Below are 121,896 nucleotides of genomic sequence, written 5' to 3'. Positions count from 1 at the left end.
GCTTATCTGAGACATTTTTCTTCTTTTTTAAAGAAACACCCATGGCTAAATGTCAGTAAGACTCTTCAGCGTGCCAACACGTCAACACCCCAGTGAGGACTCTGAAAGGGAGGGAACTCCAAAGCCCCATCTGGGAGGAACATACTTCTAAATTTTTGCCTTTGCTGCTTGTGCATCTCAGTCAGTCAATAATGACTGGATATGAACTAGAACGTTCTAGAAGATAGTTTCTTCCCCATGTTGCAATCTGTGGTGCTGACTGTGGAAGAAATTCCCCATATCTGTGTAGGCTAGATCTAGTCCACAGAGACCCTAACCTGCCCAGTGAGTACTAAATCAGCAGGAGGCTGCTGGGAGGGTCTTGAAACTTCATTAGCGGTCTGCCCTCTAGTGGGAAAACACAGTACTTCAATTAAGTCGGAATAGAAAAGATTTTTTTTTTTCTTCTCTTTCAGAGAGCAAAAGAATTCAAGTTTTCCAGATAGTGCAAGGTGAGGAGGCATGTTTCCTCAGAAGACAGCTTCCAGAGCTGAATTAAGCAAGGCTCACACTGACAGGTCCCCTGGGGCAGAGTTAAAAACGTTAAAACGGGTGGTGCTATGGTGGAGTTCCAGTAAAGACAAAGGTCTTTCTTCTCACATCCGTGGAACCCTCCAGGGTTCTCCTTGGGCAGTAGCATTGGGGTCCCTGATCTCTCGTCATAAAGACAGGACCCCTACTCACAGCAACCAACCTACCAGGAATGCTAAAATAATAGGCTTTTCCATTAACTTTTGGCAAATCATTAACACAGAGGAGCCTTTCGAAAGGGCCATGTTGAATTTTTTAGAAGGCAGAGATGCACAAGTTTTAGAAAAAGAGCCAGTCTTTGTGGATGTTATTTTTCAGGAGAGAAGCCATTTTGTGATGGCGGCTGGATGTTGGTAAGGCAGAAGACGATCCTGAGACCTGCTTGTCTGGACTTTGCTTCCATCTTTTGAGAAACCTTCAGAATTTGGCTTGCTTCAGTTTATCAATATGGTAGCAGAGTTTCAGTGCAGGTCCCAGCTTCAGACCCAAGTACTTCATGATCATATCGCTCTTCAGCAACAAGAGAGCATTGCCGTCAATCTCCTGGTGGGACAGGATCAGAAACAAGAAAATCCAGATGATGGTGAGATCGATCAGACATTGGCTACGGTTAACATGGGGTCAGGGCACGAGGTAAGGGAATATGGGTTCACTCAGGCACACATTCTCTTAGTCCTAAGGCAATATCTTCTTTTAAAAAATAAATTAAAGCCTGGGTGGCTCAGTGGGTTAAGCCTCTGCCTTCGGCTCCGGTCATGATCCCAGGGTCCTGGGATCGAGCCCCGCATCAGGCTCTCTGCTCAGTGGGGAGCCTGCTTCCTCCTCTCTCTCTGCCTGCCTCTCTGCCTACTTGTGATCTCTGTCTGTCAAATAAATAAATAAAATGTTTAAAAAAAATAAATTAAAGCAAAAGATACTATTTTTTCCTCTTCCCATACTCTCCCTGAGGTCATATGACACTGGATCTTTCATATTCCTACTCCCCTGATTGAAGGAGCCAAACATAAACCCAGTTTTGTTCCCAATAGCCCCCATGTGATATTTATCTCCTTATCTGCTCTAGGGCTGAAGGAGCAAAAAGTTTACAGTGGACTTAATGTTTGTGTCCGCCATCCAAATCCAAATGTTGAAATCCCAACCCCCGATGGGATGGTATTTGGAGGTGAGGACTTTGGGAGGCAATGAGGTCGTGACGGTGGAGCTCTCAGGAATAGGATTAGTATTCTCCTACAGCAAGATGGCACTCGGAAGGGGGCTTCTCACCCTGACCTTGGACTTGCAGCCTCCCGAGCTGAGGAGTACATTGCTCTTGTTCCTAAGCCAGCCGGTCTGTGGCATTTTGTTACAGCAGCCAGAACAGACTAAGACAAAGTATCGTCCATCAGTTAGACCCAGAAACTAGCAGTTACCACTCCATTTCAGGTGCTGGTATGAGGCCCTGGTATTCCGTCCATCACCCTAATCTCTTGCTTCTTTCCTTGGTAGTAAGCCCACCGACCTTGGGCTGATTACCAAATTGCTAATTACACTTGACGAGGGATTTTAGGTGTTTGGCCCTGTTAACAATACCAGGGGGCATACAAGTAAATAATGTACCTGCTTCATCTCAGGGTTTAGCAAAAAGAACTACTAAGGGGATGCCAACCTCAAGGGTGAGGTCATGGTATTGTTTCCTATTTGTCTCTGAAAATGGTAACCCTCCAGAATGCTTGTAGAATTCGTGAACTTAGTAACGCTTGGTTTCCTCGCTCAGCTACATTGTTATCTTCAGGTCACAAGAGACAAAGAGAGTTTGAGTGCTCAGACTGGGGAAAGAGGAAGTTACAGGAGTCATACAGCTGAGGACCCCCCCCCTTCTCGTGCACCCAGCCAGCCAGAAGCATCCACTCCAGATCACTCTCTCTGTCACTGGCAAAATGGCAGAGTGGACAAATTCTCATCCTTGGGCCTAATCTTCTCTCTTACCCCATCTCCTGGCCTTCCACCATGCCCTACAACTCTGGAAGAGAGCCAGACTCCTCCGACTCAGATTCCGCTCAACATAACCCACTCTGGGATCCTTGCTCTCAAGGCCTGGCTGTCCAGGGAGCTCAAATACATCCCTCATGAAATGTGAGTGTCCGGTGAGAGGAGGAGTCTCCCCAGATCTGAGAATACGGTTTCTATGACGGAATCACCAAATAAAAGTGAGAGACAGGAGGAGAGTATCATGGTAACTGGGTTTGGCCAGAAATGATGCTCCCTCTCCTCCCCACCCAAGACGTCTACAGCCTGCCCCCCTGAACCTGGGAGGATGTTAGGTTACCTAGCAAAAGGGAATTAAGGTTGCTAAAGAGCTGGCTGGGAAAATAGGGGGAGTATTCTGGATTGCTGCGTGGGAGAGCCAGCTGTAATCACCAGGATCCCTAAAAGTGGAAGAAGAAATCAGAAGAGAGCACGGGAGCTGGCCGCCGGGGAGGGGCTCGCCTGATGCTGCTACATTGGAGGACGAGGGCCGAGCCATCCAGATGCTGGGAAAGGCAGGGAAGCGAATTCTCCCTAGAGTTTCCAGAAAGGAACCGTCAGCCCTGTAGACGCCTTGACCTCAGCCCACTGAGAGCCCAGCCAGACTTGTGACCCTCTGAACCAGAAGATAATAAACCTGTGTTGTTCTAAGCTAGATGTTTGCGGTACCTGGGGATAGCAGCAATAGAGGACTGACGTCGGGAGCGTATTAAGATGGTTCATGCAGCAGTAATTATTACCTGCCCCCCCACCGCCAATTTACCACTTTATATATTTCAGACTCTCCTAGTTTTAAGAGTCCCTTCCAACGGAAGGCTAACTACAAGCGGGGCACCGTGCTCAAGCCCTGACGTGCATTTTCTCATCAAATCCTCCCGGTGGCTTAGGAATCGGCGCTCTCCCGGTGCCTGGGCACACTGTAGGTGTGCTATAAATGTTTGTTGAATGCACAGACAGACGGATGGATGGGCAGGAAAACAGGCATACTTAATGAAGGCCAAAAGGAGGGAACAGATGGGACAAATATCCCTTCTTTAAAACAAAAATAAGTGGTTGTTCTGCTCTGAGAAGCCTGTGGCTCCATCTGGCCTCCCTCTGAGCGGAGGCCAGGCGCTGGGTTTAGCTCTCGCAGCCCTGGCTCCCTGACCCTCCGCCTTCCTTCGTCCCTCCCCCCGCCCTCCCGCCCCCTCTGGGGCCAGTCCCCCACCAAACCCCCCCCACCCTGCCCGCCCCACGCCTACGTGCTTTCTGAAGAGCTCCACGTGTGGACCCAGAGCCTGCGGGTCAGCATCTTTCACGAACCAGACCACATCCTCCACAGTCCAGGTGGAAGGGTTCCTGCTCCGTGGCTGCCTGGCGTCTGGCCCGTCGGGGGAAGGGCTCGAGGCTGGATGGGTGGACAGAGCAGAGCATGAGACAAGGGGACGAGGGCCTCCCTGCCTCCCTGGGCGGCCTGCCCGCACCCCCTACCCCATCCCGGCCCGAGTGACCTTCTGCGACAGAGAAAGGCTGGGAGCGGCTTGTGGGGAGCCTGGAGCACCAGGAGGCCGCTTCTAGAAGCAAAGGCTCCATCCGGGCAAAAGCCCTTTGTCCTCCCAGGGAGTGGCGTGCTAGAAAATAGATCTCCTTCAGCAGGCTGAGCTTCTGAGCCACGTTTGAGTTTTAAAAAACCCCTCCTGCTCAGCCCTATCTCAGGGAGCCCTGGACCTCCTGCAGCCGGGTCCCTTGGTGACAAGAGAAAGCTTGCCAAGATCAACATCCCTCTGGGCCCTGTAGTGCTGGGGGTCCCAAATGAATGCAGATCCCCTCTGTCCCCACTGGGGACACCGAGACAATAGAGACATGACAGAACTGAGGTGCATTTGGGTGCCTGTTCGGGGTCTCTGCCACCAAAGCTTGGACCCCCTGTCTGTGAGGGCCACGGGCAGGAGACGTGGTCTTACCACTCTGGGCGTGCCCCATGTGCCTTCACACCCCCTGCTCTTCAGAGCGCTTGCTCCAATCTACCCCACCAGCTGGGGGAGCCCCTCGACAGCACACGGCCTACTCCTGTGCCTGATACATAGCTGGTCCTTGATAAATGATGACTGTGTGAGCTGTACCGATGGGACAATGCCTCTCCCGGACGGCAGGTTAAAAGGTGCGGGATGAGTGGAGTGGAGTGAATCAGATGCCGAGCACTATTAGGGACTGACTCTTTCTGGTATGTCCCAGACTAACTCATCCTCCTTCCTCTGCACCGGCTTCTCCAGCCCCTCAGGTTTCTGGAACCATAGTGACGTCTCTACTGCTACCTCTGTCTCTAGCATCCCTAAGTCAGTCCCCACAGTGAATTATTCTAAAGCTCTTAGAAGGATGCCTCTCACTCCAGATTCTCCCTTGTATCCTGCTTCCCCTGGCTGGAAACCTCTTACCAAACCCCTGCAACCGTTTCCTGTGGGCATCCTTGCCCTGGGATCTCTTTCTTCTAGAGCACACCTGTGTCCTGCCTCAACGTTTTCCCCAGACCTGGCTCTGGCTGTGCCCCTTATGAATGTCCCCAGCCTATGCGCTGGCTCCAGAGTGCACACTCTAGCTCAAGGTCAAGGACTCTCTTTGGTCTTAATAATTTCTTTCCTTCTGAGACAGAGGGGAAGAGCTTTGGTGCCAGAGAGACCTAGGGACAAGTGCTGGAGCGCCCATGGCTAGCAATTTGACCATGATTCAGCTCATTAACTGTAAAGTGGCAACACTGTCCTCCTGGAAGGGCAAGTGTCAGGACTGGAATGGGATCAGGCATGGTCCTAGAGCTCTTGTGCATCACATGCTCCCCAAAGGGAAGGAGGCGCCCGGCGCCCTCATGCACCCTCCCGTCCGGGCACACCCACCACGTGTCTCCCCAGCTTCCCTTCTCCATCTTCAGCTGGTGCTCTTTGCTTTCCTCTAGAAGCATTTACACTCCCACCTTTCCACAGACATTCCACCAGCCATCAAAGCCCAGGCAGACCCTTCCCAGGCAGCATGTCTGTGTCCTGCCATCTGGAGGTGCCCTTCCTCTGCTTCTAACCCCCACACCTTTGTTCTAAGATGCTTTCCACAATTGCCTTATACTGCAAGTATGCATGTCTGTAACCTCCAGTTAGGTTCAAGTTTCTTGAGGATGATCATTTTCATCTTTCCCAACCCCACCCCTACCCCATTCATTCCAGAAACATCTACTGAGCGTCTCTTCTCTGCCAGGTCCGGGGCAAAGTGTTTGGTAAAAAACGGGACCCTCTCATTACAGGGTTTATAATCACTGACTCCTCCCCAGTTCTAAGTAAATGTGCTGGTAAATAAGGGCTCGATGTACTTTGTGGAAACAGTATAAATAACTCATTCAAAAGCCTTGAGCAGGTAATTCTTAATCCTATTTTCAGGCCAGAAGAAAGCAGAAGCTCTGAACAATGAAGCGGTTTCCCTACAGAATAATTCCACGTCCAGAGATCTCGGCTTCCATTTCCCTCCTCCAGTCCCAGGGTGCCGTGGTTCCCTGCTGTTTCTTTCTTCCTCCTCTTTTCAGTGCGCTCGAGAAGGGCTCGGTTCTCCATCAGTGCTGAGCAAAGTACGGCATCGCATTTCCAAGTCTGCCCTAAAATCATAATGGTTTGCTCGAGGATTGGATTTACTTTGGGATTTCCCCTGCCTTTTCTTCGCTGGACCTGGAAGGGTCCCCTAAGGTGGGTTGGCACGGGGCATTTTGCCGGGAAACTGTTAAGGCACCCTGGGGCCATCTGAATGCTGATGCATGCTTATTAGAGTTGATTTCACTGCACTTAAAGACATCTGCACGCAACATGGAGATGAGGAATCACGGAAACCACGGAAATCGCATTCGCCTCGGAATCCGCCCCATTGGAGCTTCGGCGTTAATTACGGTGATAATAGATGTTCTGATTACAAAGGCTGGAAGTCGTTCGGTGCCAAGAATGATTTTAGAGTGATCAGAGCAGAGGTCAAATCGAGTTTCCTGTATCTGATAGGAAAAGGGAGAACCCCAGACTGATTCAGGGCATCGTCCTGGGGAGCCTAAACTCCTCCAGCAAGGTCAGGGCACTCCTTTGCCAGGGGCCCCTTTGGGGGTGGCGGGATGCTGAGCAAGAGGGGGGGGTGCGGGGAGGAGCTTGTCTTTACTGAGGAGGCTTTCCAGGTACTGGCTGTGGAGGGAGGCAGACCAGTTGGAAAGTGGCTCCACTCCTGGTGCCCGGTGTTTGCTGTGGGCGTTTTTCACTTTTCCAGGATGGTATGGCAGCAGCCGGGCCTGGCTTGGGAGCCTGGCCAAGGGGACCTCTCAGTCATACAAGACCGAGAGCAGTAGGAAGCCTGTCACACCTCGGGAGTCGCTCAAGACCCAAAGCACAGAAGGTCGCTGTAGAAGGAAGAGAAATGGAACTTTCCAGCGGCAGCTTTGTAAAGCCTTTGCGGTGGTGTGCGCTCACAAAGATAATAAATACGCTAGCTCCCCATGCCCCCCCCACGCCCAGTGTATGTGAAGGTGTCAGGAAGACAGATGGGTCCAGCCTGACACAGCTGGGCCAGGCGGAGGAGACTGGACAGCAGAGAAAAGAATGTGAAAAAAAATCTCGCTCCTAAAGGCCCAGGGCATGCAGAGTGAAGAGGGAAACCCAGTTGTGATTGGGTGTATAATTAAAGATGGCGCCGGTTGTTTCTAAAGTTGTTCCACATGCACCAGGGACAGAATGCCTGTGTGTCAGTGCTTAGAGCAACCCCTGGCATTGTCATAGCCCAGGTCCTTGCACTGCTGCCTGTTGAGTCTTTGGGTCTCACACATGCCCACAACCACATACATAATCTCCTTTGGCTCATTCATCATTCAAAAAAAGTTCTTCCTCCAGGATGAAGGAGCCCTTGCCAAGTCTTGGCTCACTTCAGCCCCTTCCCATGGAGTGTGGGCCCCATTCTCCTTCTTCTGACTGGGTGGTCAGTCTCTCTGTCCATCACCCAACACCTCACCCCCGAAGAAGCAAACTCTAATCCACGGGAAGCATTTGGGTGGCAATAACAATGTCATATTTACTTCCTTTCTTGATTCTGAAGCTTGGACTAATTGTGGTTGGGAATTCTATAACATGGCCTATTTAATGCAAAAGTTAGGAAGCTTTTGTTATCTGAAAACCTTATAGTTCTTGGTGCTTATATCTAGGATGAGAGACGGGGAAGAGCTTTCAAATTTTTACCCAAGTATCAGGAAAACCCAGGGAGAAGTCAATATGTCCCCTCAGCGCTCACTGGCAGAGGCCATAGGAGCAGGAGGCCAGGAGGAGTCCTCACAGTTCATCATGCCGTCTCTGCCTACCCTCCTGCCTACAGCCCCATGCAGTTTTCTGGCTTCTGTGTTTTAAACCATTTTGATTATCACCACAGGGGAAAATCCATTTTTAGGTCCCTTCTAGGGCTGATGACTCGGGTCAAACCCTCCTGAAGAGGTACAGTCTCTTACCACCAAGTACTTACACCTGGGATGCAATTCCAGAGCAAAATGGAGCAGTTCCTTGGCAGAGGGAAAACTTACTAAGCCTCCAGAGGGCCCACAGCAAGGGCCCAGCCTGATAGGTGACAAATGGGCAAGGAGGCCAATGACTCAGTTCAGCATGGCTTATCTCTATGGGTTCCAAATGTGTTTAACTGTGCAAACTTGATCCAAGCAAAGCATATGTAGAACCCCACTATGCTGGAATCCTCTCTGTTCCCATCCCCCCTTGCCTAGCCCCTAAAGCCTCAGAGGGACTCCTTGAAGCCCACTGAACATAGTTTGAAAGTCCCTGGGGTAATTTTGAAAGATGCAGGCTTTGGAGCCAGTTAAAGTAAAATCCTGGCTTAACACTTGAATCTTATCTTGATCTTCACTTTATCTGTATTGTATATAATAATACCTACTATAATAATATATACATACTATAATAATAAATTGTAAAATATAACTTATAGGAAGTCATAAATAATGTATGGAAAGTGTCTGGCTCATATTTACTAAATAGCTATTTAGTAAATGCCTCAAACAAGCAGTCCCCTTTTCTGGGACTGTGGAGGACTGAGAGATGAGCGAGGGACCTCACGAAGCTGGGGGTCTGGTTCCTACTGTGGGACAAGAAGGACATGCTAGAGATAAGGGAACAAAGTGCTACAGAAGGAAATCGACGGAATGAACATTTTTAATTGGGAGGTGTGGTTGAGACTGTCGATTGTCTCCCCAATATCTTTTTTTCCACTTCTTTTGTAACAGAATCCCCGATTTCCAGCTGGGATCACGTTGCTTAGAATAAAACCATATTTCCCACTTTCCCTTGCAGCTGGTGGTCACGTGACTATGCTCCGGCCAGTGAGATGTAAGCAGAGCGGAACCCTGTTTCGGAGAGGTCGGCACTGCCCTCTGTCCCCTTATTCTCCCCACCCGCTTCCTTCACCTTGACGCTAGAACGAGCATAGCTGGCTGGCTTTCTGGTATTGGTGGTTCCATTTAACATACTGGTTAAAGGAATCCTTGGAGCATTCGAGAGTTAGTGTACCTACAAAGGGTGAATACTTTTCTTTTTCTTCCGTGTAACACAGAGCCTCAACAATGGACTTCGGGTGCTATAACCTGCAGCCGCTTTACTCTGAGGAAGCTGTGATTTTTTAATATCCCACAGCCCAGAGGGGTCCTGCTAATTATGAACCACTCTGATTTGCTGGGTATCAAAGTTCTCACTAATATTTCTAAGTTGTTTAAGAGACAGCCAGTATTCAGGATAGAGTTAGTGATTTGCTTGCAGTGGAAAATAGCAGGTGGGCTCCATCTCTCTGATTTTACCTGAGCCCTGAGCGAGGGGGGCTTTCCCAGGGAGTAACTCGAGCTCCAACAGAAAGGGCTCTCTATGAGAGCTGGTTCCTGGGGAGGGTCTGGGCCTCTCCTCAAGGAAGACTCCTCAGATAGCTAACCAGGGTGTCATTCCAGGAGAACAAAGGGCTGAGGTAGGGATGAATATGAAAGACAAGAGGGTTGTTGAAACTGGGATGGGAAGGAAACTACCTTGAGATCCTTTTCAGGGGGTCCAAGATTCCCCTCATCTGGGGGTACCAGATAGACTGGAATGGAGCAGACAATTATTCAGCTAGTGGCAGAAGTTCTCTTCATCGAAATCATGCCTTCTTCTTACTGCTTGAATCCTACAGGTCGGACCTAAGGCTTGATACTCCACCAACTTGGACGGAAGAGAGAGTAAATACCTCCTTTTGAAAAAGTGTTAACACTCTTAGGATTATGAGTCAATTCAACCAGGTGATGTCCTATGATCACTGCCCTGAGAAAATGGGAACTGGGCTGAGGAGAAGAGGTGGAGAGGAAGAGACACGTGAAGGGCAGAGGGACACCAACATGAGGGTTTTGACAACCGGAGCAAACCGTGCGGGCCCTGGCATCACGACAGGGGCACAGAGATAATGAACGTTGACTGGACTACTCTATAACAGATGTTACAGACTCTGCGGACAAGCCTAGGAAACAGCTGGGACCCCTCCTTTACATTCCAATGTTGATTTGTGCCAGATCTTGTTCTCTGCTCTTGTTCTTAAAAGTCAGGTGGAAAGTGTCTCTCCTCTTTGGAAAATGGGCTCTGTCCACTCAAATCTTTTGCCCAGCTGATGACTCGACGTGATAACATTGGGAAGCAGTCTGCAGGATGCCTCTACCTTTGCCAAGAGCCTCCATGGCTGGGCGATTCTGCGCTCTGCCCCCAGAACTGCCTTTCCCTCCAGCACTTCCTGCACACCTTTCTGTCCTCAGCCGGGAGAGGCTTGTGCAGGATGGGGGAGGTCCTTGAGGGGAGCACGTGTAGGACGTTGGACCGTACAAAACAGCTCATCACTGTGGCTTCTCAGGGCTACTGGTAGAGAGAACTGTGACTCATAACAAAGATGTGGCTCACCAGGGAAGACAGCCAACACACTTGGAGGCTCCAGAAGGCAAGATGGAGACTCCCTGACTCCTCCTCGGCCTGGGGCCTCCTCTCTTCGGCAGTTTCCAGGCGCAGAGCTGCTGGGCTGTGGTCTCTGGAGAGGTGTGCTCACATGGTCTGTGACTGCTGATGTTTACTGAGCTCTTACCATGTTTATGTCTTGCACTAAATACACTTATGAACTTATTTAATCCTCCCAACAAACCTATGAGGTAGATGCTATTGTTATCATTCTAATTTTACAGGTGAGGAAACTGAGGCACAGAGCAGTCCAGACTTGCAGAAGGTCATAAGGTTGGGAAGTGGTGGGTCCAGGATTCCAGCCCAGTGCATCTGGTTCCACAGTCCATGTAATTATCTACTATGCTCTACAGCATTTGTTCATTAATGCAATACTGAAGCTTGAAAATGATTTTTTAAAAAAACCATAATCCATAATGGATACCAAGCTACCCCAGAATGAGAGCCCTTTTGTGCACTGCATCCCAACGAGGGATCTTTAACGGATGAGACTGAAGCTCATTCTGTCTAATGAAACCATAGACAGATTATAACCAGCATGGTAGAAATGCATAACTCTGACTCTGCCCATGTATTTTTATCCTGCAAAGGTCACCCACCAAAAAAGAAAACAAGAGACGATGCTTTACTGACATCTCATTCTTCTTTTTCCTGGCATAGCATTTATCTATACCTTTCAGATTCCCTTAGAGTTAAGTGTGGCAAAAATGGCCAGTTCCTGCCAATGAAATATGAGCGGAAGTGACATGCATCGTTTCCAGGCTCCAGGGAAGTGTGTGCCTTCCGTGCTCACTCTTTCTCTTTCTACTCACTGGGTGCTGGGGGCATGGAGACCACAGGGGATAGCTGGGCCACAAGATGGACAAAGCCTGAGTCCTTGAATTGCAGTGCATCTACCAACTGAGAGCACCCACCTTGGACTCTTGAACAATAAATGAATTTCTATTGCACTTGAACCACTGTACATTTTGGAGTCTACTTACTCCTACAGCCTAGCCTACCCTAATACACCACTTTCTTTAAAAAAATACTGTGGTCAAAGGTTGAAGTTAGCTGCCTTTTAGAACAACAAAAACCCACGAAAGGGCTTCTGATTTCCCGTGTTCAGACAGCATGGTTTCCCTCCCCTCCCCACCCCCATCCCCCTACATGCAGTGATCCCAGAGCAATGGCCGAGGAGGTTAAAACACGGGGAAGCCAGAACATGCATTACATTACCACATCTGTTTCCTTCGAGAGAGGTCCCGTTTCTCTTGGGGCTGGAGCCTGGGGGCCTCAGCCCAGGTGCCAAGGGGCCTCCAGAGGACATGGGGCTGGAACGGGGACCATTGGCAGTGGTGGCCAGGCCTCCCCCAAGATGGCCATCTCCAGAGTTCTGCCTCTTGCAGTACAGCGAGGAGGAGGTGGGGAAGGAGCCCCTGTGGCTAAAGGCGGAGGTGGAGGGGTCCACGCTGTAGCGGCTCATGCCTACAGGGTTCACCAGGCACTCCTCAGTGGTGGCTGTTTTTGCTAAGCAAGAAGGCAGGACAGAGAAGCAGAGATCAGAGAGCAAGCCAAGAGGCTACCTGACAGTCTTGGCAAATGTTTCCCCTGCAGCACCACTACTATCTGTGGGGATGAGAGATGAGGAAGAATGGACCCTACATCATAATCCCAAATAGTTCACCTCTCAACAGATGAAGACACTTGCCTCACCAACAAAGCATATTATAGTAGGGATGAGAGATGTGCCCCTCTCTGTTCAGAGGAAAAAGTGATTATTTTGGCTATTGATGATTTGAAAGTAAAATTCAAAGGTCTTTTTCCTTTCATGGTGTTGCCCCTCCAGCAGTCTCTACCAGCTTGTCTGAATCTCCCTGCTCTCTTTTCTCTTTGTCCACCAACACTGCCCTCCTCACCCAGCCCGGGATGCTTGAGAGCTCAAACAGGATTCACAATGTCCCTAAGTTAACAATCTGATCTGGGTGGTGACACAAGGGCAATGGTACTTCCTCCCCACCTCCAGTTTCAAAACACCTGAGGGTACTGCCCTTCCTCCAAAGCTAATAAACTGGGGAAACCAATGCTGATCTGGTCAGCCCTATGGTCCTCCATAAACGTAGAACTTCTGTGCTTTGAAAGATAGCATCAAAAAAGTGAAGAGATTACCCACAGAATGGGAGAAAATACTTACAAATCATATATCTCATCAGGGACTTGTTTCCAGAGTAACTCAATAAATGTCAATAAAAAGACAACCTAATTTAAAGATGGGCAAAGAACTTGATGAGATCCTCCAAAGAAGATATACAAATGGCCAATAAACACACAAAAACATGTTCCCCAACATTAGTCATTGGGGAATGCAAATCAAAACCACAAAGAAGTAGAACTTCCTACTCACTAGGATGATTACAATAAAAAGTCAGATAATAACAAGTGTCGATGATGCTGTAGAGAGAGTGGAACCCTCATACACAGCTGGTGCGAATGTAAAATGGCGCACTCTCTCTTCCTCAAACAGTTCAAACGAGAGTCACTCTACAACACAGCAATTCCACTCCAAGGTATTTACCCGAGAGAAATAAAAACATACATCCCCACAAAAATTGGCACATGAATATTTACAGAAGCACTATTCATAACAGCCCAAAGGTGGAACTAACCCAAAAGGTGATCAGTTGATGAATGGATCCCCCAAACGAGGCATAGCCACACAATGGACTACCATTTGGGCATAAAAAGAAATGAATACTGATACTGCAACAGTGTGAATGAGCCTTGAAATATTCTGCTAAGTGAAAGAATCCAATCACAAAAGGCCACAGATGAAGTGATTCCACTTCTGTGAAATGTCCGGGATAGGCAACTCTATAGAGACCAAAAGTAGATTAGTGGTTGCTGAGGGTGGGGGAGGTGGGGGGGGTGGGGAGAGAGAGCTAGCTAAAGGGTATGGACTTTTTGAGGTGTTGAAAGTGTTCTGCCATTGTGGCTGCACATTTCTGTGAATATACTAAAAGCCACTATGTTGAATTCTTGTATGACCTATGAATTATACATCTCAATAAAGCTACTTAAATAATTCATTGCCAAAGTCTGGTGTTAGGTGTGAACACATTCTCAAGAGTATTGTTACACAGGCAAGCCTGGCCACCACGGCTCTGGCCACCATGGCACAAGCCAGCTGGGCGGCCTCAGTGTACTCATGCTCTGTGCTTTCTGCTTCGTGGCCAGTGGAGGGCTACAAGGTGTCTTCAGGAAGCTGGAACTCCACACCTTCACGTGGATGACGTCTATTGCATCTCTTCCATCTGAATCAGAAGACAGCAGGAGGAAGATTCTAAAAAGGACCAGGCCACAGAGCTATGTATGAGGCTGCCTCCTGAATGGAGTGAGGAAGAGGAAGACAAACACTGAGCACCTACTATGGGCTAGCACCAATACAAGCCAGTTAGCAGTAAAGCTGTCGTTATATTCCTTTTATTAAAATGTTCTCAGTATCTGAGTTTACTAATCCATTCTGTGTCCCTAGTGGCAGGTGCCTTGGTATATGTGAGGAAGCTATTCATAGTGTCTGGCATACAGAAGGCACTCAATAAATATTTATTGAGTAGACATTTGGGCCACTGTTAGCAATGAGGTAGCCATTACACAGAATACACATTACAATACAGATTCAAAGGTCTATATATAAATTTGTCATGTGGATGCGTGATAGACAACGTTAAAAAAGAACTAAAACATTTATTCTGTTTATTCAATATTTTAAATCGAGACTAAATATATCTATGTAGTTCTGATAGTGATAAGGTAGAGAATGCAGCTAATTCTCTAATCTATATCCGTATTTTCCACTGGAAAATACAGATGCGGATGAAAGATTGTCCCCCTGTGATGACGTGCAGAAATGGGGAACAAGGGAACGTGGACTTTATTGGTTGAAAAACTGCTGACGACCATGGGTGAGATCAAAGGTAATAAAAGCCAGCTTCTGGGCTAGGATCCAAATGAATTCATCAAAAAGTAAAACTGACTTGAGAGACCCTTAGGCAATAGCCCTCCAGCCGGCACAGGGTATACCAGTTATCCCGGAGACAGCGGGTGAACAACCATGGAGATAGCTCCGCAACCCCCCCACCGCAGTTCTGCCTAGCCTATAGCTCCCAGGCAGCCTGGGAGTGAGCAGTACATTCAGGTGCACACACGAGGGTGCCGTTCAGAATTGATGAGTCACATCTGCTCAAACCTGGTTACAACAGCCTTTTCCTCACCTTTGTAAATAGGGCTGTTGACACTATAGCGAAAATGACTGATACCAGGCAGGCCCTCATCATTCACCCCCAGGACTGAAAAGGGGCTGCACAGAGCAACCAGCCCAGCATTTCCGCAAGTGTTAGGTGTGTCCCACTGGCGGGACAGGGCATGATTTTAGTTGGGACTTTGGTATATTTGCTTTCTACGGCTATAGGAAAAAACGTAAACTTAGTGGCCTAAAACAGCAGAAATGCATTGTCTCATAATTCTGGAGGCTAGAGGTATGAGAGGTGTTGGCAGGGACATGTTCTTTCTTTCTTCTTCTTCCTCTTTTTTTTTTTTTTTTTTTAAGATTTATTTTTTATTTTGGAGAGAAGGGGAGTCGGGGGAGGAGCAGAGGGAGAAAGAAACTCAAGCAAATTCCATGCTGAGCGTGGTGCCTAATGTGGGACTTGATCTCATGACCCTGAGATCACGACCTGAGCCGAAACCAAGAGTGGGAGGCTTACTGACTGCACCAGCCAGGTGCCCCAGAGCCATGTTCTTTCTTAAGGTTCAAGTGTAGTATCCCTACTTGTCCACCTAGTTGCTGGTGGTAGCCAACAGTCTTCGACTATAGATATATCCCTCCTATCCACCTCCGTTGCCACATGGCATCTTGCCTGTGTCTCTGTCCAAATGTCTTAGGAAGACATCAGTCATTGGATTAGGACCCATAATCCAGTGTAACCTCATCTTGACTACATCTGCAAAACCCCCATTTCTTTTTTTTTTTTTTTTTTTTAATTTAGAGAGAGTGGTGGCAGGGGCAGGAGCAGAGGGAGAGGGAGAGAGAAAATGTTAAGCAGGCTCCATGTCAGATGCACAGCCAGACACAGGGCTCTATCTCACGACACTGAGATCATGACCCAAGCAGAGATCAAGAGTCAGGTGCTGAACCGACTAAGCTACCCAGATGCCCCAAAAATCCTATTTCTAAAGAACATTTCTATTCACAGGCACTAAAAGTCAGGACTTGAACCTGTATCTTTTTGGAAGACAAAGCAACAGGTGAACATTGTTTTCTTACAGTCATGTATTTTAGTGTATAGCAATAAAATATAATTAGCCCATCAAACTCTGATTTCACTGATATGGTATCATTGCTTAAAGTGACTAAGAGAGCTAAAGTTAAAGGAAATGAATCCGTTTAAAGGAATATCTTGAGTAAACACTTTTACAACTGTTGTATGGACATAGCAGAAATTGTGAAAGGTGGTGTGTTAATAGTAGAATGAATGCTGAGTTAGTACCAAGCCCTCTTTTCGGGCTGGGTGGTAAATAAGGAAAACAAATGAGCTTTTTATTTAAAAGCTTCCTGCAAGAAATTTTACAATCTCCCTCACAATTAGCTCATTGTACTGCAAATCTCATGGCCTAAAAGTTCCTCCTTACATCTTACCCCCATTCATCTTGCTTTCTTTGTGACTACTGGATATATATATCACCTTTCTACTACTCAAAACCACAAAGTCATCAACATACAGGGAGAGAAACTGTGGGTATGCGGAACTCTCAGTAATTAAGAATTTCATTGTGGGATGCATGGATTATTGGTTACCTAAAACCGCTCTTTAAAGAAGGACCAGATCCTGTGGAGAGAATGACCCTTTTTAGCGGTTTTGTGGCTGACTGGTGAGTGAACACCAGATGGGGCCAGCAGTCCTGGGATGGCCCTGCACAGACCCAGCTCCTGCACAGAGACTTGTGGCCAACCAGGGAGCTGACAGGTTAAGATGTTCCCCTGTCCTTTTCTCCCTGGTTTCTTAGAAAATCCCTTCTCATATGCAATGAGCTTGTCTCCCTGGCAAGGCGGAGATCTCTGTGGAGAACATCAACTCAGCAAAGCGGGATAAGGGAGAGGGGACTCCTGTACTTTTTTCTGAACCTCCCTGCCTCTATCCAAGAGACAAAGGACGCTGCTTGGAAAATCATTACATCTTTCCTGCAGGAAAAGGAATAATCCACTCTTGCCAGTCTTACACAGAAAGGCAAACACACCAATGGTGCCATCAAAGACATCTTGCTGCATGTTCAGGGTTTCATGTCTCGGGAACTTTCAGAAGAGCCCAGTGTTCCTTTCTCACCAATATAATCTGTGAACTATGTTGTCTCTTCACTGCTGTATAGAAAGCCTGTCCATTACTGAAGTCAAAGAACACTCTGGAAGAGTTCAACCCCACTCGAGCCTCAAGGGATGGCCATTTGCTTCTGAGTTTGAACTGTGTCTAAGCCTCACTGTCCAGCAAACAAACCCGAGGCCAGGCGTGTGTGGGCACCTCTCTCCTCCCTCACCCCCGCAGAGCCCTCCAGATCGCCCGCCCGATGCAGCCCCATTCCTGGAGGGCCGGGGAAGGGCACTCAGAGGGCAGAGAACATCCAAAGAAAAGCAGGAAGAAAAAAGCCAATGGAGCGATGAATCATTGAATACCACATCAAAAACTAATGATGTACCATACCGTGGCTAACTGAGCATAATAATAATAATAATAAAAGAAAGTCCCAGAGCAGCAGGAGCAGCACAGAGAGGAAAAAGGGGCTTGCATGTATAAACGTGCAGACACTCCTGACGGACTTTTAGCTCAAGCTGGGGTTGACTCCTTGTTATTTAGGACACAAGCCCGAACTGCTCCTAGTTAAGTGACCTTGCCTCTTTATTTTACCAAAAAAGTGAAGCCGGCACTTTCCTTGGATTCTTTAACCAAACGAAGCCCCTGCAAAGCCACAATACCGCCATCTGCAAAATTAGTCTCACTTAATACCTATTCATGCAATAATAACCCCCAAATCCCAGAGTCTTAGAAACGATTCTTTTTCAGTACAAACAGTTCTTTCCACCCGCTCTCTCGCGCGTGCACACGCACCCACACACGCCCTCCACTCCCGCCTTGTTTCCCCACATCAGTCGTAACTTCTCCATTGAAGCGGCACCTGCTGCACACAGTGAACCCTTCCTATAATCATCGCCGCCCCCTTCCCCGGGGCCTGGAGCCGAGGCCTTGCTCGGAAGCGACTGTGCAGGCCAGCAGCCACGCATCCCTGCCCAGGCTGGCATGAAAGGCCAACCCCTCCCTGCAGCAGGGTCTAGAGGGCTCCGTGCGTGAGCAGCTTGGCTCGGCGGCTAGAAGAGAGGGCAGCTCCCCAGATCCCAGCTCCGATACCCAGATTCGAAAGGGAAGTGGCTCTGTGGGCCCCACAGGCTGCTGCCCCAAGAGCTGGGGAAGGACGATTGCCCGATGGCGGACCAGCCCCCCCCTGCCCCCGCCCTGGGGGTGCAGCCGGGAAGGGCTGCCAGGAGAGAAGCGGAGAGCAGAAGTGGGCAGGAGGGAGGAGACCCTGGAAAACAACAGCAGGTCCCCGAAGGGCTGCCCTTCCCCAGCTGAGGGGCCACTGTTTCCTACCTCGGGCGGGCTGGCGAGCTCCTCCGGGCCGGTGCTGCTGTGGGAGGCAGCGGCCCTGGGAGGACTTCTCGGTGGCAGAAATCAGTAGATTTCCTCTCAGCCCTGAAGGCAGCCTCTCACCGAGGCTCCGGTGGAGGTCTGAGGACTTTCTTTGCTCAGGCCCAGTCCCGCCCTTGTTCTTGCTCAGATAAGCTCATCACGTTTTCCCTCTGGGCCCTCAGTGGCCTCCTGTCCCAGCCTTCCCGGTTCAAAGGGCACCAGGCCACGCCACCTAGGAGACTGAGCGTTTCATTCGCTTCAATTAAATTTTCCATTAACTTGGTCTCTGGCCAGTATAGATTTTTCCCTTTAAGCTTGTCTCTAAGTTCAAATCACTCAGCCCTCAGAATCAACCTTATGACTCCCCTCCGGTCCATTTAAGTACATTTATTTATTCTCCCCTAATGAGACGCACAGAATGCCTGACACCTGCACTTCAACAGTCTTCTCAAATGTTTCTGGTGTGCCTAAGACTTTGTTCTAAGTCTGTGGGTTGATTTCCTCCTGTGGAAATTCTGCCCAAAGGCAATTTTGCCCACAGTCAGCCATTCGGGATAATGAATGCCCTTCCCGTCTCAAGAGGAGAGCAGATTCCAGAATATTTTCCCTACGGTCTGGCAGCTTTGCCACACCTGTACCCCAAGTTCTTAGGGCAACTCCTAACAAGTGGGGGAGGGAGAACAGGTGGGGTGGGCACCCTCCACAGTCACCTTCTGTTTCCTCAACACCCCCACACTTTTTGGTCTTTCTAGAACTTTCGGAAATTAAAAATGGTCCTCGATCAGTAAAAGGTTGGAGTCAGCAGAATACAGGACTCCTTGTAAGTTTTGGTTCTGAATAGACATCCTGACTTTTAGGATGACACTTTCCAGTATTCCTAACGCTGGTAAAGCAAACTGCCGCGCTGTGAGATGCTCTGTGGAAAGGCCCATGTGGCAAGAAACGAGCAGCTCATGGGAAATCAGCAACCACAGGAATAAGCTGGGAAGCTGACCTTTTCCTGGTTGAGCTTTGAGATATGGCCTGGTGGGAGTCCCAGAGCCAGGGGACCCAGTTAAGCTGCACCTGAACTCTTGACTCATGGAAACTGAGGTAGTGAATGTTATTCTTCACCACTAAGTTTTGGGGTAATTTGCCGCACACCAATAAATAATTAATACAGATGGGAAAAGGGCATTTGCTTCATTTCTCTTGACTCCACATGTCAGTTTGGAAATTATAATGATTAATTCAGTCACACCTATGATGTATCGGCCTCAGAATGCTTGTTCAGTTCTCTGCCAGAAAGTTGATGGGATTTTTTTTTTTCAGCCAATGGTTTACTGCTTACGTATGAGACCAACACGCTACCCGGTAATAGGAGAGAGTTCATGAAGTTTATCTCAGAGGGTTATATCCTGGCTTAATTGGAACATTTGTGCATCAAGTGTATCATTATTGAACACTTGACTCGTGTTTCCTCAGTATCTACAGGACTCAAAAGGGAACAAAAGGCTTGCAATGCAAAGAGGTTCAGTAAGTTACTGGACATTGAAAAAAATCGATTTTAAACTCCACAGAACTCAGGCCTTTTTCATGAGGTTCTATTTTTCCCCTTTAGCTCAATGTTTTTAAAAAAGATTTTTTTTTAAGTGATCTCACACCCCATGTGGGGCTCAAACTTCCAACTCTGAGATCAAAAGTCGCATGCTCTACTGACAGAGCCAGCTAGGCGTCCCTAGTGTGGTTTTTAAAATGTGTATAGACACTATCATTTAATGAATGATATAATTGGAAGCGCAATACATGAATTTCCCTAAATGAACTCATACTGATGCCCAGGGCCAGAGCTAAGATTAGGAGTCCTGCTCTGACAAACACTCCCCATGTTTTGCCATGGGAGCACTGGCCAGGCTTGCCCGGGACCTAGCTGTCTGAAAATATAGGAAGGTCTTTGTATTTGCTGCAAATCTGTGGACACTCTTTGAAACTTTCCAACAAAACTTTCTCAGAGGATTCTTTTTTTTTTTTTTTAAATTAACATATAATGTACTATTAGCCCCAGGGGTACAAGTCTGTGTATCTCAAAGTTTACACACTTCACAGCACCCACCATAGCACATACCCTCCCCATTGTCCATAAATCCCACCACCCTCGCCATAACCCCCTTCCTCCGGTCACCCTCAGTTTGTTTTGTGAGATTAAGAGTCTCTTATGGTTTGTCTCCCTCCTGATCCCATCTTGTTTCATTTGTTCTCAGAGGATTTTCAACACCTGAGCTTGGTACTGATACTTTGTTCTCCTCCCAAATGACCCTCTTTCCAACACGGAGCTTGAGAAGAGAACAACTCACTTTGCTTTCATGGCCCCCCTATCTGGGACAAGGTGAACATAGCTCCAGACACTGGCCTGCATTGGGAGATAAGCGGCTGCAAGGGAATCTGGTGTAACACAACTTCCTGTGGGTTTTTTGTTGTTGTTGTTGTTTGTTTGTTTTGTTTGCCTCCTTCATTCCACATATTACTTAAAATAACAATTCAAGGGGCGCCTGGGTGGCTCAGTGGGTTAAAGCCTCTGCCTTCGGCTCAGGTCATGATCCCAGGGTCCTGGGATCGAGCCCTACATCAGGCTCTCTGCTTGGCAGGGAGCATGTTTTCCCCTCTGCCTGCCTCCCTGCCTACACATGATCTCTGTCAAATAAAATAAAAATAATAAAATAAAATAACAGGTCGAGGGGTGCCTGGGTGGCTAAGTCAGGTAAGTTTCCAACTCTTGATTTCAGCTCAGGTTGTGATCTCAGGGTCATGAGATAGAGTCCCGTGTCTGGCTCCAGGGTCAGCGGCGAGCCTGCTTGAGATTCTCTCTCTCTCCCTCTGCCCCCACTCACTCACTCATGTGTTTTTTTATCTCAAAATAAATGAATAAATCCTTAAAGTACCAAGTCAAATGATGCCTAATGTCAGGTGGAGCAGGCCACTCCGTGTGAGTTTTGTGAAGATAAGAGAGCTCTCCTGGTGTCTGGAGTGATGGCTCTGCCTGTCCTATGGATGTCCTCCAGCAAGGGTGGTGCCCAGAGCCTGGGGACAAGGAAGAAACACTCCTTGGGGCCAAGATAGGAAACCCAGAAGAAGAAAAGCAAATTGATATACTTGGAGTACAGTTTCTGCCTGGATTTTGCTAAATGGCAGTTGAGGTTTGTTTTGTTCTATGTTTGTGGGATGAAGTGACACAGGTGTACCCCAAGCCATGTGTGAGCACCATTGTGTGCAGTCAGGCTTCTGAGCTGGGGGCACACGGGGTGTACACCCTCCCTGGCAAGTGACGGGTAATAGGACCCAAGCGACAACCGGCTTGGGAGGAAAGCAAAGGGTCGGGGAAGAGAAGACCTGGGCACAATCTCCTCCCTGCTGTAGCCTTTCTCTGTGGCTCTGAGCAAGTGGCCTTGACCTTTCGGACCTCAGTGCATCCCAAATGGGAAAGCTCACTAAATGTGTGCTGACTAAATGGCTGTTTCTATGTCATCTAACTCATGGCTCTTGATAAACTCTCTTTCCTTTTAGAAATAAACAATTTTTTGGAAAGATAAGTATTCCATGTATAGTCTTTCTCTGTAGAGCTATCGTATTAGATGAATTTGTAGCTTAACGAGGAAGCTGATTTGATTTCTAAAGCCTGGGTACATAGGTTCAACCGTAATGGAGCACACTGGGCATGGCTGTTCTGCTGCTAGTTGCCCAATGCCTGGCTCAAAGACCACCAGTCCAGGCCAAAAACACCAAGCTTCAAGAACAAATGTCCTTCGTCATCTCCCACCCCTACCATCTGTGTATCGAGAAAGCTTCTCAAGAAAAAGTAAACAGTTTGTTCCCATAGCGTTAAAACTTCAAAAGGCAGGAAACCAATCACTAAATTAGATCTTGCAGAAGAGTTCAGCTATCACATCTGTGGTTTCCAGAGATCTCCTCTACTCTTGGTGAGCGAACGATTTATTCCATTGTGTTGCACAGAATTCAAGTTATAAATATTTGCCGCAGCCTCGTTCCATCCCAGGCTCTGCCCCCCAATCTATCCAGCAAGGAGATGAGATCTGGACCCAGATGCTTGCAATATAAGGCAAAATGAAGTGCCACGGAGGATGTGTAAACAAGGTTCTGGGAGAACAGGTGGACATCTTCTCAGGATTCGGGGAGGCCTAGAGGACGGCAGAGACCCTGCTGTGGAAGGTGGCCAGGCCCCACTGAGGACTTTGCCTGCCATGGTTCTTAGCTCTTTTCACCCTTCTCAGCAGTGCAGCAAACCTCCTCTTTCTCACCTGCATTTGTACCCCTGCCATCTCACCTGACCACTCTGTCCCTCTCCTCTCCATGGGCATTGGTTCATCTTTGGCGGCAACAGTTGTACAGCGTGTGTGTGGTCATTGTCCTAGTGCAAATAGACTTATTTTACTAAAAACCTGAAATAAATGATACATTTCCCTAGGCAGCCAGAACTCTGCCAGCCCACGCTTTATCATGCCAAGTGTGGTCGCCGACCGGCAGCAACCCCAGTCCACGGGCGCACCTGTTACATACGCAGACTCTCGGGCCCCAGGCTAGCCCCACCGAGGCTAGAATCCACACGTTAACAAAACACCAGGTGGTTCCTGAGCACACTAAGTCTGGAAAACACTGGCGAAAGTGTATTTATAATTGCGGGCTTTTCTCCTCAGGATTCAGAGGTAAGGTAAAATTTCCCTGTGATCATCCCACGGCTTTTGACAGAACCACAAGCGCTATCGAATCCGTGTTTCTGCCTCCATTCTCCTAAAGCACCAGAAAGCTGCTCTATTTCCTAAAACACATACAACGTGTGGATGTCAGGTAATAGAATTAAGGGAAATGACCCAAGTTCCTGATTTCAAGCCAAGAACTTGACACCTTCCAGACTGGACACAGGAAGCCTAGGAGGTAGTTTGGTTTTTCCTCAGACATAAGAAAAAGATCACAGGAGAAAGTTTCTATTTGAATGCTCTGAGAAAGAGATGTGGAAGATGGCCTCTATCTCTTCCAATGTGAGCAGCTCTGTCTTGGTATCCTCACTTTCACCTGTGGGGGGTCCCTCACTGGTGCTTCTGGGGCCCCATCTGCCCAAAGCTAGACTCTAACACTCCCGCAGTGACATCTTGCTCCTACTTCTGTTTTGGGTTGCCGGTGTTCCATCTCATGGCCCTAAAAAGTGGGCCTCTGCTCTTGTCACCAGTAATGGGGAGATCACTACCATTCAAGCATTCACTGAATGGTAGTGATCTCTAGAATAGTAGATCTCTACTTCAGTGGCTTTGTCTTTGCCAAGTTCCTTACGAATACAACCCCACCTGACCCCTAGGGTGCCGTCTAGTAGGAGTTCCACCTGGCTCTTCAGCTGCCAGTTGTCTAGCTGGGAGAGTATTACCCTAAATCCTTGCTTCTCAAACTATCATGTGTCTTCAAAACACCTGGGGTTTCTTGTTCAAGAGTGTAGGAGGACCTCTGAGCCTTTACCCTTCTCAGGTGAGAACTGACCAGAGTTTGAGTGGCAAGACCTTAGATTTGATTAAATCTACCACCAGAACCACCGAAAACAGGTCTGCATGACCTGCTGTCATACCGTGGATCGGAAAATCATGGCTTCCACCAAATTGTCCATTTTTTGGCCACAGACCTTGTTTCTTTGATAGTTCCTTAGCTGTCATGGTTTTTCCTTTTCTTATCATCTGATTAACTGTCTTCTGGAAATGCTTTAATGAGCGTGGACAAACCCTGATAGGTTACAGCTCTAACTGAACTGCACTGGGGCAGAGAACCACCTGGTTCAAATGAGCTCAAGACTGTGCAGTTGTGTTTAGGAACAATGTGGTCCGTTGGAGGGATCTGGAGCCTAAAATCAACTATGGCCTCCATCCTTCCCCTCTTATATGTGTGCTCTTGCCACAGTAGTGGGAAAGGGGGGGGCGGTGAGAAGCTAATTCTTCATCTGAAGTGATAATAATTTGATGTGTTACCCTTTAAAGGAAATTGGACAAGGCAGTCCTAAAGAGGCAATCTAAAGGCAAACTCTCTACTGGTGTCATTTGAGGCTGACTGGTGGAAAAGACATGTGGAAAGGGGGTCGTTTAGAGCCTGTAGTGACATAGCTGCTTCTTCCACCTTCCCTGAGGCTCCCAGACACATGAGACACACTGCACTCAGTTCTGCAGCACCTAGGGCATGAGAAACAATGTCCACAAGGTTGGCTGGTTTAGAGCAATTCATTTTTTTCAAATCAGCCATGGGCTGGGGAAGAACTCATGAAGACAATTCGAGTCATTGCTTCCAAAGCCAGACCAATTAGGAAGGAAAGCAGCTTTGGGGTGGAAATAACTGTTTCAATCAAGGGAAGAAGTGAGGCAGCAACACTGTTCCGGGGAAAGCTCTGGAACTTCCTCCAGCATGGTGAACTTGGGAGAGAAACCAAGGCAAGAGTGTCCTCAGTAATCATGTAAGGAAAGTTTAAGGAAGGCTCCAGAGACAGGATGTTGAAATGAAACCATTTTAGTTTCAGTTTTGGCTGAGGCTGCAAGACAACAGACACCCCAAGGTAGAGTGAAGTGTGCAGATCTTGAAAAAAAAAAAAAAAAAAAGATGGTGGAAAGCCAGTTTTATACCTATAGGTGACCACCTACACCCAGCCTGCAAAAGAAATGTAGAGGCTGAGAAACACGTTAACTTGGAGATGAATTATTGAGAGAACAGTCTTGTGTATTCCCAAGGGCTTCAGTGCCATGTGACTAGCTTGATTTCTGTCCCTGGAGCTTGAGAGACACAATGGATTATTGTTTGATTCCCATGAGAAATCCAAAAATCTGGCAACTCTGATGGCAGTCTGCATGCCCAGTTTGTTTGGCCAAAGGATGTGTAGTGTTTTTCAGGGACCAGATGTCGGCCATCAGAAGAGAGATCTAAAGTAAGATTTTGGGGCACCTGGGTGGCTCAGTTGGTTAAGCATCTGACTCTTCATTTTGGCTCCGGCATGATCTCAGGGTATGAAATTGAGCCCCATGTGGGAGTCTGCACTGGGTGTGCAGCCTGTTTGGGATTCTCTCACTCCCTCTTCCTCTGCCTTTCCCCCCACCTCCCCTTTTTCTAAAAAAAAGTAAGATCATCTGAGGGTCTTTCTGTGGGACTGGAGGCACAAGGGGGCTTCTGCAGAAAGAAGCTAGAGATCTACCTGCAGATTTGAGGCTGTGGAAGGAATTTTAAGTGAGCAGGTAGCCAACCAGAGAAGAATTATATTTGTCCATGTCTGGGAAAGTGCAGGTGAGAGATGGTAGGATCACCAAAATGTCCATGTAAGAGCCCATAGGATGAAGAATCAGCTTTCAACACCTGCTAGAAGTTGGGAGTATGATGCCAACTCACAGCAGGATTAGTCGAGTAAAAACTCTCTTACCTCTTGCCTCTCTTCCTTCCCTTACTCTGGTCATGAAGGATTCAAAATCATTATTAGTTAGATGTGGGAGAGGGCAAAAACACAAAGTTAGGTGTGAGGTGGAGAGAGAAGCCAATTGTCCTGAAGCAGGTCTGAACTGAGAATGGGGAGTAGCTATATCTTTGTGTGAAATATTAAGTTTGATTATTACACTGACCTAGATTTATCAGTTATTGACTAGAGAATGTTTTGTTACTTGAAGGAGCAAGAAAAGTTACAAGATTTGTCCAAAATTTCATCTATGGATAGGAACAAAGTGGTCCCACAGGATAGATTTAAAGAATGAGAGACATAGCTTTATGATTACATCTTATGGGTCATTGCTTATTCAATGTAACAGTGATTTAATGGATTGCACAGCGAAATCAGACCATTCTGCTATTCTCATTACAAGATTCACTAGAAAATACATTAGCTTTAGGATATGTTCCTGAATCAGCTAAGACTTACAGGAGAGGCCAGATTCATACTGTCAGAATTAGAAGGCACACTGTGCACAAGCAACCCCAACACCTCATTTAGGAAATGGAGGCCCAGAGAGAAGAAAAGATTTTCCCAAGCTTGCACATATAGAGATATCAAACAAACAAACAAACAAACAAAACAAAGCAAAAACAAAAACCACAAATGCATGTGGTGTTGGCTCACATAGACTATATTTAATTAGCCAGCTTTCATTGCAAAGGCCAAATTTCTTCCTGTTTCCCAGATCTCAGACAGATTAATGTAAAATTGTAAATGGAGTTCTTGACAGTATCTTAAAAAAAAAAAATCTATGCTAAGAATCTAGATTTATCCTTCCCTGCTGTCCTCTTAAGCTCAAAATATAGTCACGCTTATTATAAGCATCTTTCTTTTGAAGACCTATCTGTGAGCACATACCTGCAAATGTATTTATTTTTCATTATCTGTAGTGGTCACTTTATACTTCAGAAACTTTCCCTAGCTCATGTATTTGTCTTAACACAATATGAGGTCTCATGTAGAGACCTTGGAACAGAAGGTGCGTAGAACAGAAGAGTGTTCAGCAAATGTTTGTAGAATGACATAATGACTAGATTCCAGTTTCACTGGCTATGTGTTCTTTATATATCAACAATACTGCATCCAGAGAAAGAAGAAAGGCAACATTTTGGCTCATTCTCGGTAAACTGAAATACAGAGCCTAGAGTCATGTTCAACTTTTCACAAACCCATAACTCAGGGCTGCTAAGTGGAGGTATCTAGCCCCTTGAGCACATAATGTGTGGCCCCTACATGCCCTTATTATCCTTTCCTCCAACTTCCCCATGCTAAGCTACTCTGCAACAAAAAGCACTCAGGCCCTGGATCACTTTCCATCCTGTGATGAGAGAGAAACACTAACTCTTACTGAAAAACGTATTTGATTCATGGCCTGGAGCATCAATCCCCACAGCAACAGACACTCTATTTATTGACATGAGTGGGTATCTGAGGCCCCCAGGCAAGACTCTATTTCTTAGCCCTAGTTTTTTCAGGATTTCTGAGTTCCTTAGTGTAATAGTCTTTCCATGACTCAACAGTGATGGATAAGTGCCCAAGAGTCTAAATTAGAGGAGAGTGAAGAAAATAATTCATTGTATGTGATGTGGTCTCATTATCTAAATTCTAGCAACATAAGTCTGAAAGCTATAATGTCAGCTCTCAGTAGCTGGGGCAATCTCTTCCCACTGCAGCCTGAGTGAGAACTGTCTAGATACCCTGTGTCCTGGCCATGCCTGAGCTCTCCCAGGGTGGGGGATGGCAACGAGGCAGCCTGGGAGCCTTCATCTCCCAGGAAGGCAGGGACACTTGGGACCACCTCAGGGACGGGGAAGACAGACAAACAAAGCCTACCTGACTCCATCCTGCCTTCCTTCTTCTCCTGAGCTTCCTCAGAGCCACTGGAGCCCTTGGAGAAGGGCTGGTGGCTGAAGAGGTCATCACACAGGAGGCTTCGGCACAGCTTGGCGAGGAAGCGAAGGACATACCCAACACTGTTCACCACAGGCAGGCTCCTCAGGTGCTGTTTCCCATCGAAGGATGCTGAGACTGGAAAGCACAGAGACAGCCACTCAGAGTGGGGCACAAGAAAGCCACAGGGCCATGGGAAGAGGTTTTTGTTTGTACAGTTGTGCCTTGGTTTTAACTAAGCTTTATTCAGATTTCACTCATTGCCCTGTTTGTTTTCCAGGATCTTACCCAGGAGCCCACCCCATGTTTAGTAGTCATGTCTCCTGAGTCTCCTCTGGTTTGGCACTGGTTCCCAGTCTTTCCTTGTTTCGAATTACCTTGACAGTTTTGAAGAGTATCAGTCAGGTATTTTGTAAAGTGTCCCTCAGTTGGGGTTTATCTGATGATTTTTCATGATCTGAGTGGGGTTAACGTGTTGGGGGAAGACAGGAAGTGCCCCTCTCATCACATCAGATCAGAGATACGTGATGTCCACATGACATCCCTGGGATGCCAGCCTTCATCGCCTGGCCAGATGGGGTTTGCTGCACTTCTCCACTGTACTCTCCATATTCCATTCCAAACAACAAAAGGTTGTGCCCACACTCAAGGGTAGTGGAGGATTAAGCTCTACCTCCTGAGGAGAGAAGAGTCTCTCTATCGTTCAGAATTCTTCGATAAGAAAGAACTGTCCATTTTCCTCCATTCAGTCATTCATTTATTCAATCATTTATTGATATCAATATAGACCCAGATATTTATTTTGTACCATGGGTTATACAATACTATGTTATTTATTTTGTTGCTCAAATTGTTCCATCTTTTGTCTTTGGGACTTCCAGTGTCCTGCATCCCTATGACATGCCTCCATTTTTTTTTTTTTAACAACTTGTTGGTTACTGAAACTTCAATATGTTTCAGATTCATCTTCAATTTCCCTGCCCCTGCCCTAAAACCAGCCATTTCTCCAACGGCTCCAATTCCTTGTTACGAAACTGTGATATCTAGAAATCAAGATTTGGGCACTGGATATGCTCCTTGTTACTGGAGTGTCCAGTAACTCTGGGTTCTTTTCAGTGGAGAGAGCTAAGAAATATATGCATGTATATAATCCCATTATGATTATCTCTCTCTATATATATATATGTTTAGAGAGAGAGAGATGGATAGAGCTAGGTCAGTCAGTAGACCGATAGGTAGGTCTAGATCTAGATAGATAGATATCCAAATAAACCTGAGTTCATGCTGAGGTCTCTAGATCTAACCCAGCAAAACAGAATTCAGGGTTCTTTCTGCTCTTCTGGGAAGGTGTCTTCAAAAAGAACAATAATCTTTCCATTGTGATTCTAAATGAAATTCGATGTCTACAGGGTTACTGGGATTTAGAAGAAATATGTTAACTTCTAGCATGTTCCTTTCTGTAATTGTCCTCATGGTCTCTCTCACCCCATGAAGCTTGCGTACCAGCTCCACGGTGAGGAACACTAGAGCAGACCCTAAGAGGACACTCTGCTCCCAGTCAAGTCTTGGCCACTCATTGTCAACACGTAGAGGGCAGCCCTGTTTTTCATGTTTTATCTCCCAAAGGCAGGAGCATGGCAGGGGCTGGGGCAGGGGCAACACTAGGACTAGTTTTGATTTTAAAACTAAAACAAAACAGCCCATTTTAATTAGGAAATCAAAAGAATCCATTTTTGTGTGTGTGTATAGCTCTTTATAGTTTGACAAGAGCCTTCATATTCATCCCCTAATTCAGCCCTCCTGACTATCCTGTGAGGACAGTAGACGAGAGGTTATTACCCCATGTTACAGGTGAGGAGATTGAGAAGAGGGCATAGAGTGATTTTTCTGGCTCATATGGCCTCTAAGTGGCACTTACCTGTCACATTAACACTCTGGGTGACTCTATTTGGGAGAACCAGCAAAGAGCCGCCATGTGCCCACCTAATGGGTTTATCCTAGCCACTCAGACACTCTGGAAATTCCCTTTTAGTGTGAGCATTGCCGTTGGCCTCCAATATTTTAGAAGACCAAGCGTGATGGAAACTGAACCCACAAAAGGAGAGACTGGGGTCATTGGGTCTGTTCCACAGATGAGTGTGCATACACTCCCAGAGATGCCTGGAAGGGCCACCTGCTAAAAGCAGCCGTGGCATTTATGACACCATGAGGTCAACCCCTCTGGGATAGTGTGGCTCGGGTAGAGCACGAGGCTTATGGGGAACTGCAATACTGCTCCTTTAGCCTTTGGGATGGCCCTAGGCCTACCCATGGCAGTCTGGTTCCTTTTGCCCACTGTGCCAGCACCAACATCACCATTTCCTGTGTTGTGCCATAGGAAAATTGGGAAAGCAGTGCCCTAAGGATTAGGTTAAGTACAAAGTGGGAGAGTACTAAGGATAAGTACAAAGTGGGAGAGTCTAACTATTTCTCCTTGAGTCGCTCCCTGAGCCATCTTGGGGCTATCATAGGCTCTCTGAGCTTCCATACCACCATTGGTAATGTGAAAGACCATCTTGCCACTTTGCAACCTCAAGGAGGTAGCATAAGGAGTCCCCCAGGGCTACTGCATTCTCCAAGACACTAAGACCACGTGCTGAGCTCTGGACTCTGGGAATCCCTCAGCCAAGGGAAAGTCGGCAGTAGGGCTCTGTCCAGGCTTGTGTTGGCACCAGGCACTGCAGAACATGCCCCCCAGTGCCAAGGCCCCTGTGGTCACAGAAAGACTTTGCAGGAGAGCAGGGAAGATGGGGTTGGCTCTCCCGGCTTAGGGAGAGGAGCTGCAAGGAGCTCAGTTAGATGGGATTTGCTCAAGAGGATGGGCACACGGTACAGGAATAGCTTTCTCTTAGCACCATGTTGTGTCTTGACACTTGCTACTCAGCAAAGAAAGAACAAGGCCTTCAACCTCAGAGGGCTGCCCAGGTTTGTGAACCTGGCTCTCAGACAAGAATCTGGAGAAGAATGGCCAGTGGGTTCTCAGAAGCCTGACAACAAGACCCTCCTCTTCGCCTCCCCCAGTGCAGTACTTCTTCCTCTTGTCTCTGCTTCTGCTAAAGTTTCTTAAAAGTCACCCTGGGTAAGACACATGGCACCTGAACCTTGCCAAGTTCTATTTTAATCAGTTACCAGCAAGTCAGACCCAGCTTCCTGCTCAGAGCGAGCTCCAGAAGGTGGGCGGAACCAATCACAGCTGGGGAAGCTGTGCTGGACAACCTCCATGCCCCCAAAGCCATGGAGATCTAGGGTTAAATAAAATACCAGAGACATTAAAGTCACCCCTACCCTGCTTCCCTTAGACAGTTGGCAGGATTACCTGCACCACCCCAGTTGCTGTGGAATCTTCTCCCTATTCCCTGGTGATATGGAGGCCATGACCTTGAGGCTGGGCCAAAGACAACACCAGTCTGTCCCCTTGGAATCAAGATATCTTACAAAGACCCGGTGTTCTAGGGCTTAATGGCAGGTGGTGACAACAGTTGTGTAGAGAGCCTTGGGTGGGGCTGAAACTGGAGGACAGTGGTGACAATGGGAGAAGAGAATGACCTTGAAGCATCTTTTAAAAAACCAACAACCTAGCCCTTGAGAGGTGCTTGGAACCACGAGCTTCCCCACTGCCCTGTGTGGTGATACATGACAGGAAGAAAGAATGAGGTAGAGTAAAGCAGAACGGGTAGTGACAAGGGCTGATATTTTAGACAGAGTGGTCAGAATAAGGCTCTTGGATAAGGCGCCATTTGAAATCTGAAGAAATTCTGGGAGCAAGTCACACATGGACAGCCAATGGAAGAGCATTCCAGATAGATCAGCAGGGACAAACACCCTGAGGCAAGAGCGTGGCTGGGGATAGCAGAGGGAGCAGCAAGGAGGCCACTGTAGCTGCAGCAGAGTGGGGACTGAGGAGAATTGACTAGGAGATTGAAAAGGTCGCCAGAGCCAGGTCACTTAGGACTTCTGGGTCCTCGTAAGGACGTGGGCTTTCTCTTGGAGTAAGATGAGAACCACGGAAGGTGCAGGGCAGAGGAGGGCCATGATGTGACTTTGAATTTTAAAGAATCAGAGCGGCTGCTCTGAGTGGTGAAACGTAGCTGGATTCTGGATACATTTTGAAGTAAGAGCAATAGGATTTACTGATGACCCGGAAGTAGGGGGCAGTGAAAGAGGATTCAGATGCTCAGTCTTCTTGTCCAGGACCAGAAGCATCATCTCCTCGAACCCAGAGAGAAACCTCCAGCACAGAGGCTTATTGTTAAGGCCCCCAGAGCCCAGCAGAAGGAAGACAGACCCTGGCTACAACCACTGTCCCCCAAGCCTGATTATGGCTTCTTCCCTCTTCAGAGAGACCCCCACACCCTCCTCACACAACCTGCCCCAGGGCCTTACCTGACACCATCTCACCGCCATAGCCCTGTTTGACCAGGGAGAAGACCAACTTCTGCTGATGGGCACAGTCGATGCACGCTTGCACAGCCTGCTGCAAGACCGCTGACGGCCTCTCGGGCCCAAAGTGCTCGGGGAGCTGCTGCAGCTTCCTCCTCTCCAAGTATGGCCCTGCATTGGCTTGTTTATTGATGTAGAGGCAGACTGTGGAAACAGAGACCCACAAAGTCCTCAGCATTGGTTGTGTTAGGCCAGGGGACTGTTTCTGTGTGCATGAGGGATGCTTCAGCTGTGCCCTCCTGGCCCTTGGGAAGGCTGGAATAAACAAAGGTGGGACTGATTCTTCCCACCTTGAGATGAACAAGAGGCAAAAGAACCCATCAACCCCAACTTCTGGGGCTCACTATCAAGAGAACCTCTTGGTTGGAAACAGATAGGCAGGTGGGTCCCCTCCGATGTACTCAAACCGGGATTGCAATTATGGAGGTCAATGCAGACCGTGTGTATAAATGTATTCCCATACTGGGCAGGTACACATACAAAATCTTCCCTTCCCCTCCAAAGGGGCTGTTAAACTACACATAATGTTTGCTGAATTTTTTGTTGTTGTTAACTTGCATTGAAAAAAAATTTCCAATGATGATGATTACTCCAAAGACTATATATTCAAAGAAGTTCTAAAGAGAGTGCTATTTATAATCTCAGAGATATTAAATACGCAGCTGCCCATTTAGGTGAGCCCAACCAATGGTCCCCACGCTTTTAAAAGTCATAGACCCCATCTGTATATTCGAGCACATGCCCAAAATTGTTTATTTATTCATAGGATATATACATTCTGGACTGTTTTAATATATTACATGCATCTTAAAACATAGCCAATAAATAGAAAATTTTAAAGGATGAGATAAAAATAAATATTAATGGCAGGTGTCACATTTTCTTCCCCATGGCAATGACTTCTCTTCTATCCCACCCCCGCATCCCAGGTTATGAAGATCTTACCTTGAGGATCTGACCACTAGGGCAAAAGAGTGTTCAAAAGGGACTTGAAGAAGAGACCAATAGGATATGGAAAGGATTAAACAGTAACAAAAAGGGTGAAGAAATTTCGCTTTTATTGAGCACCTACTCTATTCCAGGCACTTTGTATATTTTATCTTGTTTAATTCTCAAGACAAGCCTGGGAGTAGGGTATGATTATTTCCTTCACTAATGAAGAAACTAATGAAGAAATGAGGCTTAATGTTTGGATGCTTGCTCTACAGTCTAAAGTGTAATTAAGGGTGAAACAAGGATTTGGACTCAAGCCTTTCTGATGTCAATGCTTGTGCTCTTTCCACCCCACGAGGTTGCCTTCTCTTGTGCTCATCCCAGATGATTAAGGAAGTCTAACCAATAAGGGACCTTCATACCAGGCACTATGCTAGGTCTACTCTACAGATTCTGGGGCTCCCTGGCTTCACAGGGCTGGGAGACCCTCTGGGAAGGTGGAGACACTCAGAGCACTCCAGGAACCCATGCGAGACTATCATGTGTGACATGTCACCCATGTCAAGACACACTGGGGAGGTGTTAAGAGGGCCCATCATGGGGACCCTAGCAGGAAAGTCAGTGAAGGCCTTCTGGAGCAAGGTATTCCTGAATTGAGATGTAAGGGATGAGAAGGATGACCAGAGAGGAGGTCATTCCAGATAGAGGGAAGGCAACATGCTGAAATTTTATGGGGGGCTCTAGGGACTGAGAGGAAGACAATGAATGCAGGGGTCTGCTGACCACATAAACAAGTTTGGTTTTTACCTAAGAGGAATGGGAGGGAAGCTGAAGGGAATCAAGTGGGTTGGGAGTTGGGTGGCTTGTGATGATGGGAACAGTGTGTGTGTGTGTGTGTGTGTGTGTGTGTGTGTGTGTGTGTGTGTGAAAGAGAGAGAGAGAGAGAGAGAGAGAGAGAGAGAGATGCCATCCTAGTGCTGGTACTCTTACAATAGAAATGTTTGTTGGTGGACACCCCATAAGAAAGATTGGACTGAATTCTACTCTGACTGGATTGAAGACACCAGGTGGGACTAAGGGAGGTTAGGGTCCTCAGGAGATCTGGAATCACAAACACAGAGTTGGAAACTCTTCAAGGTAAGCCGGTTCACTCTGGGTGAAAAGTAAATGTGGCTCTGAAAAGAAAATACTGGGCCACCAAACCACCCTTTCTAGTCCCATCCCAGTGCAACCAGGTTGAATTTGAGGTGCCTTGAAAACCAAGTTTGAGGTGCCTTGAAAACCAAGTTTCAAGTAATCCTATCTGTGAGACACTTAGGCTAATATTCTCAGAGAATTTGGTCGTCCTCCCTGCTGTCTAGCTAAGGACTAAATTCTTCATTAGAGCTATCTCAGTGGCAGCTCTCCAGTTCACAAAGCATCTGCTAGACAGCGGGCTGGCCATCACAGCCTTAGAGGTCATTCAACTGACCTACCTGTGAGAGCCTGTGGGGCCGCCAAGCTTGGTATGGTGGCTGCATCCTGAGGGATGGAGCTGAGGTCGGGCTCCGGTGTGCTCCGCGGAGGTGAGAGGGCTAAAGGAGTCATAAGAACCCGAGACTTGAGCTGCAAGACAGAGCCCATTTGGTCAAGGAAAATCTAGAAATACACTCTACACTTGCCCCCAATTTTTCATGGACATCAGGTTACCAATTGCTACTCTATCATGTTTCCACAACCTTCTATTGTGCAGCTAAGGGGTTGAACTTCAGATTCAAGATTGTGATAGAGACTCATGTCTGGGGTCAAATTCAGAGATCAGCTCTGCACCTTACCCTTAGAGTGGATCTACCCAGGAAATGACTAGTGTCAGGCAGTGAGTGTGGGAACACAAGAGGTATGACTGTTGAAGCCTGTGAGCTGTCTGAGTGCAGAATTTAGGGGAGGGGACGGTACCCATGCTGCAAATTCCTAGAATCCTGTGGACAGAGCTTTCCCAACAGCTACCCAAGGACCAATTTGGAAGCTCTCCTCACTCTCTGCTGAGCTATCAGCTCACAAATATCACTGGATCCTGCTGGAAAAGAGACCAGAAACCATTCCTCCAAGAGGCTGCCATACTACTCAGTGTTTATTTCCTACAGCAGAAACTGTCAAGGGCAGCCCAAGTGTGGACATGAGTGTATTCTCTGGTGATGAGAAGCAGCCACCTTGAAGGACTTGTTTGAAATAAAAAATGAGGAGCTGAAATTTGTTGATATGGAATAAAATAGAGATGACTGGTCAGTTGATTATGTCAATGCCAACAAGTCACTCTCCATAGCAAGGTTTGACAGAAAATTGTCTAATCCACCAAAAAATAATGAATAATTCAGTCACTTCACCTCTTCACCACTGACCTGTGTCTGTTCTCTACTCTAGACCAATTAAATCGTTCTCTGGGAGTGGGACCAAGGCATCAGAAGTTTTAAAAGGTACTCAGATGATACTAGTACATAATTAAGGTTGAGTGTGTTTTTCCACTACTCCACTGTTTTTCAAATTTAAGGTGCAATCACTCATCTGGGGGATCTGATTAAAATATCAATTCTGATCCAGGAAGTCTGGGGTGGGGTCTGAGATTCTGCATTTCTAACAAGCTTCTAGGCAGTATTGATGTTGCTAGTCCATTGGCCATATTTTTAGTAGCAAGGGTGTGTATTCTGTTGTTAGTATATTTGCAGACCCCGCCCATATATGCAGATCCCCCCATACTGAATCATCAATATGGAGTTGATATATAAGGCCATGATAATGGATGAGCTCATCAGAGAAGAACAGAAGGAGTACAGATGGAGAAGAGAAAAATTCAAGCACAGAGCTCTGTAAGACTCCAACATGTAGAGTCTTGGAGAGACAAGGAGGAACCAGCAAAAGAAACCAGGAAAGATATCCAGTGGATTAGAAAGAAAACTGAGAGAGTGGGTCCTTGTGGGAGCCAGAGAAAGTGTTTCATGAAGGAGAGAGTGGTCAGCCATGTCAAAAGCTCTAATCACAAGGAAGAGTAGAAGTGGCCTTTAGATGTAGCAACTTCTCAACATAGAGGGGGTAGTGCAGTGGGTGGGATGAGAACCTGATTGGAATTAGCTCAAGAAATAATGGGAGGGGAAGCACTGGGATCAGGAGTTTAAGTCAACTCTTTCAAGTAGGCTTGTCTGGAAGGGGAGCCAAAAATTAGCCATAGCAAGAAGGAAAAGTCAAATCAAGTAGTTTTTGCCCCACAGTGGGAGATCACCTCACACCCATCAGGATAGCTACTATCAAAAGCAAATGAAAAAAATAATAAGTGTGGCAAGAATGTGGAGAAATCAGAACTCTTGTGCACCATTGGCAGGAATGTAAAAAGGTGCAGTAGAGCAGTTCTCCAAGATATTTAAAATAGAATTGCCCAACAATTCCACTTCCGGGTCTATATCCAGAAGAATTGAAAACAAGATCTCCAAGAGGGATTTGTCCACTCATGCTCATGACAGCACAACTCACAATAGTCCACAAGGAAGCAACTACCAGGGTACACTGACAGATGAATAGATAAACATAAGGTGATATGCATACACAAGGGAATATTACTCAGCCTTGAAGAGGAAGGGAATTCTGGCCCATGCTACAACATGGAAGAGTCTTGAACATATTTGCTAAGTGGGATAAGCCAGTCACAAAAAGACAAGTATTGCATGATTCCACTCATTTAAGGTACCTAGAAGAGTCAAGATCCCTGAAACAGAAAGTAGAATAGTGTTCTCCAGGGGTTGGAGGGAGGAGGGAATGGGAAATTGTTTAATGGGGATGGAGTTTCTGTTTTGCAAGGTGAAGTTCTAGAGATGGAATGCATAGCAATGTGATATACTTGCTACTGAGCTGTACGCTTAGAAGTGGGTATGATGGTACATTTTATGCCATGTGTCTTACCACAATTAAAGCTTTTAAAAAAGTATTTATATATATAAATACTTCTTTATACATATATATTATATATTTTATATATATTTATATATTTATACACACACACACACACACTCACACACTCACACACATATATATTTTGAGACAGGAGAGACATACTTTAATGCTGAGGGAAATAATCCAGCAGAGAGGGAAAGGAAGATTCAGGGGAGTGCTTGGAGAGCTGGCAGCATCAGGACTTTAGAAGGTGAGAGGGGATGAATTTAGTGAATGGAGGCGGGTGGGTGGGAGGGCGGGGTCAAGGCTGCAGGGAAACTTGGACCTTTCATCTATTTTATTGCAAAGCAGAGTATAATGGCCCAGATCTGGTGTGTGTGTGGGGGTGGGGGTGGATGTGGAGATGGGAACTTACGAAAGGTCTTTTCTGATGGCTTCTAATTTCTCCATGATGCCAGAAGCCTGAGTGAGGATAGAGGAGGCCGTGTTCATGAACTAAGGTGTGGCTGCTGAGCAGCATTGAGGATGCAGTGGGACGTGTGGAAATGATTGTAAATTCACTGAAATGAATTTACAATTAAATCCGTCAAAAGTGAGCACCCTGGTCGCCCAGGGCTATCTGGATGCAGAATCTGGGGCTCTGGCAAGAGACCCAATGTTAGTCAGAAGCTACAGTCAACAGAGATATCATCTTATTCTGTGTTTAGCATTTGAAAAATTAGTTATGCTCTGCTAAATACTATAGAAATAATCTCAAAGACAACTCAGTGGTGGAAAGGAGGGGACCAGAAACCAGCTGTGACTCAGTGACCGTGACTTTGGCTCGGTTCCCTCACCTGCCGAGTGTGACAAGGGCTACATGTTACCCTGCCTGTCCTCCCAGGTAGTGCACTACGCGTCCCCCTGACAGTCCTTCTAGGAATGATATGCTGTGCTGCATGGCTTGTGATGGAGAGGCTGGTGGTAGCAGTCCCCAACAACTGTGGGCAGTGGTCTCTAGAAGGACCTTGGCTAAATTCTCCATTACAGGCTTAGAGCCCTCCAACCAACATACAGATAATGATGTTGGTGGGGGAAAAGTAAGATTTGGCAAGTCACCAATGTTACCACTGTGTCTTTAAGCAAATCGCACAAAGATCCTCGTGACCCTTCCCTAGAAGGATGGTGATGTGACAATGGTGATGATGGTGAGGATAGTGATGGTGGAGGGTTTCCTGTTTGCATGAGTGTATAATAACCCTAAGACCTAATGCTTGCTCACTATTTTAATATTTATTAGGAAAGGGTCTGTTTGTTGAATCCACCTCTTAAGAAGTAATACAAATAGAGTTGGCTCTTACCACTGCCCACCATTTCTGATGAGATAAAGCAATTGAAGGAATTAGATAAGTCAGCCGGTTGCAGGGCAAACCATGGGCATTCATCCTACCCTTCAAACAACTGCTGGGACTTCTGAACAAAGAAGAAATCTCACGCACCTGTGGGTGGTCCATGACTTTTTAAAAATTCTTCTGGTAAGAGAATAGACCATCAGGAAGCATACCCTTTGACTTAGCATGCTGAAATTTCTATCTCATCACTTAAAATAAAGGAAAAAACTTGGCCTAGGAAAGGGAGTCACATCCGATTTTCGAGGGCTCCTAAAATAGAAGTGAGTCCAGTGGCTAGGAATGTACTTTGTTGTGATGTGGGGCCTCTCTGTCAGTGCCTCTCCTACATGTGGAATGAGGAACTCCCTTATGACCCAACATACAGGGATGCTATTCAAGGTCACCATCCACAGTGATAATCCACATTGATAGTATGTACCCTTGACATGGCATGATGAGAATGACAACTTACCTCTGGAATCTTCTTCCCCAAAACTCATAACCCTAGTCTAATCATTAGAAAGACATCAGACAAGCCCAAATTATGAACATTTTACAAAACACTTGACCCAAACTCTTCAAAACTGCCAATGTCATCAAAAACAAGGGAACTCTGAGAAATTTTCACAGCCCAGAGAAGCCTAAGGAGACAAGATGACTGAATGTTAATATGATATCCTGGCTAGATCCTGGAACAGAATACGGAAAAACTAATGAATCTGAATAAAATACAGACATGATTTAATAATGATGTATTATTATTGGTTCGCTAGTTGAGACAAATGTATCATAGGAATATAAAATGTTAACCATAGAGGAAAGTAGGCATGGGGTATATGAGAATTCTCTGTTTTACCTTCACAACTCGCCTGTAAATCTAAACCTATTCTAAAATATCATTATTTTTAAAGTATTAAAAACAGGATCTGGCAGAATAAACTGGATAAAATGGAAGGGAGGAAGGGAGGCAAACTTCTTTCTTGGAAGCGTAAGTCTAGAGAGAGATTAGGTGCCTGAGACGCCATGCTCTGACATATACTGGAGCTAATCCTTGGCCTTCAAAGCCAACAGCCCTGTACAGATGCTGGCAAAGTTGGCACCTGCACCTGAAATTCAAAACTTCAATCAAAAGGATGTGGTCACCCCCTCCACCAGGGTGTGGTTGCCAGCAGCTGCCCAAGGGGCTGTGCTTTGCTGGGATAGAGTATCGTGATGGGTGACGCAGAAGAGTAGAGAGTGGGTCCCTGCCAGCTGGCGTCTCCACCAAAAGGGGTTGGAGAATGTACTTGCAGCTCATCTTTCTTTTCCATTTACAGATCCAAAATAAGGGCCTGGAGAGTTTGTCACTCCAGCTGTCTTTTGGGGAAGACCTTCTCTAAGACATTTGCTAAACAACCACTGGAAAGAGTTGGGGAAGGGGAGAGTCTGTTTGCAAACTGAGATGTGTGACCAGGGGCCAATAATGGAGAAGGGGTTAATTGCTCCAGAAATTGAAGGATTATTCTAGAAATTTTCAAGTGCGGCAGGAACAGAATTACTAACTATACACTGGTAGCAATAGGTTGGTCATCTGAGGACGGAGAATGTTGTTGAGGGAGTATGATGTGTAGAGACGACATACACATCAGCAGAGATGAAGGAACAAAGCAAAATTTAAAAATAAGTTCGGGGTGCCAGTGGGCACATACGTTGGAACATAGCTTTTGGATCTGAGCTCAAAGTCCAGCTCAGCCACTCAGTGTGGGGAGCTCTTGTAACTTAGGATTTTGGAGCCTGCCTTCCTTTACCTGTGTGAAGATAATAATATCCCCTCACAGGGATGTGTCAAGATTTAAATGTAAACATCTAACATAGGGTTAGTGCAAATGAGGACTCAGGAAATATTCATTGTCACTCTTGCTGATGGTATTGGGGGAGGGCATGACATGAAGGAGAAATGGACCCATATTTCCTCCCCCGGGAGATGGACACTGAGAACCTGCATGACTTCAGTCATCAACTATACATCGCTGACGCCCCACAGGGGAGGGGCTGGAACACAGGGCTCGGAGGCAGGGCTGGGGTTTAAATCCCGGGTCTGCCACCAGCTCACATGGGACCCTGAGCAGCTCATTCAGTGCTTCTAGGCTTCATCTTCCAAAGCCATGAGATTGGGTAGATTGTGGGTTTCTAAATTCTCTTCCAATCCATAATACGTATGGATTTAAAAAAAATAAAAAAAAATATTTATTTAAAAAAAATTTTTAAAATTACCACTAATTTCTTTAAACATAAATGGACTAAATGCCTGGTTGAAAGACAAAGATTATTATACTGGACATTAGGGGTTGAAATGTATCTCCCAAAATGATGTTGAAGCCCTAACCCCCAAGACCTATGAATATGACCTTATTTGGAAACCAGATCTTTTTTGCTGATAATCAAGTTAAAATGAGGTCATTAGGATGGGCCCTAATGCAATATGACTATATATCCTTATAAAAGGAGTAATTTGGACAGAGACAGACAGGTACAGAGGAAAGACAATATGAAGACACAGGAAAGACAACATCGACAACCCAAGGCATACACCTTGATCTTGGACTTTGAGCCTCCAGAACTGTGAGACAATAAATTTCTGTTGTCTAAACCATCCAGTCTGTTTACTACAGCAGCAGCCCTAGGAACCTAATATGCTTTTTCTTTCTTTCTTTTTTTTTTTTTTTAAATCATGTTCACCCTCCCTTCCTTCCTCTTGCCACCTGTATTTGAGGATAGTTTTGCTCATCTCCCTACCACAGCTTTTCTTGGGGGCACATTCTCCCTTAGACTCACACTCTTTCTCCACACAAAACTTCCTCCGGGTTCTGAGGAGATGCTGTGGGGAGCAGAGTTAGGGAAAATTGAATACCTCACTGTGTTTAACCTCAGACTTTAGTCTTAAAACGTGTGTGTTGGAAATGCATATAAGCTCCAAGAACAAGACATTTATAGCCAATGACCTAATTCCATTCCTAGGCAGCAGCTTGTTTCTGGGTCCACCCATACCTTTTTCTCCCCACACTTGGAGGAGAGATGAAACACCTAAGGGACGGAGGGGCCGCTATCCTTCAACCCTGAGGCCTTCTTTGGCAACAGGCCCCTCGGCTAAATCTGAGATGCTAGCTAAGCTTTCTTTGAACTAAAACTTCTTTAGGAAAATAATATTACCCCAATACAACAAACTGCCTACATGACAATGAAGACAGAAGGGAATGCTTGAAGCTGGGACGGAAATGGGCCGGCTCACTAATGCCTTTCAGGGGTGCGGACAGGGTAGCGATACGGTGGGGATGCTGGAGCCTTCTCCCACCATCTCTGTGCTTGGTTCATATTTTCCTCTGGACCCAGAGAACCCCTGAGACCCGTGAAGAGTGGAGGCTGCCACTTTGCCGAGGGCAGGGCTTAGTTTCCTCCTAGACAGAGGGAAGCTGAGAGAGGAGATGATGAAGCCAGTACTCCAGGGTACCAGGAGAGAGAAGAAAGAAAAGAGAAAACACAAAACACCATCACTGGATAAAGTGGAATTCAGAAAAATGGATCTACTTGTGAGAATTACTTAATGAAATGCTGTTCACGACGCCCTGTGCCCCCAACAATCTTTAGTACAAACCACATATTTCAAGCAATGTGTGGTGTGATTGGGTTTCTTACAGAAACTAGTGAGAAGGCCAAGTTCTCTGCATCAGCCTGCATGGGGTCAACCCTACAGATGGAGAGAAAACAGGGTGCATCCAGGAGCAGGACTGTGTCTTAGCAGAACTCAGGGCAGTGGGAAGCTGGAGCTGCCTTAAACTGGGCCATAAAGGATGACTTAGATTTTCAGGAATATTGCAAGTTGACACAGTGATCGCTGAACACTGAAGTATATATATATTTATAGAGTATTAATTTAAAATACTTTAAAAACAAAGGTAATTGATACTCAAAAACTCATCACTTTCTAATTATTCTAATTATTTTGTTATCATGCCCTTAGGGAAGTATGTCTGAGCAACTCCATGCTCGGGGCTGCCATTTTGGTATCTTGGAACTGGACATGTTGGGAATATATGCCTTGGAAATTGCTGAATGCTACCAATTAGGGCAGAATTTACTCTTTGATTGACTCACAGACTTGAGAAAGTGATGGAGAAAATGTTAAAAACACAAATTAAACTACGCCTAGGGGTGCCTGGGCGGCTCAGTGGGTTAAAGCCTCTGCCTTCAGCTCAGGTCATGGTCCCAGGGTCCTGGGCTCTCATGGGCTCTCTGCTCAGCGGGGAGCCTACTTCCTCCTCTGTCTCTCTGCCTGCCTCTCTGCCTACTTGTAATCTCTCTCTCTCTCTGTGTCAAATAAATAAATAAACAAACAAACCAAAAAACCCCACAAATTAAACTTAAAAGTGGGCCTTGTCTGCGACTGTTACACCACGAATAGCACAAAAAACTGAACTATTTTTGGTTTTCACAAACTGTCACCCAGTTCAAAGAAGCTCATCACGTGCTCAACAAACGAGCAAACTTCCAACATACCTTTCTTACCTCTTAACATAATTGAAAATATCAACCAGCATTCATGTTGGACTCATGCTCAGCTGGTGGGGGGACATTAGCCAGCATACCTCTGCCTCCCACCCCCACTGAGCCTCAGCCTTGGTTGGCCCTTGCTCCAGCCCTGGGGGTGGGGGTGTCACAGAAAACCATAGGAGAGACAGTCCCCACCCTGAGTTCCCCACACCATTCATCCTAAGGGAATGGCTCCTGCCAACTTGTGCCTGTGTAATGATTTTCCCCATGGGAAAATGGGGATGCAAGGGGCATGCCATGCCCACCATCAGCAAGGGGGTGTACCTCGAAGATCAGCGCAGGAAGGCTCATTAGATAGCTATTCTTCCCTTGCATACAATATCATGCTGCATTTGACGTTCGTAAATAGGACTCCAAGACAATACAAGATCTGGATAATCAAAGAATCGTGGAAGCCAATTCAACAGTTCTAATGAAAACACATTTTAGAAAGAGGCTTTGAGCAAGTGTTGGAACAAATAAAACCCTTTCTACTTAAGTTCGAACATTCTCTTAATTGAGATTTCTGTGAATTTGACTTCCTTGTTACCCAATGCCAAGGACACATACTTTGCGGGGGGGAGGGGCGGCAAGAAAAGGATGGCAATAAAAAAGAGAAAATAAAACATAATGTGGCATTACTTATGTTTATTAGAAAATCACTCTCTTTATAGAGTGAATCTTCTAGTTAAAAGATTATTCTTTATGACGCTCGGGTGGTTCAGTTAGTTAAGCCTCTGCCTTTGGCTCAGGTCATGATCCCTGGGTCCTGGGATTGAGTCCCACTCCTTGCTCAGTGGATAGTCTTCTCCCTCTGCCTGCCGCTCCCCCTGCTTGTAGTCTCTCTCTCTCTGACAAATAAATAAATAAAATATGAAGAAGAAAAAAAAAGACTGTTCTTTAAGAACTTAGCAGAGGATGCTGGTTATTCCCAAATTTCCATGCCCCCTTCTTTCTTTATCAAGGGGATTCCTTGACTTTTAGCTGGCCACCTGATCCCCTAGTACCCTAGCACTGCATTTCCCCATCTCCTTTGGCACTAAGTATGACCAATGGACTAGGTTGTGGCCAGTGGACTAGTTTATGGCCAGTGAGATCCAATTGTAAGGGGTGTGTGCAGCTTTGAGGGTTGAGTCCTTAAAGAGGAAAGACATGCTCCACTACCTCTGTCCCCATTCTGCTGCCTAGACTAGTGCCATAGTGGGAAATGGAAGGCTATTTTAGAGTATGAGGTAGAGACTTGGTGTTAAGGATAGCAGAACACTAATGATGTACTACATCCTGGCTAACTGAACATAATAATAAAAATAAATTTAAAAAATAAAAAAAAAAGAGTAGCAGAACAACGGAAAGGGAGCCTGGGTCCCAAAACCATGGAGACATCATATCATTCTCAGATGAGCTTCTCAGACTTTAACACAACAGGGGGGTTAGCTTCTATCTTCTTTAGGCCACTGCTGTTTGGCCTTTGTTACAGCAGCTGGCTTCTATATTCTGAGTAATATAATTACCATCATGTTAGAACATGTTAACCATTTGTTTTTAGTATGGTAGGGATAATATTCTTTCTAAACATGTTACAATTTTCTGAGCTCATGAAACAGAGCAGACAGAACATAATTTACTCTTTTTTGGAAAGACTAAATGGGAAAGCATAATTACTATTCTGAACAATAGTACAAAGAGATTGCCAAGGTCCAGGGGGCTGCTGGCCCATCAGTAAGTGGCCTCAGGCTGTGGGACTTGGTTCATTCATACCTAATTCCTGCCGTTTTTCTGACTCCCCTTGCTATCAGGGGTCAAATAAGAAAATATACACAATATTTTGGCCCAGATCCTCAAACACAGAAGTGGTCAATAAATTTTCTATGACTGTTATTGTTATTATCGTTGTTGCTGTTGTTGTTAGTATTATTATTACAATTATGTAGAGGGAACAGACAGCTATTTTCAAAACTCAACACTTTTTTCTTCCCGCTTCAATCATAATCCCAACCATAAAGGCACAGGAGCTAGAAATCCCACTGTTCGGTGACATTATAATCAGCCACATCTACAGAATGGAAGCTAGAGTTTCTCCTTGATGTAGACCTCTCTCTCTCTTTATCTCTTTAAAACGAACTTAATGGTCTTTTTAGTCATGAGATATAAGGAAAATCTATCTGTTGACCTTGAGTTGTCTATGAACTAAACCAATAGCAGAGGCTTCAAACTGAGATACAAATTCTGTTCCAGGTTGAAGAAGGCTGTTTTCGAGGCAGTCAGCGTATGGCTCTTCAGAGAAAATATGATGTGAAGAGGTTTCTGTTTCCTTCGACTGGGGTGAGAAGGGGGCTTAAGGCCATTAGATGGTGTTCTCACAGCAGTGAGCATGACCTGGCAGTGAGGTCACTGGCCTGGGCCAAGAGACATGGGCAGATGGGCCCCGGGAGGAGGCATGACCTATGAACTCTGGGGCGCTGACATCTGACTACCGGTTGAATTCTTCTTTTTCTGCTTGTAATTCACTCATACTATTCTCAAGACCCAGAGAAGGGGTTAAATATCACACTGCGTATTAGCTGTGCATGGGTCTTAAATGGAGAGCCTTGTGCCCATATTTGGAGCAGGGAGAGTTTCCACATGTGATTGACACAGAGGTGATGGGCAGTGCAGTGTGGGAGAGCACCAGGCAAGAAGCAACAAATGGCCCCCACCATAGACCGTGACATAGTCAGCACCACCAGTCAGTACCACCATCTTCAGAATCTCCTGGGAAAGAGCCTTCTGAACACCCAAATATTGATTATTCTATTGTGACAATATTGTTAGCATAAATATACCATAATGATGCTATTATTGATATAACAATTGTTACTATTGTATGATATTGATCATGTTATTGTATTTTTTATTCTATATGATTAATAAAATACCATTTAGTTAAAACAAAAATTCTTACTATATAGAGATATATATAATATATATTATATATATATAGAAATATAGAATCATATTAGAAATAGAAATATCTTATTTCGCTTGCTCAGGATTTCTTTTTTAACAACTTCTGTCTCCCCAAATGCATCTCAAATAGTTAAAATTGCCGGATTAGTGGCCATTTGGTAAATGAAATGAAACTCTACACTTTCCTTGCTGGTCTCCCCACGATTAAAATCTTTTCATTAATGGTAAAATGGGGCTTCTGGGTCTCAGAAATCGTCAGAATAAAACTGAAGAAACCTAACAGGTTGCCAAATTTATTTTGCCAAGTAAGAATATTTTTTGAATTACCAAATCCTGACAGCATACAACATTTAATAAAATGCTTTTTAGAATTCCCAAGTTCCTCACCACGTAAGACACTTAAATAAAATAAATTTCAACACCAAAACAGTAGGAAGCAGATATCTCAGAATAAAGGATGATCCTTTGGGCAGAACCATTTTAGCTTTATGAAGATTTTCACCTGGTTCTTATTTTTCTTGCGTCACCACAAGGGAGTCAGCCCTTCCAGCGGACGACACCTGGTTTGGAGACATTCCCGAACACCAAACCCACTGCATGGGGCGCTGTCTGGGAGCTGCAGGCCTGAGATAATTCCCACACATTTCCCCAAATACATGGAAGGTGGACTCGAGCAAGAGCTGGGACCTGCTGCCCCTGTGAGACGTGGGCATGAGGCCTGCCTTCCGTGTTGTAAGACCCAGACTGTCAGCTAACCACGCCAAAAAGCTTTCTTCCTGCCCCGTGTTAGGAGCCCTGAAAACTGCCCCTTTTAGGATACAGGACAATTGCCAAGTCGGGCTCATTCCATGGACTGAATTTCCATTTTTCCTGGCCCCAGAAATGCTATGTCTGTTGGTAATTTTCATTCCTGGGTCACAGCTCCCAGGGGAGTCGGAGAAAGGCCAACTAGGAGAGAGGAATGTTCAGTGTGTTTCCTCAGATCCTGGATCTGCTCCCTGGCTCCATCAACTCTCTGTTGATCGAAGGCTGCCCTGCTCCAGCCTTCCAGAAGCAACTCCCACACCTCAGCAATGGCGCAGGTGCCGAGCTGGGAAGACCCACCCTGTGCCTGCTTCAGAGACATAGTTCTAAAGCTGACGTGCCCATGAGAAAAAGGAGGCTCTCTTGGCTAGAAAAATAACCAGTGACAGAAGACTTTACTTCAGGAGATGGCTGAGTAAAAGCCTCTTTTACTAAAGCCCGTGACCCCCAAATAACTCGGAGTCACCTCCCCCACCCCCACCTACCGTTTTTATTTTCCAGCAGTTGGAGGAACTGCAGAGAACCAAAGGGATAAAGGTTGAATTCATTACCAATTCTTCCGGAAGCTCTGTCTTTCTGCTGACCTGAAATAATTTCCATACATTTTCCTAAATATATGGGAGTTAATTGCCAATTTGCATTTTGGTTCGAGTATTCAGGTCTCAAGATGGAAACATAAGCTCTTTATTTCAAGAAAAATAACTGAAGGAAAACTTCTGAAGCTCGTTTTCTAATGCCCAAAAGGCTCGTGGAGAACAGACTCAATAGTCTTTCTTCTCTAGAAGCCTCTTCAGAAACCTCTTGGAGGAGAAGCTCTCCCTCCTCCCAGTTCAGATTGTTTTATGTGATTGCAATTACATCAGAGAATTTCTTTTCCACACCCCCCCAACTCCAAACTGTTAAGTCTTCAAAGGGTCACAGGATTTGAATTCTGCCTGCTATGCCTCCTTGGAACCAAACTTGACATCATTATAAGCAGGAATCTATGAATTAACACCCTGGATTTTCCTGAGGAGTCCCCTTGTTGGGCCTCTGTTTGGGAAAACGCTCCTGGGTCCTTTGACACTAGCCTGCCCTTAGTATTAATTTAAATGCCTCAGGAACATCATCTGCTTCTACTCAAATAAGTGACGAAGGAGTTCTGAAAAGTGGCTTCGAGCGCCGCCCTAGCAGGCACGGTTGGGGGAAAACTCGGTGCCTGAAACGCTAATTTAGATGCGAGCCTTCATATCGCGTGTTTAGCTCTGACCCTAAAAATCTGCTCGCCTCACAGCTTTCCCCATCTGGTGCAATTTGCTTTCTCACTTGTAAAAACACACACGACAGGGACAGCATGCATTGTGGGCCGCGGTGTGACAATGAGGCCCTGTCCGTGACGCGCTTCCCTGAGAGAAACTTGCTTCGGCGCCCGTCGTCCCCCAGCAACCAGCCTTTCCTCACCGGGAGCAGCGGCCGCTCTGCCCAAGCCCCCCTGGCCCAGCCCAACGTCCCTGACGAGAAAGGAGATGATGGAGCCGTACCTTGTACCCAGGCTTCCGCCCTCTTTTCTTGGGGATCTTCACTGCTGGCAACGCGCCAGCTGACGCGGAATAAAGGTTACGAACCGCCATCTTCATAGGTGTTGAGTGAAGTGGGGGTCGGCCTCGCTTTCTCCCCGGGATCCTCTGGGACTGCATGTCTGCCGGTGCCAGTCTTACAGAAGGAAGTGACAAATCGCTCACAGGCAGTAGAGGTGCTAAGAATTAGTCCAGACACAAAGCAAAACAAAAACAGAAGGGTTTGTTTGGTTTGCAAGGCAAGCATGTATCCAGTTTGGCCTTTGGAGCCTTACCTACCCTTCACTGGGGTGGGGCTGGGGGGGACCAAATACGAGAGAACCAGGCACCTGCAGGAGTTTTTACAGGGCTGTTGGGCTTCTGGTTTAGTGATTTCCAGGAGAACGAATTTCCACAGAGCTGTGATGAAGTAGGGAGGATACTGGCTAGGGGGGAGAGGACAATAGCTTCCCAGCTCCAGACACAACTCAAAGTGTCACCAGCATGAGACGACTTCATCAGTGTGTGTCTCAAGTTTCCCCAGTTAATTTAACTTTGAAGTAATAGCATAATAGTATTAAATAAATACAACCCTCCTCCCACATTCACTCCTGTCCCTTTGGCTGGGTTGTAAATGGTTGTGACCTTTGTGTTTCCTGTGAAAGATATTTAACAATACAAATCAGTTGTATTAGTTCTGTCCCTTGGGGCGCCAGGGTGGCTCAGTCGGTTAAGCGTCCAACTCTTGATTTCAGCATAGGTCATGATCTCAGGGCGTAGAGCCCACTTTAAGGCACGCTCGCTCTCTCTCTCTCTCTCACCTTGTGCCCTTCCCTGCCTCAATCTCTCTCTCTCCCTCTCTAAAAAAAAAAAAAAGTTATGTCCCTTGATCAAAATATGGAGAGAGATTAATATACAGAGATGTTCATTTTAACATGATTTAGAATTGCAAAAATAAGATGGATAGAGCCCAAATAATAAGCAACAGGGGAATAGTTCATATATCTACAGGATAAAACAATCAACTAGTTAAAAGCCTTTAACAATACTATTTCTAGGGCCGCCTAGGTGGCTCAGTCATTAAGCGTTTGCCTTTGGCTCAGGTGGTGATCCCAGGGTCCTGGGATAGAGCCCAACACTGGGCTTCCTGCTCAGTGGAGAGCCTGCTTCTCCCTCTTCTACTCCGCCTGCTGTGTTCCATCTCTCACTGTCCCTCTCTCTCTCACTCTGTCAAATAAATAAATAAAACCTTAAGAAAAAAAAATACTATTTCAATAACATGAGGTTGAGTGAAAAAGCATCTCATAAATTACACATAAAAATTATCACCACTACACAAAAGTTTCTGTGGTGAAAAAGTGAAAGGAAACATGCTAGAATGCCACCAATGGCCAAGACAGTGCGACTGTGGGTAATTGTTCACTATGAACACCTCCTTTCGCCCACACAGATACCCCACATACGATATTCATAGCATTAAAAATACTTATAATGAGGGACGCCTGGGTGGCTCAGTTGGTTAAGCAACTGCCTTTGGCTCAGGTCATGATCCTGGAGTCCCAGGATCTCGTCCCGCATCGGACTCCCTGCTCAGCGGGGAGTCTGCTTCTCCCTCTGACCCTCTGCCCTCTCATGCTTTCTCTCTTACACTTTCTCTCTCTCTCAAGTAAATAAATAAAATCTTTAAAAAAAAATACTAATAATGAGCTTCTTCAGGTAGAGATGCCTAAATCTTGCAGCAAAATGTAGTCAATCGTCTCCAGCCCAGAGAACACAAAGGTATCACGAGCTCAGGGGTCAGATTTCCTTGAACATTCAGGATTGTGACAAGTGGGACAGAACATTAAACTCTAATGCGGGAGGGATGTTAAGTGATAAAATTTATTTCTGAGCCCAAGTGGTAGCCAACAGTGGAAATGAGAAGATTTGCTCAAAATGCTACAGAAAGAGTTGGGAAAGGTGATAGGAACCATCGCTACCCTCCCTACCCTACCGTAGGCGACACTACAGGAACCACATTGCTTTGCACAAGAAGGAAAATATCGAATAGCGGATACTTGAGATCTGAAAACATGACAGGGAAAATTTGGGGCATCTTTTACAAAAGTTCACTTTGTTAATTCTCTGAATAGTAACAGTATTCTCTCAATAATCTTGACCACTCTTGGAAATATCACACTTGGTACACAGAGTTTTAAAGCATGAATTTATTGTTAAATATTTCAGGTAGACAGACAAGCTGTTGGAGATGTCAATTTTCCATTTTTTATGTAAGAAAAATATCACATATCATTGATTCTAAGATGCATGCTTTATCACTCATTAACATCTCTGAAATCACAATGCGCCATAAAGCGCTGTAAGCACATAAGAATTCCATAAGGAGCAATTTTTCTTTCTTATGGTACATGAAATAGTGTATTATCAAGGGCATCTTACAGTCAATGAATCATGATCAATGAAGATAAGTCCATCAACATGTGAACAGAGCTATCATTCCATTTCTAGACTTGGTGTCAGGACTCCACTACCACAAACCCTCATTTTCAAAAAAAAAAAAGAAAGGCTTTGCAAAACATCGAAAACCCACGAACACTTATTTGTTACTATTTTTGTTGTGCAGAACTTGATCTGAGATTCTGAACTCTCATGATAACGATCACATCCCTGCTTCCGCAGGTTTACTTATCTTTAGTATTAGTATTATACTAATACTAATTAGTAGTAATTAGTATTATTAGCCATCTGGGAAAAAAGATTGTTTTCTAGTCTAGGACCTGTTTCTCTACCTTTCTACTTTGCTGCTAGTGAGGTCAGCACCGTATCTAACATGAAGATCCAAAGTCAGTAAGAGAAAACCCAGGACCAGAGTAAGGTGTCGAATCTGTTTCCGGCAGGTGAAGGTTTATTTGGTGGCTGTCCTTCCCTGGTGAATTGTGATTCTCTGCTAACCTAGATTCTCCCTAACAAAAGTCTTCTCATTGAATAGGTTTTGGGGAGTAAAGGAAAGGTAGCTAATTAGCATATTATCCTAGGAATTTGTATCACTCAAAATTATACTGAACTACTTCAAATTTCTCAGTGTGTTAGGAAAAAATATTTCCTAGAAAACTAGTCATCTTTTAAACTGGGCTTTTCTGTTGTTCTGCTTCTCTTTCTCTACTGTGAGGGAGGAACAGGACTGGGGCTACTTTCTACGTCACTTCCAGAGAAGTACATATATCTTAGGGTATAAAGGAACTTTCCCAAAAACTAAATATGATTAATGAATTTCATGCTGGCGGAGCAGCAATGAGCTCTTATTGGTGCATTCGGAGCACACAGTAATTGGGGAGACGTGGACATAGCTCATTCATTGATTAAGAAGTTACTATTTTGCCATTCCTTTTCACACATCAATACAATTTTAATACAGAAGTAAATGCAATGTTAAGTAACAAGACAGAGACTTTTAAAAACTGAAGAGGTTATTTTAATCATGGGAGAATTCTCTGAAAGTCTCCTTGGAATAATTTTAAAGAGTTGGGGGGAAATGCTTACAAAGTGGTATTTTAATAACACACCCATGTACTTTGGAAATTGTGACAAATTGTGACAAAATTTCAAGGTCCCCAAAAATCTCCCTTTCCTCCCTTTCCAAAACTAAGACGTGAACCTCAAAAAAAAGTAATAGCAAAGATTAATACTAAAAATAAGGAAGGATCCCAATCTTGAAATACAGTAGAAAGAAGACATGGGATTTTTTTAGGGAGAACATAACCATGGAAGATAGACAATGACCGTTTATCACATGTTTAATGAAAAGATCAAAACTAATAGAAGAGGAAAATAAGAAGAAGTTGTCTTCTTAGAAGCCCAACCAACTGTGTCTTAAGAGGTTCTCTGTGTCTTAAGAAAAATTCTTTTAGAATGGACAACAGCAACAAATCCTAATGAAAATGATACACTCAAAAGCAAAGGAAAAAAAAATCTCTAAGCACTTCGGCAAAACAAATAGATCATTTATAATGGGGAAAATAATCAAGCTAGCTCTCTATAGCATCTTTAGTCCAAAAAATAATGGAGTCACCATAGTGACTATTTTTTTTTCCAGTGTTATAGTTGCCACAAATCCTTCCACCACGGGGCCTTTGCTTGTCCCTCTCCCTCTGCTCCTACCTTCACTCTTTCTCTCTCTCTGTCTTTAAAATAAATAAAATCTTAAAAAAAAAAACCCTCCTTCAAATTATTAAGATACGAATAAACACTGAAATAGAAAAAATGAGCAAAAAACACAGATAATTCAGAGAGAGAGAAAGGAAGTGAGGAAGGGGAGGGGGAGGGACAGAAGGGAAATAAATGGTCAATTATCAAAAGAAAAGACTCTAAACTTTACTGGTAACCTCCCCCAAAAGTATATTGATGTATCATTTATCGCTGATAGGACTGCTAAATGTGAGTAACCCAATCAATAGTTCAGGTTGGTGAAGGGTGGAAACTGGCTAACCTTTTGGGGGGAACAATTGAAAATCACTTAAAAACTTTCACATGCACACTTCCTAATCCAGCTGTATTAGGATAAAGCTGATAAGGCTTTATCCTAAGAAGATAATCTGAGATGAGCACCAAGACACATGACCAAGGATGTTCTTTGCACGTTGTTTGTAATAGTGAAATACTGAAATTAATCAAAATGTCTCTCGAAACATTTTAGTTAAGTAAATTATTTCACATTCATAAAATGGATATTTTATGAATAAGATATTTCACATTCATAAGTTCTAAATTTAAATATGTGTATGTGTATATGTATACATATGCTCCTAGCATATGTAGTATGATTCTATTCCTATCTTCTTTATGTATATGGATATAGATAAATCTGCATGCATTAGGCACAGAAAGAGGTCTTGGAAAGATAATCACCAAAAGGCTGATTGTAGTTGTCTCTGAGCGGAAAGATATTGAAAGATGTTTTTGCTGTCTTTGTACCATTCTGCATCGTTTGAATTTTTAAAACCATAGGCAGAAAACACTATAAATAGAAAAATAAACAATGAATGAATAATTCTCATGGTTTTGAAGGTTTTCTGGTGTTTTTGTTGTTGTTGTTGTTATTGTTTTTTCTTTTTGAAATCTGTGCTTCTTTAGATGGCCTTTTGTTTTCTTGTTTTCTCATGGTTTTGGTTCCTGAGCTATAGAACATCAGTGGCCACTGTTTTATTTTTTATTTTTTTAGAGTTATTTATTTATTTGAGAGAGAGTAAGAGAGCACAAGCAAAGGGAACAGAAGAGGGAGAAGGAGAAGCAGACTCCCTGCTGAGCAGGGAGCCCTCAATCCCAGAATCCTGAGATCATGACCTGAGCCAAAGGCAACCACTTAACCAACTGAGCCACCCAGACACCCCAGTGCCACTGCTTTAATATCCTAACAAATTGTGACCACAAAAAAAAAAAAAAAAAAGGACCTTATCACCGAAAATAATGAAAAGGTTATTTCAGAGCTAACAAGAATGCTGTAAATAAGGGGCACTTGGCTGGCTCATTCGGTAGAACATGCAGCCCTCGATGTCTGGGTTGTGAGTTTGAACCCCTCATTGGGCGTAGAGATTACTTTGAATGTCATAAACAGATGGTAGACAGGGAGAGAGAACCAGCTCTCAAGAGACAAACAGCTCACTGCCTGCCCCCTCCTTGATTCCACCCCTTCCACTGAGAGACCAGGTGGCAGTCAGGTTACTGCCCCTCCCCCCAATGATTTCCCTCATCTCCAAAGACCTTTAAAGACCTCAAATGTGATCCAAATCATCCTTTCCATGGACTCATGAACTGATACAATCAACATGTACATCACTTGAGAACCCTCAAAATCCTGGAGGTGTTATAGGATGCCTCTGAATTTCTCTGCTTCTGACTGCAGACTTCAGCGAATACAGATAGCCTAGTTCAGGTCAGATTTGGAAGCCATCTTGGAACAAAAAGCTTTAGTGAACATAAAAGATTCTGTCCCTAGAACAACCTCATCCTCAAGTCTATAAATCTTCAAGTTATAAACCTTTCAGCAGTTGTCAAATCCTGGCTTGACATATTAAATCAAGTGATTTACTGCTGGTTTCCTAAATCTCCCTCTTCTTATCAAAACAAGGCTTGGCTGGAAATATTACAACTTAACCAAGAGAAACTGAAGTCTGGTCCATGAACTTGGGAAGGGCATTTTACCTGTCAGCTTTGCAAATCCAAAACATGTAAGCCTAGGTCCTAGCTAACGGGGCTTCATCAAGGTCAAAAAACAGCCTTGTACACGCCCTCATCCCCAGGGCTTCTCAGGCAGCCTAGGTGAGGTAGCCCCTCTACGTGAGGTCATTTCCAGGGAGAAGGATGTGCCTTGGCATCTCTCTAAAATTCAGCCATCCTTTGAGGTGGCCCAAACTCTACCAGCAATCATTTCACTGCAATAGAAGGGTGAATAGAATAACATATAATGAATTTTTGTTGATTTTTTAAAATATGGGGGAGCTTTTCTGTAGGTATTTTATTCCATTCATTATATACTGATATGCCCTTGTCTCTACCTGTTGAAATAGACAAGGGTGAGTATGAAGAAACTGTAAATAAGCCAACTTGTCCTGGAAAGACAGGAACTGGCCCAGGAACAAAAGGGACTGGTTAGCCGCAGTTGTCCCACAGAATAACCAGGTAGAAAGCAGGTTCAACAGAATGTTCAAGGGTGATGAGTTTGTTAAATGCCTTAAGAGTAGTTGTGACATGCAGACTTGTTCCATCAACCCCCGGAAAACAAGCTTCTAGATATAGAAGGGAACTCCCTCGCACATAGAGGGAGACTTCAGGACATGGGTGTCTCCCAACTCTGCTGTAGGGTAAGGCGTGGCGGTGGGGGTGCTGAGAAGGATGTGGGGTGCTGGGGTGGGGCGGGGTAGGGTGGGAGGCCTTCCTGTCTCCTGTAGGCAGCCATCTGTGGTGAGAGCCGAATCTAAAAGTCTATCAAATCCATTCCACTCTTCGCTGACCTTACAAAAGCCCCTCCCTTCCATCACACTGGAACCCTCACCCGCAACCAGGAAGGGTGCAGCCGCCAAGGTGACCTAGAGCCAAGATTCACATATTTAAGGGGAGGGAGGAAAGCCGCATCAAGCAGGAGCCCAGAATATGCACAGGGATGTGGGGGAAAACACCATTCCGATCTGCAGGATTTGGAAAAACTTTGGGGCGTTTGAAACATGAGAGATGGACACCCCAGAGGTATGAATAATTCACCGGCAGGGTAGCTGTTCAGCTGGAGCCTGAATCTGTGCATTTTCTGGATCTCGCCTGGTCCCCAGCGGGCAGGAGAAGAGAGAAGCTGCTTTTAACTCCAGCACCCCGCTCTGGGCCCACGGACCTGGGGTGGCTCCTCAGAAGGGGAACATGAGAGCGCACGGGAAAGCAGGGGCTGGGAGGGACTAGTCATCACCTCTTTGGTCCAGAAGCCCATGTCTTTCCTTTAATGCCGTCCTTCCAGAAGACAGTGCTCTGGAGATCCTGGGGGCTGGCCCTGGGCCTGTCTTCCTCAACTCCATTCCTCACCCCGCCCCTGCAATTCTCTATGTGACCCCCACCCCAGCGGTTTTCCAAGGCTTCATGACAGCTGACTGCTGGCTGGATTGCCCAATGGAAGGCACTTGTCTGAGTTTGAAGCATGGTGGTTGGCAGGGGTAAAGTCAAGGGAATCCAACACCCTCTCGCTTTGCTCCACTGCGTCTCTGCCAGGAACCTCTCCCCTGTGGTTCTGGCTCCGGCTGGATAACCTAGTTAGTCTTCAGCAACAACAGCCCTTCCCTCTGCCCCTCCAGCCCAGGGGTGGTGGCAACCACGGGGATGGGGGCTAATTGTTCCGTCTCCTGTTTTGGCTCTTCCATCACCATTTCCCTGCATTAAATACTCAGTGTCTCCATTAAATACTCAGGCTCCTTTGAGAATTGACTCCCGTGTCTGTTCTCTCAGAGAACGGAGTGGGCACACCTGGGGCCATGCCGACGTGCAGACCTCCATGGGCTGTGAGAAGAAGCCGGGGGGAGGCAGGAGAGAGGATGTTCTCTGCCACTGCTGTGGTCAGCACACTCGTGGCTATATAAGGTGAGAGCCAATGATCTTCAAGGTAAAGCTTAAATTTTACACAGTCATGTGTACAGCATGCTATCACATGGAAGCCGAGGAAGACACAAAAGTATATACACACAGAGGCAGGCATACACCCTTCCACATGCATCAAATATCTCTGGAAATTTTTAACAATGGTAGCAGTCATCTCTCAGTGGTGGGGGCGCGGGAGGGCTCGGGTCTAGGGACTGGAGAGGGAAAGGGACTGTGCTCCGCACAACAGTTTCCAGCTTTCCTTTCTGGTGTGTATTCAAAAATAGAAACACAAACAAATAAACTCCACCTACAAGCTCTTACTCTAGAGAAAGGAGAGCGGGGGCCCTGTCACGTGCAGACCCTGATCAGCCCCTCCCAGCTGCACCAGCAGGGAGGAGGTGGGAGGGGCCAGTGCTCTGACACGTGGGCGTGGCCCTTGTTACAGATTCAAGATTGGGCGCATTTGCACTGGGCACCGCAACACCCCATAACCCTGAAGACTTGACCGATCAGATCCGCAACCACTTGAGTGGGTGTCCATAGGACATAAAGCATAGTATTGGGCACTGGTGGAGATGACTCCAGACTTAGAAGGCTGGTCTCCAGTCCTGGCTCTGCTCCTTATCAGCTGAGCGAAGGAGACGAGTCTCTCCACCTTTCTGGGTCCCTGCACAGGTTTAGATCGCTAACCTCCCTGTGGAGGGAAACTGACAGGTTCAATCAGTAAAGGGACAAGCCCTTGTTCAGTTGCTTACATAGACTGCAAAAGTAAGAGGAGTATCAGCTCCCCAGCGCCCCTCGTTCCCACAGGACAACATAGAAACAAAAGGGGCGAGATGACTGCACTGGGAGAGGTAAGGCCCCTGCAGAGCAGCCACCAGCACCACTCTCCCCACCAGGCTGCAGAGAAGCAGTCTTAGAGTCTGCAGCTGTGCCTTGAAGGAGAGCCAATAGACGGCCCCTATCAGCATCCTGGAGGCAATGAGAAATTGTCCTACAACATGTGTCCCAGGCAGGTGCGGTCATGGGCAGGTGATCTGGAAGCAGCTCCTCACCACCCTCCCGTGCTGTCCTGCTCTGGGAGGGATTTTTCCTGGAGGCACAGGGATTCTGCCAAGACTTAGATCAGCTGCAGTCAAGCCTTGCCTGAGTGGCCTGTCTCCGAGTTACACGGTGGAGCTGGCCCTCTGCGTTCCCCTCCGACTTTGAGAAGCTTACCCCTTAGAAGGGGAGAAGAGACAGTTGAACGTGATCTGCCAGGAGGACAGCACTGAAACAGTGCATATCCTCAGGGTGAGGACCCAAGAGCCCAGAATGTTCGGAGAGAAGGGGTCCTTTGGGCCTGAGGTTCTTGGGCCACAGGATGACGAAGGGGAAGCCAGAGTGTGGGGCCTACTGGCTCTTCTCCACCCCACCCTCACCAGGTCCTTGCAGCCTGGCACTCCCTGAGGAATCTTGTACGCCGTTCTTGCCATCTGCTCCAGACCCTAGAAGATATCCAAGCAGAAGTGCTCCCCTGTGTGCAGCCCCTGGAGATTACCATCCATTACCTACACCACTCCAGAAGGCTTTCGAGGGCTTGAACTTGACAGTGAAAGTGGCCTGGTCCTATCAGAAGAGAGGCAGAAGGAAGGAGAACTCAAGGTAAGTTAGTCATGAAGGGTCTCCTCAGACACCCCTACTTCGATGCCTCCACTCACAGTTTTCTCCAAGGCTAGAGTCAGGAAAGTGGTTTTACCTGAGCTCTGCTCAGCTCTTCAAGAGAGCTCTATCTCTATCCTCTCTTCCAAAAGCAGCAACTTCTACCCAAACGTGAAGCCTTTCCCCTTGGCCAGATGGAAAGGAATCCCCTTCAAAGACTTGTGTGCCTCAAGGAGGTGGCTTCCCAAAGGGTTCCTCCCCACTGCTCTGCCTGCAGTGAATGCTTCTGTTCTACAACCTCCCCCTGTGGCTGTGACTGAATGATTTCTACCACAGCACCTGCAACATGGCATCCCACTTATTCGTATATTTGTCTGTCTCTCCCAATATACCCGAGCTCCTTGAAGGAGACGCTGTCTTGATCAACATAATCCGCCTTTTCAGTGTCTGGAACATCTTAGGGACTTAACACGTGTTTATCAGATAAATGAAGAATGAATGAATGAATGATCAGCCACTCAACCTCTCTTCCCAGACTCCTCTCATTCCCCAGCACTGAGGCAGCAGGATCCAGCCCAGGCTACTTGCCTCCCCTAGGCTCAGCCCATGGGCCACTTTCCAAAGAGGCCACTCCAGCAAGACACAGGGCACCACATGCTACCAAGACAGACCGTCAGCTCCATCATCTCTATTAAGATAAGCATGACTGTCCTTGGTGCACAGATGAGGCTCTGAGGCCCAGAGGGGTGGCATGAGATGGCTCATTAGTGGGAAGAACTCAGGTTCCAGCCCTGGGCTCCTTGCCCAAATCCCTTCAGCTGCCTCCCAGGGTCAGCCCTGGGTAGCATATAAGGAGATGGCCATGGGGCTGGTTAGGGGGACAGGAGGGAAACCTGACCCTCAAGCCACACCTCCATGTCTTCTAGGACATCAAGAGAAGGCACTGATCCAAAGTGAAAGCCTAGGTGGGTGAAACAACCCAATCAAGTAGCCCAGTCCGCGATGACCAGATGGAGAGAAGAGCACATTTACTGAATCAGCACCTGCGACACAGATACCGACCCACGTATTTCTAAGGGCTTGTTAAAGAGTAGTCGCAGGTAAAGGAGGGCACTGCTTGCTGGAAGATTCTTGTCTCTACTACGAGCCAGAGCTAGAGCCAGCGGCTTTCTCCGAACTCAGGTCCTACAGTGGAAGGAAAGGCACTTTTTAGGGCAGCTACAAATATTTCTTTCTCTCTCTCTCTCTCTCTCTCTCTCTCTTTTTTTTTTTTTTTTGCAAACCACCATTTCCTGTTTTGTTCTCTATTTATACTTTACATTTAGTTTTGAGAAAGCACTGGTGGTTTGGTGTTTTGGTTGTTTCTAGTTCGGTCTTTATCTACAAAGCCGACTCTCTTTTTGAAAGAACTTTCTGTAATGTAAACCAACAGTAGACCTAGATTCTTTTCAAAGGCTTTGCTAAGAAAAATTCTTCTTCAAGCTTTAACGATAAAAAAGGGAGATTCAAACAGTGCAAGCCTCATCTTCCCAAGTCAATGCCTCAGGGAACTGGAATCCATTCACCAACCTTGGGGCTTAGTGAATTCCCCAGAGCTTCTTGGCGCAGTCACCTTTCCAAGCCCAAACATTTTCGCACAGATTTCCAGGCACAAGGTCGTTCATACCGAAGCACAGAAACGTGTAACTGTAATATCTTCATTGGGATACTCTCTGCAAAACTTCGACATTTTGCAGAGAGATACTCTCTGCAAAACTTTTGCAGAGACCCTAGACCCAGGGTTAGTACCATGCGATGAGTGCAGCGACTTAGCGTTTGCCCTCGAAGAACGCACCGTCTAAGAACATTGCGCACTCTGGCCCCACAGATGCAAGGTACAGTGGTCAGCAGAGAACAAACATGAAAACAACCCCGGAACTAACACCCTCACCGCCAGTTCAAGTCCAAGAGAGACGCCTTTCCGATGTAAAAGGCAAGAGCAAGAGCAGATCATCCCGATGCCAGTTTTAGTTCTCCGTGCTTGGTAACTGAGAACCTGGCTTCCCCAGTAGGAAGGAGCAGGTTCCCACCATTGAGGGGTCAGTGAGGGGAGCAGGTGGTTAGGGGTCAGCCGCAAGGATAAGGAGAGCCCCCTTTGAGTCACGGTGGGAAGGAATTAGAGCTGAAGGGTGACTCTTGGGCCTCAGTGTCCTGACCTGGCCAATGGAGACACCAGGACTCGCCGGGTTCACGCCAACCACCAGGCTGCCATGAGGATCCAAAGAAAAAAATGGCCACGAGAATCCATCATAATCTGCAAAGCCCTACGTGATGTAAATGATGGCTGTTGCCAGACAAATAATTCTTTTTTTTTTTTTTTTTTTTTTTTGGTTCTTTCTGCAAAGAACAGATTGTCAATAGGAACTCTGTTTCCCAACCACTAGCTTGCAGGGTCCCCAAAGACCGCCCACAACAAAAGTCTACATTTTGGTCTACTGCTCGGAAGAAATATCCCAAAGGCACTGAAGAACGCCATACTCCTCGTTGCTTCCTGCGGGGCGTCACAGAGGGCTGCCTCCCCTCTAGATTAGATCCTCGCCCCACCATGAGGGTGCAGCCGCCGCCATCGCCACTGGGGAGTTTCCTCAGATCTCTGGAAAGCCAGGAGGCGGGGCGGCAGGGTGGGTCACCATCCGTCACCTGCGCATGCAGTCCCTGCCCACTGTCTCACTCTCCCCCTTTATTTCACAAAATAAAATCCCAGGGCCTTCAAACATTAGGAGTGCCAACTATCCCCAGGGTTGCAGAGAGAAGGGATAAAGGGAGGGGAGGGCTGGAACAAGGAGTACCAGAAAACTCAGCTCCCGATGTTTTTTTTTTTGTCTCACTTAAAGGAAGGACAACGAACTGCGGTCCTAATTTGTGTCTGACCACCAAGGGTCCAGAGTCTTCACAGTTATGCTGGGATGTGTGGTCACAGCATCATCCCGTCATGGACATGGCAGGCACAAGTCACTGTTTCTCTGACCAGTGGCCCCTGGTGGCCCCCACACGCTTCATGGCACCAGAAGACCGGGGCCCCACAGCAACTTCTGAGGCCCTCAAAAAGGAACCGCTGGCCAGAAATGGACTCTTCCCACCTGTCTCATCCCTTCAATCTTTGGAAAATATTTCCTGAGCATCTGCTGTGGGCCAGGCCCTGTGCAGAGCCCACTGGGGACATGAAGATGAGACCAGAATGATGCCTTCTGCAGACACACTCAGGAGGAGGGAAGGGAAGCAGAGCACATAGGTCACCCCGCCTTCTTTCTTCCAGCCCTTCCCCACGTGCAGCCCCCCCCCACCTCCACGGGCATGCGCATGCCCACATGTCCCCTTCCAGGAGAACCCCACAGCCGAGTCTTCCGTGCCTGTGTTGTCAACACGCAGCTTCTTGGTCTCAGTCTTCTCCAGGATAGCTTTGAGCCTGGTGATGCTGGCAGGTCACCCGAAAAGGTAAAGCTGTCACAGCACACGCTCCGTCCAGACAAGGAGGGCTGGACAATGACTACAAAGACAGAGCCTCTGCTGGCCAGGCCTACCAGCCCATGGCAAAACAGCCAAGTGTATCTTTCAAGTCTCCCTTGGGCAAACACTTCTCCCCCCGGAGCACCCCACCCTTGGACACACAGGCTTCCTAATCGCTCCAGCCCGCATGGGCTACTTGCCTCACACCCGCACCCCCTTGCTTCCGGGGCTGTCTCTGGTGGATGCCGTTAGGCAGAGGGCCCTGCTGACAGGACCAACAAGGCAACGAATAGTAAATAAATAAACACATGGGCTAATAAAGCATATACCCATGCAGACATTGTTTTGTTAGATTCTTACTACAAGCCCTTAAGGCAAATATTATCAGGTACTCCCGTTATACAGATGAGGAGTCTGTCAGATCTACATGGATGAGGTCTCAGAAGGGCTCCTTGTCTTCTCAGAGGTCCCACAGCTAAGGCCAGGACAGCCTGTCTCCACCGGCAGGTGGTTAGCAAGATGTTAGCTGCCGAGACCCAAGGAGCTCAGCTCCCAAGGCTTTTGTTTCTGGCTGGGAGATGCTGCATTTAAAAAGCGGACTGCTCCAGGCGAGAAGCCATGCGCACATCCCGAGACAGGGGATGAGGTTGTTAGCGCTGGGTCTGGGCTGGGTGAAAGCTTCTGTGACCTCTTAGGGGCTTTGCACACAGTGAATCCTCAGCAAATACAATTTGGTTGATAAAAAAGAAAGGGAGGAGTGCATTAGAAACAATGCACTTGCGGTCTTCCACTTCTTGGTCTTCTACTTCTTGGTTGCTAAAGAAAAGGTCAAAAAAGGAAAAACTAACCCCTCTTTTGTCCTGTTCCTCTCCAGGGGCTTAGCCGCCAGCATCATCTCCCAAACCCCATCCCCTCTCCAAAGGTTTCCTGCGGCCATGGAACAACAGTGAAATCAATTCTTAATTAGCTTTCAAAGTTTACCTTTTGAAAATCTGTATATATGAATATTTATTAAACACTTACTAGGTGCAAGACATTTGTGCCAGCCTAGGAGATAGAAAGGGGACATCGGGAGAAGTGTGGAAGCAGAATGCTTGCAGCCGCCAGGCATGCCTAATCTAGGGACAACCTTTCATACTTAACTGGAGGAGGCAGGAAGAAAAGTCTCCGCAGAAGTCAAAACACAGAAGGGGCTGACAGTCACAAAAAGCACTAAAGAATGTGAGGAGTTGTTTTTGGGTTAATTTTTCTTTTTCGAAGCGAGAAGAACAAGGAGAGAATTAACCCACGGCTCAAAATAGACTGGGGAGTTCACAAGTGGCAGTGAGATGCCAGGAACAATTTGTTTCTATGTGTTTAGCACCAAAATGCAAAGGATCTCAAACTGGAAGCCATGAACGAAGGACAGAGAGGGGAGACAGGGAAACGGACAAGATGCGTGTTGCTTCAGTGAGCTCAGATCTCCTCAGGCTCAGACAAAACACCCCCTTGGGTGCAGCAGGAGTTTACACAGAGGGTCTCAGAGCTGCGGTTGGAAATTTCCAAGAATCATGGGCAGGTGAGAAGCTCTAAAGGAACACAGGTGCCTATTTTATCCCGGTTTTCGGAGCACGTTAAATTCTGGATGTGGAAATTAATACGCTCTTATCAAAGGAAGTGGTCAGTAATACCAGGACACTGGCTTTCTGAGAGCAAATTCCCCTTACACTTAAGGCTTACCCTAGCTAGATGTGAGAGGGGGTGGAAATTAGGTTGGAAATCAGAGGAATGCCATCACCATGGCCTGTGTTGATTACCATAAACGCTTTGACACAATGTCCCAAGATTATTTCATGGATCAAATAGTTCACATGAGCAGAGAGATAATACTTTGGGGGGAAAATCAAGCAAGGTTCCAAGTTCCATGACTAACGGTATAGCAGCCATCTGCTGGTTGTCTCTAATGGTCACCCCAGGTCTCTAGTCTCCGTTATACTCTCCCTGGTGACATGGTTAAAGATTTAGAGGACAGGCTTAGCGAGTGAGCAGATGACACAAGTCTAGGAGGGACAGCTAATGCCCGCGGATTACAGAACTGAGATTCAAAATGTTTTCATTGGAAGGACCAAATCAGACAAATGAAAGTTTCGAAAGATAAATAGCTAACACCTCGTTCACGGATGTACAGGAGAGAATAGACAGGAAAGGCTTCCTGCGTGAAAACCATCTAGGAATGTTTATTACTAACGAGTCTTTTTTAGACGCTGGGGAGGCCCATTTTAGCAAGAAATTCACGGGAATATAGATCACGTGGTGTCCAGATCGAGAGAAACAACAACTCTGTTGTCTCCAGAGCATCTGGAGTCTTACACTTGTTTCCAGGGCGAGATTAAAGGAAATGTTGCCTCCAGAATGGGAGGAGAGTGGAGTCAGATGGAGACTTTTTCCTTTGTGGAGCAGTTGAAATAGTGGACATGTGGCTTGGAGAAGAGATCGATGATTCCAGGCGGCCCGGCAAGGCAGAAGCAGGATCACCCCATCCTAGGAGGGCAGCCTCCTAGACGGTGCCCCGTGATCCCCATCCCCTGGGTCGTCTTTCTCACCCTGAGCCAAAGATTTAAATTGGGGACGCCTTGTGGGCTCAGTCGGTTATGCGCCTGCCTTTGGCTCAGTACATGATCCCAGAATCCTGGCATCGAGCCCCACATCAGCACGCAGTCTGCTTCTCCCTCCCCTCCCCCCACTCATGCGCGCTCTCTCTCTCTCTCTCTCTTTGAAGTAAATAAATAAACCTTTCAAAAAGAATTTAAATTGTTAATTAAAGGAATGATGATTCCATATGCTTACTACGTAAGGGCCAGTATAACTCAAAAGCAGGAAAGCAACAGTTAAGGTGCTTCCTGACATCAGCAGCAAGAACTGAATGAGATACTCTGTTACAGCAAGTGGCTATGCATTGCACAAGCCAGGAAGCCAGTGCCTGCACCTGGAATGGGACCGGTACATGCTGAGCAACTGCAGATCACCTGGGTTTGTCCTCACGGCTCCGAGGGTTGTGTCTTTCTCAAGTGAATCCGATCAAATCCCGTTCTTTTACACTTTCTGCAGTTCTGTCACTTCTTCCTAGGCTGAGGAGCACCTTGCTACCTGGGACAAATTCCAAATCCCAAGAAGCCAAATTAGGTAAGGACATCAGAGCCTATTAAAATAAGGAAGTCGGTAGAGGAAAAGAAAAATATTTTATCCATCCCAAACATCAATCCCTTTTACTCTGGTCTTATTTTTTTAGGATTTTTAAAAAATATTTTATTTATTTATTTGCCAGACACAGCACACAAGCAGGGGTGAGCGGCAGGCAGAGGGGAAAGTGGACTCCCCACTGAGCCAAGATCCCAATGCGGGTCTCGATCCAGGACCCTGGGATCATGACCAGAGCCAAAGGCAGACGCTCAGCTAGCTGAGCCACCCAGGTGTCCCTACTGTGGTCATATTATCAGTCTCTTGTGTTATATTTTGTAATAGATTTTCAAGAAGTATCTTTGCTATGAGACCAGAAGGGTAGAGGTAGTCAATCAAGAGGAAACCAGAATGGAATCGTAGCAGAGTGGTTGGCACAGAGAGGCTGCTCTGTGGATTCTTATTGAATTGGTTTGCATGGGATGGGAGTGAATCAAACAGATTTAAATTGAAAATCTCAGGAGGAGAAAAGTAAATCATGGCAAATCCACATCTTGGAATATAGCTCAGTCTTTAGAAAGACGAGTTCCCTGGTCCCAGGGCAGGCGAGAGGGGCACAGTCAGACTTCTCTCTGTGTGCTAACAGGGACAGGCCTTCAGGATTTATTGTTGCTTTAGAAAACAACAATATGAAGTAGCTAAAAAATAGGCACACTTATCTCAGGTGTGTGTCATCTGAATGTCTACTAAAAAAAAAGCATATATTTTTCAGAGCATATTTTGAGTTTATTGACTAAAGTTACTTGAGCACACCAAACAGATGGCTGAGTATTTCAAGCTTTATTCTTTGATAACTTAATGTGCAGTACATTCGCTTCCTAGTGCTATCATAATTAATTACCACAAACGTGGTGATTAGAACAGAAATTATTCTGTTATTCTCGCACAGTCCAGAAGGCTAGAGGTCTGAAGTCAAGATTTCAAGCAAGGTTGATTCCTTCCTGGGGCCATGAGGGAGACTCTAAAAATCTGTTGCATGCCTCTTTCTAGGTTCTGGTGGTTCCAGAAATCCTTGGCATTCCCTAGCTAGCAATCCAACATCTACTCAATATCTTCCTCCATTGTCACATGGCCTTCCCCCCACTCTGTGGTATCTGCATCTCTACATGGCCTCCTCATAATGACTCTAGTCATCGGATTTGGGGCCTACCCTAATCCAGGACGACCTTACCTTAACTAATTCCATGTACAAAAATCCCAATTCTAAATAAAGTCACATTCTGGAGTTCCAGATGGATATGAATTGGGGGGGAGGGGGACACTATTCAACCTAGTACAAGTAGTATGCATCAACCTTTCTCTCTCTTTTTTTTTTTTTTTTAATTTTACTTATTTATTTGAGAGAAAGAGAGTGAGCAAAAGAGAGAGCACAAGCCAGGGGACATAGGGAGAAGGAGAAGTAGGCTCCATGCTGAGCAGAGATCCTGATGTGGGGCTTGATCCTAGGACCCTGAGATCATGACCTGAGCCAAAGGCAGATGCTTAACTGACTGAGCCACCCAGGAATGCCTTTTCAATTAGGGGGAATACTGTCTTTCACCTTATCAGCTATGGTGGTTGTGTTAACTCAAATATGAATTTTACAGAAGTCTTTTGCTATCATTTAAAGGCATTTTGCAGGGTACCTGGGTGGGGCAGTTGGTTAAGCATCAGACTCTTGGTTTCAGTTCAGGTCATGATCTCAGGGTCTGTGGATGGAGCCTGATGTCAGGCTCCCTGCTCAGCAGGGAGTCTACTTGAGGATTCCTTTTCCTTCTCCCTTAGCCTCTTGCCCCTCTCCCAGCTTGCACACATGTGTACTCTCTCTCTCTCTCTCTCTCAAATAAAAATAAATCTTTAAAAAATAGTAATAAAATAAAGGCATTTTTCTTCCTGTATCCCCTGGGAAAATGAAGAAAATGTGATAGCCTTTTCTTGTAATACTACTCTAAGTTTTTTATCCCCGGACTAATTTGTGCAAATTAAGTTTTCCATTTAAATCTACATTGTCCAAATAAAAATATTTGTTTTAATTGGGGTATAATTTACATACAGTGAAATACACAGGTCTTATGGGTACAGTTAAATGAATTTTGATACATGTTTACACTAATGTAATTCATACACCTATCAAATACAGATTATTTTCATCACCCCGGAAAATTCCCTTACACCCCTTTCAAGTCAACCCCACTCCTTCAAAGGAAACCACTGTTCTGATTTCTAAGACCATACATTAGTTTTCTCTGTTCTTGAGCCTCATAATGGGATCATACAATTTGTACTCTTTTACAGCTGGCTTCATTAGTTCATAAACCTATTTTTGCATATACCAGAAGTTTATTTCTTTTTATTGCTGAGTAGTATCCCATCGGATAACTACACCATAGTCTGTTCATTCATTCACCTGTTGATAGCCATTTGGGTTGTTTCCAGTTTTAAGATATTTTGAATAAGTCCACTAGGAACATTCATGTATGAGTCCTTTGCAGACATACGTTTTCAGTTTCTGGAGATGTTGGGTCATAGGATAGGTTCCAGTCTAACTTTGTAAGGAACTGCCAAACAATTTCCCAATGGTTGTACCGTCTTTGCTGTACCAGCAGCATAGAAGAGGGCCAGGGGCTCTGTATCATCACAACATTGGTACTGTTAGCCTTTCATTTTAGCTATTCTACCAGGTGGCATTTAATTTGCATTTCCTAGATGATTAAAGACATTGAACAACTTCTTATGTGTATATTGGCCATTTGCATATCTTCTGTTGAAAGTGCCTGTTCAAGTCCTTTGCCCGAATATTTATTATTGGGTTGTTAACCTTTTTTTATTATTGGCTATAGAAGTTCTATATCTATTTATCTGGATCCAATTCCTTTGTTAAATATATGTACTACAAAACTTCTTCCCCAGTCCATGGCTTGCTTATTCACTCTCTGAGTAGTGTGTGCTAACAAGCAAAGGTTTTTCAAAAGACTCCACCAAAAAAATTGCTAGAACTGTTATTGGGATTCAGCAAAGTACAGGATATATAATCAATGTACAGAAATCTGTTGCATTTCTATACACTAATAATGAAGCTGCTGAAAGAGAAATCAAGGAACCCATCCCATTTACAAGTGTAGCAAAACCCATAAGATACCTAGGAATAAACCTAACCACAGAAGTTTATTCCTGTACTCTGAAAACTATAGAACACTTATGAAAGAAATTGAAGAAGACACAAAGAAATGGAAAAATATTCCATGCTCATGGATTGGAAAAACAAATATTGTTAAAATGTCTATACTACCCAAAGCAATCCACACACTCAATGCAACCCCAATCAAAATAACACCAGCATTTTTCACAGAACTGGAACAAATAATCCTAAAAATTGGTATGGAACCAGAAAAGACCCTGAGTAGCTAAAGTAATATTGAAAAAGGAAACCAAAGCAGGAGACATCTCAATACCAGACTTCAAGCCGTATTACCATAGTCATTAAGACAGTATGGTACTGGCACAGATACAGACACATAGATCAACGGAACAGAATAGAGAACCCAGAAATGGGCACACAACTGTATAATCAACTAATCTTCCACAAAGCAGGGGAGAATAGCCAATGGAAAAAAGACAGTCTCTTCAACAAATGGTACAGGGAACTCTGGACAGCAACATGCAGAAGAATGAAACTGAGCTGCTTTCTTACACCATACATAAAAATAAATTGAAAATGGATGAAAAACATAAATGTAAGATAGGAAACCATCAAAATCCTAGAGGAGAACATAGGCAGCAACCTCTGTGACCTCGGCTGCAGCAACTTTCTACTAGACACATCTCTGGAGGCAAGGGAAACAAAAGCAAAAATGAACCATTGGGCCCTCCTAAACATAAAAAGTTTCTTCACAGCAAAGGAAATAATCAACAAAACTAAGAGGCAACCTATGGAATGGGAGAAGATATTTGCAAATGACATATCAGATAAAGGGCTGGTATCCAGAATCTATATAGAACTCAAACTCAACACCCCAAAATAAATGATCCAGTTAAGAAATGTGAAAAAGACATGAACAGATATTTCTCCAAAGAAGACATCCAGTTGGTTAGCAGACACATGAAAAATGCTCAATATGACTCAGCATCAGGGAAATACAAATCAAAACCACAGTGAGATACCACCTCATACCAGTCAGAATGGCTAAAACCAACAGCTCAGGAAACAACAGATGTTGGTGAGGATGGGGAGAAAGGGGAACTCTCTTGCACTGTTGGTGAGAAGGCAAACTGGTGCAACCTCTCTGGAAAACAGTACGGAGCTTCCTCAAAAAGTTAAAACTAGAGCTACTTTATGACCCATAAATTGTATTCCTAAGCATTTATTCAAAGGATACAAAAATGTCGATGTGAAGGGACACATACACCCTAAGGTTTATGGCAGCATTATTAATGATAGCCAAATTATGGAAAGAGCCCAAATATTTGTCCATTGACTGATGAATGGCTAAAGAAGGTATGATATACATATATAATGGAATATTACTCTACCATCAAAAAGAATGAAATCCTGCCATTTGCAATAACATGGATGGAGCCAGAGTGTACTATGCTAAGCAAAAAAGTAAATCAGAGAAAGACAAATACCCTATGATTTCACTCATATGTGGAATTTAAGAAAAAAAAAAAAGCAAAAACAGATGAACAGGGATGCCTACATGGCTCAGTCGGTTGGGCGTCTGCCATTCGGCTCAGGTCATGATCCCAGGTTCCAGGGATCAAGTCCCACATTGGGCTCTCTGCCCAGTAGGAGCCTGCTTTTCACTCTGCCACTCCTCCAGCTTGTGCTCTCTGACTCTCTCTCTCCCTTACAAATAAATAAATAAAATCTTTAAAAACAAAACAAAACAAACAAAAAAACCAGTTGAACATAGGGCTAGAGAAGGAAAAATAAGATAAAAACTGAGAGGGAGGCAAACCATAAAAGACTCTTAACTACAGAGAACAAATAGAGGGTTAGTGGAGGGAGGTGGGTGGGGGATGGGGAAAATGAGTGATGGGCATAAGCAGGGCACTCGTAGTGAGCACTGGGTATTGTATTTAAGTGATGTATCACGAAATTCTACTCCTGAAACCAATACTACATTATTTGTTAACTTGAATTAAAATTAAATTAAATTAAATCCCACCATGTAAAAATCAGAAAAAAAAAAAAAACCCTATGATCTATCTCAAATTAACTGTTGTGTTTGGTGTGAGAAAGTCCTACACACAGATATCCAGTCACCCAGTACAATTTGTTGAAAAGACTTTTCTCTCCCCATTTAATTACTTTGGTGCCTTTGTCAAAACCAATTAACCAGAGGAGTTTTAGTTTCTTATCTGGACTATTTACTCTATTTCATTGACGTATTTGTCTATCATTATGTCAATATCAAACTCTTGTAGTTACTATAACTTTATAGTAAGTCTCAAAATCAGGTAATGTGAGTCCTCCAACTTTATTTTCCTTTTTCATGATTACTTCGTAATTTACAATTTGAATTTCCACATAAGTGCCAAGAACTTGCTGACAGTCAACTTGGGAGAATTGAAATCTGAGTCTTAGAATCCACAGATGTAGTGTATCTCTTTATTTACTTATGACTTTGTTTTTTTTGTCAGAAACATTTTGTAGTTTTTGGTGTAGATATCATGCACATGTCTTATTAAATTTATTACTAAGTATATTTTGTTTTTTTGATGCTATTGGAAAGGTACTTTTACTCTATTTTCCGATTGTTGCTTTTACATAGAAATACTTGTGTACATCGACTTTGTCTTCTGCTATGAAACTACTTCTAAACGACCAGACCTCATGAGGCTTTTTGTACACATCTGTAGATTTTCTATATATACAATCTGACCTGTGAATTAAAAATTATATTTCTTTCCAATCCTTTTGCCTTTTAATTATTCTAATTTCTTCTCCTTGCCTTGGTATAGTGGCTTGAACCTATGGGATAATGCTGAACATTAACAATGATATATAAAATAAATAAATAAAATAAAATAATTCCCTAGGGGGAAATTTTCCAATATTTTATCTTTAAGTGTGGTATTATCTTTAGGTATTTACACAAGATTGAAAACGTTTCTTCTATTTTTAGTTTCCTAGCCATTGCTTTGTTTTGTTGCCATGAATGGACACGAAATTTTGTAAAATGCTTTGTCTCCATCTATTGAGATGATCATAAAATTTCTTTTATTCTGTTATTGTGAGGAATATTGATTTATAATATTCTTTTCCTATAATATCTTTGTCGAGGTTGGAAACAGGTATGGTAAATGGCTTAAAAAACAAGACGGGAAGTCCTCTCTCCTCTTCTTTCTTCTCAAAGAACTTGGGTGAGACTCGTATTATTTCTTAATTAAATATTCAATAGAATTCACCAGTAAAGTAATCTAAGTGGGAAGTTCTAAAGTTGTTAATTATAAATTCAATTTATTTAAAAGAGAATTATTTTGGTTTTCTATTTCATCTCGCATTAGATTTGTTAGTTGGGTTTTTTGAAGAATTTGTTGAATCTATTAGCATAAATTATTCACAATACTTCTGTATTATAATTTTAATATTTTTAATATCTGTATTGATGTCATCTCTGCATTCCTCTGCTGATAATTTTCACTTTTCTTTCTTTTTCTTAATCAATCCTGTTAGAGAGCATCAATTGCATTAATCTTTTTGAAGGCCCAACTTTTGGTTTTGCTAATATTTCTCCACTATCTGATTTTTAGTCTACTGATTTTTGCTTTTAACTTGATTGCTTCCTTCGTTCTACTTACTATGGGTTTAATTTGTTTTTCTCATTCTGGCTTCTTAAGGTGGAAGTTTAATTAATGATTTTAGACCTTTCTTCTTTTTCCAATATGAATATTAAAAAACATAAATTCCTGTCTAATCACTCCTTTAGCCACATCTAACAACTTTGAATATGTTAGGTTTCTTTTCATTTTCCATCAGTTTAAAGTATTTTCTAATTACCCTTATAATTTCTTCTTTTTTTTTTAAAAGATTTTATTTATTCATCTGACAGACAGAGATCACAAGTAGGCAGAGAGCCAGGCAGAGAAAGAGAGGGGAGCAGGTTCCCTGCTGAGCAGAGAGCCCGACGTGGGGCTCGATCCCAGGACCCTGGGATCATGACCTGAGCTGAAGGCAGAGACTTAACCCACTGAGCCACCCAGGCGCCCCTATAATTTCTTCTTTAATCCAAGGGTTATTTGCTGGCTTGTTTTTAATTTTCACATATTTGCCATTTTCCTGATATGTTTCTGTTATTGACTTTTAGAACATTCTGTATGCTCTCAATCCTTTGAAATTTATTGAGACTTGTTTTATGGACAAGCTTTTGTTCTATTTTGGTGAACGTTCCATGTATATTTGGAAAGAATGAGTATCCCGCAGCTATAGGATGTAATGTTCTAGAAATACTAGTTAGGTTAAGTTGGTTGATAGTGCTGTTTAAATCCTCTATATCTTTTTTTTTTTAAAGATTTTATTTATTTATTTGACAGACAGAGATCACAAGTAGGCAGAGAGGCAGGCAGAGAGAGAGGAGGAAGCAGGCTCCCCCCTGAGCAGAGAGCCCGATGTGAGGCTCGATCCCAGGACCCTGGGATCATGACCTGAGCCGAAGGCAGCAGCTTTAACCCACTGAGCCACCCAAGTGCCCCAATTCTCTATATCTTAATAAATTTTTTTCTAGTTGTTCTATCAATTACTGAATGTGTAATATTAAAATCTGTAACTCTAATTGTGACTCTAACTATAAAATTGTGAATTTGTCTATCTGTCCCTTTAGTTCCGATGGCTGTTGTTGCATGTATTTTTTTTCTTTAAGATTTTATTTATTTATTTGATAGATCACAAGTAGGCAGAGAGGCAGGCAGAGAGAGAGAGGGAAGCAGGCTCCCCACTGAGCAGAGAGCCAGACGTGGGCCGGACTCGATCCCAGGACCCTGAGATCATGACCTGAGCCGAAGGCAGAGGCTTAACCCACTGAGCCACCCAGGCACCCCTGTTGCATGTATTTTGAGCTTTGTTATTGTGGTACAAATAAATTTAATATTTTAATACTTTCTTGATGATTTGACTCTTTTATCATTAAGAGTGACTCTCCTGGAGCACCTGGGTGGGTCAGTCCTTAAGCATCTGCCTTCAGCTCAGGTCATGATCTCCGGATGGAGCCTTGCTCTATGGGCCGCCTGCTTCTTCCTCTCCCACTCCCCTTGCTTGTGTTCCCTCTCTTTTATTCAAATAAAATGTTTAAAAAAAAAAAAAGAGTGACTCTCTATATTTATGTTAAAACTACTTGTCTTTAAGTCTATTTCAATGACATTAATATAGTCACTCCATCTTTCTCTTAATTACTGTTTGCATGCTTTCTTTTATTGATCTGTTACTTGTGACCTATGTTTAATTTTTATACTTAAAATGCGTCTCTTGTAGCCAGCAGAGTGAAGTTTTTTGTTGTTGTTATGCAGTCTGTAAATCACTGCCTTCAAGGGAAGTATTTGGTACAATTGTATGTATTTATTTATTTATTTAAGATTTTATTTATTTATTTGACAGAGAGAGAGAGCGCGCGCACAAGCAGGGGGAGCAGCAGAGGGAAAGAGAGAAGCAGGCTCCCTGCTGAGTAGACAGCCTGACTCCAAGCTCCATCCCAGGACCCTGGGATCATAACCTGAGCCCAAGGCAGCTGCTTGACCGACTGAGCCACCCAGGCACCCTGGGCCATTTGTATTTAATGTAATTATTGAAAGAGTTGACTTTGGGGTGCCTGGGTGGCTCAATGGGTTAAAGCCTCTGCCTTTGGCTCAGGTCATGATCCCAGAGTCCTGGGATCGAGCCCTGGGTCCTCTGCTTAGCAAGGAGCCTGCTTCCTCCTCTCTCTCTGCCTGCCTCTCTGCCTACTTGTGATCTCTGTCTGTCAAATAAGCAAATAAAATCTTAAAAAAAAAGAAAAGAAAAGAAAGAATTGACTTTGAGCCTACCAGTGAGCTATTTGCTCACTACTTGTCTTTTATATCTCTTTTCCTGCCTTCTTTTGTATTAACTGAGTGGATTTTTTTTTTTTTAAGAATTCCATTTTTATCTCTGCTTTTGTCTTCTCAGCTTCTTGCTGTTAGTTGTGTTCAAGTTCTCTTATCCATTGTTCCCCAATGGCTACTCTGTTATTAAGCCTATCCAGTGGATTTTTTTTTTTTTATGTCTTGTATTTTATTTTTTGGTTCTAGAATTTCAGTTTCCACTTGTTTTTATTTTTAGAGTTTCCATTTCTCTTCCTTAATATCCATCTCTTTTCCTTAAATTATTTAACATGTTTATAATAGTTCATTTCAAGTACTTAGCTGATAATTCCAGTGCCTGGGCCACCTGTGGATATGTTCCTATTGTCTGCATTTTTTCTCAATCATGAGTAACATTTCCCTGTTTATTTACATATGGGTCTTTTTAAAAATTGTGCTCCAGGGACACCTGGGTGGCTCAGTCAGTTAGGCAGCCAATTCTTGGTTTTGGCTCAGGTCATGATCTCATGGGTCTTCTGCTTGGATATTCTCTCCCTCTGCCCCCAGTTGTGCACACACGGGCACACGTGCTATCTCTCTCTGTCAAATACATAAATCTTTTAAAAAATGAAATAAAATAAAACCGTACTCCAGGAATTGTGTACAGAAAAACAGTAGCAAATGGAATACATTTACCCAGAGTCGAACTGGCCTGGTGCTGAGCAGTGCCTTTATGCAGACCGAGTTAACTTCGGATTTGCTTAGCTCCTAGCCAGTGTCCTCTATTCTTTGTTTATCTTTGAATTCAACACTTACAGGGCCCCCAGAATCCAAAAACCAGGAGAATGTCGGAAACTACATGATTTTTCTCTGCCCACCAGCCCCTCCTTCACTGGTACTGTCTTAGCAAAGATCAGAAAGGAGATGAATTTGTGGTGGTTTTATGTCTTTTTTTACATATGTATTTTTATGCCATTTATTAATATATTGTTTCTCAGCAACATATCCATCTTTCTTTGCCCTACTCTGGGATCCTGGAGTGATTCTGCAGACTACATTTCTCCCTTGACAGTCGGGTTGATGTTAGGCCCTGTCAACAGAAAGCACTGGAGAGACATCGCAAATCTGAAAGAGAAAGAAGAGACTTTTTCTTCTTCCACTGTTTTGTCTCTCTACTTGGTGGCAAATTGATAGGCATGCCAGGGCCCTGGCAGTGGTTCCCAGTCTAAGTTCCTTAATTATTAACTTTTCTGTCAGCTTTAGGGCTGGCTACTGCTTTCTGTAGGTACTACTTTATTTTTTAAAATTTTTTTTAAAGATTTTATCATTTATTTGACAGATAGGAAGAGAGAGCACGAGATCACAGGTAGGCAGAGGCAGGTGGGGGGTGGGGAGGGAAGCAGGATCCCCGCTGAGCAGGGAGCCACATGTGGGGCTCTATCCCAGGACCCTGAGATCATGACCTGGGCCAAAGGCAGAGGCTTCGCCCACTGAGCCACTCAGGCACCCCTGTAGCTACTACTTTAGAGTTCTCCTTTATCTCTTTCAGTTGTTAACCACCTTTCATGTAGTTAGCAATTCTTTATATTAAATCTTCTTGTTTGGGGCGCCTGGGTGGCTCAGTGAGTTAAAGCTTCTGCCTTCAGCTCAGGTCATGATCCCAGGGTCCTGGGATCGAAGGTCCTGGGATCGAGCCCCGCATCAGGCTCTCTGCTCATGCTTCCTCCTCTCTCTCTGCCTGCCTCTCTGTCTACCTGTGATCTCTGTCTGTCAAATAAATAAATAAAATCTTTAAAAAAAATCTTCCTTGTTCAAACTTTGCCTATGGCTAATATCTTCTGACTGAACCCAAGGGTCTTTCAGATTCTAATCCCTGCTACCAGCTCACACTGTATATGAAGCCTAATTGATTTGTCCTCGTCGGTTCTCTGCCTTTCACAGGTCCACTCCTCCATTCCAGACCCAGGTCACACCTTCAATGGTCCCAAGGCAGCACAATCCTTGCACACACTCTCCCCAACTCCTGCAATCCCTTCCCCACCTCCCTGACTCAGAGTCATCCTTCCAGATGGGCATCTGCATCTGGGAAAACTCCCTACTTCTACATCTACCTGTATCTGCCCATTCCCCAGGTATGGAAGCTAGAGTTTCCTGCTATACCTGGGAAGGGATCACTTCTCTCTAGATATGATTCATCAGGATTTCCTTGCACCCACCACTTTTTTTGTTAGTCCCATTGAAAAACACTGCTTCTTCCCATGACCAGAAGTTTTTCACATCCTACTACATCCTGACTAGAAGCAGATACCTCTAGGTATGCTTCACATGCAAAGAAAATTTCTAGAAGGATACAGTTACAGTGCTAAGAACTGAGAAATATGGAAAGGGAGTGAGCACATAAGAGAGAGAAATTCTTACCTCTTACTATAGTCTTCATGAATTCATTCATTTAGTCAATAAATATTTATTGAGCACCTACTGCATGCTACTGCTTCAGGCACTAAGAATATAGTAGAAACAACAACATAAAGTCAAGGAACTTACATTCTCTCAGAACTTATGTTCTAGTAGGGAGAGGCAGACTATAAGTAATCAAATATATAATATGCCAAGTGATGATAAATGTTAATAAGACAAAATCAGGTGAAGGGAGCTAAAGCGTGATGGTAGTGATGATCTTATTCCATAATGATGGTCTGAAGACCTCTCTTATTAAAGAATATTTGAGCAGAGACCTCAAGGAGCTTGGAGGGTGAGCAGAAGGATGTTCCAGTCAGAGAAGAAAGCAACTACAGGAGTCCTGTGGTGGGTGTGTGACTGGTTTTAACTATAGCTGTGTGACAAGACAGTAAGGATATGGAACAGAGTGTGACAGAGCAGGGGAGGGAGAAAAATGAGATAAAATGGGGGTGGGGAGTGCGGCAGAGCATGAGGGCCTTGTAGGCCACTGAAGATCACTGCTTCTTTCTCCGAGCCTGGCAGAGAAATGATCTGACTCACATTTTTAAAAACTTACTCTAGTGGCTGGGAGTAGAGCACAACGTTGGAGGTTCTGTCCTGATTTACTAATTTTCTTTGTAAACAAGAATATGTGTGTGTACAACTTGTATAACTAGAAAAAATAACTTTAAAATAAATAAATAACCCTAGCAGCCTGCTACAAAATTAAGTCCTGGCAGAACGCTCACAATTGCATGAGGCCCGGCCCCACAGGAAGACAAGGTAGGATCTGGGGTTCCATTTCCCCGTGTTAATTTCCACCTTTTAGATTCAGTGTACACAAAGGGGAGTCCAGAGGAGAGAGGAGACAACATGGGCCAGATGCAAATCGTGATTTGTTTAAACTTCCTAAGCAGACTTAAAATTTGGAATAATATCAGTAATAATCATTATTCTTATATAATGAAATATAAAAACAACAAATGTGTAAAAATAAATAATTATGCTATCATAATAATGATTGGTATTATTGGAATAACAATATCTGGAATCAAATCGTATATTTTATACTATGCCTATGTACATGTGAATACGTGTGTCTGCACACACATATGCACATACACATCCATTTAATTTTAAAAATTGGCTAGCTCTGTAAACTCCTGCTACCAGAAGGTATTATCCAATTGTCCCTTTCTTTTTGTTATCCCTTAGGGGGAAAACGTGTGGCAAAGCTGGAGTTCTTGAGGCAGCCATGAGCTGAGCTAGACCCAGAGCCCTCTCCTGGGAGGAGACCTGTGGTGTGAGAGCCGGCATCAGCTCTCTGTGTGGGTTGGGGTAGGGTGGACATGGCCCAGGTATGGGCTGCGAATCAACTTCATCTTTCCTGACCGTCCTAATTCTAGATTCCCCACATTCCTTGCCTCCATATGCCTTGGTTCCTGCTTGCACATGCCTGCCCCCATTGCTGGAGATGACCGAATGCAAATTCTTCCTAATCCTGATTTGAACTCTGCCGCCCAGAAACTACTCTCCTCAGGTCTTACCTCTTACCCCCCGGATGGGAAAGTCCATTCTTCCCTTCCTACGGAAGAAGAAGTCTCTACGTTTCTAGAGGAGGTTCAAGACAAGACTCACACCTTCAGCCTGCCTTTCTCACCTCACTTCTCTCTGGTCGAGCCTGAAGACCGGCTGTCACTGATCTACAGACAAGAGATGTCCAGCCTCCTAGAATCCATCAGCCATCAGCCATCTCTGCCCTGCCACATCCTTCCATGTGGCTCATTGCCTCATGAGACTCCCTGCCTCATCCAACAGACAGGGCTTCTCCCTGCCTGCCTTCCCATGGCACCCTGTGGGCACTCCCATAGCTCACCCCCCAAAGCACGGGAATCCTGTGTGATTGGCTTGGCTCACTTCTCTGGGTCCCCAGTCAGATTGAGAGCTTCTCTGAGGCAGGAGCCACCAGGCCTCTCATAGGGGTGAGCATACAGCTGACGCTGAATAAATATATGTTGAGTAGAGTGATTAATTAACAAATGAAATCAACCTGGGCACTTGCCCACCCTTACGTGACTAGAATCCCACATCAATTTTTTGCAAGTCTTATCAAAGATGAAGAAAAAGGAAAAAAAGATGTCAAGGCAAGTTTTCCCAACTCAAAGGACTATAGTGAGTACTTTTTGGAACAAAAAAATAGTCTCGATCCACTCTCTCTTCATTTCCCTAAGGACAGAGGTCCCTGCCTGTCCTTAAACAGCTTGTAGAAGAGAAAGAGAACAGAATTCATTGAGTGGCACCTGTCGCATGCCAACCACTGACAAGGTGCCTTTCACCAATTACCTCCCTGATCTCTCATAATCCTCTCCTGGGGGCAGCCTCACTGTTTTCATTTCACAGATGAGGACCTTGGTGCTGTGTAAGCTACACGGGGTCTGTGACACCACAAACAGAACCATGGAGATGTGTGCTTGACCCTAGAGCACTCCTTTTCCACAGCCCAGTATGCCTCTGGGAAGGAAAAACATAAGGAAGGAGCAGAAATGAACAAAGAGAAATAATGGGAAAGTGAAGGCAGTTGGAGACCCCTGGGATAAAAGAGAAAACAAATGGTAGCTGGAGGAGGTTATAAGATCAGAGCGCGTTTTCCTCTTCCCCTTCACCTTCCTCTCCTCCCTCCTGCCTCCTCCTCTACTTCTTCCTCCTCTTCTTTCTCCTTCTCCTTTAAAACTGTCTTATACAGAAGATAACTAAGTGTATTGCAGCAAAGCAGAACAAGACAGAGAGGTGGCTTGGATGTTTGAGAGAAAGAGGGGAGTAGATTAAGGTCTTGGAGAAGACGTCTGGGTTCAAGTTGGGACATGAGTAGATGGCTTAACCTGGAAGAGGCAGGAGGGATTTTGTTTTCTCAGATTCTTCTGGAAGGACAGGAGGGAGGCAGACTAACATTTGTCAGTGACAGCTAGAGCCTGAGCAAGGGCTTTGAACACGTTAGGTCAGTTTGTCCTCACAATCAGCTTTTGCTGTAAGCGTTAGGGTCTCTCTTCCAGGTGTCAAGGCAACGGGTATCAGCACAGAAGAGAGGGTTCAGCCTGCATGAGGGCGAGCACGATGAATGGAGAGCGGAGGGCTGTGGGAAATGCCTGGAGTTTCTGGGGTGGGTATTGCCATCCAAACCACATGGCCCCCAAGATAAAATAGATGCTATGTGGCCCTTTACAGAAAATGTTTGCTGACCCTTCTAGTACTCCCTCAGCTGCCTGGGGACTCAGACACCTCCTACTCTTTTTTCTATTACAGGAAATTGCCTAAAATACAGGGAGGTCAATAGATATCAAGAAAAGATGAATAAATAGGAAAACATCAGGCAGCACCTTTTTCAACAGCATGCTGTTCTCACTCATTGTGAGGCAGATGGGGATTGTGGTCTTTTTAAAGCATTGTATCCTGCCATTTTGATACCCTCAGTTAAAACCAGACTGATTTTAACTATATCTGAAAACTCCAATTATACCCAGAGAAATGTGGCCAAAGCCACATTTTCAACTTGACTCTGTTCTTCTAACTATAAATTTTCCAACTCAGCTCAGTGAAGAATGACATAAAGTTTCACATATGTGGTGGGCTGTTTTATAGGCCCTCTGATCTAAGAGCACATGGCAGCTCTGATGTTGGCCATGAGACCTGATGAGAAATCAGCCCGGTTCTGAAATATCATATTCCTAATTATAAGAAGAACAATGGCATTGGAATGGACAGACATTATCTCCGGGAAGAACCAGGACTTGTGGGGGGATTGGAGAGCATGAAAGCCCAGGGATTCATATGGAGAAGGTCAAGGTTATTTGATAGATAACCATGTATATTCCCACCAGCCTCAGAAAAATACCTAAGGATGGGCTCCTTTTTCTTTCTTTCCTCATGGAATAGAATAGGATTTGTCACAGGGCCAAGTGACACAATGGAGTCGTATGCCCACCACTTTCTCTAGTTTTCCTAGGCAACTTTTAACTTACAGGGCTCTTTCTCATCTTGAGAAGGAAAGACAGTCAAATGAAATTTTGTTCCTATTAGACAATGAACAGAGAGGCTCAGTCGACATTCCATGTACTCAATGACATAATGCTATTAGCTTCAATTTACTGTGTATTCCCTATGGGCCAGGCAATATACAAAGTGTTGGATCCAGCTCATTTGCTCCTAATGGCAACCTGTGATCCAGGTGTTAATGTCTTGCATTTTCACGGTGGGAAGGTTGAGGCTCACAGAGGTGAAAAGAGACCACGTGACCATAAGGCAATGGCAGGACCGAGGGGCAGACTGACACCAATGGTGAACCACAGAGACTCGTGTGCGAGGCAGCAGCTGTCCTCAGAGTTAGCCTTAGTTGAGAAGAAAACACAATCACACACACACACACACACACAAACACATCCCAGTGAAACCCCAACGTAAGGAAGCAGGATTGAGGTACAGACCTGAATGGCCCTCCAAGAGTAAAGACAGGGGCTGGAGGAAGGCTAGGAGGCTTTCTGGAAGAAGTGATCCTTAGAGGGCTGGAGAACCACTTCTGGCCCTAGTGGCTACTCACCTGACTTTGTCTGTCTGCTTGGCCAGAGGCAGTGACTTGCCCATCAGAGGGGCTCAAGGATTATTTGTCAAGGTGACCAACAATTTTAAATAACGCCACCAATGGGTGTCTACTTCTCCACGAACACAGTGAGACCTGATAACCACCATCCAGGGCATAACCTGGTGGTTCTGCCCCTTCGTGTTGCCGTCCAGTGGCCCACGGCTGTGCATCTTGCCTTCCTGACCTTAGCACTGGGCCTCCAACCTATGAATGGTCACAGAAGTGGCGGCTTTCCGTCGAAGTCCCCATCCTAGCCTGGCAGTGGGCCCTTTACCTCCAATTATTCCCACCATCTCCCACTGAAGCTCCCCCGCCCCACCAGTGCCAGGACTGAAGGTGAAAGAAATGGGAAGGAGAGCGGCACTGATAGACCCTGCCATTTCCAAGGCTGCATCACGGACCGAGGGCATTTGCCATTTCTTTCTCGTGTTTCCTGGCTCTTTGCCCCTCAGGTGCCAATGTTAGCTGGCCCCTCCCACGATGGCCCCTCCCAGTATGGGCCCCTCCCACTCCGGGCTCCTCCCACTCCAGGCTCCTCCCACTCTGGGCTCCTCCCACTCTGGCGTTCAGAGGCTTCCCTGGAGTAAATCTACTTCAGCAACAGTGGGTGGAGAGGAGGTAAATTTAAAGGAGTCTTAGGGGACTGAAAAATTATTTGGTTATACGTTCCTAATTTTTTCTGCTTAATTCCCATAAATTTCAGGGGTCACATACGGTAACAGCTTTTGACTTACGATGTTCTTATTCTTGCATTGTATTTAAACCAAACTGTGGAAAGGTAGCAAGAGTAAAAAGAGCCTTTTAAAAACGCTTTGGGATCAATCACTGGGTCAAGCCATTTCTGTCCATCTCTCCCACCACTCTGTTAAAACAAGAACTGTGGGCGCTGACAGCCAAGTAGCTGCTTGGTGTTGGACGTCACCCACCAGGAGTCCTCCCCTTCTCAGAAACTTTATTTTTGCCATTCCCCAGCCCCTGCCACCTGAAGACCTTTTAATGGCTGCCGAGGACAAGGAAGGAAAGCACGCTTTGGCTAAACTTTGCACGGCCACGTCTCACTCCGCGGGCATAGAGCACGGATATTCCCAAGACCTCTAATTAAAATGCCTACAGTCAACCGGTAGCTCCTGTTTCATTGCCCAGGGGTTGCAAAACTCCCTGCTAATGCTGAACACAAATTAACAAAATGCTGTGTCAGCCTTTCTTGTCCCATTACAGCATTATTGTCATATTTATTAGCATAGTTCTCTGTAGGACCCTGGCGGAATATTGAAAAATTGAGCTAAGCCCTCTCCTTGGCGCGGCACACATCAAATCTGCAACTCCAGCTCCCAGCAACTCCACCCTCCACCCAAGACAAGCCGCCAGTGTTCTCACGCTGGATGGGGACGGTCCCTCAAACTGTAATTATCTTCCACTCACGCTACTGTGAAAGGACTAGGCTGTTCACCGCTTTTACGTCAAAGAACAGTTCTTTATTCGTTTACCAAAATGTACCAACCTACAACACTACCATGAATTAATTACACACTGAGGGGAAAACAAACAAACTTCACCCATCACGTTGTTCTAAATCGCATTAGCCTAATTGCTTGATATGCAGAATTAAGTTTACTTTTGCACGTCTCCCTCAATTCCTCCCCCTCACGTTCTGTGTCTGTCTGGCTGCGCTGCCTGCGTCTGCGCTCGTCTGGGGGAGAAGTATTTTACCCCGAGTAACAAGAAGGTTAAAAAAAAGGGAGAAAACAAAGCAAAACCAAACAAAACACCTCTTTGGAATGTCTGACAAGGAAGGAAAGGTATGTACCATTACAATTTTGTTCTTGGCAACAACAGGGACATATATCCTGATACCTTCCTTCTTTCCGCTTGCCCACTAGAAAAATATTCTCAAGTCATGCCGCAGGAGAAGAGGCGGAATGTAAGTATTATATAAAAAGGGGGCATAGAGACAGTCTGTGTAAGGAATCAAGGGCAGGGGAGTGATGCGTAAGCAATGTCTTGAAAGACAGGAAGAATTTCATCACCTGGAGAAGTGAAGGAAGAGAATTCCAGGAGCCAGGGGATAGAAAGTGGAGAAACACAGAGGCTTCGAGAATCAATGGGGAATCAAAAGGCTCACATGGCCTTTTTCATTTCTATTTTTGCATGTTTTACACTATGTATAACATATTAAGGTATTAGTATGTTTATAATCTATGATACATACATTGGAGATGCGCCCTCGAGGAATTATTTATAATAGGGAACACGATCCAAATATTTGGCAACCATTGACATAAGGGAATCTATCTGAGATTTCTAAGCAACTGAGTGGCTAGAGCATGTGGGTGTCTTACAAAAGTAACCTTGTGTGATGCATGAGGTGGGGTTGGGGGGAGGACTGCAGGCAGAGAAGTGGAGCTGGAGGCCACGACGATGGTCCAGGTGGAGGGTGCTGGTGACGACCTGGACAAGGCCAACAGAGAGGGTGGAGGCGGGAAAAGGAGCAAGTACAGGAAACTCTTTTGAAAAAGTAGCATCAGGTAGGACTTCCATTTAGAAGGCACAGGGTAAGGAAAGTTTGGGATTCTGAAACTGTTACTTTCAGAGGAGTAGCAGTGATAGCTTTTGTGAAGACAGAATAAAGGAGAAACTATGGGGAAGAGGGCAAATGAGAAGTCCAGCTTTGGAAATGTTGAGTTTAGGGTGCCTATAGAACATGCGGGTGGAGGTGGCTGTTGAAACAGTTGGAATTCCAGCCTGGAACCCAAGGAACTAGCCAAGTAAGACTTTGAGTACATAACCCCCTTACGTGGGGACCCATCTCCTTTTCCGCCCCTGAGTCCTTCAGTCTATCTAGAAAACGCAAGGAGTGCCTCTCTGCGCTAGGCCCCCTTCTCACGTGTCAGCAGGCAAGGGCTGTTAACAAGCAGAGGCCATTTCTGGGCTGAAAAAGCTGATCCCTGGCACTAGCGACTTGGCCATTGGCCTCTGTCCTGGAGGTTCACACAACGATCTTGATGCCACACTTCTATCAGGTGAGGAACCCAAAGGCAAAGGCACTCATTCTCACTCCTCTTGCTACAGCCCTCCCCACACTGTCTGCCACATCAGGACCCAGAATCCACTGGAAATCTTCAGGCGGGGGCACTGGCATATGGATAAAGAAAGTTGTCAACCAAGCCCCCAGGAAATCCATTGACCCCTAGGCAAGGCAGTTCTCATTTGTGCTTTCTCTTGACATTTGGGACATCACCAAATGTGAGTGAGGAGAGTGTTGAATTTTTTTTTTTACGTTTTTGGGGTTTTTTTAAGATTTTACTTGTTTATTTGACAGACAGAGATCACAAGTAGGCAGAGGGGCAGGCAGAGAGAGAAGGGGAAGCAGGCTCCCTGCCAAGCAAAGAGCCGGATATGGGGCTCGATCCTGAGACCCTGGGATCATGACCTGAGCCGAAGGTAGAGGCTTTAACCCACTGAGCCACCCAGGCGCCCCAAGTGTTGGAATTTTAAAAGCAAATATTTTCAAGCTTCCTCATGTTCAGACACCATGCATTGCTAATAACTGTTTTAGGAAAACAGCCAGAGCCAGTTGACAATGACTGTGGCTGACGGTTCAAGAATGCAAGATTTTTGTCCCAATCCAGTGACTGTCCTTGATCCTGGAGCAAGACATTGAACTAGAGCCCCTCAGTCTCCTCGCCATGAAGCTTGACTACCTCATGCAGATGCAGGACTCGTTGATTTTCTGTTCTGCAATGACACTTTAAGCCAAAGAAGCCAGAGATGAAATTGTTGACCTTAAGATTTTTCCCGTTTCTGGGGGCAGTTTGGACACAAATCCACAGAGATAGGACAGAAGGTAAGTGAAATTGATGGTGCAACATAACATCATCTAAACAAGCATGGGCCAGAGGGGGACATGAAAATGTCTAGCTGCCTTCATGGCCATGAGACATAGACCGATCACAGCTCCTATGATGTCATATTATATACATCACATCTGAGCTCCTTGTCACCACTGAGCCGGACTTAACACTAAGTAGTGAGACAGGGTATCAGTGACCTGGACTTTCAGGGCAGACATTCTCTCACTAGAGGACTGAGTCTGCTGTGACATGCAATCCTGCGTGGGAGCCTGCAGGGAGCCTGAGCTGCAGCTGTAGAACCGTGCGCCGCCCAAGGCACTGACAGTAAACACGGCGGCCAGCTGTGGGATGCTGGGAAACCGCCACTCCCGAGAGGGCGGCCAGAAATCTAAAGGATAGCTCAAATTTCCTCAGAATTAGAGTCACCTCCAGGAACATTCTCTAAAAGCTGCTCTGAAAACCAAAGGATAACTTCAAAAGACTTTATGGGAAGGACTCAGAGGACCATGTCCCTATGGGAGAAGGAGCTATACCACCTGGATTTTAGTTCTAAACCCCTGGACTGGAGACACAGACAGCCTAGGGCTCAAAGCAGTGCTTAATCAAACTTCAGATCCCTTAGGTACAGCCTTTGTCCCCCTGAAAATACATGCTTTTGATGGTAACTCTATATGGAATAAAACTTCTCTTATTTTGATTCCTAGAAAATGGAGATCAACTATATAGATTTTAAGACTTATTTTTTTAAGACTTATTTTATGAGCCAAACCTGGAACATCAAGAGTTGGACGCTTAACCAGCTGACCCAACCCAAATATAACATCAGTTATATTTTATAGTGAATTTTACCTTCTCTTTTAAAGTCGAAAATCTTGGGGGGCCTGGGTGGCTCAGTTGGTTAAGTGTCTGCCTTCAGCTCATGTCCGTGACCCCAGGGTCCTGGGATCAAGCCCTGTACCAGGCTCCCTACTCAACAGGGAGTCTGCTTGTCTCTCTCTTCCTCTGCCCTCCCCACCCCCATCCATGCTCTCTCTCTAAAATAAATAAATAAGTAAATAAATATCTTTAAAGAAATGAATTGAGAAATCATTCTCTCTTAGGCATCAAAAATAATCCACAATGCACACTACAAAAGAAAGAATGCCATTCACACGTGTTTGGGTTATCAGCACATGTAAAACTATCCCAAAGTGTGTGACTTATTTTGGCTCACCATTTTGTGAGTCAGAAATTCAGGAAAGGCTGGACTGGACAGTTTGTCTCTGATCTGTGTAGCATCAGCTAGGGAGGCTGGGATGGAAGGATCCGCTTTCCAAGGTGGTTTCTTCATCCACACACCGAGTAGCTCTATGTTTCTTGCCTCTTTCTCTATCCGCCTCACCCCCACCTTGATGTCTTTTTGTTCAGGGTCTTCTACAGAGCTTTGGCTCCTGGCAGCTTGGCAGCCTTGGAGCCATCAACCTCTTCTGTGGCAGCTCAGGGCTCCAAGGTGAGCATTCCGAGCCCCAAGGGGAATGGCAAGACTCCTGACGTCAGTCCTGGAGCATTACTTTGGCCATTCTGTGAACCAAGCAAGTCACTTATCCCAGAGACAAGAAGAGGGGAATGAGACCCCACAGCCTCATGGCAGGAATGTCAAAGAATCTGTGGTCATGTTTATTCCTCTACCGCATTTTTATGTACTCAACAAGGAGAAAGTTCTCACACATGGGATTTCCACATCACAGATAAACGTGTATACCATATACCCAAACTGATACAGAAGCAAAAGCATAGCTTTGGCTTTGAAATCAGTTATAGGACTTTAATGGATGACCCTGAGGCACTGAGACTCATTGCTTAAATTCACTGAAGACTGAAGTTTTGTCTGTGAAGCAGAATAACCCTACATTCCAGGACTATTGTGTGGATAACTCGCACAAAGCCTACATCATCCAGGTCCCTCAGTGGCTTTTAATGCTTTTAAGCAGACCCAGAGAATAGTGAGGATTTCACCAACCTGCTTTTAAAATACTGTATTTATGATAAAACCTGTGCATAATCTGAAAGAGAATGAAATGTGGCAGAAAGGATCTTCTCAGGCTCAAAGCTACAGTTTTGGTTTTTTTTTTAAGATTTTATTTTTTTATTTGACAGAGAAGATCACAAGAGAGGCAGGCAGAGAGAGAGGAAGGAAAGCAGACTCCCTGCTGAGCAGAGAGCCCCATGCAGGGATTGATCCCAAAACCCTGGGATCCGGACCTGAGCCAAAGGCAGAGGCTTTAACCCACTAAGCCAAGGTGCCCCGCAAAGCTCCAGTTTTTAGAGGAAATCCACTACAATCAGCTTCATGGAATGTGCAAGTTACCCCCGAATTTCTGCCATGGTATTCGAAATGCCTTTACTTAACAATCACCTATAGAACTGGCAGAACAGTGCCATCTTTCTGAAACTACCATTATTCAGGCATTTGGGGAGGTAGGAAAAAGCGAAATTCATGACAGGTTGGCATGCTCTGACCCACAGGTGCTCAGCGGTGGTGGCAACACTCCCCACAGAGGGGCATTTTGGAAATGTGCTGGAGATGGTTTTACCTGGTACCATGGGGGGTGCTGTGAGCACTCCTGACCTTTAAGGGCAGAAACCAAGGATGCCAGACAGATGGAGCCGTCCACACAGTGGAGCACGGTCTCCCCATATGGTCACACGAGTGAAAACCTCATTTTGGTGAGCCTAGAGTTCACCTCATTCTACATACAAATACATTTTTACTTAGCTGTAATATATACTGTATTTTCCAGGAATGCAAATAATACATAGATCAAGGGAAGCCTGTTCTCTATTTTGTTTAGGATTTCAAGGGTTGTTTACAATTTGGGAAAACCATGTCACTGGCAGGAGGACCAGCTTGTGTTAACCGACTCACCGACAGCCCTGTTTGAGGCCTCAGTGGAGACAGCGGGTGTCAAGCACCGAACCGCTTCATTATGGCGCCCAGAACAGGGCGCCTGCACCGGAAGTAATTATAAATTACTTTGCTTTTACTCCTCTTTATAGTTCAGGTATGACATTACACCGGGTTTTCTCTGATAAGGGATGCGGGAGGGCTGTGTTATCTGGGAACTTCACTCTGGGATTGTAAACAGGGCATTAAAAACATTTGCAATGAAAGTGAGGGTTGAGTCTGACAGGACTGAGAGCCTACTGCTTTAAAAGAAGTTTGCTGTGGATCCAAAATGCCTTTCCAAGTGAAAACACCAGGGAATCATTTCCTTTCTGGAACCTGCTGGACCTGGGAGCAGCCCAGCCAGGCTGAGCAGCAGCAGCTGGCTCTGGGGCATGAAAGAGCTCTTTCTCCTCAGCCCTCACAGGTGAAAAGACATGGACACCCCACTGGCTTTTCAACCCTGAAGGAAAGACTCAGCAGGCCTCATGTGGCAATGTGACCCTCCACAAATTATTTAATGTGAGCCTCAATTTGCCTACCTGTGTAATGGAGATTTTTAAAAAATAGCCTTATAGTGACTTCCTGTGTGGTTCAAGTCAGACAAATGAGATAAAGCGTGGCAAGTGCTTCTCTCGGCATCCCCGAGCATACGCGGCTCAATAGACGGAACATGCATTTATTCCCATTTCTCCAGCACTTTACAGTTTACAAATACCCCATATACTGTTTCCTTTGAACTTTATTTGCATTAAACAAAGCGCCTTCCCAACAACTTCCGGAGCACTGTATCCCATGATCTGATCAACTCGGGGTGACACCAAAAATGGCGCATGTTCTTTCCACAACACCTTGCTGTCTTCACCCATGCTGGTGTTATCCTTCACGCCATTGCTCACGCAACAAATCTTTACTGAGGACTTGCCACATTCAAACCACTGGGGCTCAGCAGTGGAGATGGACAGGGAATACCATCCCCAGGGAGGAAGGGAGGCCCAGGGTGGCCACCATATTGGCCCCGGGTCACACTGGTGACTGTTCACCTGGCTTTTCCCACTCAGAATGCATGCTGCTCCATGGATATTTATTCTCTACCTCTCTGAGGACAAAAGTACCCCCAGGAGGAAGTTCCTGAATGAGAAAACTAGGGGAAGTTCTGGAGGGGAAAATGTCCATGCTAAAAAATTGGAAGTTTCCAACAATGGCAAAGGGGGCGGCCTGTTGAGAATGGAGTCTGTGTTGGCTGCATCCTTTGCAGACCCTCGGGAAGAGTCTGAGGCTTGCCCTGGGAGGGAGGAAGGCCTTTATAATCCATTCAATCTAAGAATCTAGGAATCACTATGAGACCACTTCTCAGAGTATAGGGTTGTGTTTTCAATTTATCCCTCCAAATGTCAGATAAACGTTTTTTTCCCTCAAGTTCATTAGTTTGGTACATTTTAACCTTCCAGCTTCCAAAGAAGGGTGAATGGACTTGAACATGGTCTGGAACTTAAGTAATTGCACGGTCCCAATGTAAATTCTTCTTAACCTTCCCTAAATCTGTATTCTCAGGGAAGAGAAAGAAAGCTCCCTGGAAACTGATAATCTACCAAGTACACAGCAGAATACAGGAGACCTTGGCCGAAGGAGGCCTTGGGTTTGCTTGACTTTGTCCAGGAAGCTATGTAACCTACACTATCCACTATTAGAAATCTATAAGGACCAGCCATGTCTTTGGTCCCATGGGATTTTTTTTTTTCCTTCGGGCATGAAAACATGAAATATAGTCCCTAAAAACAGTGACCTAACCTGTGCCCAGAAATATATTTTTAAATGATTATATTTCCAGTTTATTCTACATCACTCTGGTCTCGATCCAAGTAGTAGGAACTCAGCACTTGACCTTAGCAGAGGCTGGGGCTGATTTGGAAACATCTGTGAGACAAACTTTTCTAAACGTTCTTTTCCCTTACTCTGCTAACAGACTGCTTTCACTCCCTTTATTTGTTACCAGGTTTGTGACAAATGACTTCTAACTGAAAGGGAGGGCGATAGAAAGAAAAGATCAGTCCTCCATACTATTTCAGATCACTGGCCCCATACATTGGCACATACATCACACCCAACTTGACTTTATAACTTCAGTTCCCTGGAGAGAGTTTATATTCACCTGGTCTCATTAAGGCAACACACAACTGTAAAGGTCCCACTCTGGGACCAATTAACCATTTCCCTATCAGGCACCAACATAACCACACCGTGCCATTTGCTCTCCTTCTTTATGTCAAGTACTTAATGTTAATTATGTTACAAACACTCAAAACAAATGCTGTCTTTTCATACTGTGGGTAGTGATTGCAGACACTAGAACTAGTTGGGGTTTTTTCTCCCACTCTTTGTGTGCTTTGTAATTTGTGTACCCAAATGTCAATGATCTACAGCTATTCTCTTGAAGCATTTTTACAAATGAGTTCTTAAGAGGGATACAATCAAATATGCTGGAGCATCTCACGACATCTGAATGGGATTATATTATATATTATTATATTATATTCCCAACATAAGGGGAAATGCACAGATGGGCATGTGCTGTACTGACCCCCAGATCTCATGGCAAACACCCTAGCATAGGCAACAATGGCAACAACATGAACCAATGACACACATTTCTCAAGACTGAAAAATGACCAAAATCTATTCCCGGAGTGGCGTTCTTTACTGATCAATAAGCCCAGTGCCTCCCACAACATTTTTTAGTTATTCCCTTTGGGATGAACAGCATAGCTTAATAGCTAATTGTTAGATGAAGTCTTGATATCACCATAACTTCCCAAAAGTGAGGATACCAAACCCCAAAGGGCTGTGAAGAAAAGCATCCAGGCTCTTTCTCAAAAGGCTGCAAAGAAAGAGAATAATTCCTGTTGGCTTGTGATAGTGTAGAAATGGCTAGGCTCAAAGGAATTGTTCCTTACGGGACCTCTAAATCCTGTCTCCGAAGCAAAAAGCACAAATGAGCCAAAGCTATCTTTTGCCTGTGGTTTTCTCTCCAGTTCTTCCTTTCCTTGTTCAAAGTTGCCTATCAAACAGGATAAAATCCTGCCATGAGGCCCCCCAGCCAGCTCAAAGGCTGCATCCAGGGCAGACCCTCAGATAGGGCGTCTGTGATCTTAACCTTGGTCTGGAGGCAGGGCTCGGGCCCAGCTCCGCACATCAGGAAAAAGCAGACGCCTTGGTATTTGACCCTGGTTTTCTCATCAGAACGATGATGTCCCAGGATGACTTGTGGACAAATGTGAAAGGAAAAAGGAAAAAAACCTTTCCCTCCATCTAAAAGGAAATAACCCTATAAGCTGACAGTCCTGTGCTACCTGTTGGCCATTACTGAGTCTGATTTAAACTGCACCAGCGGGTACTGGGGGTGGGAGGGTCGGTGGGCAGGGATGGTCAAGTACTCGTTGGAAGGGCCACGGAACAGGCTCTCTCCTTTGGGTTTTATCTCACTACTTCTTTGTTAAGGGTCATTTTCCAATGGCTGGACTGGGACCCAGTGCGGGTAATTCTTTGCTCTGCCAGCCCAGTGTTTGTTCCCAAGTTTAGTACGTCCTCATGAAAATTTCCCTGTTTCTTTAGGATTAATTTCAAGCCATATGTTTCTGTTTTGAAACTACGATGGCTTTTGCTCTGTAACGATCAGCACAGAGAGAGAAAAAGGGCAAAGGCTTTTGTTACCAAATACTGAGCTCCCAAAAGTTGAGTCACTATCGTGGGGCTAACTAGACAACGTCACCACCTTGCAAAACACAGCATTGACACTCTCTTTCCCTGGCACGTCAATTTTCTCCTAACAGCCAACTCCACTCTTTCTGTATTGGATGCCTTCTGGAGAAAGTAAAGACACCATTCCTCAGCCAAGCCCCTCCCTCAAAGGGTTGGCACAGCCAGCCGGCAGGAGTACGCAATCATTCTTGAAAATCAGCAACACCAGGACGAATCTGGATTCCAAACCAGAATCCAGATTGATTCATCCCATCAATCAAGGCAGCTGCTGAAAAAATGCACACGTGCTTCCCCACAAATGAAAATTTAGGTGGAACATGCCTGCATCAGTGGGAGAGTCAAGAGGGTTTCCCATGGTTCTATGCCACTGGATTCTCTCTAAAACATACCTGGTCCAAGGATAACAGCAGCCATCGCAGGGAAGCCTACAGTGTGGCTCTCCAAATATATCCCCCTTGGTCCAGGGCGTCCCAGAGACCCAGTGGAATGCTTTTCAGCTTAATACAGAGTGAGAACTGCCACCGGGTAATAAATTCCTTTCTGTCCTAAAATAGTAGTCCACAACGTCATCATTGCAAGAAGCGAGAGGTGTTTTATCTCCTCAGTGGTGGCAAAGTGCCTCTTTTGATTGAAAAATGCTGATTTATCCCAAAATGCACTACTCCTGCCTGCTGCTCATCTCCATCCCACCCTCCTGAAGGATGTTCTTGACCGCGTCGACGCTGCTAGCTGAACCCAGCAGCAAACTTTATCACCAGCATGCCATCCTCGCCAGACTCTTGGCTGAGAGAAGCAGAAGCCCACCTGTGCTAACATTTGAAGGACCCAGAGGAGGAGAGGGAGGTCTGGCTTCCGGAGGAGTGATTTGCACTCATCGCTGCTTGCCTTCTGGCCACTGTGGCCACATAGCAGCGTCCCTCATCCGGCTTCCCCTGAACATCACCCAACAGTGACTACAGCGCTGAGGAGTATTTCTGTGCGTTGTGGGGAAGGGCTCCTTGCGGAGCCAGCTGCTCTGTCTGCCCAATGCTCCTGTACCTCTTCAGACACTAACATGTGTAGGTCAGAAGAAGCCAAATTTCAATCGGCCATGAGCATGGCCAAAATGGCCCTTCTGCCTGCAGCTCCTCTTCTCTGAATCTCAACCTAAATCTCAACATCTGACAAGCCACGGGTGAGAGTTTGCAGAAATATTAGGGAAGAACCCTTGCCAGAACTGAAACAGAGATGAAATCAACAATAGAAAAGCACTCGGAACCTCCTGGGCTTGCAGCCAGAGCCCTGGAACCTCGCATGCGACTACCAACAACTGTGGGCTTTGCCACCGCGATTCATAGCAGAGATGCTCACAGAGATTTATAGCAGAGACTAGAGTGTGGCACTCCTGGAAATGCAGAGGGTTGGGGGGGAGCGGAGGTAGAAAAGGACAATGAAGAAAGAGAAAGGGAGAAATTATTTCCCAGGCAATCTAAACAGTCTGAGACACTCCTTTCAATCTCGGAAATGTAACTGTGGTTGGGGCGATCCGAATGGTCTTCGAACCTCACTGGAAAATGTCACAATAGATGTTTGAATTAAAATCCAGTAGATTTGCCAAAAGACTGATTGTTTAAAATTGGCAGCATTCCAGAGAACTTACTAGGCTGCATACTGCCCGGGGCTGAGAGAATTGCTAATTCCAGAGAAAGTTAATTATCACCTTATTGATAAAGGGGTAATTTTTAAAGCTTATGGTGTGGCTTTTGTGACTCATTAATTAAAATTTAGAGTCGTTTACCAGACACAGTGGTGGCTTCTGTGTGTATATATATATATATATATATATATATATATATATATCCCAAACAATTTGATTGTTCTCCCAGGGGCTGTTATTAATCCCCCTCATCTCTCCTCACCTGTCTGCCTTCGGAGGCAACAAAAAACATTAAAAACGCGTAAATCTCAAACCAGCCTTTGGGGAGCTGGCTGAATTAAGATGTCCGAGGAGGCGCTTAAACAAAGCTCCCTCCTAGATAGGTCCAGGGCGCCCACCCCCACGACGAAGCACGGACGCTCACACCCAAAGGGACTGCTTGTCCCTTCGCAAACTTCGGCTCCAAAATGTGAGACCGAATTTTACACCCTGGGGTGGCGAGACGCAGTGAGATGCCCCCTCGTTTCTCTTCTCTCCCTCGCCGTCCCCGAGTCAAAGCAGGTGGCTGGGTAGGAGAGGAGCAGCGCGGGCTGAACCTGGAGGGGACTCGGCAGGGGAAGCCCCAGGCCGGCGCCGACCGGTGTCGCCTCCCGCTCGGCTGCGGACGCACGGGCTGCGGCGGGCGCGCCCCGGGCTCCCCGGCGTCCGCGCGCGGCCGAGGCTGCCGGGGTGCACCGGGCCGGGGAGGGACGACGCCCCGCCGAGCCCCGCCTGGGAGCCCCCGGGAGCCCGCTCCGGCTTCCGCCCGCCCCAGCCCTGCCTGGACCCAAGCGTGTCGGGGTCTGTGTATGTGATGCGTCTCCGATCTGCAAAACAGCCAGAAAGGGAACTCCCCCAACCCTACGGACGGGTATTCCTCTCCGAGCGTGCCTCCTTCGGATTTCGGGGAACTTCAGGGATGGGATGTTGCCTTCAGTGGGTTGGAAGTGCGTGAGCTCCACGACTGAGATGGAGGCATAAATACATCCACCAAATTAAGAGAGGCTGGATGCCATCTGCTTGTGATTTTCACATCATTGCAAGTTAAAAAATTAAAAAAAATAAAAAAGTTTAAATTCGATCTTTGTGCATTGGGGCATCGCTCGGATCTTTAGAATAAGCCAATACGAACGACTCCACGTTGAAAAAGTCATGACTTTCTTGAATTTTCAATAGAAAAGTTCCCGCGGCGGGACGACAGCACGTGCGGCTGGCTGGCTTCCCGGCAGCTGGTGCGCGGGTCCTACCTGCTGCTCGCGCGACCCCAGCCCCCCGGAGCCGAGAACCAGAAAGCGAAACTGCTTCTGCTGGTTTCACTTGCCTTGAAAACACACCACCAAAAGCAAATAAGTGACCGGAAGCGATTTACTCCTGTTTCTCTTATTGTTTTCTTTCTATTACCATTCATTTACTTTTTTTTTTTCCTTTGTGGTAAAATAAAAGTCATTTTGGTGCCACAAGGAAATGTAAACGTGTTAAGCACGAAGAATTGGGGTTTGGGGTGGGATTTGTTCTTGTGATTCGACAAAGTGCACCGACTGAGAGATTTGCCAAAATATCACAGAGACTGACTACATACACAATTTAAAGAGCTGAAGAAAACATATTCACATTTTTAAAAAAAATAGTTGCGTAAACGCATAGATTTAGAAGGTAAAGATCTGAAGCCATCAAACAACTTCCCTAAAACCAAAGTTTCCATGTTAAGGTTTTGTTTGAGTTGATCACTACTGACTTTCTAGGTAATCTTCACCCAACTGCTATTCCTCGGTAACTGCCCCCCCTTATTTTCTCAGTCTGGTTCTACCAAGCAACACACACACACACAAATGCTCCACACAAATATTGTGCCTCTAGGTAGTTTACTTTACCACACTGTAAATTCCTTCATAGTTATTTTTGTGCTTTCACTCCAAATATTCTTTTTTCTTTTTAAGTCTTGAGAAAAACAAAACAAAACAAAAAAACTATGTCTCCCACTCTTCAAAAATGGTTCCTCTGGTTGAAAAGAAAGAAAAACACGAGAATATACAACGTCTCGATTCTGACGTGTCGCCGGGATCATTTTTTCAAGTACCACAGTGTCTGAGACCAACCAAAAGCCACTTTCCAGAAAGCTACTGATTGTCTGACCCTCTTGAGATAGAGGATCCCAAGACAACACCATGAGGCGCCTCTCCATTACTATTAGGGGTAGCGGAAAGAACTTGGATTAGTGCCTCAATTATGGGTCAAATGATTTCCACACAGCTGACACCACCCTCGTCCACTGTCCTGTCCTACTCAGCAAGAAACCTGGAGAGGAAGCTTTGTGCACCGGGTTGTAGTCACACAACACCCCACCTGGAAAGAAGGTGACACTGTATTTGAACTTGGGAAAACTGATCCTGATGCTTCATAGACACCTGGTTTTTTTTCCTCCAAAACTAACCAGTACCCGCTACTAGCAGTAAATAGTATTCTCTTCTATCTTGATAAATTAAGAAAAAGACATTACATTTACAAAGACATTGTAAAATATTCCACCTGGGATAGAAATAATAAAACTCAATTTTAAAAAGTACTCTTGTGAGTCACAACACATTAATTTTACTAATTAAATTTTAGTAAATAAATATGTTTATCCCAAGACATAGAACACTTTTTGAAATAGAACCAAACCAAACAAAAGCAAAGCAAAATCATCATGCAAAAAAGTAGAACAGTTATTTGAGTTCATATTTGGGGAAAACAAAAACAACTTTCTACATCTTTCAATGCAGAGTTAAAGAGTAATGAACGTGTAAGTACCCCAAATTTATAATCTATATAATTCTAGACGACCTCTTCCTCTCTGCGATCTGGTTAAGAAAGCAAACATTTTTGTTCTGCGTAGGAGGAACTGAAGTTACCTGCTGGCCTCAGTGGTTTGAGTGCAGGACACTCGGGCATTGCCATGGAGGGAGGAATGCAAGCCAGACACTCTGGAACAGGTCACCTGTCATGCTGACAGTAGAAAGAGAAAGATCCCGTGTCAATGGCACGCCCTCCAGTTATGCATCTCCCTTACCTACGGCTGGTTCACCGGAGCCCTGATCAGATTCTTGACCAGGCCGGGAATGTTGACTCAGAAGACAGATGACTTTCAGAACATGCAAACCGAGTATTACAAAAGCTAATCTTCCACCCGTGTGTTAGTAGCTCACAGTGAGTCTCCAGCAGCCCCGCTCTCCGGCTGCAAACATCTCATTAGACTAATGCATTCAGCACAGGCAGAAAACTCGATTTACCATAGCTACAGCAATGAATTTCCATTACGATGACAGCTTCAACCACATCATGTCCGGAAAACCAGCCAACCACTGGCTTTTAAAGAACACACACATTTTACATGCAGAAAACGAGGCGTGTGTGTGTGTGTGTGTGTGTGTGTGTGTGCGTTTCGTGTTTCCTTCCTCTTAGCAGCCCAACTCAGAGAAACGTGTGGTGTAGCTTTTTGCCGACATGAGCAGCAGGGTAATGCCACTTCTGCTTCTTTGGTAGTTACATCCTTGTAATAACCTGAATTATGTCACAATTGTCAGAATGGGTGTTTCCAACATTTCGGTTTTCATTGCCCCTCCTCTGTTGCCATAGAAACCAGACTGCAACATCATCTCTTTGTCCCAGTCCTGCAGCAGTGTGGGCCAGCGCCGGGCTTGTAAGATAGTGGGGATCTGGACGAGTAAGTGTTTGACTTTAAACAAATAAAATGACAACGACAAAAATATTCTAATAACATGACTGTGTGGGAGAGAATGTGTTTGTCACAGACAGTGTTGCCTACAGAGGTGGACACACCATAGTCACACGGATGGACTCGACAGCTGTGTGCAGCACACGTGGTCAGAGGACGTAGCCAGGACTTGGGCTCTGATCCGTGTGTAAGCCCAGAAGCCCGTGTCCACTTGTGACCGTGATCGGAGTGTGCGTGGACTCGAATGGACCTCATGCAGGAGAAAGGCTACTGGTCAGCCTCTGTGCCCCATTGTTTTCTTTGTGGCAAACCAATTTACACTGGCCAAGGGACTTGATTCCCCCCCCTTCTTTTTTAGGAAAGTGCAGCAAAACTCCACATCACCCATTTCATTCCGCCCATTCTGGGGTATTATTCCCAAGTCTCTCCTACAAGATGAAAGATCCATTCAGCAAATATGGGGCCACCCGATGGCTGGCTCCTGGGGATGAGCAACAAGCAAAGTTAGCAAATGTTTAGGACTAACCATGACCTTGGGCCAGTAAAGGCTTACGCCACAACTTGGACAGTTACTGAGAGTGACAAAAAAGAAATTATAGTTTGAGGTTTTTCTGAATATATACACAGAGTCACCTGAGAAAGAAATAAGAAATCTTTCTCCTCAAATTATGAACATAGGAAAAAATTTAAAAATTTTTAAGACAAAGCACTGTACTTATTGAGCAAGAAATAGGGGCGCCTGGGTGGCTCAGTCAGTCAAGGGTCTGCCTTCAGCTCAGGTTGTGGTCCTGGGGTCCTGGGATCAGGTCCTGGATGAGGCTCCCTGCTCAGTGGGGAGCCTGCTTCTCCCTCTCCTTCTTCCTCTGCCCCTTCCCCCACTTGTGCTCTCTTTCTCTTGCTTGCGCTCTCTCTCTCTAATTAAATAAATAAAGCCTTAAATTAACAAAAAGAATGAAATCAGCTACTTTAGTTCTTTTAATCTTCTCATTTTGTCGTTTTGTTTTGTGTGAGAGGAGGCAAGTTTGGTAGTTTTTCACATCAGTTATTTAATATAAGTTGATTTCATTAAAGGAAGCAGGAAGAAAAGGAAGAGGTGGAGGAAAGAAAACAGGACCCAAAGGGTGATTTCTACTGCCAGGATCTCTGTTCCAGCCGCTGTGTGCGATGCTCGCGACACATCCTACAGCATGATCCCACAGCACGACCGGCAAAACGCCTCAAGAGGTCTGGGACGTTAGACCAGTGTTTGTTTTAAAATGTTTCTTCAGATAAATAAAATAAATCTTTCTTAAATAATCAGAATATTTGTCAAATCCTGTAAAATGAAGGAAGGAAGGGAAGGAGGGAGGGAGGAGAGAGAGAGGGAGGGAGGAAGAGGGGGTGGGAGGAGCTGGGCAGAATCTGCCCGAAAGAAAGGAGTTTCCGGTTTTCCAACCCAGCTCTGTGGGAGTCTGGGATTGGGATCCTTGAAGTCCACACTTCCTTCCTCACCTCCTCCCGGACGTGCTGTTTTGTGGCCTGTCCTTAAGTCAGGAGTGTCTGGAATACAGACATGGGTATCACAGGTCAGCGGTGCAGTGAGGCTTAAAATGGAAGTTAACTAAAAGGTGGCTTGCTTAAAAAGTGATAGATAGATAGAGATGATTGACAGATGGATGATGGATAAGTGATCGATACATATCTCCTGGAATTTCTTTCTTTATGCACCAGGACGTGGGCCTTAAGAAATGAAATCCCTGTTTGTAAAAATCCTAAATGTTTTTAATTCCAAGAAAAAATTAATTAAACAAGTAAGGGAAAAGAAATTTGGGGGGATGGCTGCACACCGGCGAAGGGGTGTGCTACGCAGCAATGGGGCCCTTCCCAGCGAACACACCTCTCAGTCTTGTACCCGCTGCGCTGAATCAGGACGCTTTGTTGTGCCACGCTGTCAATTTTCTTTGGCGCCGAGGATACATTTCTGTCTCCGACCACAGGCCGCACACTCCGCTCTTTCCACACAAATGCTTCTGGGTTGGCGGTTAGCCAGAGGCGGCCAGAGGGAGCAGGTGAATTTGGGGGCATCCCAAATGCAAACCCGCTCAGAGGAGTATCCATTTGAAGAGTAATCCCTGTCAGCTGCTGGTAAAAAGCTGTGGTTCCAACGCAAGCATCAGGTGGTGAGAGCTATGCCCTGGGCAGAGGAGTCGGAGCCGCAAAAACCAACCATATTAGCATAATAATAGCTAACATTTGCTAGGGAAATACTATGTAGGAATCTTTTTCATATGTTGCCTCTTTTGTAATAGCCCTCTGAAGTAAGCCTTAGGAGGACCATCCCCATTTTACAGATAAGGAAACTGAGGCAGGGATGCTAAGTTGCCCACACAGCTCAGCAGTGCTGGATAGAGGATTGCCGCAGCCAGTCTGTTCCCAAGGACACATGATCAATCATTTCGCCACGTGGACTCCTGGCACTGCCCCTGTTCCAGCTCTGCCATTAGCTCAAAGCCATTGGTCAAATCACTGTCCTTACACAGCACAGGGGTACGGCGGTAGGTTGTTAGATCCGTTATTAAACGAAACGAGACTGAGACAAAGTGAAAGTTATTTAAATCTTTATTTTATGATAAATATTAGAAGTTAGACTGATCGACCAGGGTAATGAGACTGAGACAAGGTGAAAGTTATGCAAAGCTCTATTTAAAATGCTAAGCATTAGAAGTCAGACTGCTTGGCCAGGGGAACAAGACTGAAACGAAGTTAAAGTTATTCAAAGTTCTATCCTATGCTAAGCATTAGAAGTCAGACTGACCGGCCAGAGAAGGCCCTGGCTTACAGGCTTAAGAATTGATTGACTGGGGCGCCTGGGTGGCTCAGTGGGTTGAGCCGCTGCCTTTGGCTCAGGTCATGATCTCAGGGTCCTGGGATCGAGTCCCGCATCGGGCTTTCTGCTCAGCAGGGAGCCTGCTTCCCTCTCTCTCTCTGCCTGCCTCTCCATCTACTTGTGATTTCTCTCTGTCAAATAAACACATAAAATCTTAAAAAAAAAAAAAAAAAAAGAATTGATTGACTGGATCGGTCAGGGCCGCCTCCAAAGAGGGCGACCCCTCCCAATCTTACAGACTACCTTTTAGAGAGCAAAAGTTTGGCCACACATAGGTGGCTGATGAGATTGTAGTCATATTAGGTCACACGCAGGCGACCAATTGAATTACAATTTACCCTAGAGTAGCTGTTTAATCTAACCTATTATTCTGGTCAGAATTGGCGCTCAAGGTTGGCACCCAAAAGGCAGAGTTTACATTCTTTGGTGGTTAGGGTGATAATATGTGTGCTTTTTACTAAGTGGATGTCTCCACCTGGCCTGACTTGTCCTTGTATTCTGGGCTCTGTTATTAGGTACTGGCTGGCCACATTCTGCTGGTTTCCCAGACTTGTTGTTAAGTAAGTTTCTCTGGGTGGTGGGGGTGGAGGGCAGGGTCAGTTTAAGTTTTACTGCACAAACAACAAAATGGCTTTTAACCAAGATGGAATCGCTTTGGCTAAATAGGTCCTTACATAGGGGACTATCATCTTGGTGGTCCCTGATGGTGCTGGCCTTCTACAGTCTGATGAACTGCTTTATCTGCAGGGACAGACCAGTGCTTTGGGTTGGAGGAAAGCTCAGCTGTGCTTGTGGCTATGGCTTTGAGGACTACGGGACAAAATGCACCCTCTCTCTCAATAGAATAAGACCTGGCAAACTGTTGCTTTGGAACGCCAATTTGGGATGGAGGGAGAGAGAGAGAGAGCTTGGAGAAAAAACAGGGGAGTTGTAAAGGCTGAGATTCCATTCCTGAAGTAGCAAAGGGAGACCAGTCTCCCACATTCAGTGGCCACAAGACTTGGCTTCCCATTATTCAACATGGACTTTTCCTTAAGGGTTCAGGAGCTTCAGAAGTTTCAGGGTTATGGAAGTCACGAGGCTTATGTGACCATTTCGCCAAAAGGAAAATCGAGGCAGCAAATGATTAACCTGATGAGTCAGACCAAGAGAGGCAGAACAAGAAGGGGATGCCAGACTCCTTGACTCCTCCAATCTGAGTCTCTTTCAACCCAAAGCCCCGCCTGCCACAGGGCCAGATTTTAGTCTAAACAATGCAAGCAGGGATCTTTCAAAATTAAAAACAGAATTATTCTTTGGAGTGAAGGTAAATGGGAAATAACCTCAATGTCCAATGAAAAGAGATTACTTAAAGGGGCACCTGCTAGCTCAGTCAATAGGGCATGTGATTCAGTCTCAGGGTTGTGAGTTCAAGCCCACGTTGAGTATAACGATTACTTAAAAAGAATCTTTAAAAAAGAGAGAGTGTTTAAGTAAGTGTATCCTGTCTCCACACCATAGATTATACAATGTAACTACCAAAAAGGACTTCATAGAAGACCATTTAATGACAGGAAAACGTGTTCTTGATATACAATCGCTTAAAAAAAATTGTAGGTTACAAAGTAATATGCAGAATGGAATTTCACTTAGAAAAAAATAATAATTTGCAAAACGTTGGAGATATGTTAATGGTCATGTTCTCTTGGTGATTGGATTATGAGTACTTTGTACCGTCTTAATCTTTCCCTTTTTTTAAGATTTATTTTATTTTATTTTATCTTATTTTATTTTAGAGAGAGAGAGAGTATGAGAGTGGAGAGGTCAGAGGGAGAAGCAGACTCCCCACCAAGCAGGGAGCTGGATGTGGGACTCGATCCGGGGACTCCAGAATCATGATCTGAGCCGAAGGCAGTTGCTTAACCAAATAAGCCACCCAGGTGCCCTTAATCTTTCTTGTTTATATTTTCTACAACAGAAGACCTACATTTTGGTGATAATAAAAAGATATGTGAATCAATGGATTAGCCATGGAATTTTTCCTATCACCTCTACAAACATATTTGCTTATAATTCTCATGAATCTTAAGTCTCGAATTTCTTTCTCTTTTAAGCGATGAATCAAAATGTAACCTTTGTTTCATACTTGGTTGTGGGCCACATTCAGCCATGGCCTTCAGGTGGTGTTTCAGTCCTGGAGACTGTCCCCACCTCGCTAAGCTGTCCTTGCTGTGTTCCACGCTGGGCCTTACCACCTCCTCGCACCTTTAAGCCACCCCGGGTACTCAGCACAGTCTATACAAAATCAGGGACGGGCTCCCTACTCTTCCCCACCCAAGGGCTCTCACGGTCTGTGGGGTCCTCCCCAGGCTGGTAATACTCAGTCTTGTAGAGCGAAGCCACGTGCTAAAGACGCCAGAGGTCGGGGAGCGGGGAAGGTGATGGAATAAAGTGAAAACCACTCCTGCCCAAGGAAAAAGTGACTCATTCAAGTTCTCCTGGGCCTAAAACATGGTTCCGTTCAGGTGGGGCCTCCTCTCTTTGTGGCTCTGGGCCTGTGGCCCTGGCTGGTACTCAGGGATTGACTTAGTGGAAATATTTGTCTCAAGGTCTGGCGGTGCGGGTAGCAGCAGAGCCCAGAGACCCTCACCCCAGGGGCAGCGTCTGTGAACAGGGGTGGTGTGGTGAGTGCATGTGTTGACAGCTGGGAGATCTGAGGGGGACAACAGCAGGGGCTTTTTCCTTGGTCACTAGGCCGTAACTTCCAAGATGGCAGGGCACCAATCCTGCACTCCACTAGGTCTGCAGCGTGTAACACGTTGTCTGTTCTAGAGGAGGAAGTCAACAAAGGATTACTGCTGATAAAGAAAAGAAACTAGGCGTTAAAGACAATAATCTAATCTTAATCAATTTTAGTATAAGCTTTTAGACCCGAGTACTTTTCCCTGATAAAAGTGATTGACTTTGGATGTCTGTCAAAGGGAAAAAAATCTTAATTTGTTAAAATTGAAAGGAGGATTTCTAGTTCCTATCTTCTTCCTCCATTATACTTTTAAAATGTTACTTCCTTCAGATCACTTCTGCTCTGAGCCATGTTTGTTTGAAACAAATTGACTTTTTTTTTTCATTAAAAAAATTGTTTTAAAAGGTTTTATTTATTTGACAGAGGGAGAACGGACAAGCAAGGGGAGTGGCAAGTGGAGGGAGAGGGAGAAGCAGGCTCTCCACAAAGCAGGGAGCCAGATGCAGGACTCGATCCCAGGAGCCTGGGATCATGACCTGAGCTGAAGACAGACCCTTAACTGTCTGAGCCACCCCGGTGCCCCTAGTTAATTATTTTTTTAAAAGATTTATTTATTTATTTTAGAGAGAGAGAGAGCATGAGAGAAACACCTGAGCAGGGGGTGGGGGGGCAGAGCCTGATGTGGGGCTTGAAACCATGTCCCTGAGATCATGACCTAATCATGACCTGAGCCAAAATCAGGAGTCTGAAACCCAACTGACTGAGCCATCCAGGCACCCCGGGCCAAATTTCTATAGAAAGAGGTGTGTGTGTGTGTGTGTGTGTGTGTGTGTGTGTGCGCGCGCATGTGCACGCACATGAAGTAGGAAGGACATAGCAGGGGGTGCAACTAAGAGAGACTACTTTTTTTCTTTTTTTCACTTAGATATTTTCTGTTAGGATTGCCTACACTTCCAGTTTCTAGAATAAAGTCACCTGGATCACCTGAGGCTTAGTTTCCCTTTATTTTACTTTAGTTAAAGATTTTATTTATTTATTTAACAGAGAAAGAGAGTACAAGCAGGGGGAGTGGCAGGCAGAGGGAGAGGGAGAAGCAGGCTCCCCATTGAGCAGAGAACCTGATGTGGGGCTTGATTCCAGAACCCTGGAATTATGACCTGAGTCAAAGGCAGATGCTTAACTGGCTGAGCCACCCAGGCACCCTGTCTCCCTTTATTTGAGGGAACATCTCCAAGATAAGCCTCTTAGTTACTAAAACTTTGAGTCTGAATGCAGATGATACACAATCTGAAATTTTTCACTCTCTTTAATAAAAAAAAGCAGCTAGCTGGTGAATAAAAAGCAACTGGCTGATAAATTCTTAAGGATAACCAACTTTAGTGTGGACCATGTCTTTGATAAGCTCATTTGGGGTAGAAACTGAACTCAAAAAACTGGGTCTGGGCCAAGAGGAAAGAAGAAGGAAGACTGCAAGTAACAGTAAAAACAACTCTAACTGGCTTAAAAATAAAAATCAGTCATTGGCAGAGTGTCTAGTGAGCTTTATGGTGAGGCTGATCTAACAACTCAGTGACGTCACCAAAGAAATGGTCGGACTCATCCTATGCCTGGCTTTCCTCATGGTCACAATATGGCTGCCAGTTGCTTCCAGGCATGCATCCTTACCCACTGACATCCAGCACAAGGGAGAGCCTCTCCAGGTACTTTTCTGCAGAGGAGTTAGAAAGTTTCCTTCCTAGAGTCTCCTACCAACATCTCTCTCAACTCCTGGGAATGGTGCCCCATCCTAGAACAAACTAGTGCCACCAGGATATGCTGATTGGCTTAAGTCCACCTTTGGAAGGAGAAGAGTTTTGCTTTCCCCCAGGAAAATGAGTTATTTAAGAAAGGGCTAGATGCCTGAATAATTGCAGTACTCTTAGCAAAGAGGAAGAAAAATGGATGCTAAAAGACCTAAATCAGCAAGAAGCTAGTGACTGGTAGAAGATGGGGAGGGGGAGATCTAGAAGAAGAGCACAGGGTGGGGTGGAGAGGAGATGGTAGGATGTTGTGCTTTGTGCCTGTGACCTTCACCCCTACAGCATTGTCAGACACAGATCTTTGGGAAAGACCACAAGAATCGTGGAGTGCTTAATGTCGTTGAATTTTTTGCAGAAACTGTGGAAGAGGCTGAGTTTTGCATCCTAGGTGGATGCAAGTGAATCCAAATAGCTCATGAGAAGCCAGAGGCCAAGACCAAAGGGATTTAGGAACTATCAAGCCTGGGGGAGTCGGTGGCCATACCAGGAGGACTCTAGACTTTTCCAGGATGTGAAAATCAGAAATTTAAAGGGCAGAAAGGCAGCCAGCTGAGAAAGAGGCTAGAGTCACATAAGTGGAGTGTGTATGTAGTTATATTGTGTCCTTTAATGAAGGGGAGGGATCTTCTGGAGGGGACGGCTTGACTCGAATTGGTACTCCCCGGATAAGTTATTTAAGAGAATACTGGCTTCACATTCAGCCCCTTGGCCGCGTGGGTATGTCTGCGCATGCGTGCAGGTGTGGTGTGGTGTGGTGTGGTGTGGTGTGGTGTGATGTGGTGTGGTGTGTGGTGTGGTGTCGTGTCGTGTGGTGTGGTGTGGAGTAGAGCCAGGCCCTGCCTGAAGGGAATTGCGGGAGGGTCAGTTCTGGACTCTTAGACCATGTCGCGGGTACAGGCAAGCCTTAAGAAAATGGCCAGGGTTGGTGGTGGGGACAGTGACTGAAGGAGCTGGTGGGCAAGCATCACACAGCTTGGGGCTCCAGGGACACGGAGGGGACTCCAGTAGCAACAGGACAAGACAGCACCATCTACAAGCGGGCCCTTTACTGACTTCCAGTGATGGAGACCAGGAATGACCTCTCTGGACTAAGAACAAAACCCAGAGAGTTTGGGGGACTCTCCGGAGAGAGAGAGACCCTATTTTCCCAGATTGTAGGAAGGAATACAATCCATATAGGAACACTAAGGAGGCTAGAAATAGCAAAAACTAAAAAGAAAATTTAACAAGAATTGTACAAGTTTTAGGTGAAGCCAGTGGCTCAGAACAGGCATTCGGGCTCAACCATGCCTGTGACGGTGGTCAAGGAACTCATGTACCAGGGGTGGTAAGAGAAACATGATGTCAGGTCTGGCTCATTCTTAATTCTTCGCCATGGTTCTCTAAGGCTTGGTTCAGGAGTATTTGAAGATGGAGAAATCATCAGAGGGCAGTTGGTAGTAGTGCTTTGTTCCAGAATAAGGGTGAGGAGAAATTCCAGAATGAAAGTTATCAATGGACCTAGTGAATTGTCTATCCTACAGGAATGTCTCCAAAGGAAAAAAATAAAAGTAGGAGATAAAGTAATGTTTAAACATAATGAAAGTGTTACAGTGCTGGTGGATAATTTGGGGATAAATTTATGGAAGTTACTTGGAAAAGCAAGTGAACAAATAAAAAAGAATGAGACTTAGTAACTCAGAGGAGGAGAAAATATAACCATAGTACAGGAGCTCAAGTCTAAATAAAATGCACATTTTCAAAATAATATTATCACTAAGTATTGATTTCATTAAAAATTATGCTGTAACTTTTTTTGGGAGGATGGAGGGAGGAAATGGTGAGATGAGGTTTTCAACTAAACCCACACCTTCCAAAGTAAGAAATCAATAAACCAAAAAATAATCAAGAAATCGCAATATATGCAGGTTAATTAGAAATTGCGAGGCAAATATCAGAAGCAATAGCTAAAACCATGGTGGTCATTAGAGAGAAGAGATGGGAATAGGAAACAACAATTTTTTATATAAATCTTATAGAAATATTTCCCTTTTAAATCTTTCTCAATAGTTACACATGTACATATATGCACACATAAATTTGGTTGTAAAAAGCTTTAAATAAGACATTTTAAGCATGCTTAAATGATCATGAATGAATGAGAAATACTAATTTGTTTCATACTTGTGAACATCTAATATCCTGGTATGAACTCTGAATGAGTGGGAGAGAGTTCCTTGAAGGCAGAGGCTGCTTCAGATTTATCTGTGGGTCCTGATTTGAAATAACATGAGCCACTATGTGCCACCACACGCCTTGTGATAAGCAGGGATTTTCTCATTAACATGGCACTTTTTGAGCTACCTATCCTATCAGATGCCCACAGAGTCTTGACTTCAGAATGTCCTTCTCCTAACTTACAGGTGAAATGACAAGGGAATCTTCACTCATTCATTCATTCATTCCACAAATGTGTAATGAACCTGAAAGCAGGGAGTGGGGCAGAGCCCAGGGAGATTCAAGAACTCTACCACAATGTGTAGTGGAAAGAAGGTGAGCAGGGGGATCCGCTCTAGGGGACCCTCACCCACTGCATGTTGGCAGAGGAGCCCTGGGCAAGTTACCTAACCTCTGTCTGGCGCCTCAGAGTGGCCATAATGGAAGTCACCCTGAAGAAGGGATAGGAAGATTTTCAAGACTGAACTTATCTGCTCTCTTCTGGACTTTTGTGATGTTATTAGAGAAACTTCATTCCCCACCGATCTACTCAATCGGCAAACACACCATCTCTCTTCTGTCCCCCACTATATAGCATCAAACAATAAAGAGTCATCTATATTGATCAATATCAGTACATACAGTTTAAAACAATGAGTTGTAGTCATTGCCTTTTTTGTTTTTTGAGATACAGTTGAGTTATAACATGGGGAAAGTATAAGGTGTATGACATCCTGATCTGATACATTTATGTATTGCAAAATGATTGCCACGAGAGCTTTAGCTAACACCTCTGTCATGTCACATAGTTACTTCTTCTGCTGCTGATCCCTTTTTGTTGTTGTTGTTGTTGTTGTTGTTGTTGAGGCGAGAACATTGAAGACCTAGTCTCTCAGCAATTTTGAAGTTACCTTTCTAAAAAGTCACTACTGTTTCCCTTTTATTCTACAGTGGTCTCAAGCTGGAAATCAGCCAACTGACACTTACCCAGAGCTGTTGTATGCCAGGCATAGGGGAAAAACAAAGATAGCCTTTTGGATCATGGACCTCACAGTCCCAGATACCAACAAAAACACTCCTTGACATCTGAGTTCTGCGGACACACTGCTTGGATTCAGATCTTGACTCTGTCATTCGTTAGGTGAGTAATCTTTGCCAAATTATTTAACTTCTGTGAGCTTCAGTTTCCACATCTCTAAAATGGAAGTAAAAATAGGAAACTTGTAAGGATGATGTAAACTAACATTTCAAGTGCCTACAAGAGTACCTGGGATGTCATAAGTTCCCAATAGGTGCTAGCTTTTAAAATTACATAGATAGCTTATAATATTTTTTTATTTTTTTTAAGATTCTATTTATTTATTTGACAGAGAGAGAGATCACAAGTAGGCAGAGAGGCAAACGGGGGTGGGGTGGGAGAGAGCAGGCTCCCCGCTGAGCAAAGATGCAGGGTTTGATCCCAGGATCCTGAGATCATGACCCAACTAGAAGACAGAGGTTTAACCCACTGAGCCACCCAGGTACCTCAGCTTATAATATTTTTAAAAGATTTTATTTATTTATTTGAGACAGAGGGAGAGGGCACAAATGGGGGGGAGGGGCAGAGGGAGAGGAAGAAGCAGGCTTCTAGCTGAGCAGGGAGCCTCACTCTGGGCTCACCTTGATCCCAGGGCCTGTGAGATCTCGACCTGAGCCCAAGGCAGATGCTTAACCGACTGAGCCACCCAGGAGCCCCACTTATAATATTTTTAAAAGGCATTCATAATATGTAGTTTTCACAGAGGTCCTAGGTAGGACAGGGCTAACACAGTCTGATCTGAGTAATTCGATATATTCTTCCTCCTCCATGCGCCTCTGTTTGCACCCAGTAATGTACATAGGGACATAGGACTCTTCTAGGGGGTGGGTGGGTGGGAGGAAGAGTTTCCTTTTTCTTTTCGATTTCATTAATTTAGGTTCTTAATTATTTCCTTCTGCTTGTTTTGGGTTTAATTGCTCTTCTTTTTCTAGTTTCTTAGAGTAGAAGCTTTGATTATTGATTGGAGACATTGCTTCTTTTCTAATATAAACATTTTAGTGCCATGCATTTTCCTCTTTAGCTGCAACCCGCAAATTAGATATAATAAATTTTCATATTTGATTGTTCAAACTATTTTTACATTTGTCTTAAAGCTTCTTTTTTTTGTCGATGGATTATATAAAAGTGTATTGTTTAATTTCTGATTATTTGGGGATTTTTCCAGATATCTCACAGTTATTGATTTCTAGTTTAATTCCATTGTGCTCTAAGAACATGCTTTGTTGAGAGGTTTTTTTTTTTTCCTTTTTTTTTTTTTTTTAAACTTTCTTCCTGCCCTCTGCCCTTGAACCCAGGAGGAGCACCCTACACTCTCTCTGGGAGGCCCCACCATTCTTACCCACAGGTTGTACCTCCAGGAGTCAAGAAGAGATGTCCAGTTTCAAATGTTGGTCAGTTTCCTTTATGGGCCAGGGTATGGTCTGTCTTGGTGACTCTCCTGTATGCAATTGAAAAGAATGTGTATTCTGCCATTGTTGAGTACAATATTCTGTAAATGTCACTTAGGTCAAGTTGGTTAATGATATTATTCAGATCTTCTATGTCTACTGATTTTCTCTCCTTTTTCTATGAATCATTGAAGTCTCTATCTCTAATTAGATGTGTCTCTTTCTCCTTTCAGTTCTAGCAGTTTTTGCTTTGTGGGTTTGTTTTGTTTTGTTTTTTGAAGATTCTATTCGTTTATTTACAGACAGAGATCACAAGTAAGCGGAGAGGCAGGCAGAGAGAGGGTGGGGGAAAGCAGGCTCCCCGCTGAGCAGAAAGCCCAATATGGGGCTCAATCCCAGGACCCTGAGATCATGACCCAAGCCGAAGGCAGAGACTTTAACCCACTGAGTCACCCAGGTGCCCCTGCTTTGTGTTTTTTTAAGCACTATTGTTAGGTATGTACACATTTAGGATCACTAGGTCTTTCTGGAGGATTTAACTCTTTATCATTATAGAGTGTCACTATTTATCCTCGAAAATATTCCTTATTCCGAAGTCTACTTTTTCAAATATTAACATAACACAGCTACTCCAGCTTTCTTTAGTGTTTGCATGGTATTTATTTTTCATCCTTTTAGTCATAATGAATCTATGTTCTATATCTTAAGTGAGACAATGTCATATGGTCTAATATACATGCAATTAGAATACCAGAAGGAGAAAAGAGAGAATGAGGCAGAAGAAATAGTGGAAGAACTAATGGCTGAGAATTTCCCAAAGCTCATGACAGATATCAAACTACAAATCCAAGAAGCACAAAAACATGAAGAAGAAAACGAGCAGAAACATCACACACATGGGGCACCTGGGTGGCTCAGTCACTGAAGCACCTGCCTTTGGCTCAGGTCATGATCCCAGAGTCCTGGGATTGAGTCCCACATCAGGCTCCTTGCTCAGTGGGGAGCCTGCTTCTCCTTCAGCTTGCTATTCCTCATGCTTGAGCTCGTTCTCTCTCTCTCTGACAAATAAATAAGTAAAATCTTTAAAAAAAAAATCACACTGAGGTATGTCATTTTTAAACTGCTGAAAATAAAATATTAAAAGGAAATCTTGAAGGCAGCCAAAGAGAAAAGGCAAATTACATTCCCTGAGGAAGGCAAGAGACTCTCACAGAGTTGCGAGAAACATCATTCTCCTGCCCTTTCAGAAGATCACCAATCCAAAAATTAAAAACAAAAGAAAAAAGAAATCTAAAATTGACTTCACCAAACTTAGAGCATCCTATTCTGCTGAAATCTTTAAACTTTCAGTAGCAGGCCCTTTGACAACCAGATATTCCAAAGTACAGAGAAGCACCTTATTCAAAGTAAACATGGGAAAACAACTCCCTCTACACGAGTACCCTTCTGTCACTCACTGACATCTTCATCCACCTGCCTCCTCGGTCTGCAGACCCTGCTAGTGACATCGGGGATGTTGTCCCCAGCACAGGAGACATTGCAGAGGGAGATTGTAGAAAACAGTGTACTCACAGGCACACTCAACCTTGGGGAAGAAGATGATTGGACTTATTACCAAGTGGGGAGGACCCACCCAAACTTCCTGAACCGGCCTGGAAGTGGGGGGAAGGGGACTTTATGATACCCCGCCTTCACAAGCAGTAGAGAGACCACCAATACAGAGATGGGCAGGTATAACCCCGGGCTGCTGGCGATGCCCTCTTGACCAGCTTCGGCATCTATACCCTGGTTTCCCTGGCCCTGAGAGAGAGAAAAAACTCAAAGCAACAGAAAAACAAAACAAAAGAAAAGAGAACAAAACAAAACAAACAAAAAAACAATTTAAAAAAAAACAGAAAAGAAACAACAAAAGCGAACCAAGTAGGGAAAACTACCAGGACACAGTATCAGAATGAAATGAGTACGTGTTTGCTGAAGGAAAACTGGAGGTGGGCTGGTGGAGGAAAATTGAAAAAATAAAATGTAAACCACGACACAGAATAATTAAATGATGGGAAACAGATGTGAGCATGTGCAAGGAGAGGAAACGAAGAGCAGAAAGAAAGCACCACTTGGCTACGGGAGGGCGAGCGGGCCTTGTGGCACAAGGTTGACTCACATGTGCGTAATGGATATCGGTCGTAGCCAGAGGTTGCCAGGGAAGGAAGGCAGAGGAAAGGGTGCTGGTGCCCAGGGACGCAGGTGATCAAATTCAACAGGCTTCTCCTGGCAATCTCTTTTTCCCTTAAAGGCTTTGAGAAAAAATTATTCATGTGCCTACCTTGTATCCAGAAGCTGATGATTAACATGATTTGCAGGTCCAGACTAGCAGCCACAAGCCTCAAATGTCTTTAGAGGTGTGCGGAAGGGTGTTAAGCCCCCAGCTGCTCCTGTGGTTCTCAGCTGGATCAAGGCTTCCTCACTTTGCTAAATAACTTTATTTTTTAAGCACAGAATCTAATTCATTTTCCAAGCAACTAACTCGGAAGCCCCAAATGGCAAGGGCAATCACAGCGGGGAGCTCCCTCCCTGCGCTCAATTCTCCATCCCATGTGCTCACGTGCCAAACTTCGCACCTCCAACACACCATATATTTTGGAGAGGTTAAGAAATCATATCCCCAACATAATGATTCAAGGGATCTCACTTTGGCAAAAAAAGACCGTCTGAAATTAGGCTTGGGATGGGCCGGTGGTGCGAAGTATGGGGGTTGTCAAAAAAATCTGTCCTAACACAGCAGGACGTGATGACCCTGACTGCCAGGTTAGTGTTGTCGGAACCTGGATATTCTCTCCCATGGGGCCAGGAATGTTGAAAGATCACAGGGGCTATTAGCCTCTTTTCACACTGGACTTAGCAGCTGTTGGAGAGGTGATGGTTCTCTGGAAATGACAGAATGATTCAGTCTTTCTTCTCCATGAATGAGTAGAGGGACTGGGATTTTCTCACTTGCTTGCATGATTTCCTATTACTACTAGACTATTAGGGGACGCCTGGGTGGCTCAGTCGGTTAAGCGGCTGCCTTTGGCTCCTGTCATGATCCCAGGGTCCTGGGATCGAGACCAGCATTGGGCTCCCTGCTCAGTGGAGAGTCTGCTCCTCCCTCTCCACCTGCCTCTCTGCCCATCTGTGCTCTTTCTATCTCTCTGTAAAATAAATAAATAGAAATCTTTTAAAAAAATAGAATATTAAAATCTTACAAGAGGGGCACCTGTGTGGCTCAGTGCATTAAGTGTCTGCCTTCGGCTTAGGTCATGATCCTAGGATCCTGGGGTCAAGTCCTACATCAGGCTCTCCGCTCAGTGGGGAGCCTGCTTCTCCCTCTCCCTCTGCCTACCACCCTGCCTGCTCTCTCTGTGAAGTGAATAAATAAAATCTTTTAAAAATAAAGAAATAAAATCTTATAAGAGTGCCACCTGGGTGGCTCATTTGGTTAAATATCCAACTCTTGATTTAGGCTTAGGTCATGATCTCAGGCTTGTGATCTCGAATCCCCATTGGGCTGCCCACTGGATGTGGAACCTGCTTAAGATTCTCTCTCTTCCTCTCCTTTTGCTCCTCCTCCCGGCCTTTGCTTGGGTGCACATGCACTTGCTCTCTTTCTTAAAAAACAAAAACAAAACCAAAACAAAACAAAAAAAACTTATGAGAATGATAAGGTGACCAAAATCTGAGTTTGAAACTCTTCAGTGACTGTGCTGCCTTAGAAAGAAATAGGCAAGGTATTATTTTGAACCCTCAGATTTTAATTGTGTGTGAAAACATGAGAGTTTTATTGTCTGAGTAAGGGGATACAGTGTGAGAAGGCAGGGTTTTATGAGACCCAAATTACTATGAACATTTACCACACATGTTATTAAATTTTTACCTCAAATCCTCCAAATGCCTGCCCTTGTTTTTCTTTCCTGGACGAATTCCCAGCTTCCCATTGAACTCGGGTGCCACATAGATTGGACACGTCTGTGGAGAATGCTCTGCTCACAGTCCTATTCCCACCTGCAGTGAGAGAAGGCAAGTGGGCCTCTGCGCTGGTGAAGACAAGAACCCCTCCCTGAGACTCCTGTAGAGAGGAAATCATCTCTCCTACTGGGAGCTCAGCCAGCCTCTCAGACCAAGCTTAGGTGTCCAACGAGAACAGGAGGCTCTCCCATGAAGTCAGCACTTCCTGCTTCTAGAAGCTTCCTGACCAAAACTCCAGCCTGACGGCCAAACTCTTGTCTACTGAGATGTTGATGGGATCTCTCAAAGAGTCATACTCAGATACCAATGAACTGCACCTTCCCTCACATCAGGATTTCCTTAGTGTATGGGTTGAATTGTGTCCCTCCACCAAAAAAGACATGATGAAATCCGAACCCCCAGGACCTCAGAACATGACCTTATTTGAGATAGGGTCCATTTGGATGGTCTCTAGTCCAATATGACTGGTATCCTTATTAAAATGAAAAATTTAGAGAGACATACATACACTGAGGAAAACAAAATATGAAGAGACACATCTCTACAAACCAAGAAATCCTGGCTCTCCTTCACAGCCCTTAGAAGGAAATCACTTGCTGACACCTTGATTCTGGAAATCCAGCCTCCAGAACTGGGAGACACTACACTTCTGTTGCTCAAGCCATCCAGTTTTGTGGTACTTTGTCACAGTGGTCCCAGGAGACTGATGTCCTCGGCTTCCTGTCCACCCAGACAAGCAAGTCAGGACCAAGGGGGAGCATATCTACATCTGAGCCAGTTGGATTTGGGATGGCATTCCACAGTGGAATGAGGGAAATGAGTAAAACAAGGGCCAAGCAGTATTACTAGGAATATTGTAAGGGCTTTGGTTCCTTACAGGGCAGTGGTCTCTTGACCCAAAATCTGAATGTAATGGACACATAGAATGTGTGTCCCATTCCCGTAGGAGAGTAGGTATGAAATGGTTTCCCAGATGTAAGTTCCCCAGGAGTCTCCCACCTGGCCTTGTCCAGGGTGATGTACAGATGTTATCACGATTTCTGTAATCTGTCCCACCCATGCCAAAACAGCAAAATACAGAGTTGCCCATAAAAATAAATTAACACTAGAACATTAAGATCTTTGAAGGTCAAGGTTCCACAGACATAAAGGGCGGCAACTTTAGCTGAATGAATCCCACGATTATAAGGATAAATTGCTTCTTTTTAAAATCTGTTAAGAAAGTGGATGCCCTGGGTGGGGGGTTTGTACTTTTGTTTAACTGAAATAAAGAGAGAAGTCGGATTTTTTTAACTAGACATATATCTATAATATAAATATCTATATCTATATTATAGATTTTATTATAATTATATATAATATATAAGTATATAATTATATATTAATAAATATAACACAATTATATATCATAGAGATAACATTAAATAATTAAATTTATTAATGTATAATATATAATTGGATATAGTTAAATGTAATTTAATGTATAAGATATATCTATTATATAGAGAGAGATACCTATATATAGATACATATGGTAAGTATTGTCCCAAGTACGTAAGTATGTGTCAAATATTGCCCAGGACACACGCTAAAAAAATTTGCTGTTCATCCGAAATTCAAATGGACCCCGGGGTCCTTCCTGTGGGAGCGGAGCACCGGCACCCCTGCTCCGGTCGCCCAGCAAGTGGGAGACAGCTCGGCCGGGCGTGCGGCGGGTCCTAAGGAAGAGGGGGTCCGTTGGGCGAGGGAAACTGTACCTTCCCCGCTCTAGAGACAGACCCCGAAAGCCCACTGGGCATCTCTGAGGCCTGAACGTAGGTAGTTGTCCCCTTCCCCCAGGGTGGCCTGGGGACAGGGCGAGGGACCAGCACGAAGCAGGGCGTACCTCGACGCATCTGAGAGGCCAAACGGGCCAGCGGCCCGAGCTCCCTTTGGCGTCCAGGGTCCGGGGAGAGCAGCTCAGGGCTGGCAGCGCGCACAGAGGCCGTGGTCGGTCAACCAGGGAGGCCCAGGGCCGCCCTGGGTTCCGGAGGACCTGGGGCCTGGCCCGCGGCCGAGGGGGCCCCCGCGGAGCTGGGGGGCGGGGACCCTGCAGCAGAGCTCCAGCCACCCCGCTGGGGCCCGCAGGCTCCAGGAAGGGGCACCGCAAATCCCCGGCCCCGCGCGCCGGCCCGGCCCTCCTCGGCCGGCTCGCGCCCCCTGGCGGCCACAGCTGGCTCGCCCGCTCCGGCCGCAGTCTGGCCCGCGGAGTGAGCGCTTGCACTGGGGAATTGGGGGTGGGGGATAGGGGGTAGGGGGTGGGGGGACCGGGTGAGGTAGGCAGAGTCCTGGGGCAGCTCCTGCCCCCCCCCGGGGACAGGAAAGAAAAAAGGGACCATTTCCACCGAAGGCACCTCTATCAGGGTCTTCGCGGATTAGGAACAGCTGAGTCTCCCCCCAAAGGACCTACCTTGTCACCCACATCTGCTGGGGGAACTAAGCTCTAGCTTGCATGTCCCCCAGGGAAGAACCTCATTCCTCCCGAGGGTATCTTTGCCTGCCTCCTCTGCAGGGATTCGGGAGCTTAATGCTTTGCTGGCCCCAGCGGTGGGATCACCTCGAGCATGTGTGTGATAGGGGAAATCCCATCTTTTGAAATATAAGTCTTGCCAAGCCTGCCAGCCCACCCGGAGATTTGGGACTCGCCAGCCTTCACCATCATGTGAGTCTTAAAATACACTGTCCATAAACTCCTTAAAATAAATCTAAAGATAGATAGATAGATAGATAGAGATATAGGTTTATTAATAGACATAGATGTGAGTAGATACATTCTCTTGGTTGTATCTCTAGAGAACTCTAGACTATCACAGTGTCCCCAACTCAGGCCAGACCCGTCACTCACCCAGTTCACAACTTGGCTCTAGCAATACCCTCCTTACTGCCTTACCAATTTTTCCTATCCAGTAGATGTCCTTCTGCATAAAACATACTGTTGTTTCATCTTTTAAAAAGTCTTGTTTTGGAAATCTTAGAAGTTCTTTCTGGATACTATCCCATTTCTTTGGTGGTTTTTGCAACAATCCTCTAACGAGTTATCTGTGCTCTCTGTCCTTCATTTCTCTCATCCTGTCCTCTTTGCTCGCCCATTCATTGTGAAACTGACACACAGACAAAAAGGTGGAGTCGGGTAAAAACAAAAGCATACAACTTAATGATTTATCCACAACAAATTCCCTTGCTATCACCATCCAGGTCGAGAAGCAGCCCATTAGCCAGAGGACGGAAGCCTTCCTTCGCACCGCCTCTCACTTCTGACCCCGTTCTGCCCCCAAAGGTAACCATCATCCTTTTAGGAAAACCACTTTCCTGACTGACTTGATTGTTTTACCATGTCGGCATGCATCCCTAAATATTGCACTTTGATTTTACCTGTTTCCTGAGCTTTAAAAAATGGGATGATGAAAAATGTCTTCGGTGATTAGTTTCGGTGATTGGATAATATTGTGTTGGTAACATTCACCCATGCTGACATATGTAACTGCATTTCATCTGTTTTCATACTTTTTATATCACCTATGTTCTGAGAGTCAGGAATCATTTGTGTTTTAGCTGGGTGCTCTGGCTTATAGTCTCTCAAAGTGGTGGCAGTCAAGCTGTTGCCCCGAGACAGTAATCTCTGAAGCCTTAACTCACTTCCATATTCACTCACAGGGCTGTTGACAGGAGATTAGGTCCTCGCCGTGTGGGCCTCTCCGTAGGAGCGCCTGCGACACAGATTCCCCAGAGCAAATAGTCTAAGAGAAAATAAGGGAGGGAACTTACGATGGAAGCTGCAATTTTTTTAATAACCGAATCTCAGAAGTGACACACCATCACTGTTGCTGTATGCTAATGATCACACAGACCAAGCTGGTCCAGTGGGGGAGGGGATCAGCCCCGGATGTGAGCCCTGGGAGCCAGGGGATCACTGGAAAACCTATCACAACCTTTGTATAAACACAGAAAAATTTATTTATCCAGTCTATTATCAGTCCACATTTGGGTTGTTTCTACTGGTACGAATAGAGTTTCTATGAGCATTCTTAATACATATCTACTGGTACATACGTGCATGTGTTTCTGTCCAGTAAATACCCCAAACTGCAATTACTACGCCCCTGCCTGTGCATTAACTTCAGCTTGAGTAACAAAGGCACACTGCTTCACAAAGCGATCTAGGATTTATATTTTTATTGGGAGCAGGTAAGATTTTTAAGGTGCTATGTGTCCACTCTTTGGTATCGCCAACTCTTCAACTTCTGCCTTCTGGTGAACAGGGAGTGATATCTCATTGTGGCTTTAATTTGCATTTCCCTGATGGATAAAGAACTTGAACAGCTTTTCATGTATTTGTTTTGCCCTTCGGATATAGTGTTTTGTGACGTGGATATGGCACTCAGATCCTCCTTCTCGGAAGGTCGCGTCGCCTGACAGCAGGGAGTGTGGTCGCCAGATGGCCCCCAGCCGACGGTGCCTTCAGGGTTCACCTTGATACAGAGAGCCACCTGGGCAAGGTCATGCTCTTCCTGAGGAGTCCAAGCTCACTGAGCAAGGCAGGACTGTAGAAACACAGCCTTTTCAGCCCAGCACAGGACATACTAATAAGCAATATTCACTACTGAGCAGCCCTCCTGGGTTGGCCCAGGCTTTGCTAGGCCTACGTCCAAGCCGAGCTCCTTTCTTTGCCCCATCCTGTTTCCTCCCTCTTTTGCTCACAATAAACATCTTGGTTCTTAATAAACATCTGACACCGCAAACCCCCTCTCAGTGTCTGCTTCTGAAGGACCCAATCTGTGACTCCAAGTGTCTTTTTAAGCCTAGTGCCAATTTTCCCATTGAGTTGTCTTTTTTTTCTCTCTCTCTCTCTCTCTCTCTCTCACCGGTTTGTAGGAGTCTTTTGTTTAGTATGGATTCAAGTGCTCTGTCAATTGTGTGTGGCAAGTTATCTTCTCCCATGCCAGGGCTTCCATTTTTCATCTCTTTATTGTGTCTTTGAAGAATCAAAGTCCTTCATTTGGATGTAATTCAATTTCTCAAATTTTTTTTTTTCCTTTTTAGACATGATCTTTGTAGCCTACCCTAAGGTCATAAATATCTCCTATATTCTAAAAGCTTTTATTGTTTTGCCTTTCAAATTTAGACTTCCAAGCCACCTGGAATTAATTATAAATTTTTTTAAAATTTAATTAAAAATTAACGCATAAAGGATGAGACGGGGTCCGTGCATTTTTTCCCACTCCCCTCCCAATGGGTATCCCCTTGTTCCTAGGACCATATTTTCAAAATACCTTCTTTTCCTTCACTGTACTACAACGCCGACTTGTCACATACACCCTGTGCATGAGTGTGTCCACATGTGTGGGCCTGTTTCTGGATTTCCATTCTGTGTTACTGACCTCTTTGCTTTTGTCCCAGTACCACACTGCCCTAATTCCCATTTTCTTTCAAGCCCATTTGGAACGGGGTTTTGTCTCCAACTGTTCCCCTGCAATTGCTCTTAGGGAGACCAGCAACACTTCTTCCTAGGTAAGGCCAGTGTTCATCTCACTTGCCTTCACTTGTCACCTCAGTTGCAGCAAGTGACACCGGAGGTACCCCTTCTCCTGACACAGCATCTTCCAGGTCACCACATGCTCTTTCTTTGACTCTTCCGCCCTTGCCTCCCCTCCCCACCCCAGTCTGATAATGTCAACCCCCCTCAGGGCCCAGACCTCCGTCCTTATTTCTTTGGGGTTCTCATTCAGCATGGTAATGTCATTTAGCCCCAAATTTGTATTCCTAACTAGATTTTGTTGGCCAAGTCCAGACTCGTCCATCCAGCTGCCTCCCTAACTTCTGCACTTGAAGAATCTCAAACCAACTTCTATCTTTCCCCCCAGATTGGTTCCACATCTTGCCTTGACCTTCTCAGCTGCTGGCAAATTCCATCCTTCCACTTGTTCAGGAACATTCTTAGCAGATCCTTCCTCTTCCTTTTCTCTCTTAACCACATCCAATTCGTTAGGAAATCCTGCCAGCTTTACCTTCAAATCTGCGCGGCCCAAATCCAAACACCGCACCCCACCTCCCCAGCTGCCGCCCTCTCAGAGGCCCCATATGGACAAACGCACAGCACCTGCTGCCTTTAACGTAGGTAAAAACTCCCAGATTTCTGCAATAACCTTCTTACCGGGTCTTCCTGCTTCAGTCCCTCTCTCTTTAGTCTAGTTTTTGGTTTGGTCTCTCTCTCTCTCTCTCTCTTTTTTTTAAAGATTGTATTTATTTGAGAGAGAGAGAAAGCTCCAGAAGGGGGAAGGTCAGAGGGAGAAGCAGGTTCCCCGCTGAGCAGGAAGCCCCATGCAGGACTCTACCCCAGGACTCCACAATCATGACCTGAGCTGAAGGCGGTGGCCTAACCAGAAACCCGGGCACTCTGTCTTTGTTTTAAACAAAACAGCAGGAGGGATCCTTTTGAGACAGGAAGAGATCCCATCACTGCCCTGCTCAAAAACCGGCAATGGCTCCCACTTCCCTCAGAGTAGAAGCGGATGTCCTTCAAGGACCTGCAAGGCCCAGCCTGCTGCGGCTTCATTCTCTCTCCCCTGATTCACTCTGATGCGGCCGCTGGTGATCTGCCAACAGGCCAGACAGCTCCTGACAGCCCATGTCTGGAACACTCACCCCCAAGTACCTGCACCACTAACTTCTTCATCCCTTCCAGCCTCGACCCCAGCGTCAGCTTTAAGAGGAGTCTCCATCTTGACCCCGAAGACTGAAACCTGCCCTCTCGCTACCTTCTTTACCTTTCTCTACTCCTTTTTTCCATTCCACCTACCACGCTCGAATGTACTATTCACACCGCTTATAGATCGTGTTTCTTGTTCATTCTTTTCCCCCTTGTAGAATGTAGGGCAGGGATCTTTTTCCGCTGTTCCTGTTCTCTCTGGGTTCCAAGCACCTGGGCCGGGAAGCAATAGCCCCTCTCTCCAGCCCTAGCCCCCCCCAGAGCTGGCGCCTGCAAGGAGCACCATGGGGCCCCCGCGGCCAGCTCTGCCCTAGGAAGCAGCGTGGGTCAAACCGAGAGTGCCATTTCCTCCCCCTGCAGACAGGGCATCTCACCAGGTCCCAGCACGTCCGCGCAGACCATCCCTAACTTCCCCCGCCCATGAGGCCCCACGACCACGGGGTGGGGGGGCTCCCACACAGCACCCCAGGGATTTCGCTCCCAGCCCTACATTCCAGCTCTGGCTTCTGTGGAGGGTTTGGGAGGCAGTACCCTGGTACCCAATGCAAAGTAAACTTGACAAATCCTACTGAGAGGAGGAAGGCTTCTTAAAGATTTTTTTCCTTGCTCTGAAAATTTCTCTTTTTAACACACATTCAAAATTTTACTCAAAACTGTTTTCGTATGAAATGTGCTGCGTCTGACGTGTCACTCCTGACATTTACTGAGATACCCTGTCATTAAGTCAGCAGACTTGAAAGATGTGGGGGCTTTCAGTGTATAAAGAAATAATGCTGTGAATCATAACACTATAGCTTGATCTCCAATTCTCAAAAGCACTTTGATGAAAATCGCATTAATCCTTTTAACTTCCATGATAATAGGCCCAGATCAAGTGTTGGGGTAGTGGGGCAAGAGCTCCTTGGGATGGTGGGAAGAAGTGTAGCTGTAGAGCTCCAAACCAGGGGAGGATTATGGGGCGAGCTGGAACTCCAAGACCCTTGGAAGGGGCTCCTTGCCTCCCTTCAGCTAGGGCTCCCCTCCTGGTGCTCCCCCCTCTTTCTGTGTATATTGTCACATCAAGAGGAACTGTATGTAGGCTTTTGGAGAAATTTGGAAAGTGACATAGGGCACAGCCAGTGACTGAAATCCTAAGAATGTGGCAGAGAATCAAGAAATCTAAAAGCTGGAGAGAAACTAACATAACACTGTATGTTAATTACACTGGAATTTTTTGAAAAAGCTGGAGAAACTTTGGATGTGATTATAAAGTAAGTGGACTAATTTTACAAAGATATCGATGCAGACTAATGCATATACATGAGGGGAGGCTTTAGTTATCCTGGTAATACTGGATGCCTCAAATGCAGTTTAGGGATCAAGATTTTTGAAGTCTCTCATTGAATTTTAGTCACATGCCTAATTCTTGATCAAAATGGCTATCACCAAATTTGATTACCCTTGCCATTCATCTGCATCATCTCTGGGCAACTTTTCACAGTCAAAACCAAAAATTAGTCTTCCTTCAAAGGATGATCATAGGTGCCAGCACGACTGTCCAGAATATCTCAGAGGTTCCTCAATTTTAACCAAAGGTCCAAAGACTCCCCGTAAGTAGATGTACGATGTATAGACTCCCCATAGGTAGAGGTACTATGTATTTTGAATTCCAACTTTTGAGAGACAGTTTTCCACAAGGGTCTTGTATTTCTGCACAACTTGTGAGCAGAGGCACTGAGCTTTTGTTCCAGACTTTTTTTAAAAAAATATTTATTTGACAGAGATCACAAGAAGGCAGACAGGCAGGCAGAGAGAGAGGAGGAAGGAGGCTCCCTGCTGAGCAGAGAGCCCAATGTGGGGCTTGATTCCAGAACTCCGGGATCATGACCTGAGTCGAAGGCAGAGGCTTTAACCCACTGAGCCACCCAGGCACCCCTATTCTAGACTTTTTATGTTTATATAGGAAACACGCTTGGAGGACAGAATATCTTCCTCTTGGACAGCTTTGCTTGTATACTCTTTAAAAAAGACTAGGCTTCCTATGCTAGAAATTCCTCAGCTGTGACTCAAGCACATTTATGTGCAGTATCTGCCTGAGCTGGCGGCTCCTGTAGCCCCGCGGAAGTGGGGAGACAAGAGGAGCAGATGGGGAGTGTGAAGCTCTCACAGCCTGCGGTGCCCCTGATCCGGGACTCTCCTGTCTGAGAGAGGAGCCTAACTGTGGCAGGTTAACTCATGAGGCTGCACATGGCATCTCAGACCCTTCATAGTTCTTCATACCAACCATCCCCCAAATTTAAATTTAACAGAATAGGATTTTTTAGTCCGACCTAATTTTCCACCTCTCTCGCAAATGATCTAATACAATTCCAGCACAATGAATAAATACAGATTGTCTTCTGGATTTTGTTGCAAAGGAACCAAGCATTTCCAGCTAGAAAACTGAGAAGTA

At 45.3% G+C, this 121,896-nt stretch overlaps 1 protein-coding gene across 2 annotated transcripts; it reads right to left on the bottom strand.

Moving 5' to 3' along the window:
* Nucleotides 1-412: 412 nt before the first annotated feature.
* Nucleotides 413-96,182, bottom strand: SCML4 (Scm polycomb group protein like 4). 2 transcript variants are annotated; one of them, XM_044244583.1, is made up of 8 exons: nt 96,007-96,182; nt 48,196-48,410; nt 34,547-34,676; nt 32,082-32,282; nt 27,603-27,797; nt 11,787-12,077; nt 3,816-3,961; nt 413-1,113 (listed from the first exon to the last, which is right to left on the bottom strand). In XM_044244583.1, exons 2-8 carry the CDS (start codon nt 48,349-48,351, stop codon nt 988-990), a joined length of 1,245 nt encoding a protein of 414 aa, XP_044100518.1. In that variant the 5' UTR covers nt 48,352-48,410; nt 96,007-96,182; the 3' UTR covers nt 413-987. The 2 variants fall into 2 exon arrangements, with proteins under 2 accessions (XP_044100518.1, XP_044100525.1); XM_044244590.1 differs by lacking the exons at nt 27,603-27,797; nt 32,082-32,282; nt 34,547-34,676; nt 48,196-48,410; nt 96,007-96,182 and adding an exon at nt 18,242-18,428.
* Nucleotides 96,183-121,896: the final 25,714 nt, after the last annotated feature.

The sequence above is a fragment of the Neovison vison genome, chromosome 1, assembly GCF_020171115.1.
Source record: "Neovison vison isolate M4711 chromosome 1, ASM_NN_V1, whole genome shotgun sequence".
NCBI lineage: Eukaryota > Metazoa > Chordata > Mammalia > Carnivora > Mustelidae > Neogale > Neogale vison.
The sequence above is the reverse complement of the archived record's forward strand: the minus strand, read 5'-3'. Positions and strand labels throughout refer to the sequence as shown.

What these genes read in the sequence shown, in the direction of transcription:
- SCML4 (XM_044244583.1), bottom strand. Translation starts at nt 48,351, where the DNA reads ATGCAGTCCCAGAGGATCCCGGGGAGAAAGCGAGGCCGACCCCCACTT. An exon ending in TGGCGGTGAGATGGTGTCAG is followed by an intron (nt 27,798 to 32,081) that starts GTAAGGCCCTGG and finishes TGTGCTTTCCAG; the next exon opens with TCTCAGCATCCTTCGATGGG. An exon ending in TGGAGCTCTTCAGAAAGCAC is followed by an intron (nt 1,114 to 3,815) that starts GTAGGCGTGGGG and finishes CTGTCCCACCAG; the next exon opens with GAGATTGACGGCAATGCTCT.